At 40.4% G+C, this 144,179-nt stretch overlaps 2 protein-coding genes across 4 annotated transcripts; one reads left to right on the top strand and one right to left on the bottom strand.

Moving 5' to 3' along the window:
• Positions 1–3,270: 3,270 nt before the first annotated feature.
• CYP1B1 (cytochrome P450 family 1 subfamily B member 1) lies at positions 3,271–10,947 on the top strand (the record flags this gene model as incomplete). The annotated part of the gene is made up of 2 exons (XM_082672017.1): positions 3,271–4,313; positions 7,167–10,947. The coding sequence occupies 2 exons, from the start codon at positions 3,271–3,273 to the stop codon at positions 7,753–7,755; spliced, it is 1,632 nt and encodes a 543-aa protein (XP_082528143.1). The 3' UTR covers positions 7,756–10,947.
• Positions 10,948–37,641: 26,694 nt separating this feature from the next.
• On the bottom strand, positions 37,642–105,555 carry RMDN2 (regulator of microtubule dynamics 2). Of its 3 annotated transcripts, none has more exons than XM_082672274.1 (11): positions 105,434–105,555; positions 98,872–99,339; positions 76,306–76,480; positions 75,189–75,291; positions 71,174–71,234; positions 65,378–65,453; positions 64,412–64,489; positions 55,827–55,925; positions 49,658–49,711; positions 49,489–49,569; positions 37,642–37,964 (listed from the first exon to the last, which is right to left on the bottom strand). In XM_082672274.1, the coding sequence occupies exons 2-11, from the start codon at positions 99,321–99,323 to the stop codon at positions 37,911–37,913; spliced, it is 1,233 nt and encodes a 410-aa protein (XP_082528400.1). In that variant the 5' UTR covers positions 99,324–99,339; positions 105,434–105,555; the 3' UTR covers positions 37,642–37,910. The 3 variants fall into 3 exon arrangements, with proteins under 3 accessions (XP_082528400.1, XP_082528398.1, XP_082528399.1); XM_082672272.1 differs by lacking the exon at positions 105,434–105,555 and adding an exon at positions 104,894–105,117; XM_082672273.1 differs by lacking the exon at positions 105,434–105,555 and adding an exon at positions 104,634–104,657.
• Positions 105,556–144,179: the final 38,624 nt, after the last annotated feature.

Here is a 144,179-nt window from a genome sequence, read left to right as displayed (position 1 = left end):
CTACTGAAGTCTAGTAAGAGACTGATACATTGTGACAGTCTTGAATGATTAGACAAAGGTCATACTAAAGCTGGATATTGTAAGGTTGCTACAAAATTCATTTCAAAGGTATATATGCCAGCACAGCCCTGGGAAACCAATGCTTATTTACTCAGTTGCTCAAAAACTAACTTCCTTACGGAACTGAGTACCCCATCATGAAGTGTAAAATCATTTCCAGAGAACCTCTCAAAAGCTACTGAATGGAGAATTTTACAAAAAGTCATTTTCTTATCAGATAAGATATTTTAATGTTGGCTTCAACCTTTCAATAAGTCAGACTCTTAAGATGCCCCTTTATTTTTCTTTAAAATTTAACCAGTTATTCCAAAGTCAGCTATGAAGCAGGCCTCCCTCATTCAAAACCAATTTACCTGCAGAAGGTTAGCATACTATTTCTTTAGGATCCTCAGAATCCTCTATTCTGTAAAACAAAACAAAACACCCCAAAAACTATTAAAAAAATCTGCCCAGCTGATTTTTTTTTTTTTAAGGCGGGTAGGAGAGAAGGCATTTGTGCCTTTTATCTGAGGATTTCCTTCCGCGTAAACTTGTATGATCGATCTGGAGTGCGACTTCGTGGGTTCAAATTCTGGCTCCACTTCTTACTAGCTAGCAGGAGGGAGGGTGGGAGGGTAGAAAACCGCCCCACTTTGCCCATGCAAGCATTTCAATCATTTACTTGGAAAGAGAAATCATTTAAGATTATATCGTTTGATTGTAAATGTATTACTATAGTGCGTGTGATCTTGGGTAAGTCATATAATTTCTCTGAACCCGTTTCCTCAACTGTAAACCGGGAAACAATAGAGATTCGCAGCGCCGGTAAAGCTCAAAAAAGCACGGGGCTGTCACGTGGTAAACGCCCAACTTCTTTACTTACACTTGATAACCCCGGAGGCTCGGAAGTACACTTCCTACCTGGGTAACTACTGTACAACCCACCCTTTCTCCGGGCTCGTCCTTTCCCCAACCTTGGAGAAAAGACCATTTCTCTCCCGGGTCTTTAAAATACTTTGTACTAGCCGACTGGAAAGGGCGCCGCGGCCGGGGAAGCTACCGCGGCCCAAGCGCCCTGGGCTTCCCCTTTGACAAGAGAGTCCCCACTCCAAGAGCAACGCGAGCCCAGATCCGGCCTTCGGGTGGCGGCCCGGGCGGGCGCGGCTGTGCGTGCGCCGCAGAGGGTGGTGGCGGTCCGCGCCCCGCCCTCGGCCGCCGCCCCCGCCGCTGCCTCGGCGTGTCAGGTGCCGTGAGAAGCGCCGAGGGACATGAGTGGAGCCGACTTTCCAGAAGCGGCGCACGCAAGGCACAGCTCCGCACGCAAGGGGGAGGCGACAGCAGAAGAGATTTTTCAACCCAATAAAGTTCGCAGGCGCGCGGAGATTGGCCTCCTCCTCTTCTACCCCCCACCCCCCGCCTCCTCCCTCCAGGAATCTTCAGAGTGCCCTCCCTCCCCTCCTCTCTCCAGTGTTCGTCCCAGCTTGGCTCCCCCGCCGGGCGCCAGGGCCTCCGACACGGCCAGCGTTGCCCCGCGCTCTCCAGTGGGCGGCGCCACCTGGAGGAGTTTCTACGAGGGAAACCTTGGGGCCAGCTGCGGTGCGCCAGCGAGGGCTGGCCTTTGTGTGCCAAGGACACTCTGGGCCCCGGGGCGGGGGAGCGGCGTCCTTCAGGGATTCTCGATCTCGCCGCGGTCATGTCAAAACTGACATGACCGGCCGATTTGCTTGCGAGAACGTTAAAATAAAAATAAAACAATTCGGGATGCAGTAAGGCAAACCGCTACCACAACCGAACTTGCTTTTCCAAACTGACAGGTTTCCTTTCCCGGTTCTGGCGCCCAAGGATCTCGAGCGGTTTTCTCTCGGGGAAGGACGCTCAAGCCACCGAGAGGGAAGGGAGGTCGTACCCTCGGGGCGTGGAGGCGCTCCCACCGAGAGCGCAGGGAGGTGCTCAGGCACCGGGGAAACTGTGCGGCCTCGATCTGGGGTGACTGCGAGGAAGAGTGGTTTTTGGGCAAACGAAAAGTTCACACCGCTGCTTCCAGGAAAGCCGCCAGCTACTGCGCCAAGGCCGTCGGGGCGCTCCGGGGCCGCCTCGCGTGACTACCCGCGCGCGCGGCGACCCAAGCTGTAGTCCGAGAGGCTTGGACTGTCCCGGCGCGCCCCGCCCCCCGCAAGCCCCGCCCCCGTCAGGTCCCGCTGCCTCCTCCCCAACACAGACCTTAAAAAAGAGAGAAGCGGGATGGCGCGTTTTGACTCTCCCGAGTGACTGTGCAAACGGGCCACGCCTGTGCGACGCCAGCTGTCAGAGTCGTGCGGGGGGCGTGGGGGCTGGGAATTGACTCTGTTCATCGACCCGCAGTCTCAATCCCCACGCCCTGAGAAAACCCTGACTTTGCCGAGGCCCAGGTGCAGCGGGGCTCTGCAAAGAAGACACCTTTCTCCGCCCCCATCCCAATCCAAGCGCCTCTGGCTCTGACGACGCCTAGAGACTCCAGAGTGGGCGCCAAAGTTCCCAGACCTGGCAACAGGTGTCTAGGGCGGGCCTCCGACTTCCTGGAGACACTTAGGTTGCGGTCTTGAATCCCACAAAGGCCCCAATCCGTCCTCGGAGCCGGCCGTCTGGCGCTGCTGGAAATCGCGCCGCCTTGCAGGTCAGTCTGTCAGCGGAGCCGCCTTCCTGCGGCCTCCTGTGATGGGTTCTCGCAGATCAGGGGTGACGGGGGGCGCAGGGGCCGGGGTGGTAGGCACTTAGAGGGAACTGAGCGCCACAGCCTTGATGCACTCTTCCTCGCAGTCACCCCAGATCGAGGCCGCACAGTTTCCCCGGGACACAGCCTAAGCACCTCCCTGCGCTCTCGGTGGGAGCGCCTCCACGCCCCGAGCGTACGACCTCCCTTCCCTCTCGCTGGCTTGAGCGTCCTTCCCCGAGAGAAAAGGCATCAAGGCCTTGAATTGCAGGAACCGTTACGCGGCTGGGGCGGGGTCGGGGGGAGTCTGGGTCACAGAGAGGTAGAAACACGACCCTTCCCTTCGCTTTTGGGGAATGGGTTTGGGATGGCAAGAGGCGTCTTCAGCAGCGTCTCCAGTGAGCTAGCCCTGACCTGACCTACGCACGACCCCCTCCCTACCCAACAGTGCACGGTAGCCCGAGGCCGGGGGTAGGGGCGTAGGGCGCCCGCCCCTTTCTCTGCCTACCTGAGTGTCACGCCTTCGCCCTTCTCTCCCCAGCATGGCCACCAGCCTCAGCCCGGACGATCATCTGCCGCCTATCCCTCTGTCGGCCCAGCAGACCATGCTCCTGTTGCTGCTCTCGGTACTGGCCGCGGTGCACGTGGGCCAGTGGCTGTTGAGGCAGCGGCGGCGGCAGCCGGGGTCCGCGCCCCCGGGTCCCTTCGCTTGGCCGCTGATCGGAAATGCGGCGTCAATGGGCCCGGCGCCTCACGTCTCGTTCGCACGCCTGGCGCGGCGCTACGGCGACGTCTTCCAGATCCGCCTGGGCAGCTGCCCGGTGGTGGTGCTGAACGGCGAGCGCGCCATCCGCCAGGCCCTGGTGCAGCAGGGCGCCGCGTTCGCCGACCGGCCGCCCTTCGCCTCTTTCCGCGTGGTGTCTGGTGGCCGCAGCCTGGCTTTCGGCCAGTATTCGGAGAGCTGGAAGGCGCAGCGGCGCGTGGCGTACAGCACGATGCGAGCCTTCTCCACGCGCCAGCCGCGCGGCCGCCGGGTGCTCGAGGGCCACGTGCTGGGCGAGGCCCGGGAGTTGGTGGAGCTGCTGGTGCGCGGCAGCGCGGGCGGCGCCTTTCTCGACCCGCGGCCGCTGACCGTGGTGGCCGTGGCCAACGTCATGAGCGCCGTGTGCTTCGGCTGCCGCTACAGCCACGACGACGCCGAGTTCCGAGAGCTGCTCAGCCACAACGAGGAGTTCGGGCGCACGGTGGGCGCGGGCAGCCTGGTGGACGTGCTGCCCTGGCTGCAGCGCTTCCCCAACCCTGTGCGCACTGCCTTCCGTGAATTCGAGACGCTCAATCGCAACTTCAGCAGCTTCGTCCTAGACAAGTTCCTGAGGCACCGTGAAAGCCTTCGGCCCGGGGCCGCTCCCCGCGACATGATGGACGCCTTCATGCTCTCAGCAGGAAAGGAAGCTGCCGCGGGCTCTGGCGACGGCGGCGCGCGGCTGGACGAAGAGTACGTGCCGGCCACCGTCACAGACATCTTCGGCGCCAGCCAGGATACTCTCTCCACCGCGCTGCAGTGGCTGCTCGTCTTCTTCACCAGGTAAAGCCTCCAGGAGGCTTGGGATGGCCTTCCTCCCCTCCTCTGTAAAAGGCAGAATGGAATTAGAATATGCTAAGGTCGCGACTAGCGCGCAGGGAGGGTTTGGGGTTTCGCTCCAGGTCCCAACCTCCCAAATCTGAGACCGCGTCCGGAAAGCGCGACTCAGGAAGGCGCGGTGCTAGCCGAGATGGGCGCGCACGCCCGCCCCACCCAGCGGCGCCCGGAAGGCTCCGCATCTCTGATCTTGTCGCTACCCGCTCCGAGGGGGGGCAAATTTGTGTGAAACCCCTTGGAAAAGCAAGAGTTGTTTTTCAGTGCCCGCTGATCATCCCCGATCTCCCGCACTGGCACAGGAGAAGCAAATTTGGAACGGTTCCGAAGGAAAGGGCAGCGCAGTAAAAAAAAAAAAAAAAGTTAAATAAACACAGCAGCCTAATCGGCTCGGCCAGCCTTCAGCGCGGATCGGAAGCCGCCCGGCCCTGGAGTCAAAAGCCAACCTCTCGTCAGGGCTTTGTACACCGGCAAAGGTAGCGATTGGCGGTCGGGCCTCGCGGACTGCTAATCCGAAACTTCGGGAAAGCGGCCAGAAACCAGCGGATTGTGCTGAGTTTCTAAACCCGCCGCGCTAGAAGTGTCAGTGTAAAGAATGGGAGAAGCAGTAACTGTACCGAGCGCAGAGCGGCATGTAGAAAGGCAAACTGGGTATCCGGGAGGCACCTGCAGCCCTCTAGGATCCTTGGGCTCGGCTCGGTTAGTTGGACCCCAGTCGCGGACCTCTGCTAAATTTGTACGCGCACGAATTAAACAGGTCCCCGGTATCCCCAGATTGAGCAAATAAAAAATAAAATTTACATAGGACATAGTTATATTAAAAGATTAGCCGCTGTTTATCTGAAATTCACGTCTAACTGGGCACCCTGTATTTTATCTGGCAACCTTACCCCAGGGGTAAATGTCTCATTCAAGGCAACTCTTGATTGCCTTGAGAGACCAGAAATCCTGGTTGTGCAATTTCTTGGCGCACAGGTAAGCGATAGGAGAAGCTGAATTTGCTGGCCCCCTAGAAACTGGAAGGTAAAAACAACTTCTTTTGTTGTTAGAATCCACTGCATTAGAATCCTATATTTCCTTATGTACTGTACAACTGCTTTTCACAAATCCTTCTTCTTTTTTTTTCTTTCTTTCTTTTTTTTGGTTATATTTAAAATCACTTTTCAGTATTAATATCATGGAAACACATATGGGGGAGGGGCAGAAATCGAATAAAGAGAAGTCAATAATAACAGGTCAGGAAGAAGACAATTCCAGAATGGGATCAATAAGTCCTTTGCATCCCCAGATAAGCATGTTATCTTTTGAAACAGCCTTTCTTTTTTTCACTAGAAACCGAATTGTAAATCGTTCTCCGGGTACCCCAATTGGGCAGCAAAAAGAAGTAAAACAATTTGGGGATCACTTTCAATTCGGTATAGCTAATGAGTCCTTTTTTCTTCTTTTTAGTGAAAAAATATGACAGGGGTTGGCAAATTACATTACCTGTTTTTGTATGTAAGTCTTATGGAAATACAGCTATGCCCATTCATTCTTGTGTGGTCTATGGCCGCTTTCACACTACAGCACAAGGCAGAGTTGGATAGTTGGGAGGCAGAGGGTTTGATCCACAAACCCTAAAATATATACTATCTGGCCCTTTATGAAAAAGTTTGCAGACCCCTGAAGTATGAAGCTAAAGAAGCGATTTTTAAAATCACCCATAATTTCACCACATGTGTGCTTAATTTTTTTTTCAGATTTGCAAGAATTATTTACAAATGTTTTGACTTCTGACATTTCCACTCACTGTAGTGGACATTTCCCTGTCTTTTAAACTTGATTTTAGTAATTTTTTATGGCTACATAACATTTTGCCATAGTAACGGATTGTTATGTACAATCATTTCTTGTGTTTTAATGTTGATTGCATTTTTAAAATTTCATCTATTGTGGTTATGTTTTTGTACCTGCTAAGTTATTTCCTGAAAACACATTTCTAGATCACTGGGTTTTAAAAGGGTGGGGAGGAGTTACCCTTATAGATCTTGCTTTGTTTTCCGAAAGGATTGTACTAGTTTTATTGGCAACAGTGAATAAGTATTACAATCTGTACCGTAATCTCGTGAACATTGGGGATTTGCTTTTAAATTTAGAAGATATGCAGCTTTATCTCTCGGGATACCAATTATCTTTGTATAAAATGAGAACAGTGTGTCTGCTGGAATTGTCTAGGGAGATGAGGAGAAAAGAAGAACTCACTTTGAGGGTTACATTTTAATTTTTGTGGACCCCGGGGCTTTTGCCTTTGTAGACATCTTACTCAATAAAAATTTTTTAAATTAAATTTTATGACTACATTGGTATAAAGATTAATATATTAAAATTATATATTGAAACATTCTCGTTGACCTAAAAGTTTATTTTCTTCTGATAAAAAATGAATTTTCATGAGTCCCTCAAAAGTGCTGTGGGTCCTAGGCACTGTCCCTGCTGTGCCCCATGGAGAAGTCGACCTTATCCATTGTTGTGCTTTTTCAGGCTGAGAAAACTTAGACCTTTTTTTGACTTATGATGGGAAAGAGAGCTTGAGCCATGGGAGACTTATTACAGGAAATATAACAAACTCCATCCTGTAATGCAGTGATAAATTAGGAAACCATTTTAGATTTTTTTTTTTGCTGGAAATCTTAATTCAGTTTCTGATTCAGATAGCCAGTTTAAAGAAGAGTGGTATTAAAATAAATTGTAATGGGCTTTCTAGATGAAAGAAGAATTAGTGTTCCTGACTTATTTTCTCTCTCTGCATTAAAAACCAAACAGGTATCCGGAAGTGCAGGCTCGGGTACAGGCAGAACTGGATCAAGTGGTGGGTAGGGACCGGCTGCCCTGCCTAGATGACCAACCACACCTGCCCTACGTCATGGCCTTCCTTTATGAAGCCATGCGCTTCTCCAGCTTTGTGCCCGTCACCATTCCTCACGCCACCACGGCCAATGCTTCTGTCTTGGGCTACCACATCCCCAAGGACACGGTGGTTTTTGTTAACCAGTGGTCCGTGAATCATGACCCAGTGAAATGGTCTAACCCAGAAGACTTTGATCCAGCCCGATTCTTGGACAAGGATGGCTTCATCAATAAGGACCTGGCCAGCAGTGTGATGATTTTTTCAGTGGGCAAACGGCGGTGCATCGGGGAAGAGATTTCCAAGACGCAGCTGTTTCTCTTCATCTCCATCCTAGCTCATGAGTGCAATTTCAGGGCCAATCCAGACGAGCCTTCGAAAATGGATTTTAATTACGGCCTGACCATTAAACCCAAGTCATTTAAAATCAATGTCACTCTCAGAGAGTCCATGGAGCTCCTTGATAGTGCTGTCCAGAAGTTACAAGCTGAGGAAGACTGCCAGTGAGAAGCCAGAGGCAAGCAGAAATTTTATAAGTACACAAGTCTTGGGGGATGGAGAGTAAAATTAAGGTTTGCTTTTCTTTTTCCTAGCTCCTCTGTGCCACTTTCTCAATTAGCCTCTAAAGTGAGCATAAACCAACTGACCCGCAGATGATGTGCTTTGTACACATGTCCTCAGAATGGCATCTCATGAGCAGTGGGCTGTGTAGGAGCTCCAGGAGCTATTTTGAGTCAAAGAATTAAAGGACCCAAAGAATTTTTATACATATATTGAATGTTGGTAATCATAATTTCTTGAGGGAGCATTCTTTGGAGTTAAAACACACATGTGCATATATACAGAACTACCTAATAAAGAGGCCTATTAGTAACCATGCCTTGTTGGGTGGGATCCAAGATGGATGTGCTGAAGTCTGCTCCATCGAAAACCATATTAAGCAAAGTTTCAGGAAATACTGTTGAATATGCAAAGGCAAATAATTTCAGTGTAAGACATGTGATTTGGGGTGATAAGGGAAAAAGTAAAGACCAGAAATTCCCTTCTCACCTTTCCAATAAAATAGCTTGGTTAGGCTCTAATATCTATGGATGGATTTATCTTTTTGCCAACTGATGGGCTTCCTGTTACTTTTCTGGATGAGTCATAAAGTTATTTGCTTGGAAAGAAATTAATAGCAGTTGATTTAGTGGGTTTCAGTGATTTCATGAATTTTAAAGTGTAAATTGTAAAAAATTCCAAGCTGAAGTCATACTGCTCTTGGTTGCCAAAGTACAGAATTTCAATCATGAGAAAAAAAAGTTACCAGCTTAGCTAAGCTTTAAGTTGTGTGATTGTAATGTACTGACTTCAGTAAATCTCATAGGTTAAAAAAGTCACCAAGTAGTGTTCAATATGGGTACATATATTACATAATTATTCAGAAGCAATATGTATTAGTTATTTTATTATTAAACAGTATTAATTATTTTGGTCAAGAAAGGGTTGAAAAGTGTCTTTTATAATGTCACAGCAAATAGAAAAGTACAACTAATTTAACCAATTTTGGTCCAAATACATGGTATGAACTTGATTAAATCAACTGTTTTTGACATCATGGAAAGCAAGTTGAAACAAAGTCTCTTCTCTCATCCAAAATTTGAATGAAAAATCTCAAAATTAGATCTGCAAGATGTGTTCCTTATCACTTTACAACATGCTTATTAAAATTATATTCACAATACAGAATCTTTTTTGAAATTGATCTAGTTAATAGGTTTTAATTCCAAACTCTTGACGTGCTTAAATTTTAATTTTATTTTAAAGCCATTCTGATTATTGAGTTCTAGGAAGTTACTGGAAATCTGACCATTAGCCTGTGAAAGGCAGAGAGATCGAAGCTGTGTCTGCCTGGGGAATAACGAAAAAATGCAATGAATTATCTGCATGTTCTTTATTAAATAACAAGGGGGGAATTCCCATTATAATGGACCTAGTTTCTCTTTTAAATGATTTTCAAAAAATAGCATTGGTGTTTGTGTTTTGGAAAGTCAGAATCAGTCTTGGGAGATTGTTTGGAGGATTGCATTGCATTTCAGTGGAGCCAGTCAGATCAGTTGTACTATTTAAGATGGCCAACCCAGCGAGCAGTCACTTTGGTAACTGTGAAAACATAAAGCTTGAACAAAATCTGTATGTTCAGTTTATGTAAATAACCTGAAAACCTTTTTAAAAAAGTGATGGAAGGTTAACAATGTACAAAGTGAAGTTTGGAGTTTTAAGTTTTTTGCTCGCAAACGTCCAAAAGAAGTTGTGCAGTGTCCTAAAAGCTTACTGCTTGTTACATTTCATTAAGCTTTTAGGCGACTTTTTATCAAAATTATAAAGGGAGGAGTGTATGATGGTTGTGGGGTCTGGTAAGAGAAAGGAGTGGAAAATAAAAAGAAAAGGAAGAAAGATGGTTAGACATTCTCCTACTCCTTCAAAATTAATTAGTTTGAAGTATGAATATTTAGAAGAAAGATGTTCCACGTGCCAGTGTTGAATCCCAAGTAGATTTTTAAAAATCTACAACATAGCAACTCTATTTTATAATTTGGAATTTTTATTAATAAAAATTTGATATAATTTTAATTAATAAAATCTCACAGCTGTACCTCTTGAATATGAAAACACTGTGCCAGTATTTTTAAAGGCACTAAAGTCAACTGTGGAAATCAGGCTTACCCAATACATTTCAATTTGGGGGGTACTGGCTATTTCAAAACATTGTTACCCACCCTTCCCTGCACCCCACCCCCTGCAGGGCTGAGACAGTAATTTGGCGCTGCCCTAGCCTGCTTACTCTGAGAGATGGTGTGGCAGCAAAAGTAATCATGTACCAATCTGGATGCCTGCTTAAGTCAACCGGGTCCAGATGTGCTGTAGCCGGTTTTTATGTCTGTAGGCTCGGTTCATCTGGCACTTTCGGCAGTGGGCTGAGGTAGAAGAAAGTAAGGTGGGAGATTTCCTGGTTTATTTAATATGTTTGTAACCCAGTTAAAGGAAGGAAAGCAAAACCAAAAACAAACAAAAATAACCAAATTTGGGGGCTACCGTAATCAGGTTACTAGCTTGATCAGAAAATCTAATATTATTTCTGCCAGAGAAAGAATGTACTTGCTGGTCACCATTTTACTCAGAACATCTAATCCAGGTTATTACAATAGTTAAAGTATATTGTTTATTAAATGCTTCATTTATATATTAAAGCTTTGACTTTGTAAGGAAACTGCTTTTTTTCCAAAACAAGAGGAAGATGTCTCAGGTTTGTTTTGTGGATTATCTAAAAGCTTTCATGTCTCAGAACTTAGCCTTTACCTGTGAAATGCTATTATGGCCTTAATATTTTCATATCACATCTATATTAGATCAAATAGTTGCACAGCATTATGTATTAATTTGTATGTTTTTTAGCTATGACACAACTTTGTAATACAAAGGTATACTTTAGTAGATGTTTATAATTCAAGGATAGCTTCTTATTTAACCTTTTCTTGTTTTTGTATTTTATCATGTATGCTTTCCATCTGTACATAGCAACTGTAATACATAGTTGTAACCGAAATAGATTTGGGGGACACAGCATTAATATGTGGCTTTTACTGTTCGATATGCCAAATTTAAAAAATTCTACACCTGTAATTACCTGTAATAGGACACCATTACCAAAATAATAAAAATCACTTTCATAATCTTGTTAGGAAGTTTTACTTTATGTTATAGCAAATACAGTCTAATGTATTTATTTATTTCAACTACTATTTATAAGTGCTTGACTTAAAATGTTGCATTGTAAATATTTTCTTTGGCCATTCTACATTTTAGGCAGCTTGTCTTTTTCTTTTAAACAGGCTTTCGACATCCAGTCTCCTACCAAATTCTTGATTTCTCCTTACTTTTTAAAATTGTAATACAGTTGGCTTACTATATTATATTAGTTTTAGGTGTACAGCGTAGTACATAGATTCAATATCTTTATAGATTATGCTCCATTTAAAGTTATTACAAAATAATAGCTATATTCCTTGTGTTGTACAATATATCCTTGTAGCTTATTTATTTTATACATAGTAGTTTGTACCTCTTAATCCCCAACCCCTATTTTGCCCTTCCCCCCTTCCTTCTCCCCACTGGTAACCACTAGTTTGTTCTCTGTATCTGTGAGTCTGTTTCTGTTTTGTTATATACATTCACTTGTTTTATTTTTTAGATTCCACATATAAGTGGTAACATTTTTGAATTTATAAGAACCAACTCAGAAGTTAAACTTCAGTGGCAAACACCTGGCAAAGTGGCAATTAATTTCTAATTTTGAGAGATTGAATAGATTGAGATTTTAAGATTCTGACCTTATATTTCTGCTTCATCTAAAAAATGCAGGACATATTTTTCCCCCTCAGAGGCATACCAGTCCTTTTCCTTGAGTATTTCATTCATTCGTTTTTTTTCTTTTGACAGGAAAGCTTTTGTTTTTAATTTGATTGGTAAACATTTATTCATTCATTTTGTAAGGGACGTGTGCCTTAATTAATAAGTGCCGTTAATGTCCAATAAAATAGAATGGATGAGAGTATTCTTTAATACACTATGTGGAAATATTTTTCTGCTGACATTTTTAACCTGGTAAAAGACTTGACTTCCCAGAGCCCCTGCTGGCACTCCCAAGCTTTCACTGCCCCACCCTCACAGATGGCAGGGCCGTGCAGTAATCTGGGGCTGCCCCTTACTTCTTCCAGAGTTTAGCTCCCATTATTGTGAAATCAGGAAAAGTAATTGTAAAGTATAATTGCACACAGTGTCATTGATCCTTTGACTTGAGAACATCATTTTGGAAGCCGAAAGGTATAGTTAGGAATTGGTTTAAGAGAATACTCACTTGTTTTCCAGATGTCCTAACTTAGGATCTTGGAAATGGTCATAAAGGTTCAGGATGAATGAAATAAATATTTTCGTAGGAAAAATATTTTTTAACAAAATTGTAATTGGGGTCAGGTGTTTGCAAAACTGTCAAGCAGAGTTGAATTCCACCCAATCAATCTGGTAGAATATAAGACTAGAATGCAGGGTGGGGAATGAATGCAGCTTTGGACATAAAACAGGTGTGAGTGTTGCAAACTCATAGAGATTGTTTCTATAACCTCAAAATCGGTCAGTTTTCCTGCACGAGTGCTACAGAAGTTTTGGCTGTTAACTTGCCCTTATTTTGGTTTAGTGACTCACATACTCTCTGCTCTCAAGTTTTGATCTATTAGTTATAATTCTCGGAGAAGGGAGGAGAAAGAAAAGAAATTAATATATTCAAATATATTTGGAAGCAATTATTTTTAATGGGAAAGATTGGAGGAAAATAATCTAGTTTAAACAGGTAGGGGCAAGCTATGGGTAACCAACAGCTTTGTTTGTAGCTCCTTTATTCACTCACACAGAGGCTACGTGGTCTTCAGTAACACTTTTCAACAGGGGCCAAGTATGAGGGGAAGAAATGAAACTCAGATATGTTTTAAACTAATACTGTGTTTCATTACCCTGCTAAGCACGTGAATGCATCATCACACAACAGTCCCGTGAGGGAGGCAGTAATGTCACGGGCCAAAATTCTACGTTGAAAAGTGTCAGTGTCTGGATGTTCCCTGGAGATGAACTGACTCCAAAGCCTGCTGTCTTTGGACTAGAGAGCTTGTCCCTTACCAAGCTGCCCATGTTTGGGTATACAGGCTAGTCTGTCTGTTTTTCAATTCCTGTGATCCCTGGAGTTTCACCAGCAGTGCCCCTGCTTTGTCTCGGCCACATGCCACAGTGACAGTGTGAAGTGCTAGGAAGACTCACAATACTCCTTCCTTCTGAGAGAAGCATCCTCAAGCAAGACAAAAAGAAGGGTGTGTGTGTCATGCTTTGTTTTTATAATATTAAAACTTCTCTCCCATAATCTGTGAGCCAGGAATTTTTGCCTGAAGGCCATCCATAGGTTGGACCGGATGCCTGATTTGAGAACCCTCTCTGATAGGACTGGAGGAGTGCACCACACTGGATATTGGCTCATGTGACTAATCAGAACCTTTCCTGCTCTCAGAGACCTTGAATAGGATTAAATAGGATACTCTCAGGCCAGAGAGAGAGAGCGCGCAAAACCAAGGCATGAATGAGACAGGTGTGTTGACGGGAAGCCTACCTTTGAAAACAGTGTGACTGGAGCTACTGGAACTGGTTTCGGACCACTTGAGATCCCTTTAGGTGATAGAAAGGCTACATAAGCTAACCAACTAAATATATTATGTTAAATAAACAGCACACTATTACACAAATTACGCAATATTCCAGCACGCACCTAACAGCCCCTGAGAGCCCGGCAGGTCAGGGGTTAGGAGTCGCTCCACCAGCCTGCAAAATCTTCCAGCTTCTTTAAAAGATTTTTAATTCTGCTTTTATTACTATTTGCCTACTTTTGTTTCTTTCCCTCTCCATCTCAATACTGCCTAATGTGTACTTTTTTGGTACGCGTTCCAACGAAATGTGTATGATTGTTTTGTATACATGTTTTTTTTTAAATTTTATTTATTTTTGGCTGCTTTGGGTCTTTGCTGCTGCGCGCATGCTTTCTTTAGCTGTGGCGAGCGGGGGCTACTCTTTGCTGTGGTCCCCCCGCCCCCCCGTTCACATTTCACTGCTGCTCGCCTTCAGTAGGCACCTTGGGTCTTCCACTGCCCTTCCCAGCAATCACCCTTTCAATTTAAGCCTCTGCAGTTCCCACAGCCCCCAGGCAGATCCAGTTGGCACTCTGCTTTCCTAGCACTTGGCATTGACATTGAGGGAGAAAGTGGGGAAACAGGCTGGATAAAGCAGTGAGAGAATAAGGCTGAATTTTCACTGTCGTGTTTTCCAATGTGGTTTCCAGAAACTTATTGCAGTAAAAAGCAGGGTGAGCCTGTCTGCCACTTAGTTTTAATTCCTAACTTCAAGAGATGGTTCTGGAAACTGCTATGGAAGCTTGGCTAATATAAACCAACAACAACAAAAAACTGTTCTCCTTCCTCATTGCCCCACCAGGCTCATTTTTTTTGTGACAGTGTGCCAGGCAGTTCAGCTCATGATACAGACTTGCCGTTTGGCTCTGCAGAGTTTAGTACCTTTTTCACTTTCTTTGCCCAAACTTCCCATCACCTCCCTGTAGTCAGAGCTCAGGTTTCATCTTAATAAAGCCTGCCTGGAGCTCTCTGTTTAATACTCAGCCTGGCCCCTTCCCCAGGCACTCTCAACTCCCTTACGTTGCTCTTCTTCTTCTTCTGTTTTTTTTTCATAGGACTTATCTCCTGTTAATATAACATAAAATTAATCTTTTAATTTCATTCATGGTTCATGGTTTATTGTCTCTCTTCACGAGATCCCACTTCCCAGGGTGTCAGTGCGGCAGGGGTGGGCATCTTTATGTTGCTTGGCAAGTGGAATATCCAATCATCCTGCTGCATTTCCTACCCAACAGCCCCAACAAATGATTTGCACTATATTTTAAAGTCAGATGGTGTGATCACTGCCTAAATAATCCACTCACAAAAAGAAATTACTTATTGTCCTATAGACCTGAGCTACCCAATAAGGTAGCCATTAGTCACATGTGGCAATTTAAATTTAAATTAAATAAGATTAAATAAAATTAAAAGTTCAGTTCCTCACTTATACCAGCCGTATTTCTGGAGCTCAGTAGCCACATGTGGCTAGTGGCTACTGTTGTGGACAGTGCAGATGAAAAACACTTTCATCAGAGCAGAAAGTTCTATTGGACAGCACTGCTATAGATGAATCAGTTTGTCAACTTAATGGATTTTTACTTTTACTCAATATTTAGTATCTACACTGAGTAAGGCACCGTGATAGCTGTGCAGGGAAGATTCAGAAACCTTGCTTCCTTCAGCAAGTGGGTCTGAAGATAAATATAATATGAAGATACGTATCAAGAGCCTTGAGAAGAGACAGATAGAGTGCTGCAGAAATTCAAAGGAGGGAGAGATTTGTATTTTCCAGTTCAAGGGAGAAAATCAAGGAAAGCTTCTTGGAGGAGGTGAGTCTGAAACAGAAAAGTGCCTATAACCTCAGTTCTGAAGCACAACACACTCAACACCTCAAGACAGATAAAGGAGAGAACCTGTACCAAGTAATATTCTGGTGGAAAAGTTAACTCCAAACAAGGAGATTAATGGCTATGGTTCCATGGCTTTGGAGTTCTGCTTTTACTTCTCACTCACCTTCACTTTGGGACAACTAGTCCCCACATCTGCAGAAATACAGACTTCTGGTCCTGACATCCTCTGCTTGTGCAGAGCTGAGAAAAGCTGGTGGGGCTACCAAAATTTCGATGGTTGCTTCTCTAATCCTTCCCTTCTGTCTGGAAATTACAATCCAAAGAGAATCTTCTCCTAACGCTGCTTATCCTTGTAGGACAAAGACTAGATTGTATCCCAGGCAGGCAGGGCAGAAGCACGATGGACTTTTTAAGGCTCCACAAAAACATCTGAGATCTGAAAATAATGTGCTGGGCTGGTTATATTGCTGGCTTTTTCAGGAATATTCGAGGAGAATCAGAAAGGTTGAGGCTATGTGAGGGGTTACATGTTAGGAGGTATATGGTAGAGGGAGGTATTTTTTCAAAGTAGGCGATACTTAGGCATGTGTGTTTGCTGGACATGATGGTCCAACAGGGAGCGAGGAAAGGGTGAGGCGGGGCAGAAAGGCTGACCGTAGGGGTCACTCCCTGACAAGGCACCGGGGGTGGGATGCACGGCCATGTATTAAAACTAATTGTTGTCTTCTGATTTTTGCCAACCATTGAGCGACCTCAGGCTGCCAACTCATAGCTTTGTACTTGCCCCAGAATCTTAAGTTGCAATGGATTTGGTGCCAATAAAGCCCCCTTTCCCCATCGCCTATGTGGGTTGGCCAGGGTGTAGTCTAGATGTTTCTACTACTTGCTTCGTATGCAGATCAGCCCCAGAGGTAGCAACTTTCACTTGGAAGGATTTATAGCTACCCAGTGGTTCTATCGTTTGTTATTTTTCCCATCTGTGTAGACTCCAAACTTGAGTCATCAGTTTTGTCTTCACAGCTGGAGCTCAGTTTCAGGCTTTTATAAATCAGTTCTGAGCCTTCTCGGTACTTCATTCCTTCTTAGTGCTGAATAGCATTCCATTGTATAGATATACCATATTTTGTTTATTCATTCACCAGTTGATGAACAACTGGATTGTTTCCACTGTTAACCTCTTATAGATACTGCTGCTATGGACATTCCCATAGAAGTTGATGTGTGGACACCTTTATATAAACCTATTTTTAAATAGGTATTTGCTTTTCTAGAGCACTTTATTTATTCATGTGGACTTAAGTTACCATCTGATGTCATTTCCTTTCAGTCTGAAGGACTTCTTTTAATATTTCTTGCAAGAAAGATCAGATAGCAATAAATTCTCTCTGTTTAACTGGGAATGTATTTCACCTTCATTTTTGAAGAATAGTTTTCTGGATATAGAATTGTTGGTTAACAGTTTTTCCATCTAGGACTTTGGCTATGTCATCTCACTTCCTTCTGACCTGTATTCTTTCATATGAGGAATCTGATATTCATCGTTGTTCCTCTGTATGTAATGAGTCTTTTTCTTCATGCTGCTTTCAAGATTTTTCTCTTTGTTTTCGGTTTTTAATGGTTTGACCAGGATGTGCTTAGGTGTGGATTTCTTTGTGTTTACCTTGAGCTTTTTTTAAAAAAATTAATCTATTTATTTATTTATTTTTGGCTGCATTGGGTCTTCGTTGCTGCACGCAGGCTTTCTCTAGTTGCGGCGAGCAGGGGCTACTCTGTTGCAGTGTGCAGGCTTCTCATTGCCGTGGCTTCTCTTGTTGCAGAGCATGGGCTCTAGGCACGCGGGCTTCAGTAGTTGTGGCTCGTGGGCTCTAGAGCACAGGCTCAGTAGTTGTGGTGCCCAGGCTTTGTTGCTCCACGGCATGTGGGATCTTCCCGGACCAGGGCTTGAACCTGTGTCCCCTGCATTGGCTTGTGGATTCTTAACCACTGCACCACCGGGAAAGTCTCTACCTTGAGCTTTTTAGATGTGTAGATTAATGTTTTTCATCAAATTGTGAACATTTCTGGCCATTATTTCTTCAAATAATTTCCCCCTTTTTCTGTTGCTGATATTTCTGCTTAATTAAAAAATATATTATTCTTATTTTTATGCTTAAGCTTGGTTTCCTTGGGGTTTTCCCTGTGACAACATAATGTAGTGGTCAGACAATGATGCGTTAGATGCTGTGCTCAAATACTTTGGGTCAGACAATCTTATATCCTTTGCTGGTAGGAATGCAAAATGGTGCAGCCACTTCGGAAGACAGTTCATCAGTTTCTTATCAAACTGCCTTCTTAACCACGTGATCAGCAACAACATGCCTAGCTGTTTATCCAAATGAGTTGAAAACATTTTTTAAAAATAAATTTATTTATATTTTATTTTTGGCTGCATTGGGTCTTCGTTGCTGCCCGTGGACTTTCTCTTGTTGTGGCTCGCGGGCTCTAGGTGCTTGGGCTTCAGTAGTTGTGGCACACGGGCTTAGTTGCTCCGTGGCATGTGGCATCTTCCTGGACCAGGGCTCGAACCCGTGTCTCCTGCATTGGCAGGCAGATTCTTAACCAGTGAGCTACCAGGAAAGTCCAAAAACTTATGTCTACATAAAAACCTGCACACGAGTATTGATAGCAGCTTTACTCACAATTGCCAAAGTGAGAAAATGCATGTAAATGGCTTACTGCAAGCCCAACTACAAAAGGCATATAAATAGTGGACGCTATTATTATTCTATTGTTATTATTCTCTGGTATTATAATTTGTTCCATTTTCCACCTTAAGTCTTCTGCTCATTTGATATGAGATCTTGGACAAATTACTTAATATCTCTAAACCTCTCTATTTTTTAACAAGTAAAATGGGACTATTAACATTTTCTTGCATTTTTGTGAAAATTAAGTAATGTAGGAAGAAATTAAGTAATGTACATAAAAATGCTCATTATGAAGCTTGGGACATAGTATGTAATCATAGTGGTCACACTAGCTGTGTGACTTCAACCAGTCTGTTCATTAGCACAGAATATTAATACCTCTCTCACAACAGTAAAGCATAAGATCATACAGGCCTAGTGAGTTTAATGAGTGGTTCAAGGTCACATGGCTGGTTATTAATGGGCCAGAGCTCAAGCCTAGACCTAGATTATAGGTGTTCAAAAATGATGCCTGTTAATTATAGCTATTATTTCTCTCCCTCTCTCTTCCCACCCACCCCCACCTGAATCTCACACACACACACACACACACACACACACACACACACACACGCACGCACAAACACACACACACAGTCATTCATATGCAGTGAAAAAACTAGATCCCGAATCTTACTACCAGCTTGCCTTCCCATCCCTGGGCTTTAGGCCTGGCATTCTCTGTCTTCCCAGCCCACATAGCCTTTCCCCCAAATTGAAACTGCTTCTTGGGAATTCCCTGGTGGTGCAGTGGTTAGGACTTGGCACTTTCACTGCGGTGGCCTGGGTTCAATCCCTGGCTGGGGAACTAAAATCCTGCAAGCTGCACGGCGTGGCCAAAAAAAAAAAAAAAAAACAAAAAGAGAGAAACAGGAAAAAGAAAGAAAAAAAGCCTGCTTCTTTCTGTTTGTCCACTGGGTACCAGAGCCCAGGGGTCTTCCTCCTGCTTGGAACATTATTCTGCAGTGAAAAGAGGGGAGCCTGCCCGGGAGGACGGTAGGATGGTCCAGCAGAGACACAGAGATGCTAATGAGTGGGAGGAGGGGGCAAGCAGGGATTGCAGTGTGTATGATCAGACACTGTGCTGCGCACCCTCATGTCCCTTGTTCCATTTAATCCTCACAGCAAGGCCTGATCTTTAGCATCCTGGGGCAGATGGTGACACTGGAGACGTTAAGGCCATGGGAAGGCAGGACCAGCCCAGCATCCCTTCTTGCTGTTCTTCCTGAACCCTCAGGGAACCCATGGTTGAGATGCAGACACAGGATGATTTTCTGGTAAGGAAGGAAGAGGAATCTTCCCTCATCTGGCCTCAAACCTAATTCCTCCCTGAGTGGAGGCCGGACCTTCTAGTTACAAATAGGAGTGAAAGGGAGGGTGAATGTTTCCATCAAAATGGAAATAATATATCAGAGGAGCAGGGTGTGTAGATAGGAGGGACTGTGCCTCTTAGTAAAGGAAGTCGGGGCTTCCAACAAAGAAGTAAGGAAATGCAGTGCCCCCACGGGTGCTCAAGAAAAACCTGAAAGACTGCATGTCAGCCTCCATCCATGGCCAATCAATGGACTTTGAAACCAGACAGGCCTGAGTTAAAATCAAAGTTCTGTGATTCTCTAGCTGTGTGAGCTTAGGCCAGTTAATTAGCCTCTCTGGGCAATAGTTTTCTCATTTGTAAAATAAGAAAAATCCCAATGACTAAAATCCTAAAAAGGCAGCTCTAAAGTGAAGATTGGCCTTTGCAAGATTAAAATCATATATATGAAGTATTGAATAGCATCTGGCTTTTAACGGTTGCTTACAAAGTATAATTATTTTCATCATCAGGAAACTCAAGTCAAAGCTGAGCACAAAGGAACTCCACGCCCTATTTGGCATCTAGGGGGCTTACCTTAACGGGAAACATGGGCCTGGCCCTCCTAGTGCTGAGGAGGGGCAGAACCTCTCAGGGCAGGGCTGGTATGAGAGATGCCAAGAAATGTCCTTAGGTGTGGACTCCAGATCAGGGGACACCAAGGTGCCTCTTCTCCTACCTGTCCATGATGTACCCGTTGGTCCCAACCCTATGAGCTTCTGAGAAGCACCCAGTGTAATCAACTCACCTTCCATACTGATTCCAGGAGACTTTTACTGGGTGCCTGCTATGTGGCAGGTTTTATTCTCTCGATAGATGCTGTGGATACAAAGATGTGTGGCTTCTACTTGGCTGTACCACAGCTCAGGAAGATGAAAGGACACATATCCTGTCCCCAAACGCTGAGGCTCTTACACTAAAGGCTCAGATGGCCCCGCGGCGCAGACAGTGGTAACCAGCCCTGCACCATGCAGGAGACGGTCCTGAATTTCCTAGAAAACAGTGTATACAGCACGGGTTTCAGTTTTCTCCTTGGCTCTTTCCCCCCAGGTACCAAGACCACTGAACTGATAACATGGAACTCAGCTTATTTGATTGTTGGGAGAAACAGAAAACACCCCAAGGGAGAGAAGGGCAGAGAGCCTTGTGCAAAGAAAGACTAGAATTAGCAGCCACCTTGCCTCACCCGATGCTCCTGGCGCTGCTGACGGGTGCCCGCCACTAACACGAGACCCTCCAGTTGGAAGTCCCCAAGGTCCTCCCCTGGGCTTGGGAGGGTACAAGTGGGGGAAGAAATGGAAGAAGGAGAAGAAGGGGTCGAGCGAGAGTAGAGATGGGAAGAGGGAAGGGAGGCAGGGAGAGTCCTGGACCATGAGGCTTGCAAGAAAGTCAACAACTGCCAGGTTCCAGAGGCTTCTGAAGCTTACAAACACCTGAAAGTATTGCATTTTTACATTTTCTTAAAACTCTCATTCTCTCACCATCTCCTGAAAGTGCTGGACATGATCCTCAGCTGGGGTGGTCACTAGCCGTGTCACGTTGTGTGAGATATTTAACCTCAGGGCACTTGTGTCTCATCACCTGTAAAATGGGCATAATGACCCTGTGGGAGGATTAAAAGAGCCACGGGGTGCAAAGAATTTCACACCGTATCTTCTGTGAGCAGTTTGTTGGATTTCATCCTTGAGTTTCTGCCAAGCTCTCCAGACCCAATGGGAAACAGAAAATATCACCAGATAAAAAATGTGAATTCAGGGAAGTCTCACCCGGGTTGGGAACTATGTTGTAAGACCCAGTGAAGCCAAGAAAACTGGCACGTGTTCACCGTTCAGTGTGTGTGCAGCACAGCATTGGGGCAATAAAACATGTGTAGGAATGAAAGACAGCTCCTCTCCCAGGACTTACGAGACGTTCCTTGGATGCTGCCATGCACTTCTGGGATTCTGGGCAGGGAGCTCATGGTGGGGCCTGCTCTGGAGACAGTCATTAAACAACCAGAATCGTCAGCCAGCACTTATCAGATTCTTATATGTGAGCAGTATCAGTGGCGCTGCAGGGATGTGGGGAGAGAAAGCAATGTGGAAACGTCTAGGCAAGATATAAAGAGCCAGAAGATTCTCTGTCCCTCCAGGAGGGAAGCTGAGAGATATTCTCCATTTCTACGTGCTCGTTATTTTAAGCACATTTATTTCATCTTCATAACAAAATCCTGCAGAGTAGGAATTTTTATCACCATTTTACAACAAAGAAACTAGGGCTCAGAGAGCTTAAGTCACTTGCCCAAGTTCAGGCACATAGTAAGGTCTGGATTTGAATGAGTCTGAATCCAGGATTTTTTTCTCTCTCCTGCCACCTTTCCCAAAAGCCTACATTTCTGGGAAATAAATGAACTCTAGTGATAAAGCAGTGCCTTTTCCATGTGCTGTGTGCTTGACCCCTTCCTACTCTTTCTCTAGAAATAGATAATAAAGCCACCAGAATCCCTGAGGCAGCCCTGGTTGTCCTTGCACCGCGGTCAGCACAGTGGATTTTTTGCCTAGTTGCTTTCCCTTCAGACTTTTGCAGAAAGAACACCGCATGTGTCAGCTCAGTAGAGCACATCTTTCTGGCTCTGTTTTCTCCCCACAGGAACCTGAGAGTCTGTGTGTGTGTGTGTGTGTGTGTTATCAGACCGCTAAAGAGTTACATATGTCAGCACAGAACAGCGCTTTGATGTGCGCTCCGCATCCAGGAAAGCCCTCGCTCCTGCCCTTTTCTGGCTTGAGCTCCGTGTCTTTCATCAAGTTCCATGGTACGCCTTGCTGCCTGCCAAGATCAAGGCAAATGAAGCAGGGGGCTCTCAGGGTAAACGCTCCTTCCCAGGACCTGCATTTGGACAGCAGCAAGATGCTGATTACTCCATGGCTCTTAACCTTAACTTCCTTTGGGGGAGGGTATCTGGATTCTTGCTGGGTATAGTCTGTGGCTCCTTTGGAAATAAGAGGTGACAACAGCGAGGTGAGTGCGTGTTACAAGTAAGACTCAACTCAAAGTGAACAATCACCTCTGATTAAAGTTTGCAAAGTATACCCACATGTGTCATTTTACGTCCTTCTTTTTTTTTTTCTTTTTTTTTTTGCGGTACGCGGGCCTCTAACTGCTGCGGCCTCTCCCATTGCGGAGCACAGGCTCCGGACGCGCAGGCTCAGCGGTCATGGCTCACGGGCCCAGCCCCTCCGCGGCACGTGGGATCCTCCCAGACCGGGGCACGAACCCGCGTCCCCTGCATCGGCAGGCAGACTCTCAATCACTGCGCCACCAGGGAAACCCACATCCTTCTTATGTGAACCCTATGAGCTGGGCACAGCAGATCAAGATCACACAGGAGCCACACTGGGCTCCTGGTGTGGATGTCTTGCAGGTGATGGATGGTCCAGGAGGACACATCAGATCTCTCCGTGATGAGATCTCCATGGTTGTCTAGCATAGGCACCTCTTCATCTTCAAGTTGGTTCCATCGACAAGGGTCCCCTGGGTGTGTGCCCAGCTAGGCTATTCTCTCCCTCCCTTTTCCTCTCTTTTTCTACTTATCCTTTTATTATTATTATTATTTTTGCAGTATGCGGCCTCTCACTGTTGTGGCCTCTCCCGTTGTGGAGCACAGGCTCCGGACGTGCAGGCTTAGCAGCCATGGCTCATGGGCCCAGCAGCATGTGGGATCTTCCCGGACCGGGGCACGATCCCATGTCCCCTGCATCGGCAGGCGGACTCTCAACCACTGCGCCACCAGGGAAGCCCTATAAGTTTTTTAATATTCAACATATGAGTGAAATAATATGGTATTTGTCTTTCTCTTATTTCACTTAGCATAAAACCCTCAAGGTCCATCCATGCTGCCACAGATGGCAAGATTTCATCTTTTTTTTTTTTTATGGCTGAGTAGTATTGCGTTATATACATCTCATGTCTTCTTTATCCATTCATCTGTTGATGGCCAGGGGTTCATTTTTGAATGATCCATTTTACACACCACCTTTATCACATATTAAATTTGCATGTGTATTTGGATGTATTTATGATATTTATATTGTTTCACTGATCTGTACATCTATTTATTCACAATACCACTTTAATTATTATAGATTTATAGTACATTTTTTCACATCTGGGTGGTACAGTTGCCCTTCTTTACTTGACTTTTTCAGAATTTCCGCAAGGATGCTTGCTGTTTGTTTTTCCATTTGAATCTTAGAACACAATAAAGAATCTTTTTAGTACTTTAATTGGAATTACACTAACCTTATAGATTGAGGAACTTTTGCTAACTTTTAGTATGCTGTCTTCTTAGTCAAAATACACTATGTCTTTCTATTTGTTCAAACCCTTGGAATTCTTAGATTTCTGCTTATCAGGCATGAAACTTAGGTTTACTGCTAGAGTTTTGATTTTGTTTTGTGATTATGGTAAAGGAGGTATTACTTTCTATTACATCTTTTAACTGGTTGTTATTTATATTTGTAGTGGTTATTGATTTCTACACATTAATTTTTTACTGCACTATCTCAGTAAATTCTTATTTTTGAAAATAGTTTTGAAGTTAATTCTCTCAGGTTTTTTCATGCACGCAAGTTTATATACCTACATAAATAATGATATTTATTAGCCCTGTTAATGTATTAGTTTCAAATGTTCTATTGTAATTGAAGTGTCTTTTCTAATTACAGCTAGTACTTCCAAAACAATATTAAGTAATAGTAGTGAAGTCATCCTTATTTGGTCGTGACTTCAGTGCAAATCATTCTAAATTCTGTGTTAATAGCATAATGTGCTCAGATAAATATCTTTTATCCTTTTAAGAAAGTACCCCTTTATTTACACTTTGCTAAGAATTTTTTTAATCAAGAAAGGAGGTAATCTCACCCTTTAAAATGTTCTACATGCTGTGTGCTTTATCATGAACATTTTAGTAGAATATATATGTGTGTGTGTGTGTATATATATATATAATTTATACATAAATAAATGTAAATACATTGGGAGATGCCAATTTTTAAAAGCTAATTCAAGCATGCAATTAAAGAGTTTGGAGACCAATGGGCTTAGAAGGTTATAATAAAATAATTTATAGGGCTTCCCTGGTGGCGCAGTGGTTGAGAATCTGCCTGCCAATGCAGAGGACACAGGTTCGAGCCCTGGTCTGGGAAGATCCCACGTGCCTTGGAGCAACGAGGCCCGTGAGCCACAACTACTGAGCCTGCGCGTCTGGAGCCTGTGCTCCGCAACAAGAGAGGCCGCGATAGTGAGAGGCCCGCGCACCGCAATGAAGAGTGGCCCCCGCTTGCTGCAACTAGAGAAAGCCCTCGCACAGGAACGAAGACCCAAGACAGCCAAAAATAAATTAATTAAAAAAATTATATTAAAATATTAACATTTACCACACATGATGAACTCTTCTTTCCCTTTTAATGCAGAAGGCACTTCTGGATCTTGAAGGCTTTAAGGGTCATCATTATGAATACTGATTGTCTTACAGGTTGATAGAAGACTGGTTAACTGAGGCTCAGTCATTAGAAGGCTTTAGTTCTCCTCTGAAAACCTTTGATCTTTGTAGCCCTCTGAATGTCCTCCACTGTGTAAGACAGTTGTAGTGAAGCAGCAATATGCTGGGTTCCCCCAGGCCCCCAACTCCCCATCACGTAGGCACCACAGGATGACAGAGGCAGGAATGGAGCATGAGTCAGTGTGGCCTGCGTCCAGCCTCTCTGGATCACACCTGGCACAAGTAGAGTGTCCTGACTGAAAGATCCCCTTTCTGGCAGAGGCAGGGTGGGAGTTGACACACCTATGGGCAGACCAGTCAAAGGGCGGGAAGGAACCAGTCCTCATAAAGACCCACTGCTTCAGCACAGTGGGACTTCCTGTCAGGGCCACTGCCAGAAGTCTTCCTGAGTAGATAACTCTGAAAAGTAAAGAAACACCAGTGTTCTCTGTAGTCATAAAAAGGGAGAAGATAGCTGGAGGGATAAACATCCCAACCAACAAACTCTTTTTATGGGATGTCTGGCTTTCTGCAAACTTTTACTGAACCAAAACATGTGTTCTTCTAAAATTAATACATGCAGGGCAAAAACTCAAAACAATATGCTGATTTATTTCGTAAAGATAATTCCCAGGCTAACTGTGGTTTGTTTTACATTGTCAACAAGAGTAGGGAGTGGGTGGGGAGGAATCTTGTAAAGTCGTAGAGATGAAAAGTTTGGGTTCACATGAAATGACTACTCTGAAATCGACTAAATTCAATCTCTGTCTCCGTCTCTCCCTCTCTTGCAAATTTAATTTACCTTTAAAAGGATTTATTGAGCACCATGGAGACACAGAAACAAGATAAGATGAGGTGTCTTTTAATGTATTTAGGGAATGAATATATGTGCATATGGAGTAGTTAAAAATTCGAAGAAATATAGAAACAAATAACAATATAAGTAGCATACACTGTGTTGTGAGAGGTCAGAAAACTCAGGACTGGTCATTGGGATTGTATCAAGAGGGGCTCCTCTAAGTGGAGAAGAATAAGGGAGGAAGGGGGAAGGACACGTGGTCTATAGCTCCCTTTTCCCAGCAATGTTCCAATGCCATAGGCTCAAATCTACCTGCTCAACTTTCAATGCAGGGGATGTCTGAAGGTCTGTTTGGATGATCTCACCATGGGACGGGGGGAAATCAGAGCTTCTGTCAGAATTTTTTTAATGTACTGCCCATGTTAAGGCAAGAAAGAAAAAGCAAAAACTTGCCAGCAGCTGACAAGGATGCTTTTGGCTGTGGGAGTATTGAATTTAGTGTCATGGAACTAGTCAGAGCAATTGAATCACGGAAGGAAGACACCCAACGAGCACATGAAATGATGCTCAAATCATTAGTCATAATTAAAACCACAGTGAGGTGCCACTACACATCCATTAGAATGGCTAAAATTAAAGACTGAGACGGACCATGACAAGTGTTGGTGAGGATGTGAAGCGGATCTCTCAGACGTTTCTGATGGGAATGCAAAATGGTGCAACTGTCCGAAAAACAGCACAGCACTTCCCTGCAAAGCTAACATACACTTACCAAGTGACACAATTCCGCTGCTAGGTTTTTACCCCACCCTCCAAATAGAAACATGTCCTTAGAAGAACATGTACCTGAATAGTCATATCAGCTTCATTCATAATAACCCCAACTGCAAACAACCCCAAACAGGTGAATTGAGAAACAATTTGTTGCATATTCCAGCTATGCAATATTACAGCAACGAAGTGGAATAAACCATTGATACACCTAATAAAAACAGATGGATCTCCAAAATGTGCTCAGTTAAAGAATGAGCTCACTTATTCATTAATTGTTAAAAACAAGCAACCTATAGTGACAGAAAGCAGATCTGTGGTTGCCTGACCCTGGGGTGCAGGTGGGAGATTGAGTGGGAAGGGACACGAGGGAACTTTCTGGAGTCATGCACATATTTTATACCTTGATTGTCGTAGGGGTGACACTGGCATAAACCTCCGTCTAAACTCATCGAACTGTACACTTGAAATGGTTGCATTTGGTTGTGTGTAATTTATACCCCAATAGGGGACTGAGGCTGACGCATAGGCTGGCAGATGTGGTGCAGTCTGCTTGTTTGGATGATTCTTTTGAGACCTGACTCCATTCACTGTCTCCTCTCTTGATCAAGAACTTCAGTTGGAAGCTTCCCTGGTGGCGCGGTGGTTGAGAGTCCGTCTGCCGATGCAGGGGACACGGGGGTACGTGCCCCGGTCTGGGAGGATCCCACATGCCGCGGAGCGGCTGGGCCCGTGAGCCATGGCCGCTGAAGCTGCGCGTCCGGAGCCTGTGCTCCGCAACGGGAGAGGCCACAACAGTGAGAGGCCCGCGTACCGCAATAAAATAAAATAAAATAAAATAATAAAAAAAAAGAACTTCAGTTGGGGTCTAGCTAACTGTGTTCAGGAGAGCATTCCTCCCGGGGCCCATGTGTCCCAAGGAGGGTCCCTGCTCTGACAGCATGTCCAGCCCGAGATGCGGGAGAGAGGTCAGGAGGGGATGTGCAGCTCTCGCTTCCACAGCCCCAGCGAGCTGTCTCCTTTGTGAAGGAGCCCAGTGTTGACCGTACCTAGCTGAGTCAGGGAAAATCCATATAAACTTTCCCCTCACACTGCAATTTTTTGGCCAACTCCGTGAGCCAATTAAAGCAGTCCACGTTTAGGGGGGATTTTCAACTGTGAGATAGATCATAAGATCATAATCTCCATTAAGTATGTTATGAAACAAATTACAATTACGGAACAGTGGAAATTCACATATTTACATCAAAATTAAAAGGGAAACAAAGTATGACTATGAGCAACGTCTTTTGGAGAAATTACCACAACCAGATGTAAGTAAATTGTACCCTAAAAGCACCTTTCCAGGCCATTCCCATGAATTTGTCTTGTACAGATCCTAAACTCCCTATCCAAAGCCCATCTTATTTATTTATTTATTTATTTATTGGGTCTTCGTTGCTGCGCGCGGGCTTTCTCTAGTTGCAGCGTGCGGGCTTCTCATTGCGGTGGATTCTCTGGTTGCAGAGCACAGTCTCTAGGCGTGTGGGCTTCAGTAGTTGTGGCACACAGGCTTCAGTAGTTGTGCCTCGTGGGCTCTAGAGCGCAGGCTCAGTAGTTGTGGCACACAGGCTTAGTTGCTCTGTGGCATGTGGGATCTTCCTGGACCAGGGCTCAAACCTGTGCCTCCTGCATTGGCAGGCAGATTCTTAACCACTGCGCCACCAGGGAAGCCCTCCAAAGCCCATCTTAAATACTGTTTTCCCGTCCAATGAACCATTTCCCCCACTGTGGGAGACACATGTATGATGTTGGCTAAGTTAACAATTATACAAATTTCAAGAAGTCTATCTTTGTTTGTAGAAGTCAAGCTGTTTAGCTGCCTTAAGCACTTTTTAGGTAAATGAAAACAAAAGAAAAGGAAACAAAGAGTTAGTTCCTGAAGGACATAAAATCTTACATGGTTTAAGATTGATTGTATGGCTTCGAATATGATTTCTTTCTTCATTGCACAGGTCCCGGGCTGGGAGTCAGGACACCGGGGTCTGGTCCCTGCTCTCTCGTGAACTAGGTATGTGACCTCCAGCAAATCTAACCTTTGTTCCAGTCCCCTCGATGGTCAGAGAAGGATGGCAGCACTTTCTCAACCCGTCTCAGCAAGTAAAAAGCGTTCATTGAAATATTAGGCATGGTAACACTTAGAAAAATTAAAAGTTTAATACGAATATAAAGCAGGCTTTGTTTGGCATTTAAAAGAAAACTTTGAAAATGTTAGAAACATGATATATGTGCTGTCACTATACGTATACATTGTAGGACCAGGTCTCTCAAGCAATAAAAATCTTCGGTTATGTTTTTATTTTCCAATCTGTTAACAATGAGCGCAAGGGCTAAGTATCCCCCGAAAGCAACACTCACCCCTACCAGGTTGTCAGGGATGGTCCTTTAAATCATTTTAAGCTTCACACTAGAGTATTGCAGGAGTTACTTTATTGCTAAAACAACAGACTGAAAACTAAAGTCTAGAAATGGAATAAAATTTCAAAATAAAAAAAGTAATTGAGTCATAGAAATGTCACAATGACTAACCCTAGTATGTGGTCTGTATTTCATTGAAGGAAGGCTTTGCCAACAAGATAATTAAAATTAAAAAAAGACGTCCGTATTGCTTTTAGGCGAGTAAGAGAGCATCTTGCATTTGCAGTGGAAGGGCTGGTCTTCGCATTGCCTCAGGCTTGCTGTCTCTTGTCTGGCCCCTGACCTGCCGGGCTTCTCCATCTCCTGCTCTGCCTCTCCCTTCCCTTTGCTCACTTCTCCTCTCTCTCTTTCTCTGCTCTCTCCCTGTCACATCACATCTGAGGATAGAAATGGCTCTCCGTTTTCTCTTTTGGGAACCTTGGGAATATGAGAAGTGTTTTTCTCTTTCTTGAGGTGTTTGATTTAGCTTAACACTTGTTACGCGAGTCCCTACAGCTAGACAGGCATCGCGAAGGGGAGGGATGGATGGTCCTTGCCTCGCCTGGCTGAAGATCTGATGGTTGGGCTAAGAAAGAAGCCCAAAAGTGCCCTGCTGTTTTGAGGAGGGAGAGAGCACATCTAGTCATGTGGCTCAGGAAGGTTTGGTGGCAGAACTTCCATCACTTGAGCCAGGCCTGGAGTGGCGGGGAGAGATTTCCACAAGTGGGCACGGGGGAGGGGAGGTGGCCCTAGAGGGTGAAAAATCCCAAGCCAGAGGGCAGAAGAGCACCAGGCAGGTCTGAGCAACAATCAGTCCAGTCTGGCTGGAACACAGTGCATGTATGCGGTGAGGGGTGAGGGAGGCCTGCTGGAAAGACAGACTAGGTGGGAGCAGGGGGGCACAGGGCATTCTTGAAGGCCTTGCTGCAGACTCTAGCCTTTATGCTCCAGGCAGTTGGAAGAATACGGCGAGATACTGGTATTAGTCTGCTCTTATTCAGGGCACTCACTTGCCCCCCACCCCCCGCTCCTTGTCCTTCCCCGCCCCCTAAGAGCACCCCAGCCCCTGCACCAGGAAGGCTTGAAGAGCCCCTCGGCCTGCAGTGGATGTGGTGGGCAGGGTGACCAGTGAGCCGCTTCCACCTCCACATCAGTGGCCCCAGGGACAGCTCGCTCCTGGGGCCTGCACTGAGCTTTACACCCTGACTTGGACACCAAAGAGAAGGACATGAACAAGGTGCTGCTTGGTCCCCTGCTCAGGGCCCACCACGATCTGGGCTTCCAGGCTTTCTGGGACCTCCTCACGCCTGGGGTGTGATGTGGCTGGGAATTGGAGGTGACGAGGCTGGGCAGAGCTGGGCTCCAGGGACTGGGGTCCTCCCAAGGTGCACTCACCCTGGGGAAGCAGCGCAGCCGGGGAAGTCACTGCACACCGTTAGGAACAGCAAGCAAGGCTGAGAGGACCTTTTCTAAACCATTCGAAATGAAAACTAAACGTCAATCCATCATGCTAGGGGAAAGACCAACGTATCTATCCGATATCCTCTCTACAGAAAATGATGTTAACAAAATTAACGTCTTAAGATGAAGTGAACAAAGAGTATGTGAGAAAACATAGGAAAAAAGTATCCTAGAGGTGTGCCTCAGAGTTAATAAGTAATAATGATATGTTATTTTTCTCGATTTTGTAATATTTGTGGCATCTGTCAGCTTTTAAAACTTTATAATCGGTTGTGATGTCTCTCATTCGAAATAAAGTTACTTTCATACTTAATTCTGTATTCTTTGTCTTAACCAATACTCCAAATTGTATAAGCTTGAGGCTCACAAACTCGGATCCGTCCTTGGGTGACTCCATATTAGCTCAATATACATGCGATTATTTACGACTGCTGGGTACCCTGAGCTCCTAGGACTGAAGAACATTAAGGACATAAAATGCATTTCAAGCAAAGAGACAAAATAAATAACTGATTTGGTAGCTTGGCTGGAAAATCACTATCTTCATGACTGGAACCTTTTAAAAATTAGGACAGACAGTGTTACGCGCCAGACGATTTCCACACTGCACCACGGTCTGCCCGATTGGAAGGGGCTGTCCAATGAGGGCTCTGCCAGAGGCAAAGTATGTAATGCCATTTCTACCTGTAAGTTTCAGCAGACTATTTTCCCAATCAGGTTTCCCAATTTAAATTAGTTAGGATATGGCAGTACAAAGTAATTAAGAAGGAGGAAAGATATACTTTAATTCTCTATATGCAAACTTTATTGGCCAAAATTTAAGAATGCTATATAAAAGCAAACAAAAAAATTACCTCAGAGTTCTAACCAAAGTCCAATTAAGTAGCTAATTTCATAGTGCAATTGCTCAACTTGCTTTATTTTATAGAATGGATATATTTTAATATTATAGAAACTTTTTTTAAAAACTAAACTCAATATGTTAGAGTTTGCTACATGCAAAATCATGGTTTATGGGACTGGAAAGTGCCGCAGTTACAACTCTCCAAATTACAATTTCTGTCTTTCAAAATCCAAACCATGGACAATGTATATGAATCAATTGTTTTCAAGATATTGGTCAGCAGGAAAGAAAGGACAGTGATCCCTGAGAGACAGGTAATGAACAAAGTTAAGCCCTACAATTGCCCCAGATCACTGTCTGGAGAGAGTTTCCAGGCAACGGTGCACAGCAGGGAAACCATAAAGGAGTCCCACCATCTCCTTCAGTTGAGGAGACAAATTAATCAACACAATGCCAATCAAAGTCCCATCTAGATTTTTTATGTTAGAAATTTAAAAACTGACTCTAAAATTCAGATGCAAATGCAAAGAACTTAGAATAGCCAAGAGGAGTTAGCAAAGGAACACACCTGGAGGAATGTCTGATTTCAAGACAGTAGGAAACTACAGTAACCAACAGAGTGTGGTATTGGCATCATTACTAATAGATCAATGGAACAAAATAGAAAGTACATAAATAGACCCACATATATATGGAAAATTGATTTTTGACAAAGGTGCAAAGGCAAGTCAGTGGAGAAATGACACCCTTTTCAGCAGATGGTGCTGGGACAACTGTATATCCATATACACAACAAATGGACTTCAATCCATAACTCAGACCATATACAAAAATTAACCTAGAATGGGTCACAGATTTAAATGTAAAACCAAAAATTATAACACTTTTAGAAGAAAATATAGGAGAAAATCTTTATGACCTTGGATTAGGCAAAATATTTAGATACAGCACCAAGAACAAGATACGTGAACGTATGAATTGTTTTATCAAAATGAAAAACACTTGTCCTGTGAAAGACGCTGTTAGGGAAGACAAGCCACATGGAAAGAAAACACTGGCAAATTACACATCTGATAAAAGACTTCTATCCAGAATATATAAAGAACTCTCAAAATTCAACAAAAAAGAAAACAAGTATCTCAATTAAAATATTGGGCAAAAAAATTGAACAGAGACTTCACCAAAGAAGATATATGAATGGCAAATAAGCACATGAAAAAATGTTCAACGTAATGTGTCATTAGGGAAATGCAAATTAAAATCCCAAGTAGATATCACTACACACATAGACTAGCAGCAAAAATGAAAAAGACTGACTTTATTGTATAACAGAGAACTACATTCAATATCTTGTAATAACCTATAATGAAAAATATGTAACTGAATCACTTTGCTGTACATCTGAAACTAATACAATGTTATAAATCAACTATACTTCAATTAAAAAAAAAAAAAAGACTGACCATAACAAGTGTTGTTAAGAAGGTGGAAAAGTGGAACTCTCATACACTGCCAGTCAGAATGTAAAATCATACTTTGGAAAACAGTTTTGACAGTTTTTAAAAAGACTAGATATAAATCAACTATATAATTCAGCCATTCTACTCTTAAGTATCTATCCAAGAGAAATGAAAGCATATGTCAATTTGAATAATTTATATGAATACTCATATATTTATTTGTAATTATCAAACACTGGAAACTGCCCAAATGTTCATTAACAGGTGAATGGAGGGAAAAAAAACTGTGGTGTATGTAATAAAACACCCCTCAGCAATAAAAAGGAATGAACTATTATTACACACTATGACATGAATGAATCTCAAAATAATTATGTTGAGTGAAAGAAATCAGACAAAAAAGAGAGTACATAATGTACAATCCAATTATATAAAAGTCTAGAAAATGCAATTGCTAGTAACAGAAAACAGACCTGAGGTTGGAGATGGGAGGTGCAGGGAGAGTCAGGAAAAAGGGGTTGCAAAGGAGTAAACTTTGCTGTTTATTTGTGGTGATAGTTTCATGGAGATATATACATATATCTCAAAACATATCAAATTGTACACTTTAATTGTACATTTTTTGTATGTCAATTATACCTCAATAAAGCCATTTTTAAAACGTATGATTTGACTTTAGGCATCTAGAGCAAAATATAGGTTTGGGAGCTGCAAAAATCATAGAACATCAAGATATTAACTATATTTGGTTCTAAATGTGACCTTGTCTTTACTTGTGCAGTGAAATATTCTTCTTAATTGCCCAACAGTAGGTCTTATAGTCCATAATGAGGCTCTCCCTACACACACAGATCAAGTGGAACTAGTCATTTACAACAGGTTTCACCATCCTCCTTTTTTTCTCTTTCCTTATCTTGGGCGGAGAAGGTGGAAATATAAAAACAGATTTAATACAAGGCAAGATACACAACAGGTTGTTGGGAATTTATGATGTAAAACCAGAAAATGGGTATCAATATCCAAAAAGAAAAGGAAAGATTTTTCTTTGCTCTCTACTTTTCTTTTCCTTCTTTCCTTACTATCCCTCTCTACCCCCCCCCATTTTTATACCATTTCTGCCTTTCCCTTCCTTCTTTTTTTTTCCTGCTCTCCTTCCACCTTCTGTCTTTTACTCCCTACATCCCCCCATTTGTTGGCAGGATTGCATGGTGGTTCAGACCACAGCTCGGACTCTGGAGCTGACTGCCCAAGTTCAGATCTCATGCTGTGTTAGGCATGGTATTTAATATCCCGTGCTTCAGCTCCCTATCTGTAAATGGGATAATAACAGAAGTTCCCTCCTCATAGGGTTGCTGTGAGGATTAAGACAGGAATAAAGACACAGACCTACTGGAGAACGGACTTGAGGATATGGGGAGGGGGAAGGGTGAGCTGTGACAGGGCGAGAGAGAGTCATGGACATATATACACTAACAAACGTAAGGTAGATAGCTAGTGGGAAGCAGCCGCATGGCACAGGGATATCGGCTCGGTGCTTTGTGAACACCTGGAGGCGTGGGATAGGGAGGGTGGGAGGGAGGGAGACGCAAGAGGGAAGAGATATGGGAACATATGTATATGTATAACTGATTCACTTTGGTAATAAAGCAGAAACTAACACACCATTGTAAAGCAATTATACCCCAATAAAGATGTTAAAAAAAAATAAAATAAATGGGCTAACATAGGCAAAACACTTAGACCAGGTAGAACCATGCAAGTGTTACCATTCTCAGACCTCTTTCCTTCCCTCCCATCCCCCTCCATCTATGCCAAACACATTGGACTCCACTCGGTTAAATGGAAAAGGCCCTGGGTTCAAAGACGTGTTCTGAAGGCATGAGATTCCAAGACCTGGTACCTCGTCCTGGCTCAGCCACTCACCAGTTCTCTTAGATATCAGAGACTAAACTGTTTACCGGTAAAACGAGAAGGCTGGTCTAGACGATTGTCTCTACGGTCTCATCCATCTGTTTATACGGCCACTTATAATTCAGAAGTATGAAAAAATTATCAGATGAAAAGCTTTTTGACAACTTTTAGGCACAACGGAGATTTTCATGTTACAATGAAGGATATTCAGTACTTTGAAAGATAACTAACATTGCAAATTACATGGACATGACAATTGTTAAAATTTTAGTGGAACACTGCGTTACTTCTTGAAGGTTTTATGAGAAATTTTAACATGCACCTTATTATCTTCTGAAATCAAACACATTCAAGAAGTTCTGGATCGGAACTCTCCCTTCCCAAAGCCGTGCATGAACTCTCTTGAAAGTTTAGGAGTTTGTGTACTTTGTCTGTGGTGCAGGCTGTACCACTGGCTTGGCCTTGGTGACCCACCAGGAGAAATCGTTTCAAAAACACTCGGCAGCCATTCTGTCTTCTCCCAGGTCAGCAGAATGAGTGGTGAGTGAAGCAACTACAGAAGGAGTTCACAGTGGTTCACTCTGTGTGAAATTCACTGGAGTAAGTGAAATAATTTACATACAATGCTGCCATCCGAAAACACTACTCAGCTTTTAAAAGGCGGGGAGGTGGATTTAATGTGGAAACCGTCTTTAGCTGGCTTCATCACACAGAGATGCTTTGATTTTATGACTTGATGAAGGCTAGCTATGACCAGGCGTGACCCTGGAACGGAGCACAGAACACGGCTTTGATGTTAATTTGAAGGGGATATGGTATTACCATGGTGAGGAGGGAGATTTCCTCCATTAACCTCCTACTGAAAAATCTGTCCAATGTTTCAGAAATTAACAAGAGTTTAAAGATTCAAGTAACTTTTAGAAATGTTACACTCCTATTGGGTTAAGTCCTTATTCAGAAACTGATCACTCAATCAAGGGACATCAACTTGTCCACTGAAAACGTATTGACTACAGGGACCAAATGGGAATTCTGTTAAAACAAGATTGATTAGATCTTGTTATGTTTCAGTTATGATCCCAAGTCCCACCATCACCAAAGAGTGTTCCCGCTGTTTCTCAGAATTCTTAGCGGAAGTCTTTGAACCACTCTCTGCTGGAATGGGCTGCTCCTACAAAGCCTACAATGTGGTTGATTCTACATTATTTTCTGCTGCTAGAATCACCTGTCTCGACTTGCACATTCGCCCAGCTGTTTAGAGAAAGCTAGAGGTAGCCATGGCCTTGCGGATACTGTGTATCCATGAGGGTACCTGTAAAACTCTTGTCCCTTCCAGCTAGTAGTTTCAGTGTTAGACCAATTGTCAGAGTTTGGGCAAGAATCAGTTGGATTGATTTCGGTATCTCGATGGGCCATTATAAAAGACAAGAGGGAGAAACTAGCTCAGATTGATTAATTGGTATCACTAAGTCAAGGCTTGAAATTGAGTGCGTAAGTGCGTAAGTGTGTAAGTGTGCATTTGGGATAGCAAACAGTAAATTTAAGCTTTGACCTGATTTCCAGGATAAGGCTGGTTAAAGGGTAGTGGGGAATCTAGAAATCACTGCTAGGTAAGTTCAATTTAAAAATCCTTTTAGAGTCATGTACCAAAATGTTCATTGCAGCTCTATTTACAATAGCCCAGAGATGGAAACAACCTAAGTGTCCATCATCGGATGAATGGATAAAGAAGATGTGGCACATATATACAATGGAATATTACTCAGCCATAAAAAGAAACGAAATTGAGCTATTTGTAATGAGGTGGATAGACCTAGAGTCTGTCATACAGAATGAAGTAAGTCAGAAAGAGAGAGACAAACACCGTATGCTAACACATATATATGGAATTTAAGGGAAAAAAATGTCATGAAGAGCCTAGGGGTAAGACAGGAATAAAGACACAGACCTACTAGAGAATGGACTTGAGGATATGGGGAGGGGGAAGGGTAAGCTGTGACAAAGTGAGAGAGAGGCATGGACATATATACACTACCAAACGTAAGGTAGATAGCTAGTGGGAAGCAGCCGCATAGCACAGGGAGATCAGCTTTGTGACCGCCTGGAGGGGTGGGACAGGGAGGGTGGGAGGGAGGGAGACAGAAGAGGGAAGAGATATGGGAACATATAAATATATATAACTGATTCATTTTGTTGTAAAGAAGAAACTAACACACCATTGTAAAGCAATTATACTCCAATAAAAATGTTAAAAAAGTCCTTTTAGTTTAATTATTAAAAATTGGGAAATATTAGAAATCAAACACAACTCCACAGAAATATGAACAACTACCAGGTTAGTGTATTTCTAATAGATGATTTTCTACGCACATTTTCATATAGTTGAGATCATGTGTGTATACTAATTTGTCTTCTACTTGAACTTAAGATTGTCTGTGCATTTCCCTATGTCATTTTTGAAATTATTTTTAATGTCAAAATAATATTCTATTACAGTTTTATTCAAATATGATTAACTGCTTTCTTACTGCTGGACATAGTGTTTTGCTGTAAAAAATAATGTTGTTATGAACATTTGTGCGTAAGTGTACTTTCTCTCTTTAAGATTATTTCCATAAAATGAAATTACAGATTGAAGAGTTTTTATATTTTTAAGGTTCTAGATACACTTTACCAAATGTTTGTGTCAAAATGCCCTCCCAGCAGCAGTGTATGAGAATGGTCCATCTCATGGCATCATTGCCAGCACTGAACGTTTCTTTAAAGAAAAAAAGAAATCCTTGCTAATTTGATGGTAAAACAGTATCTTATTGTAATTTTCTTCACATTTTTAAAATTACTAGTTATATTTCCCCTTTTGTTTTTCCTCTCCTATCAACAACTCGTTCATGTCCTTTGCCTTTTTCTCCATTTTTCATTCACGTTAATGAAATTGTTTTGTTTTGTAAAGTTACCACTGAAGCAGCAATAAAACACTCACTTGAGTTCATTTTATTGAATTGACTTAAATATTTTATTCTGAAGACTATAGTTTAATAGGAAAAATTTAAAGCATACATGTTTAAAGATCATTTTGTAGTGACATTATAGGAAATAGATTCCTCCAAATAACATGATTAGTTTTGTAGTGCTACTAGTGGAATGCCTTCTGCAGAAACGTGGTTTTGCCTTGATATCTGAGCACATTACCCTTACATCAAAAAAGAAAAAAGGATAATAAAAAGCACAACTTTGATTAGTTTAAATTTTAGTAGACCACATCTGATTTGTTGAAGAGCAAGTTCTTTTATTTACCTCTTCAAGGAAGTGTTTATTTTTTTCACCTCTTTCTGTGCATCTTTATCCTATAAAGAAAATACAAATACACAAAAAGATTTCACACATTCAACCTCATACTCTAGGTACTTTGAAGTAGACTTTTGTTGAATGAGGGAATACTCTTTTAAAGACCATTACAAAGAAACTGTGCATTTCTTAGGACCAGGCATGAGTCAGATCTCTGAAAATATAAGTGATGTGGGGAGTGATTTCCAGGCTCTTCCTCCAGCTGGTCTGGAGTGGTGGATACAGGAAGGTGAGCCCCTTCTATAGAAGCTGACACACTGGATCCACCAGCGTGTTAATGATAACATTGTTTTCTTCTTCAGCTGTAACGTGTGGAAGAGGTCCTGGCCCTAGCAGCAGAATTTGAAGAAATCTGAGATTCCTCTGTAAGATCCAGACAAGATTCCACTACAAGATCCAAACTACCTACTTTATCAGGTAGTTTATATTTAAGATTAAAAATCATGTAATATGTTTTATAGGACTCCACATGTGTTATTTCCTTAAAACAAGTGTGGAAGTTAGGAAGAGTAGAAACAAATTCAGATGGTAAGGTACTCCTATGCGCTTTTGTGTTTAACAGACACTGAGCATCGATCAGAAAGGATTTAAGGAATGTTAACACATTTAAAATAAACAGATGAGGAAAACTGGACAAGGTAGATTTTGGAAGTAGCTGTTAGCCAGATTTTTTTAAAAACTGGAAGTTCTTTAATAGGTTTAATCATAAACATTAACACACTGATTCTACTGTAGTGTCTGATCAACTAGGAGTATACCTTCTATCAAATCAATATTTTTGAAGGTTGTAAGAAAATATGGTTAATGAATCTATGATAGTGATGCATTATTTAAAAGAACTTATAAAAAGCCATAATTCATGTTTATCTTTGTAATCCTAGGGCCAGCTCAGTGCCTGGTACCTAGAAGACCCTAAATAAATGCCTGTTAAACAAGTGGTTAGACACCGGAGCTCAGTAACAATTTCCCAAATCTAGGAACCAATTTCTTATGTAGATGAGAGACTTATTTCAACTAGATGCCTGAAGAAATGAATATGCTTAAACTACAATAAAAGATTTAAAATTAAGATCATGGCTTAGCAATATTTGCCCTCAGGCACCACAAAGAATTCCTTCAACTCCCACCCAATCCAACTGCCAACACACACACACACACACACACACACACACACACACACACACACCCCTCCCACTTTACCTCCTTCCCAGGGTTTCCACCTAAGTCTTTAATTAATTTATTTTTAATGGATAGAGGACACTGGCAGTGCCTTTTAGCTTAAGAAACCCCCCACCAACTAAAAGCAGCACCTCCAGTCATGCTTTCCTCTGTCACTGCCCCAAATGTACCCCCTTCAGATCATGAATCCTCTTCAGTGCTCACCCCAAAACTGCTCTTCTCTAGTCTCTCTTCCCTGACTCAACCTCACACTCCTCCCCTTTTTCCCAGACAGAGCTCCCTGGAACCCCTGTTAGAAGGCTTGTTTTGAAGTCATTTCTGCATAACCAGCAATGTATTTGCTAAAAGAATATTTCTGAGGGGCTCGGGAAGAGGATGAGGGAGTGGTTAGAGCCAGTGGTACAGGATAATTGCTCTCGACCATTTCTTATAGCTGTTAACAAACTCCTGGTCACTCTCCTTTTACTTTTATTTTTTATGACTTTGGTGCCTTGGTCTCCACACCGAGTTCTGCCACCACTGTTGGAGACTTCACTGTTCCCACGGCCCGTGTATCCCAGCCTTTTAGAAGGGTGTCTCCTCATCTTCCCCACCACCCCTGCGAGTGCACCCTGGGCTGTGTCAGACCTAAAACTGCTCCACCTCTGAAATAGGCAGCCTGTTCTCTGAACACTGCCTATCCTTTGGGGTCATTTATCCAATTACGCTTAATACATCAAATTTTCAACCTTCAATAGGTTCATGGAGCGATTTCATCCTTCTTGTTCTCTATCAGCTTTTTCCTGCCTTGACTTATTTTCTACCCACCTTAGATTCCACACCCTCCTACTCTCACTCAAAGACTAAAACCCTTTCCCCCCTGGGGCACTTACCCTGGTTCACTACAAACCCCATCGATTCCTCTATCTAGCCTGTGACAAAAGGACAGGACCTTAATGTGCTTTGGATCCCACCGTCTCTGACTTCCTGGTGACCTAATTTTATCAGTTATCTCCCCCCTCTCTAGTCTTTCTTGAACCCTTCCTTCTTTGCTGGCTCTTTCTCATTACTATTTAAATATGCTCCTAGATTTTCCATCCAAAACAAAACTATTTCTCAATTCAAGCACTGCTTTAACTTCTACCTTACATCTCTCCTCTCTTTCCCATCAAATTATTGGAGCAGTGTCTGCACGTACTGACTGGATTTTCTCACCTCTAGTGCTCTGCGCTCTGTTGCCTCCTATACTGTTCCACTGAAACAGTCTGGGTTAAGATCACCAATGACATAGGCATCATTAACTTCATCTGCTCATTACAGTCTTGACTCCCCTAGAGTGTCTGACAGAGTTGACCACTTCTGCCGTCCCTTGGATTCTGGAGTCCTGTCATCTTTGGCCACTTCCTTCAATCTCATTTGTAGGTTTCTTTCCCTCCCATTACACTGGAGTTTCTCACGGTTGATCCTTTGCCCTCTGCTTTTCACACACTATATAACCTCTCTGGATGATCTCTGCCATACTTGTGGTTTCAGACATTTATATGCCAAATATTCAATCACTTAATGGATCTGAAAATCTCACAAACACAAACTCCAAATGTCCAAAACTGAACTCTCCTTGTCTACCAAATCTGGTTCTCCAATATTCCCTGTGTCCATAAAGGGTACAGCCACCTGCCCTGGTCAGGTTCCCATGCCAGAAACCGAGATGTCATTCTTGAGTCCTCCATCTTCCATATCCAAGTCCTGTAGACAATACTACCTACAAATCTGTTGAATCAGTCCTCATCTCTTCACTCCTCGCTGCCATCATCTTGGTCCAGGTCATCACCTCATGTTTGTGTCATTGCAGAAGTTATCTAAATTGTATTCCAACTTCCAATTTTGCTCTCCTCCCATCCAAGTCAATCTCCACATGGTAGCTATTGTGTCCTTCTAAAAATCTCATTGTTTTACTTGCTGCTTAAGACCCTCTAATGGTTTTCTCTTGCTTTTAAGAAAAAGGTATACAAGGCTCTCATCTCTTCTCTCTCTCAAGAACTCAACATTTCAGCAATATTGTACACTTGATACAGTGCTTTTTCACATATTTCTCAACTCCAAACCTTTGTATTTATCTTTCTATTTCTATTTAATAAAATATGGTGTGTATACCACCCGCCTCAGTATCACCTGGGATATCTGAATCACTTATAAACTGTGCTTGTTTGTCCATGTTTCCATTCACCCTTGCCATGTGGGTACATATTTAAACACAAATAGAATAATTAGAACACATGTTTTGTATTCTACGCTTTTTCCGTTACATTAAAAGGTATTTTCCGATTAAACAAAGTCCTTGTAAATACGTTTAGAGCTGCGTACAAAACTGAAACTGATCAGCTGATCAACAGCGATGCAGTAAAGGAAAATGCCTCAATTACTCACCATAATGTTTCATGAATTTTTTTTTTTTTTTTTTTTTTTTTTGCGATACGCAGGCCTCTTACTGTTGTGGCCTCTCCCGTTGCGGAGCACAGGCTCCAGATGCGCAGGCTCAGCGGCCATGGCTCACGGGCCCAGCCGCTCCGCAGCGTGTGGGATCCTCCCGGACCAGGGCACGAACCCGTGTCCCCTGCATCGGCAGGCAGACTCTCAACCACTGCGCAACCAGGGAAGCCCTCATGATTTTTTTAAAGGCAAATACCCATGTATTAGATTTTTCATCAACAACTCTTATTAATCTACTGAAGAGGGGTTATCACATTGTTTATTACATCTCACCAAAATCTGCATTCAACTTTTCTAAGGATGCATCACAGTTCTACATCTTTACATGGTATTATTTTCAGTAATATGTCATTTGGCAGAAGTCTAATTATATGTTGAATTGTGTACTAAAGGGTTCTTCTTGATAGAGTATTTTTTTCCCCTGAGTATGAATTTTCTTATATAAAATCCAGATGAAGGCATTTCTACATTGACTTGAGACTTAAGGAACTCCCAAGTGTGAGAACTTTAAGGCTGACTAAGGTGAGATCATTTCATTCATGACACTGAGAGTGTCTGATACAGTAAAAGTCCTCACGTGCCCTGGAGTGCTGCTCTATGAGTAATGGGTTTCCCATGTTTATTTCATTGAATTGCTTCTCCAGCATGAATTGTCTGGTATTTCCCAAATGGTTTCCTCCTCCTGGTAAAGACTTGCTGTGTCCCTTCCTGTTTGAGTTTTCTGTGCAGACCAAGGCCTGAGAGATGGCTGAAGACTGCAGCATTTCTCCCCTGCGTGAACTCTCTGGTGTCTATAAAGGTTAGAGCTGGGACTGAAGGTTCCTCCAAATTCATTACGTCTCTAGGGTTCCTCTCCAGTGTATGCTGTTTCATGGCTAAGGTTAGAGCATCAACTAAAGGCTTTACCACATAGATGATATTCTTATGGCTTCTCTGCAGTGTGATTCACTTGTGTCATTTGAAGGATGAATTATTACTGGAGGCATTTTCATAATGATTGCAAAGGGTTTGTCTCTGGTGTGAACAAAAGGTAGCTCTCTGGCTAAAGTGTTTCCCACATTCGTTACATTTACGGGGCTTCTCTCCAGTGTGAGTTAACACTTGTTCAGTCAATGTGGAGCTGTGAGTGAATATTTCCCCATTCTCACTATATTCAGAGAACTCCTCTCCAGTGTGAAATCTCTGCTACTGAGGAGATGAGAGGCTGTTAAAGGTCTGTCCACATCCATTCATCTATTCATTCCGCTACATATGAATTTTATGCTCATTCCTTCATTGATAACCTCTAGTTAAAGTCTTTGCCCCCCTGGTTACTTTCACAGGGTGTGTGACTCTCCTGCAGGTACAGAAGTTTTCTCCTTTGCAGCATGTCCACTGTACAGTTATCTGAGTAATTTTGAGGCCTTCATTATGTTTCAATCACTTGATGTTTGACCATATTTATGCAAATGTCCTCTTGTAAGAACCCAGACTATGGTTGTGAGCTCAGGTTACTCCTTTCTTCCCCAGATTCAAACTACCCAAACCTTTCTGCTGAGACAGCACACTTTCACCTCAAACTGAAGTCATGAGATCGTTCTGCATTCCTCAGTTACCCCACTTGCGGATCAGTTCTAATGTAGAGAAACAGACCTCACCCTCACGAACTTACCGTGACATTAGATGGCTCCTTCCTGCAGATATTCTGCAGGGAAGTTATGTCCTAGTTTTTAAGACTTTCCAGCCTAGATGCTGGCCTTGGGGAAATCTTCTCCCTCCCCCACCTCAGCTCTTCCCCTTGAACCAACTGGGAAGTCACATCTGATTTCAGAGCTCACACCCAAGGGAGAGCCAATGACTGGTGTTTTCTAGCATCATGTCTCTGCACGGCTTCCCCTGAGATGGGTCCAGCAGGCCCATTCTTTCTGAGTAAAGTCCACAGCCATGTCCTCAAAGGTCATCACTTCCTGTGGCTGCAATGCCAAGAACCCAGCTACCACCTGCCTTCCTCTGTTTTCTTACTCAGGGACAGCCTGAGCACTAAGCCGGCAGAGCAGAACTCAACGGACAGAAACCTGAGTGAGTCACATTGATAGTGAGGTTGCTGTCATCACGCTCTGCAGCGCAGAGCTTCTCTCTCTCTAGAAGAAGGACAGGAATCCATATTTTTAACAAGCCCCCCATACCCAAGAAAGTCTTAAAGATTTAAACCATTGGGTTTAAATTCTAATTTCCTTAGAATCTCAGGTTACCTATCAAAACCTCAGGAAGGCCTTTCTTAGCCCCCGGTCCAGGTTGCAGTCCCAGTTTTATTTTCTCATAAATCTCTGTGATTTTATTTCCATTATACTCATCACACTTTATTGCTATTACTTGTTCAGTGCCTGCCTTTTCCCCTAGACTACAGAATTCATGGCGGCAAGGACAGGATCTGTTTTTCTTCTCACTGTATCCCAAGCCTCTGGCAGAGCATCACCATATTTGCAAGATAAATGAATACAGGTAATTTTTTTCACTCACTCAAACACACATTCAAAAACATAGATTTATTTGATCTGAAAGAGTCAGAAAATATTATGTTTTGATTAAATACATCAATGCTCTATGCTACAGAGATAAATAAGAGAGAGACTCATTTATATTAAATCATTATGCTCTAAGCATTTGGGTAATGATTTATCAAACATCAACTTTACTAGACTGCATACTGATTAAAAATAACTGATCCCAAACTGATTCTACATCATCAGTTATTTTAAGAAAATTAATTACAAGGAAGGCTAAGAAATTTCTTTAAGGTATTTTTAAGATCAACTTAAAGTATACAGCTAAGGCCATTACATACTGAGAAAGCTTAAGAAATAATATATTTCGAATGCAGATGAATAGAAGGTAGGAGACAAAAGAGTAGAAACAGGAGGGTGTAAACAGAGTAACATTGCCTGCCTAGAATTCACGAAATGTCTGTTCAGACAGTGGGAAAGTCCACTCTGTCCACTCTGAAATGGCTTTATTAATTGTTTTTTAATGTATAGGAAGAATTAATTCTCCAGGCATGGAGAACACAGATGAGTTAATGCATAAGATATACATTTAAACCAGAAAGAAATAGGCAAATATGAATTTCTAACAAATGAGACCCTGGACAACACTGCTGGATTTTGGTAAGTGATCCAGCCACCCCTCTGAGTTGTAGCATCCCTAGAACAGGAAGACAGGTGAAGAGTTGTGGACTAACTATACTTTCTAAACTTACCTGAAAACACGATGTCTTAATTAAGGTAATCAAATATGAGGTCTTAATTAAGATAGAACATTTAAAGTAGAATTAGGATTTGAGGAAATTCCTTGGTGGTCTGGTGGTCAGGACTTGGCATTCTCACTGCCAGGGCCCTGGGTTCGATCCCTGGTTGGGGAACTAAGAACCCACAAGCTGTGTGGTGCAGCCAAAAAAAAAAAAAAAAATTAGGATTTTATTATTAAGAGTGGTTACTAAGGAGAGTGATGATTCTCAGTCTATAGAACAGGTTGGAAATGCAGCCCAGGACTTAAACTACAGGTGATTTCAAAGACAACTACACCACTTGCTAAATATAAAGAAGTTCTTTACTTTCTGCCCTCCCAGAGGCATCTTCTCCCTGTGGTCGTTTCTGATACATTGTATTTACTGTCCAATAAGAGTTTGTTTGCCTTAGAAGAGTGATTAATGTCACTTCAAAATATTATTAACAATTTTAAAAGTATTTTTCTTTACCGGATTAGCACATCCCTCATTGTAGCACAACATATCACACAATGCTTTTTATATTTGTGCTTTCTCAGTGTGCTCTGAGTCAATAACTTGGACTCTTCCTCCAGGCAAACAATTTTCAGGCTGCCAGCGTTGTTGTTATTTCACTCAGTGATCATTCTCACACTGCCTTAGACACAGGACTCCCTTTAATTTGAAAAGAAGAAATGTTTCTCAGGAGCTGACATTACCTATCTAGGGTCAAGAAAAGTCCACATGAATAATAAAATACTGTAATTTCAGATTCTGAAACTGTAAAGTGGCTTATGTGCATGAATCTGGGCTCTAGAGGCCCAAGGGCTGACATTCCCGATATTAAGTGCAGTATGATGAGCTCCAAGCTCCTTGTTAAGGACAGAAGTCACGTTCACAAATGACTGCGATGCCAGGAAGAGGGTACGAGTGCCACAGAAAGAAGCACAAATGTTATGCAAGTTCACAGGAGGGAGAGAAAACCGATGGCTGGGCTGCCTTCGCTGTAATGAGTGCCAATGCTAGATATTTTGGAAATAAACAAGTGGGTCAGCAAAATCACTAATGGGATATACTTCAACCTGGAAAACCTTTACAGAGAGAGTGGGTACTATAGATAACTTGCCTCATTCGATTTTCTAACTGAAAAAGAAATTGAGATATTCCCGACAGTACATTCACCACTTGAAAAAAAACTGCTAGGAATACAAATCACTGGAAAAAATAAGTAATGCGGGAAATATTTGCTAAGGCTGTTGTGCTTATTACATAAATAGTTCCACACTGCTCAGCTTTCTTAGGTACATTTATTACCGGTTCTATTTATTATTACTATTAGCACTTTTATTAAGTCTTCCTACCAGTACTTACTGAGTCCTTGTTATACGCCAGGCAGTACATTTGGCACTAGGAAGAGAGTGATGAATGAAACACACCTGGTTGCTACTTTCATGAACCAACCACACAAATAACTATATAATCACAACTGTGCTAAATGGCATGAAGGAAAAGTATGAGGTACTTTCTTGCCTGGGAGTGTCAAGGAAATCTTTCCTGAAGAAATGACATTGATGGTGAGGCTTGAAGGATGAGTAGGAATAAAGCTGGTGAAGGGAATGGAGGGTTTGTAGGGGAATGTTTCCAAAAGGAGGAACACTGTGCCCCAAGGGCGCAAGGCGGGAAAGAACACAGTGTAGAGGAGGGGAGAGAGGGGAACATATGAAGCTTAAGAGATTGGGAGGAGCTAGATCAGAGCCCTGACAGGCATGCTAAAAATTTTGAACTTCATCCTAAAAGCAAAAGGTTTTCAAGCAGGGAGGTGACATGCGAAGGTTATGTTTAATCTGTGGCTTTGGCTGATATTGGGAGCCAAGAATGACTGGGCAGGGGGCAAGGAGCTGTGAGACCATGATCGTCTCATGGTCTCAGGCTCTCATGATCGTAGCTCAGGTGAAAGAGGGTGGTGCCCTGCTTGGAGTGGTGGGTGGAGAGAGAGAGACAGAGAGAGAGAGAGAGAGAGAGAGAGAGAGCGAGCGCGAGCAGTTGGATGTCGCAAGGCATGTTTTAGAAGAACTACGAGAGAGCTTCCTTGGTGGTGCAGTGGTTAAGAATCTTCCTGCCAATGTAGGGGACACAGGTTCGAGCCCTGGTCCGCGAAGATCCCTCATGCCACGGAGCAACTAAGCCCGTGCACCACAACTACTGAGCCTGTGCTCTAGAGCCCCTGAGCCACAATTACTGAGCCCGCATGCTGCAACTACTGAAGCCTGCACGCCTAGAGCCGGTGCTCCGCAAAAAGAGAAGCCACTGCGATGAGAAGCGCGTGCACCACAACAAAGAGTAGCCCCCCGCTCGCTGCAACTAGACAAAACCCACACGCAGCAACGAAGACCCAACACAGCCAAAAATAAGTAAATTTAAATAAATAAATTTAAAAAAAAAAAAGAAAGAAGAACTACGACAACTTGGTGTCTGGGTAGACATCTGGGTTTGGGGGCTGAGGGATAAGGATGTGTCAAGGATCATTCCCAGCTTTTCTAACTGGGTGGGTGGAGGTGCTATTTACTAAGAGGGGCAGATGAAGGAAGAGCAGATGCAAAGGCCTGATGACTAGTTGAGTGTGAGATGTCTATGAGTCATCCAAGCAGAGATGTCAAGCAGGCTGTTGGATAATCAGGTCCAGACTCAGAGGAGAGGTCTAGAGACGCAAATTTGAGGACCCCTGGCAGGTACGTAGTATTTGAAGCCATGGAGGATAGGTTTGGCAGGTAGGGAGAAGGAAAGGGGAGAGAAGACTTAGGGACCAAGGATCAAACCCTGAAGCTGGTCAATATTAGACCGCCTGTGAGAGCGCTGAATGTCATGCATAAACATCTGCATATCAAACCAGGTACCTCACTATCATATTGTATTTTAATCTCCTATTCTAGTAAGAATGCATAGACACTCAGTTTAAAAGGACTGCATGTAACCCAAATTGGCATCGTTCAGGAGAGATGTAAAAGACAGTAGGGTCCCAACCACTAACACGGAGCAAGCAACGCGAGGGACAAAATCTGTTTCCTGCTGAAAAAGTTACACAAACTGTCGTTTAGATAAAGAGTGCTGTTTCGTATTTCCTATTCACCAAGGGAGCCAACCAGGGATTAGAGTTAGAAGGATAATGAACCCCGTAGGAAATCCCAAACACAGAAGCAGGCCAGGCCCTTGCGCAGGTGGCTGCTGCTGAGCCCTGTATACAGACACAGGCATCCCTGAACCTGGAAGGTCCTGCGCAGGTCTTGTTTCACTTCCCCTTTCCAGACTTATTTCCCATGACTGCCCTGAATAGTCCTTCCACTCCAGGCAAACAAACCTTTGCTTCTCCACCTCTGTGTTTCTGTTCACCGCCCGTGACGTGCTTCGCCCACACCTCCACATTATATAAGTCTTTCCAGGTCCACCTCTGATGCTATCTGATCTCTTCCAGGTGGAAATAATTTCCCCCTTTTCAATATGTCCATAACCAATGATTGGTACCTCTCTGAGCACTTCATGCTTTCTACCCTGAGCTCCCTTTATTTGGATATATACCTTATGTTCCCTTCTAGGCTACAGGCTCCTAGAGGGCAGTGGGCATGTCTTACGTGTTTATGTTCCAGATCACAACAAACGCTGAAGCCTGTATTGCTGCAACAGCAGAGGAGGAGTACTTATTTCTGAGGTATTTCTATTCAGTTGCGATTCACAGGCTGATAATGTTTATGTGCTATGAGAAGGGAGCAGGAAATATTCATTCATTTCCTTTTGTTCCCGCAATTCCAGTACACAGGAACACAGACTGAATTGTTAATGCTGTGAAACTCCTAAAACTTACAGCACGTCCAGAATTCTGAATTAGCGGGAAAAAGGCAAGAAGCAATGCGACACCTTCTTTTAGGTTAATGGTGTTCAAAGACCAAGAAAATGTTAGTACATATTTTTAGTCCTCTTCACGGCCTTCGACAGCCACAACGTGCTGTGCGCTGGGGACTGACAGTGGCAACTGCACAGAGCCTCTTCCTGCTGTAAGGCGGCAGCCCGTCTAGTTTGTTTGCTGCCTACCCCAGTTTAATCACCAGCTCCCCAGAATCATGCTGCCCTCCATCCTTCCTCGTGGGGCCCTTCCCACTCCCTGCTGTGTAACACCTAACATGCATCACAATGTTTTACCTGCTAGCCCACGATTTGTGTGCTCCTTAAAGATACAAGGGGTCTCCTGGGGAAGGGTTACCTATATCAATTTTTTTGTTTGTTTGTTTGTTGCAGTACGCGGGCCCCTCACTGTTGTGGCCTCTCCCGTTGCGGAGCACAGGCTCCGGACGCACAGGCTCAGCGGCCATGGCTCACGGGCCCAGCCGCTCCACGGCATGTGGGATCTTCCCGGACCAGGGCACGAACCTGCGTCCCCTGCATCGGCAGGTGGACTCTCAACCACTGCGCCACCAGGGAAGCCCCCTATAGCAATTTTTAAAACGTCATAGTACATGTTAAATCCAAGTCAATATGTTTTAGGATAGCAAAAACCTCCAGATGTATCTAAGCCGGTTGTTCATATTTGAGGCTGGAATCGTACTAATAAAATAACGGTGCTCCTTGTCACCGTATGGACTTACCTCTTTGGTAACACAAGGAAGCAACACTGCCATATTACAGAACTTCACAGCAGTATCTGTTTGTTCAAGATCAATATAACACTAGAAATGAAAAAATAATCAATGTGAAGCTTAATCACATTTTTGTGTAATGAAGTCAAAGTGATCTTAAAACTGTGGTCTTCATTACCTTGGCCAAGAACATGTAATTGGACTTAGAAAACCCAGGGTGTAGTTCTTCGACCTGATTTTCAGAGAAAACAGAAAAGAGAATAACAGGGAAATACTAAAACAAGAAGTAAAGTAGATATATTTCAATAAATCACACATTAACCAAATTGCCCTAAGAATTTAGGATGGTTGTGTCACATGTGAATCATTTTATTAGCTCAAGTATCCTTTGGGTAGAAATATAGCTTTTGAGCTTATCCATTAAAATAGAATTATTATTGTGGTCATAAAGTTTACAAAGCAATGAGATACTTTAAGATTTTGTATAACCTTTGTTATACAAAACAAAGGTATAACCATCCTTTGCATAACCATCTTCCTCACTTCCCCTTCTCTATCTTTTGTGTTTTTTTCTTTCAGGGACAAAACAACTGGTGATACACTCTCCCCAGGACAAGTCCCTACAATCTCTTTGGGAAGCACGAGTAGAACGTGACTGACATCACATGGCAAGCATCTTCCACTACATTAATATTTGATTTCTTATGATCTCAACACACTCCATATGAGCTGAATAATAACTGAGGTCCATCACATCAAGTTCTTTCAAAGAAAATGCAGATGCTTAAAATAACTAGTCCAAGTAGCAGACCTCCTTGCAGATTTTAATAAGTGGGTATTATAAAGGTACTTCACCCCTCATCTACTAATGTCTTACGTACCAGTTCCTTTTCTCTATCTCTCGTAAATAAGAATTCTGCCAGGTATATGGTGTTGCTACTAGAGAGCTCTTCTTAGAACCTAAGTCAATCTTTGCATCGGAGCCAGGTTTTGCTGTTGTAAAGGTCTATGCAAGGAAGCTCCCAACCCGACCCGGCCCCCAACACAGAGGGACACAGAACCCAAAAGAAGGATACTTTAAAAAATTTATAAAAATATGCTTGTTTTACAACACACTAACAATCCAGACATTTCCAAAATTAAAAAGTGAAAGTTTCTCGGTTAGAATCTTATTCTCAATTACGATCTCAGCCCCCAGGGGTAACCACTACCAACAGTTTGACAAATGCATCCTACAGACATTTTACCAAGCAGAGTAACCCGCCCCCTCCAAAGGGAACTGAATTTTGAAAAAAAACTTTTTAATGGGACCATTTCCTTCATATTGGTCCAAAACTTTTTCCCCACAACATACCACAGATACATTTTTGTGTTCACATACAAGATCTCCCTCATTGTTTCTAAGAGCTGCATTTCATACTACACATATACCATAATTAAATTAAGCGTTCTCCCTTAGACATTTAGACTTAATTTTTCACTATTACTAATGATGATCAGCGAACATACTTGTTCCTATATGCTTGTGTGCATGTGATTACATGTGTAGGAGAGATTCCCAGAAGTTGAATTGCTGCTGAGTCAAAGGGTACATACATTTTAAGGATGGATACTAATGGAGGGGAAAGCAAGACCCAGGGTGCTGAGGAGGTTCCAGCACCTTACAGGAGCACATCCCTTGTAAAGGCCATTTACTCTCTACAGAACCCCAAAGAGAAGGGTCCTGGGAGGAAGAGGAGGACAGAATCTCTTGGGTTGGGAAGCCAGACTGGGTGTACCTCTTTCAGACCGAGCAGATGAACAGTGTGTGGATCTGGCCTAGAACCTGCTAGTGAAACAGCAAGGCTGCGGACAGACTGAAGGAAGTCCAGTCCTGGCCAGAGTCTTGAAAGTCCTATAGAGCCATCCATGGTGCTGATGGGTTCTGGTCCTCCCACTTCCTCTCTACTTGTCCGGTTATTTCCATTGTAACTCTCTGAGTTTACTAAGTGCATTTCTCAAGCCACACTAATACAATTTTTGTATATTTACAAAATAAATAAGTCACAGGTATGAAATGTATGGTGTGGGGAATATAGTTAATAATTACGTAATATCTTTGTATGGTGACAGATGGTAACTAGACTTAACGTGGTGATCATTTTGAAACGTATAGAAATATCGAATCACTATGTTGTGCACCAGGAACTAACATAGTGTAGCAAGTCAATTATGCTTCAAAAACAAACAAACAAACTCATAGAAAAAGAGATCAGATTTGTGGTTACCAGAGGTGGGGGTGAGGGTGTTGGGAGGGGAGAGGAATTGGATGAAGGCAGCCAAAAGTTATAACTTCCAGTTATAAGATAGATAGTACTAGGGATGTAATGTGCAACAGGATCAATATAATTAACACTGCTTATGTTATATGAAAGCTAAGACAGTAAATCTTGTGTTCTCATCACAAGGAAAATATTTTTTTTCTATTTCTTTAATTTTGTGTCTACATGAGATGATTGATGTTCACTAAACTTACTGTGATAATCATTTCGTGATGTATGTAAGTCACATCATTACGCTGTACACCTTAAACTTATACAGTGCTGCATGCCAAATTATACTTAAATATAAGTGGAAGAAAAAAAAAAGGACCTAGAGTAAACTTTATTCGATTGTACCTTCTATGTCCAGTAGTTGCCCCAGTTCTGAACAAATCCTATATAGATAACTTGCCCCAACATATGCACACAGCAGCTTCTTATTTCTTTAATGTTGGAGTTTTAATTCTGCATATACACCTTAACACTTATGTCAAATTAACCAGAATGATCATAAATCAGAACGTCTCTTTTTGTACTCATGGTTAAAAAAAAAAAAGTCCAAAGGAACATAGGCAGGTTACTAACAACACCTAAGTCCTAAAACGGAGCAGATCCTGACCTTTGCCAAAGGCCTTAGCTGAGTAACAAGGAAGGTAGTGTTACTCAACAGAATGTTCTGATTAAGGGGCAGTTTCTAGCTATGCTCTTATAACACTATCACAACACCTGGCAGAGAATACTGTACCTGTTTACTTCGTGTTGGTTGTCCAAGTTCCCTGGAGGCTGGAGCTGTGTTGGTCATTTCTGTATTCCCTTCATTTGGACTAGGTATGTGCTTAATAAACATTGCTGAATAAATTAGCTTTGTTTTTAAAACACCTCATAACCTCATGCAGCAGCCCTCTGTCATATCAAGGCACAGAAGACAGCTCTGCAGCTGGTGGAACCACTAAGGAAGACTCAGGGATCATGTGACTGCAAACAGTGAGTGACATCAGGGTAGCCAACATTGCCCCACCTGTCATTTACTACACACACCGATCCAGTGGTTCTTAACCATGCCATGGGCTGCACATGAAGGACCTTGAGAACTTTAAAAACGCTGATCAAGCTTTAAAAACCCTTACCATATGACCCCACAATTCCACTCCTAGGTATTTATCCAAGAAGATTTAAAACATGTCTACACAAAAGCTTGCAAATGAATGTTCACAGAAGCTTTATTCATAACAGCCCCAAGCCGGGAACAATGAAAACATCCACCAGTAGGTAAATGCATGAGCAAACTGTGGTATATCCATATGATAGAACATTACTAGGCAAACAAAAAGAACTACAGATACCCTCAATAGAATGACTGCAGCTCAAAACATTATGCTGAGCAAAAGAAGCCAGACACACACAAAGTACAAACTCGAAGATTCCATTAATACGAAATTTTCGAATAGGCAAAACTAAGCTATAGTGACAGAAAACAGATCAGTGGTTGCCTGGGGCACGAGGCAGGGGTAACTGACAGCAAAGGGGCAAGGACAGCTCTTGAGGGCGACGGAAATGTTCTATATCTTGAAATGGAGATGGATATGCGAGTATATCAATCTGTCAAATTTCACTGAACTACACAGAAAATGGGTAAATTCGATTGTATAGAAACTATACCTTAATATATTCAGAGATTCTGAAATAATTAGTCTGGGTTGTGGCCTGGGCTGGCGTTTTTTAAAGCTCTCCAGATGATTCTAAGGTATAGACAAGGTTAAAAACCACTGACCGAGGGAATCATGCCATAATTTTGGATGAGGTGGGAAGCATGCTATAGCTTGAAAAAATTCCAGCAGGGGATTCACAGATGACTCCTGGTCTAAAACCACCTCCCTAGATGCTTTGAGACTGTGGAGGACCAGATTTCACCTGTTATATGAGCAAACTAATAACAACATTTATTTTCAGTTAGTGCATTTAATGTGCTAGATCCTGGGCCAAGAAAATTACATGCATTATTTTATGTAATTTTCACAAAAACCAGATAAAGTAGGTATTATTATGCATGCCTACTTTACAGATGAAAAATTTATGACTGGGAGAAATAAACATGCCCATGTCACACATATAGGAAAAGGTTCGGGTCTCAAACTGTCTGATTCCAAAGCCAGTGCTCTTGATCTCTACAGGACTGAACTGGATGGCTCTGGGGACTCATTCCTGTGAACCCTCTTTGGAGGCATGGAGTGGGTGCAGAAGTTCTACAGTCTGGGTTCCAATGACGTGACTCCCTATTGGGACCAGGGGGTTGCAGACTCTCTTGGGGTGTGGGATCCAAGGTATGCGCTGCTTCCTTTTCCACTCCTCTCCGTCCTAGATTTCTTAGTTCCTCCACGCCTTAGTCTCCTCATACCCTCAGGTGTTGCAGTAAATAAGGGGAGAAGCATTCCTGATGCCTTCTCGCCCTCTTGACAAACACCATGGAATGCATTTCAGACAATCTAAGTCATAACTAAATGGGGAGGTCGCAAAGATGGTCTGCCAAGGTATTTACATTTTAATGAAGTTAAAACTCTGTGAGCTTTTATTGAGCACTTATGAGTTGCTGGGCATTCTCTAAGCAATTTGCTTGTATTAACTCATTTAATCTTCACAACAACACTATGAAGGGTTGTTCACAACAACTTCACAACAACTATAACCTCCATGTTATTGATTAAATTGAGAGAGAGAGAGATTAAGTACTTGCTCAGTGTTAATCAGCCAGTAAGAAGTAGAACTGGGATTTAACCAGGTGCTCTGGTTCTAGAGTTTGCAATCCTTACCCTACATTATTGTGCCTCTTACTACTTTTATCTGTGTAATACTTCAGGTGCATAAGCACCTTAAGAACTTTCGTGCAGTGTCCTGAAAACCTGACCCTCCAGTTATAACTTTGATACTATGAAAAAATGGGTTTCAAATTCAAATAAATTTTTTGCTAATGAACATAGCACCTTTTATAAATCATTTATCTTAAATGCACCATGATCTCTATTCTTGTAAAATTTAACATGGGAGAACTAATTCTCAATGGTAGAAAAAAGGTGAAGTGATGATAATGCACTCCTATTTTTGACCTGCCATTGTGTGACACTGGAAGAAATTACATTCCTGAGGTCTTGTTTTGTTATAAAACAAAAAAGATCACACTAAATAAAAAATAAGAAACCTACAGCCCTTGTACTTGTATTCCCATACTTTTTTCCATTGGGCTCATGCTTGATTTTAGAATACTTATTTTTTCACTGTTCAGAGAAGTGCAATGCAACATATTTGCCATCTTAGATTATATGATCTCTAAACTCTCTCTCAGTTCTACAAAATCAATCCCTAAAATATAACAAAAAATATTAGCCTGTACAATATGTTGGACAGTTACCAAAATCAGAGCCTGGTTTTGTCTACATTGTTACAAACCTGAAGTAGGCAGGTGGTGAAAGAAAAAAAATCTTAGTATCTATAAGATTCCATAATTGGTTCCAGAGAAAGATGAAGAGATTAGCCCAACAGGAAGTTGGTTAAATGGGTGGATGTATCACACATTACTATTTAGAGTTTTATCAGCATAGCAATTGTACATTTTAAGACAGGAATGAAAATACTGGTTTGGTCTGATGCCCCACAAATGTTCCATAGAACTGTCTGCGATTCATAGAGTGACTTTTTAAATAACTCCCCTTCTTGGAAACTCTTAGTTCTTTAAGATGAAACTGGTTCTATATTAGGATAATGAGGAGTATTTAGGACCAAGTCTAATAATCAGGGCATGAATGCTTTTGCACATATTCACACGACCTGGAAAGCTACACTGGATTTGGCAGTAAGGGCTGCCACACCCAGGACCTAGGGAATAACTATGATCTAAGAAGTAGTTTGGACATGCCAAAATGAGGACTCAATCTGGGCTTACAGTTAGAAATCAACAAATGGAGAAGAGAAAGATTTCCTTGACAGCAAGAGTAGGAGAGCCTGGTGCAGATAGGAGCCAGTTTGACACTGAAATAATGGATAGACAAAATGTACCTTAAGGAAATTTTGCAAAGCTTCTTGTACAGTTGCAGATGGTATTTTCCCAAACAGAGTAGCAGCCATTTTTTTCTCAATCCAGCTCAGTTTTGAGACCTGCAAATATAGAGCAAATCACTCTTAGAAAGTTGTTCACCTTTTGAATGAATAATCTCTCCCCAGTTAGATGAGTGAGATATCACCTTTATGGTATTAATATTTTGCCTTCCTTTTTTCATAATTCTAACAAACTGTGAGCTCTAAAAGCATTGGTTACCAAACCAATTTGAAATACTCATAAGGTTTGTGTCCAATGAGGGAAAAACGGGGTGGGGGTGGGGATTAATGCTGATCCTCTTTGTTCATGTGCTTCTTGATCCTGAGATGACGCATAGTATTTCTTTGCACAGGGTGTAGTAGCTACAAGACCCTACCTTTGCTCTCTTGCCACCTTTTCCATGCTGCCAACCTGACCCAGAATGCAGCATCTCAGAAATGTAAACAGAACGAGGATCCTTAACCCACGAGGAGTGTACAGTGAGGGCCCGGTATAAATATTTATAACTCAGGATAATTTTTTTTAAACCCGATGAACACCAAAATTAAACCTCACATTACCATTTGTTTTTTGCTTTCTTTTTAAATTTTTTCACTTTTCCCAAATATGAATAATAGATATATAACATAAAAGATTAAAAGGATTCAGGGGACTTCCCTGGTGGTACAGTGGTTAAGACTCCACACTTCCAATGCAGGGGGTCCAGCTTTGATTCCTGGTCAGGGAACTAGATCCCACATGCATGCCGCAACTAAGAGTTCTCATGCCACAACTAAGGACCTGGTGAACCACAACTGAGGAGCCCACCTGCCACAGCTAAGGAGTCCAGGTGCTGCACCTAAGGAGCCAGCGAGCCGCAACTAAGGAGCACACGTGCTACAACTAAGAAGCTGGTGAGCCACAACTGAGGAGCCTGAGAGTTGCAACTAAGGAACCTGCTGGCCACAACTAAGACCCAGTGCAACCAAATTAATTAATTAATTAAATATTTTTTAAAAAGATTCAGAAATGAATTCTTAAAAGGGTACTATGCTCTCCCAATGCCATCAAGTGTCTTCCTTCCTAATCCCATCTTCTAGGGGTCTAGGTAGCCATTAACCTCTATTTAAAAAAAATTATTCCATCAATATTTTATAATAACTATACATGGAGTGTAACCTTTAAAAATTGTGAATTACTATCTTGTACACCTGAAACTGACATAATATTGTACATCAACTTTAGCTCAATAAAAAAAGAAAAGAGGTACAAACTACTATATATAACATAAATAAGCTACACGGATACACTGTACAGCACAGGGAACATAGCCAATATTTTATAACTTTCAATGGGGTATAATCTATAAAAACTATGTTCACTACGTTCTACACCTGAAACTAAGATAATATTGTAAGTCAACTATACTTCAAAGAAAATACGATCCCCCCAAATTATTCCCTCGCTTTTCTGTATAATGTTAATTTATTGCTATGCTTATTTTTCTTTTTTTGAACTTGAAAAAAAAGATATGTTGTTTATTTCCTTCTTTGACTTATTGTTTTCACTTAGCATTATAGTTTTAAGATATCATCCAGATTGATGAGAGTAACTGAAGTTCAGTCACTTAAACAACTCTGAGATATTCCAGAGTTGTCTATTTATGTCTTCTGCCCATTTTTTGGATTGGGTTGTTTGTTTTTTTAATATTGAGCTGCATGAGCTGTTTATATATTTTGGAGATTAATCCTTTGTCTGTTGATTCGTTTGCAAATATTTTCTCCCGTTCTGAGGGTTGTATTTTCGTCTTGTTTATGGTTTCCTTTGCTGTGCAAAAGCTTTGAAGTTCCTTTAGGTCCCATTTGTTTACTTTTGTTTTTATTTCCATTACTCTAGGAGGTGGATCAAAAAAGATCTTGCTGTGATTTATGTCAAAGAGTGTTCTTCCTATGTTTTCCTCTAAGAGTTTTATAGTGTCTGGTCTTACATTTAGGTCTCTAATCTATTTTGAGTTTATTTTTGTGTATGGTGTTAGGGAGTGTTCTAATTCCATTCTTTTACATGTAGCTGTCCGGTTTTCTCAGCACCACTTATTGAAGAGACTGTATTTTCTCCATTGTATATCCTTGCCTCCTTTGTCATATATTAGTTGACTGTAGGTGCGTGGGTTTATCTCTGGGCTTTCTATCTTGTTCCATTGATCTATGTTTCTGTTTTTGTGCCAGTACCATATTGTCTTGATTACTGTAGCTTTGTAGTATAGTCTGAAGTCAGGGAGTCTGATTCCTCCAGCTCTGTTTTTTTCCCTCAAGACTGCTTTGGCTCTTCAGGGTCTTTTGCGTCTCCATACAAATTTTAAGATTTTTTGTTCTAGTTCCATAAAAAATGCCATTGGTAATTTGATAGGGATTGCATTGAATCTGTAGATTGCTTTGGGTAGTATAGTCATTTTCACAATATTGATTCTTCCAATCCAAGAACATGGTATATCTCTTCATCTGTTGGTATCATCTTTAATTTCTTTCATCAGTGTCTTAGCTTCTGCATACAGGTCTTTTGTCTCCCTAGGTAGGTTTATTCCTAGGTATTTTATTCTTTTTGTTGCAGTGGTAAATGGGATTGTTTCCTTAATTTCTCTTTCAGATTTTTCATCATTAGTGTATAGGAAGCAAGAGATTTCTGTGCATTAATTTTGCATCCTGCAACTTTACCAAATTCATTGATTAACTCTAGTAGTTTTCTGGTGGCATCTTTACGATTCTCTATGTATAGTATCATGTCATCTGCAAAAGTGACAGTTTTACTTCTTTTCCAATTTGTATTCCTTTTATTTCTTTTTCTTCTCTGATTGTCGTGGCTAGGACTTCCAAAACTATGTTGAATAAGAGTGGTGAGAGTGGACATCCTTGTCTTCTTCCTGATCTTAGAGTAAATGCTTTCAGTTTTTCACCATTGAGAATGATGTTTGCTGTGGGTTTGTCGTATATGGCCTTTATTATGTTGAGGTAGGTTCCCTCTATGCCCACTTTCTGGAGAGTTTTTATCAGAAATGGGTGTTGAATTTTGTCAAAAGCTTTTTCTGCATCTATTGAGATGATCATATGTTTTTTATTCTTCAATTTGCTAATATGGTGTATCACATTGATTGATTTGCATATATTGAAGAATCCTTGCATCTCTGGGATAAATCCCACTTGATCATGGTGTATGATCCTTTTAATGTGTTGTTGGATTCTGTTTGCTAGTATTTCGTTGAGGATTTTTGCATCTATATTCATCAGTGATATTGGTCTGTAATTTTCTTTTTTTGTAGTATCTTTGTCTGGTTTTGGTATCAGGGTGATGGTGGCCTCATAGAATGAGTTTGGGAGTGTTCCTTCCTCCGCAAGTTTTTGGAAGAGTTTGAGAAGGATGGGTGTTAGCTCTTCTCTAAATGTTTGACAGAATTCACCTGTGAGGCCATCTGGTCCTGGACTTTTGTTTGTTGGAAGATTTTTAATCACAGTTTCAATTTCATTACTTGTGATTGGTCTGTTCATATTTTCTATTTCTTCCTTGTTCAGTCTTGGAAGGTTATACCTTTCTGAGAATTTGTCCATTTCTTCCAGGTTGTCCATTTTATTGGTATAGAGTTGCTTGTAGTAGTCTCTCAGGATGCTTTGTATTTCTGCGGTGTCTGTTGTAACTTCTTTTTCATTTCTAATTTTATTGATTTGGGTCCTCTCCCTCTTTTTCTTGATGAGTCTGGCTAATGGTTTATCAATTTTGTTTATCTTCTCAAAGAACCAGCTTTTAGTTTTATTGATCTTTGCTATTGTTTTCTTTGTTTCTATTTCATTTATTTCTGCTCTGATCTTTATGATTTCTTTCGTTCTGCAAACTTTGGATTTTGTTTGTTCTTCTTTCTCTAGTTCCTTTAGGTGTAAGGTTAGATTGTTTATTTGAGATTTTTCTTGTTTCTTGAGGTAGGCTTGTATAGCTCTAAACTTCCCTCTTAGAACTGCTTTTGCAGCATCCCATAGGTTTTGGATCGTCGTGTTTTCAGTCATTTGTCTGTAGGTATTTTTTGATTTCCTCTTTGATTTCTTCAGTGATCGCTTGGTTATTTAGTAACGTATTGTTTAGCCTCCATGTGTTTGTGTTTTTTACGTGTTTTTCCCTGTAATTGATTTCTAATCTCATAGCATTGTGGTCAGAAAAGATGGTTGACATGATTTCAATTTTCTTAAATTTACTGAGGCTTGATTTGTGACCCAAGATGTGATCTATCCTGGAGAATGTTCCGTGTACACTTGAGAAGAGTGTAATCTGCTGTTTTTGTATGGAATGTCCTATAAATATCAATTAAACCTATCTGGTCTATTGTGTCATTTAAAGCTTCTGTTTCCTTATTTATTTTCATTTTGGATGATCTGTCCATTGGTGTAAGTGAGGTGTTAAAGTCCCCCACTATTATTGTGTTACTGTCGATTTCCTCTTTATAGCTGTTAGCAGTTGCCTTATGTATTGAGGTGCTCCTATGTTGGGTGCATATATATTTATAATTATTATATCTTCTTCTTGGATTGATCCCTTGATCATTATGTAGTGTCCTTCCTTGTCTCTTGTAACATTCTTTATTTTAAAGTCTATTTTAGACTGTGTTTCCCACTTAGAGAAGTTCCTGTAGCATTTGTTGTAGAGCTGGTTTGGTGGTGCTGAATTCTCTTAGCTTTTGCTTGTCTGTAAAGCTTTTGATTTCTCCCTTGAATCTGAATGAGATCCTTGCCAGGTAGAGTAATTTTGATTGTAGGTTCTTCCCTTTCATCACTTTAAGTATATCATGCCACTCCCTTCTGGCTTGTAGAGTTTCTGCTGAGAAATCAGCTGTTAACATTATGGGAGTTCCCTTGTATGTTATTTGTTGTTTTTCCCTTGCTGCTTTCAATAATTTTTGTCTTTAATTTTTGCCAATTTGATTACTATGTGTCTCGTCATGTTTCTCCTTGGGTTTATCCTGTATGGGACTCTGTGCTTCCTGGCCTTGGGTGGCTATTTCCTTTCCCATATTAGGGAAGTTTTCGACTATAATCTCTTCAAATATTTTCTCTGGTCCTTTCTCTCTCTCCTCTCCTTCTGGGACCCCTATAGTGCGAATGTTGTTGCGTTTAATGTTGTTCCAGAGATTTCTTAGGCTGCCTTCATTTCTTTTCATTCTTTTTTCTTTATTCTGTTCCGCAGCAGTGAATTCCACCATCCTGTCTTCCAGGTCACTTATCCGTTCTTCTGCCTCAGTTATTCTGTTATTGATTCCTTCTAGTGTAGTTTTCATTTCAGTTATTGCATTGTTCATCTCTGTTTGTTTGTTCTTTAATTCTTCTAGGTCTGTGTTAAACATTTCTTGCATCTTCTCAACCTTTGCCTCCATTCTTTTTCCAGGGTCCTGGATCACCTTCACTATCATTATTCTGAATTATTTTTCTGGAAGGTTGCCTATCTCCACTTCATTTAGTTTGTTTTCTGGGGTTTTATCTTGTTCCTTCATCTGGTACCTAGCCCTCTGCCTTTTTATCTTGTCTATCTTTCTGTGAGTGTAGTTTTTTCTCACAGGCTGCAGGATTGTAGTTCTTCTTGCTTCTGCTGTCTGTCCTCTGGTGGATGAGGCTATCTAAGAGGCTTGTGCAAGTTTCCTGATGGGAGGGACTGCTGGTGGGTAGAGCTGACTGTTTCTCTGGTGGGCAGAGCTCAGTAAAACTTTAATAAGCTTGACTGCTGCTGGGTGGGGCTGGGTTCCCTCCCACTTGGTTGTTTGGCCTGAGGCAACCCAACATTGGAGCCTACCTGGGCTGTTTGGTGGGGCTAATGGCAGACTCTGGGAGGGCTCATGCCAAGGAGTACTTCTCAGAACTTCTGCTGCCAGTGTCCTTGTCCCCACGGTGAGCCACAGCCACCACCACCCCCCCGCCTCTGCAGGAGACCCTCCAACACTAGCAGGTAGGTCTGGTTCAGTCTCCCCTGGGGTCACTGCTCCTTCCCCTGGGTCCTGATGCGCACACTACTTTGTGTGTGTCCTTCAAGAGTGGAGTCTCTGTTTCCCCCAGTCCTGTTGAAGTCCTGCAATCAAATCCCACTAGCCTTCAAAGTCTGATTCTCTAGGAATTCCTCCTCTCATTGCTGGACCCCCAGGTTGGGAAGCCTGACGTGGGGCTCAGAACCTTAACTCCAGTGGGTGGACTTCTGTGGTATAAGTGTTCTCCAGTCTCTGAGTCACCCACCCAGCAGTTATGGGATTTGATTTTACTGTGATTGCGCCCCTCATACATTCTCATTGTGGCTTCTCCTTTGTCTTTGGATGTGGGGTATCTTTTCTGGTGAGTTCCAGTGTCTTCCTGTCGATCATTGTCCAGCAGCTAGTTGTGATTCTGGTGTTCTCACAAGAGGGAGTGAGAGCACGTCCTTCTACTCCGCCATCTTGGTTCAGCCATCCACTCTTTTTTCAGTGGATATTTGGGACTTTTCCATTTTTTGCTCTTAGAAACAAGACTGCTAAAGGCATTCTTGTACATGCCTTCTAAAGCACATTTGCAGGAGTTTCTCTAGGGTAGGCACCATTGTCATATGGTAGACAATCAAATTTCAGAGATAATACCCAATTGTTTCTGAGATGGTTGTGCTGATTTGTGTTCACACAACAATGTAAGAATTCCTGTTGCTCCATATTTTTACATCTCATGCTGATAATTTAAAATTTTATCAAATGAGTAGGTATAAAATGGCATCTTATTTTATTGTCATGTCCTATTATTTCTAATTCAAGATTTATGGTTTTTAAGCTGTTTTGTTTCTGAATTTCTATTACAATTGCATTATGATCAGAAAACCTACAGGATATCAATTCTTTGAAATTTATTAAGACTTGCTTCATGACCTCATATATGGTCAGTTTTGTAAACATTCAACATATGCTTGAAAATGTGTATCCTCTAATGGCTAGATACATATTCTCATCTATTTTATTAGATCAAGGTTATTAAATGTAAGGCTCCAATCAATGTTTTACATATTTTTTACATGCTTTTTTTGTCTTTTGTTCTATTAATTACCAAAAGAAGGAGATAAAAATTCACCACTACGTGGTATCCTTACTTCCCTTCCATGTCTTTTTATCTCTCCTTCATATTTTCTATCTCTTTGTTCCTCTGTGCTGCTTCCAGGCAACATTTTCTGATTTGTCTTAAAGTTTGTTAATTTTCTCTTTAGTGGGGCCTATCTACTACCAAATCTTTCCATTGAGTTTTCTTTTAATGACAAATAATATACTTTTTATATCAAAAATTGTTCCATTGTTTGAAATCTACCTGGTCATTTTTGTAGTCTCATGCTCCTCACCCATTTTTCCCCTAATTCATTTTAGTTTTAAAAACACATTATGTAGGTAGCTGTTTAATATTCTGTATTCCATGTTTCCAAAATCTGAAGTCCTTTCAGATCTACTTCTGTTCTCTTTTTTTGTTTCTTTTGACTGTCATCTATGATGGCTTGTTTCTTTGTATATATTCTATTATTTTTCACTGTGAGCTCAATTCTGCAAGAATGTTCTAAGGCTTGTGTGTGATAGTACAATCCTCCAGGAAAGATTAGTATTACCTTCTACCATTTGTCTATGGCATGAAGATCAGGTTCCATTTGGAATTTAAATTTCCTTCTTGGGCTTTTTAAGCCTAACTATATAGTGTACATTCAAGTTCCAGACTCATGAGGTTGGGTCAATGGTTTTTAAATCTTAGGGAAGTCCCCTACCTTCATGAAGACTCAGATTTAAAACTGGCATAATAAAAACTGCTTACAGGGTTGTTAAAAGGATGAAATGTGATAAGAAATATAAAATATAAAATGCACATCTGACATATATAGCAGGTGTTCAGTAAAAGCAAACCTCCTGCTTCATCCCTAATCCTCTACAAGCCACAATTAAAAAGCTTCCTATTTTGCCTATCCCAATTTTCTCATTCAGAAAGAGCAGTTCTCTTCAGGATAATTTTTTAATGTAGCTGTTATGATATATTTTCACATTCTGTTAACTTTCCATAAACAGGTGTCATTTAACACATTGGGTCTTAGACTCACCAGCTGCCTTTATTTATTTCTATATGTCTTATGTCCCCTTCTAAATAAAGTTTCTTGAAGAAAAGGACAGCAAGCACATAATTTATGAGTAATAAACTCTGATAAAGGAAAAAAGTTCTCCCACAAAACAGAGCAGTGCACCAATACAGGGGGCATGGATACTGGTGGCTGGTCACCATCTGAGAGAAAGCACATTTAAAGGGAGACAGTGTGACTGCCGCAAGGGGAAATGGAAAGGCAGTAAAGAAAAAAATACATGCATTTATAAAATCATATATTGTGTGTAATTCAGTATATAATTATAAAATATATAAATTTATAAACTCAAAATATGTACTGATTTCATCATTTTCTCTATAGTAGGCACTAGGTAAAACAATAAAAGAATAAGTCACTGAAAATAGATCATATAATCAGAATATATTCAAATAAGCTTTACAGATAAAAGCTTTCAACTTACAGTGTAACAGTATCTTCCCTTGAGGTAATACAAAAAGGGTTCTTCAGGTAAAAATTCGATTGCTTTATCTAGATGCTCCTGAAAGAAAATCCAAAAGAAATATCTCCCAAGTTTCAGGTGGTGTTGAGTAGAACTCTGCCTAGTAAATTCAAAGGGACTTTATAATGTTTTGTCTCCCTCCTCAATCTTTATTATTAATACAATTAAGCTTCTCAATAACTCAATCATCAAAATGCTCACAACTAGAACCAGAACGGTGATTATGATTAAATAAGGCTACAGAAAACGTCACCTTAAAAATAGAAAACATCCAAGTCACATTTTTGTCTGCCCATGACTTGCCTACCTAATACTTACTGATTGAGAGGCAAACTTACAAATGTCATCTGATGTGGGTATAATGGAGAAAAGAATAGCAGAACTAGGTGATAGAAGAATCTACTCCCCTGACATTGTCAAATGGTTATAGGGAGCTGGAAAACAAAGAACTCTCTGCCCATTCCTAAAATTATTGACCCTGAGGGGTTATTTACTGAATGATTACAACTACAGGCACATGATAAATAATGAGTATGTGCGTTACTTATTTTATTCCTCTATCATGGCAAATTTAAGCCCTAGATTGAATTCTACTGCTACCAGCAAATCAATATGTATTAAATGTTAACTAATTAGTGCCAGCCATGTTTATGATGTTAGTGTGCTCCTGACTAAAAGGCTAAGCCTCTACCTTTAAAAAAATAATACTCATCTACTATGTGACCTCCTTCAGGATCTATAATAATAATAATAATCCTTAATCACCCAAAGAGTTTGTTTCTTTTTTGGCACAGTACTATTTAAAGACTGCCATTTTATTTAAGTAAAAAAGATAAATTCCTAGAGATAAGTCTATTGAATAATTTGATTTATACTTGTGAATGGAACATACAGCTAGAGTAAAACATTTTTAATATCAAGAAATACCTTGAAGCGATATCCATAGTTAATTTTGTTTTGTAAGCCCTCAAACTCAGATACATAGCCACACAAAACCGCATACCTGAAAAGGATAAAAACAGTGGACATTGTGTAAACTTTTAATCAAATACCATGAAATTTAACATTAAAAAAAATCTCTAAACCATTCATTAATATTTAACAAAAGTATTCATATAGATGAATAAATAACCAATGTTTGACATTAACATGAGGCCAGTTTCCTCAGCTATACCTGGGGATACTAACACCATCTATCTCATATGTGTGCTATGAGGGTAAAATATCTAAAACGTAATCACTTACAATAGTGTCTGGCCTGGAGTGAGTTCCAAGAAAGATTAGCTGCTGCCATCACCTTCATCAACATCAGAGTCACAAAGAGACCCTCAGAAAAGTCTATTCACATAAGTATTAAACTGAAAAATACATTGTGTCAACAGATTCCTGCTTCTCTTTCGTAAAAATAAAAAGTTCAAGGCTCCCTTAATGTCATTTGAAAATTAAAATAAATATCATGACTAAAAACAAATACTAAAATCAAAGGTAATTTTAGAATATGTTTTTTCAAAAATTCCCCATGTCCTTCAATCCTCCCTTGGAGACACTGCAGTCATTACTAGAAGAGTGCATCCCATGGATTCTTTACTTTTTTTCCCTTGGGAATACAAAATTTACATAAATAAATATTTGACTATAAATTATGTATAATATTTGTTCAGCAACTTGTTTCCTCTAAAAATTGGGCACAATATTTGTTCAGCAACTTGCTTCCTCTAAAAATTGGGCACATATTACTTTTTACATTCAGACTGTTTCTGTCTGTGCAAAAGTATTCAGAGTGTTTCTGTCTGAGGTAAAATATTCATTTACCTAAATAATTCAAAAGTAGGTCTTAATTTTCACTTGCATTGTCATAACTGAAATGAAAAATGTAATTTTGGGTGTTATTTATCTTGATTGTTTCTGTGGATACACATAACTTTCAAATAAAAAACTGAAGTGAACAGTTTTCTTAATTTGGAACAGTTAGACCATTCCTGAACACAAAAGATCACATAATTCACACAACTTATGCACAACCAACAAAATGGCCACTTTTCAGTTATAAGTTTTTTTGACCTCTTAATTTTCATTAGAAAATCAATAATCTCCTAACAGTAGAAGCAAGAGTTATGACAAAAGCAACCTATTATGATCTGAGAACTTACCTAGATTAGGAGATACTACTTAAATTACTATCTTAAATTATTATAATACATTTATCACAACTGTACTGTTATTGATATACAATATTGAAAATTTTCAAAATGAACCAATATTAACATATTATTGTTAACTAAACTCCATGCTTCATTCTAATTTCCATCTGTTTTTCCCTCACGTCCTCAAATTTTGACATTTTCCTCTCCATCCCTCCTTCCATATTTATCCCTCTTAATTCACCTTGTTCAGTATCTCTTTCAACATGTGAAAATCTTTTAATTACTATAGTCATCCATCATACACCCTGTTCTTCCTAATTTTGCATCACTTGCAACATTTATAATCATACCTTCCACATCTTCACCCACTGAAAAAAATCACTGAACACACTAGTGTCTAAGATCTAGACCTGGAACTCTAGAATCATGGTATTGTCAACAGTTATTCTTTTGAATGATTGAGGCTCAAACCCTTCTGCCAGCACGGGTAACAAAGAACCTTGCCCATATTTTAACATCTTGTCCCCAAGAATATTATGAGTGAACTTGCCTTAAAGCCTTCCTTAAATCCAGATATATTAGCTCAATTTCCCTACTCTATCTACTAGCAAAGAAAAAACAGATCATCTCACATTTTTAGAAAAATCTGTTGAGTCTGCTTGAACTTCATCACTCACAGAAAACCCAACTAACTATTTGTGCTGTAATCAAAGGAAAATATTCTATGTTCACTGATCTATAGTGGTGGAATCAATCTTCTATTTTTTGAAAATCAGAACAACTTATGCACATCTCTAGCTTTTACAGAGCTCTCTCAGCATGTTCTTTCCCAGTTACTCTGAGTGAAGAAAAAGAAAAAAGAAAAAAACGTGACTTAAGAAAACCATTATATGAAATATGTACATTTTCCCTTATAAATAATCTGTCACCAGAGTCTTATGTTTTTCATAATCATTTTGAAGTCTGCTTCTTTCAAGTCTAAAGTATTATTTATCTTCCTACATGTCATAAATTCAAAGTTTACCTGAACCACTTTTCCTCAAAGGATCATCATTTCTTTTCTGGCAATCAATCCCACCTATATCTGCATGTACATGTTGTTTTTCACACTGTTTATCTTGGAAAATGTAATTTAAAATTTTATTTTGTAAACTCTCAGGTTGATGGGAACTATGAAGAAAATTAACACACAATATGGTCTATTATCTCCATCTAGAGGTTGTTCTAACTATATGTTGACAAAAATTCTGTATTTTCTTTGCATCTATAGTGAATATTTTAATAACTGACAAACATCCCTGTCTCAACAACTAGTAAACAACTACTAAAACAACTCCATTAGTTTCCCAGTAGCATTTTTGATTTAGCACCAATGCTATTTATACTGTGAAAAAGCAGAGGAAGAGTAAATAATAGATGAAATACTGAGTACATACAAATATAAGATCTGGTTTTTGTTTTTCCACTTATTGTATGACCCTTGGTTACTAATCACAACACCACACCAGACACACATATACTGCACCACACACACAGACGGCCTTGCTTTCTATAAAATGGAAACAGGTTGTTCTGTGAATCACATGCTAGAAGGCATGGGGATATAATTTGTGAACAGTAGAGCACAACAAATATGTAAGACATTATTTATAATTAAGGTCAGGCCTATTTGGCTAACAAACTGCAAATCCATTGGTGATTCTGCTCTCTTGATTCTAGAAGTATTTTAGGCTGGTACAACGAAAACAACAGAATTATATAGAAAGCTTATGTAGCCTGAAAGTTACAGAGCAATTTCATTTTGGAAAAGATGATGATGAAAAACAAGTCTTTAAAATAATATTTGTTTTTCAATTATTCCCTCCATATCAACGCTTTATGATAATTATTTCTAATGATTGCATCTTTTATTTCAAACTGAAGGCTTATAAACCATCACAGAACCCTGTAAACTATGGGTCAGCAAACTTTCGCTGCAGGGCCAGGTAGGAAACATTTAAGGTTGTGGGATCAGAGAGTCTCTGTTACAACAGCTCAACTTCATTGCTATGTACAAATGCACAGGTGTGGCTGTGCTCCAATAAAACTTTACAAAAGCAGGCAGCTGCATTTGGCCTAGAGGCCATGTCTTGTCATTTATGCTGAATGAATGAGAAAAAGTCGTAACATACTGAAAAAAATTCCAGCAGGATAAGACATTTTCATGACATTTTATTACAATTAATTATAGAATCAGTTAACCTAAATTTCACACATTGCTTCTCAAGTCAAAGTCTTAATTTCTCTTTTTCATCACCCTAAACCTCTACTACTGTATTTAATTGAATGAGAATTCTTGTATTCAGTAGGTACATCATAATATATTTTATGAATTAAGATAAAATCACATTGCTGTACAACAGAAATTAATACAACGTTGTAAATCAACTATATTTCAATGAAATAAATTTTAAAAATTGACATTTGAATTTATTAAATTTTAGCAACTGATCAGACTTTAATTGTTTTTTAATTAAAAACTGATACTGAATAAAAAATCATGTGAAACACAATTGGATCAGTACTCTGTGTGTGTCTGTGAATAAGATTCACCCTCGGGGTTAAATCCCACAGTTATAAACAAGGCAATTAGTACACAACAAAAAGTGAAAAAAGATGAACAAAAGAGAAGTGGTCAGATTAGTGGAAGACAGGCTGGGAAGCCCACTGAGTAAGAGTTAAGCATAATCTGTCCTCACAAGGTAAGTTTAAGGTGCTTATGAAGTCTTCAGAGAAGATTCAACATTGTTCCTTTATGGAAATTTGGAAGTTCACACTGATAAGTGTCCTCAAATTGAGGGTTAACATCAAATGTACATTTTTAATGTGATTCTCCATGGATGCAGAAGTTTGTATGGGAGAAGGAAGAGGACAGCAGAGGAAGAGGAGGGTGAGGCTCAGAGTTAAGAGTAGGGGTTCGGTGTTCTTTCTGCGTCTAAATCTGGCTAACCAACACCCAAACATCTCCATTATCGAAAGAGATGAAGCAAGTGTAGCTTGATCAGTATAAATTCATTACAGTTATACTAAAAATGGAAGAACAGAAGTACTTTAACACATTAATTTATTATTATCAGTATTATGCAAATTAGGTGAGGAAGGTAAAGCTGGCTATAGAAATAATAGCCAAGACCCTTACATACTGGAGAACTGACCTTAAAGATACCTACCAGGATGTTACTTGCAAAATTAGCTTTCTCCTAGAGTTGTGGCAGAGGCACTAGGGCACAGAACAATACTTTATTAGGTATACTCCGGCTCCTAAAGCAAGACACTCTACTACCCATGCATGACACATTAGTGAAATGATTCACAGGTTCTGCTAGGCTTAGCCCTTCACCCATCTCCAGGCTATATAAGAGAAGGCAAAGAGTTCGCTGAAGCAGAGAGAGACCTGGAAGGGGGATTTCTGCAAATAGAACTACTAGGGTACTTCGGTTCCACCTCTCACCTTCTCATGCGAGACGGAAGGGGGTAGCCTTGTTTCTCATTTTAAGTGATGGCAGCTTCAAAAGACCTATTCTTATTTTGGCATGTCCTTTAGAGTTTGGGGGACATAAAAAATGTTATCTGATTCCTGCCCAGGGAAGTTTTAGGATGAGAGTGTGTGAGTGATGCTCCCCCTGCTGGTGGCAGTGTAAAGGAACAGGTCTGCTTTGGAAAAATCGTTTGCACTTTTGAGTTGGTGGGGCAAAAATGAATTTCCTGGAGGATAAATGTGTACCTGCAGAAAAGAAGTCATTTTGAGAGAGATTTGCCTAAGACTATCCCAGAAGAATAAAATAATCCCAAAGAGGGGTGGATTTCTGACAACCTAGGTCTGAGAGAAGGGTCAAAAATAAATTTATGACTATGTCTTCCTAGCACCTAAAGTACCAATATTACTGGGGAGCAAAAATAACTAAGAAACTAAGAAATGCTATAGAAATACAACTATGAGTAAAATGAAGTGTTAATTAAAAACAATATTTTTCTTCTTATTTCTGTTTTATAATTGTAAATATACAAAGGATCCAAAACAAAACATACTCAAGAATAAATTTTTTTGTCCCAAGGATATCCACCTATACCCATCCAACAAATTAGATTTCCTTTGTTTGAGCTTTCTTATATTAGAAATGGCTTTCCTTTGACTTGTGGAATTTGTATACCTTTACTCATCAAGGTATAATGGCTGATGTGCTTTTATTCTTCTCTCTGCGTTTCATTTAGAAATGTGGCATCACTTTAGTATTTGTTTTCAAACAAAATGTTATATGAAATTAGATTTAATTAAATTTATCATGTGCACAGTTATTGGACTTGGTGGATTCAGTTATGAATTCTTCAATGAAAGTTTATCTTAAATATATTTAAAATATATATACTGAAAAATACATGAGAATAAACAGAACAAGAACAGTTACTGTGCTATATAGTAAATATTCTTTTTAGTGAATGTGACATGTTAAGTGGGTCAATAATATGTTAAAAATCCATTGCAATTTATAAAGAGGCATATTAGAATTTTTTAAAGGCTGCATAAATTCTATGTACTTACCATAGATGACAATGTCCATTCATGGGTGCTCTAGTAATAGCTTTTTCACCTAATGTCTTTCCTGAAAGATAAATGCACTTACACTTATTACCTTCATCTGAGTTGGTGGGAGGTAAATTATTGAATTTAAGCCAGTAGTTCTCAAAGTATGGTCCCAAGACCAGAAGCCATCACCTGGAATCTTGTTAGAAAAACAAATTTTGGACCACATGAGGGACTTGATCATAAACTCTGAGAGTCAGCAATCTGTGTTAACTAGCCTCTAGTGATTCTGATGTATGCTCAAGTTTGAGACTCACTGGGTTAAGTGATTTAACCAAGTGCAAGGAAGTCATTCAATCATTATTTAGAAGTGTTAATAGAAATTGCTTTGTAATTAACTCAACCAACATTTACTGAGTGCTTTCTAAGTATCATATTATGTGAGCCTCTGGGAATAAAAAGTCAAATAAGACACAGTTCTTGACTTCCAAGGATTCACATTTCAGTAGGCAGTAGGTATATAAACAAACGAATTATGTGCAAAAAATAAATACAAGGTAAAAAAGAGAGTATAACAGAGAATGGAGAGAGCAACTCCATCTAATCTATCTAAAGGGGTAAGGGAAGATGTCCCAGAGCTCTTGTCTAATCTTTCACAATAATGAGCAGGCTCAGTAAATAAATAATTCCCCTAAATAATTTTACTTAGTTTTAGAATAACTTTTAATAACCCATTAATTTTTGGACAGAGGTTTGTCTAACCCAGGGGTCCCCAACCCCCAGGCAGTGGACCGGTACTGGTCCACAGCCTGTTAGGAACCAGACCACACAGCAGGAGGTGAGCCGCGGGCGAGTGGGCAATGCTTTACCTGCTGCTCCCCGTTGCTCCCCACCACCCCCCCTCCCCGGGGGAAAAACTGTCTTCCACGAAACCGGTCCCTGGTGCCAAAAAGGGTGGGGACCGCTGGTCTAAACCACATTCTGAAAATCTTTCTCAAAAAGTGGCTGTTTTATTTTATACCATCTCCTTTTCCCTGCTTTAATTTTTTTTTTTTTTTTTTTTTTTTTGCTTGAAGAGACTATCCAATACAAAATGCTCTTCTAAATAACTAGTTTAGGTAATTTTTATAAATAAAGATATTTTATTCTAAAATCATTCTCCTATTTGTTAATTTGCTAAGGTGGTACTTTATAGCTCTGTCCATTAAGAGAACTACCCTGTATAGAAATCTATATAAACTGGAAAAAAACTAAAAGGAAGTATTTTAAAATAATAACTGATAGTACATTGTAGACATATATTAAAAGAGTTAGTAATTTGGTAATGAATGATCGAAAAACATAAATACTTTTAAATGTACAGACTGTAAAAACTAAAACAACATTTTCCCTACATTGCCAAATGAACAAAAATAGCTTTTAGGGCACTGCAACAAGCTTAACATAGAGGTGATTCCATCGCTCTGAGAATATAATGGAGCTGGGTACTACACAGATTGGTTTTGCAGCCTCATTTATGCAGCTTCAGCCTGAAAGGAAAGCTATCTCCCTTACAAAATTGTATTCTGTGATCTATTTGTGGCATGTGTATCAGTCATTTAATTCTGAAAATTACACTGATGTTCTTTTAGATATAAGATTCATGTTTTATTTGGAAGACAAGTATGATCAAGCACAGCACGTCCACAGATGTACTGCATAATGGCATACCCCAGCTGGAGGTTTAGGAAAGAATTCTGTACTCTTCAGTGATCCAGTCTTCCCTCGGCATACAAGTTCAAATCTACTGTTACGAGCAATAACAGCATTCTTCCTCCCTTGTACTGGGTGCCGATACCCGTCAACTCCAGTCTCCAATGTCTCAGCTCCAGCGTTCTTTGCCATCACCTTTGCCAGGCACTTACTACCTGTGCATTGAATTACAATTGCCTGTCTCCATATTGATCTTGTCAGTAAGTTCCTTAGCGTAACACTGTCTTGATCATATTCATGTCCCTCCTTTTCTCCTTCCCTCACCCCTCATTTTAACTTTGTTCCTAGACACGGTGATTTCGAATAAATATTTTGAATAAATAAATAAAAATTTCTCATAAATATTTCTTGGATAAAAAAATAGGAATTCTGTTAAATTTATTTCTATAACTGCATGAACACATCTGAGGGGGTCACTGTTTTTTCTTTGACACTATAAACTTTTCTCTTTTTTGAATATATCCTGTCTCAATCCATGCTCCTTTCTTGTACTTGGGTATGAGAATTTGGATTTCCTCCAGCCTACTTCTTTCTCCATTTTCACCATCTCATACATTAACTCAGTTAAACTCTCACTCCATTTAAAAATACAGATCCCAAGTAATTTTACTACGTGAGACTTACTTCCAGAAGAAAGAGTTCCCTGCATCAACGTTCACCCCCGCCATCATATCCTCCTTTCTGTTATATCCTCTCTTAATATGCCACATTCTTCTTTACTAACAACTTACTTTAGTGTGTTTCTTTATATGTAGGATTATTTTAGTAATACTATCTTCCCCACAAAGCCATAAGCTCCTTGCAGTCTGAGAACATGTCTATTTTGCTATCATATTTCTACCTTCTAACATAGGAGGAGCTTTAATGCCCAGGGCAGGGAGGTGCTCAAGAAAAAAAATACATTTAATATATATTTAATATTGATGGATGTTGGAACAGTTTACATAGATATACTCTTTCTCAGTAGATATAAAAATAAGTTAGTTTGTTCTCTTTGGCTAAATTTTTATTTACCTTCAAGTTAATAAATCTCTTCCCTAGAATTCCATTTTGTTTATGGTCTGCAAGAAGGATTGCTACAGAAAAACTGCCCCACAAAGCTGATGATGAATATGTAAAGAACAAGAAGGGGAATTCCTTCCATCCTCCTCCCACTAAGAATTAAAGTACAGAGGCCACTTGGCAAAGAAAGCTACAAGCGGAAGAAATGTAATTTCAAGGAACTTGGAAATATTTCCTTCTTAGAAATAAAAATGACAGGGAACTAGAGTGGAAGGAGATTGGCAGTATCATTATCTTCTTGCTGTTTCTTCCTCATGCTATCTCAGAGAAGGAAAGCTTGGAAAAGAGAAGACTTTGGAATAAAAAAAAAAACTAAAACTAAAGAAGTTTTGATGTCAAATTACTATCCTGAAACTTAGGAAGCTTTTTGCAAGAAAGAGTTTGATACTCAGTGAGAGCCAAGGTTTATATATATATAAAATTTCACATTCTAGCTGTTTTTCTTTTGTTGTTGTTACTTTGGAAAATAGAGGACAGTATAATGAACAACTATGGACTCATTGCTCAGCTTAAACAATTAGCTAAAACAAGGCTCAAACAAGATTAGCCTTAAAATAAGGCTAATCTTGTTTTATCAAGATAAATTTTGAAAAAAACATTAAAGTATGAGTAGTTATTTCTTTGTGGTACCTGGAGTTCTACGTTACAGGGAGTAAGGAGGGTTATTTTAATTGTGGTGAAAGACTACTGCTATTATTGCTTCTCATATTATTACCACTTAATGTCTCATCTTTCTGTGATTTTATAAACTTTAAAAGCTGGAATTTGAGTTTTTCAGTTGCCTGTTCTAGTATGCTCAAATATTTTTTAAGAACATGTACTTTTATTCTAAAAAAACCTTTCTGGGGGCTTCCCTGGTGACACACTGGTTGAGAGTCCGCCTGCCTATGCAGGCAACACGGGTTCGTGCCCCGGTCCGGGAAGATCCCACATGCCGCGGAGCGGCCAGGCCCATGAGCCATGGCCGCTGAGCCTGCGCATCTGGAGCCTGTGCTCCGCAACGGGAGAAGCCACAACAGTGAGAGGCCCGTGTACCACAAAAAAAACCCCAAAAAACAAACCTTTCTGTTCTTAGACTATATAAGTATTAGGATATATTGAAATAGATTAAACATACTTGTTTTAGCTAAGATAATTTAGCTTTAATTAAAATTCATTAGTGGTTTACTATAGATAATGATTACTACTTGAGGATAATTAATATTTACAAAATACTTACCAATATTAGCATAATGCTTCTTTTCTTGTGCATTTGTAGATAGCTCATACATGTCTCCATAGGCACGAGCAAACCGCCAAATAAACTCTATTTCATCCCTAAACTGAACAGACAGAACTGCACATTAGATAAACTCAGAAACGTGACCAGACTGTGTTTTCCACTGCAACTTTTAAAAAATTAGGTAAACTGGTACTTAGAAATGACTGTATCTATTCATGTGCATATCACACTTTAAGTTCAAATATTCATGGCTACAAAATGTGATGTAATGTAGTGTCACATTTGGATATTAAAACCAATGAATATTATGCAGACACCAGCTCCACACCTACAAAGACGAGAAACTTGATAGGTGTCAGAATTTATAAATTCTCTCTGGGTTGCAGTATCCTCTCCTTGTTTTCCTTTCTGAGTTATCTATTATTAATATGATGCTTCAATGGGCGTTTCAGATAATATCTGTAAGTTATCAGAGATTACATACATTCAAAAGAGGAGTCACATTTTTTACCTAAATTACCTAAATACAATCCTGGAGATTTAAAAACTTTTAGGTAATGCATTTAGAGTTGCTAAATCCTCAAAGGTTAGACTTAAATCTCTCATTGGAAAGAAAAAGATTTATTGATCTTTGTGATATTGCAAAACCCACCGTTTTTTTTTTCCTTTGGTGGTGGTGGGAAGGATGAGATTTTCCAATTCAGCCCAGCATTAAACACTGGAAAACGATTACTGGTAGGACACAGTGAAATACTAATGGCTGTTATATTAGTAATTGTAAGATAGCGAGCTTAAAATGTAGCTTTTCCTCCCTCCAGAGAAGCAGTATGTCTTATTCTTTATCTGTTACCAAATATTTACGAAATAAATCAGATTGATAAAATCAATGTCAGTCTGTATAATCATATCTCTGGTTTTCATTTTTATGAACTTAGAGCCTAATAAACTCTTATATTTACTTTTAAAAAATTGTAGTGATATTATAAAAAATTTACATCAATCATTTAGCTTGTGTAAACTGTGACACAATTGTTATGGTCATAACATGAATGGGACAGTAGATTAAATAAAAAATTAAAACTATACAAGCATGTTATTATCACATACTTCTTACCTTTTCTTTGTGGTCACAAAGTAGTTCAAAACTCTCCATTTTCCTGGACTCATTCATACGTAAATTATCAGCCCTCTGAATAAGGGCATCTAAATTTAATTCCTCTCCATGAGTGTTAAACGCCTTAGGGAGTGGAAAACTCTGTTCTTCGGTATCAGTATTAGCTGTAATATACCTAAAATTGCAGAAATAATCATCAACTCTCTGTAAAGTTATACTATAATGGATAGAGTGATCCTTTTAAAATGTAAGTCAAATCATTTCACTCTTAGGCTTGAAACCCTGTAATGGTGCCCCTTTGCACTCAGAAAAAGCTCAAGTCCTAATAACAGTCTATGAGGCTAGATGAGATTTGTCTCTCCCAGCTCAGTCACCTCTCTGACCTTGTTTCCCACCACGTTTCTCACTCAGTCAATTGTATGCTGGCTGCCCAGCTGTTCCTTAAACAAGCCAGGGACACTCTTACCTCAAGACCTTTTCTTGCTGTTCCTGCTGATGGAATGGCTCTTCCTTCAGAAGGGGACATAACTCAAACCCTCACCTCCTTCAAGTCTCTGTCAATGTCATCTTCTCAATGTGACCCATCCAGACCACTCAATTTAATGCTGCGACCACCACACTCCAACCTCCCTGTATATTTCCTTCACCTCCAGTCTCCCTTATCATGCTTGATGTATTTTTCTGTAGTACATACCATCTTCTAATATACTTTACTAACCTACTACACGTGCTATTTTTGTCAGTATCTCCCCCACTAGAATGCATGCTCCCTGACAATAGGATTCTTTGTTTTATTAATTGATGTCATCAAGTGCCTAGAACAGCACCTGACACATAGTGGACACGCACTGAATATTGCTGAATGAATGATACAGAGTTGTAGGAACTCAGCAGGCACTCAAGTATATATATTAAATATATATATAATATACATCTATACACACATATGTATGTATTTTTATATATACGTATGCACACACACATGTTAATTTGTAGTTCAAGACGATGTTCTAACTCTTAGATTAGTCTTTAAAAATTCATGCTACATCCCACATTTCCTTTTTGGTAGCATACAATGCAAACAATTTGTTTTCATTTATTTACACACTGTTCTGTTCTAAAAAGATTTTAAGGAGGTATATAAGGATATATAACATATAAGAAAACAAATCAGAAGTGGCAGGAAAAGATAAAAACAAGGCCAAATGTGAATGAGGTCAATAAAAAAGTACATATACTTTAGATATCTATACCCTTGCTACAAAGGCACAACACAAATGTGGTTCTACATGTTCCAGCAGCTAAAGCAGTCACAGTTCCCAACAGATACTAACAAAGACAGAAATGAAGCAAGTTCTTGAGAGAAATGCACTTTTTTCCAATAATAAGACTCAAATTTCCTTCAAAGTCCTTACAAAGAAGGCACTATGTGAAATGATGCTCAACTTCTTCAACAACATTATCAGTGGCAACTTCATTCTTCTAATTGCTCAAACCAAAAAACTTAGAATCATCCTTGACTTCTTTGTCTCTCCTAAGCAACCTTCAGAAATTCCTGTTAGTTCTATCTTCAAAATATATCCAGAACCCAGCCACCTCTCACCACCTTTACCCACTACTCCCCTGGTCTAGACCACCATCACGTTACCTGGATTATTGCAATGGCCTCCTATCATGTCTCCCTGCTTTAGTCCTTGACCACTGTAGTTTATTCTCAACATAGGAGCCAGAATGGTCCTTTAAAAAGCTGACTCAGATCATGTCATCCTTTGCTCAAAACCTTCCAGTGGATGACCAAATCAGAGTAAAAACCTAAGTCCTTAGAGTTGTCTACAAGACCCTACATAATCTAGTCCAATACCTCTGGCCTCATCTCCTACCACTCTCCTGCTTGCTCAGCACTCCAGGAACTCTGGCTTCCTTGACTTCCTTGAACACATCAGCCATGTTCCTGCTTTAACATCTGTATTTGCTGTCCTTCTGCCTGCTATGTTCTCCACTGGATATCCACATAATTTACTTCCTCACCTGTTTCACACCCTTGTTCAAACATAACCTTCATATTATTGCAGATGATACGATTATTTACATAGAACATATTAAAAAAACCCTACAAATTATAAGACTAATAGAGTTTAGCAGGTCGGCTGCATATAAGATTAAAATATGAAAGTGAGTTTCATTTTTAATATATTAGCAGCAAAAAGCCTAAAAAACAAAATTATATAAAATACTTTACTTACAATGATCTCAGAGAATATCAGACACCCAGGAATAAATCTAATAAAACATATGTAACAATTCTATGGAGAATATCATAAAAGATATATTAAAAGCTGTTTATAAAAGAACCTAAATTCATGGAAAAATATATCATGTTCATGGCTAGAAACAACTGATATTATAAATAAGTAAATTCTCTCCAGATTAATTCAATGTAATTCCAATTTTATAAACCTCACCAGAAATTTCATAGAATTTAATAAGATGATTCTAAAAGTTACATGAAAAGGTAAAGAGCCGAGAATGGTCAAAGCACTGTTAAGAAAGAGAGCAGGGAGAGAAGACTTACCTCACCAAGTATTAGGACCTATCACGCAGCTATAATAATTAAAGACAGTGGGCTATTGGTACAAGGATAGATGAGTGACTGACAGAACAGAAGAGAGCCGAGAAACAGCCTCATACGCAAATGAAAGTGTGGTATATGACAGATGTGACATGTCAGATTAGTGAGAAGTTAACAGACTGAGCTGGGAAAAAATGGTTAGCTCTATGGAAAAAGTTGAAATTGAATCTCTGTCTTATAATATTAAAAGTAACTATAAGGTATAAGGATGGTATAAGGAATTAAGTGTTAAAAATAATTTTTTAAAATCTAAATGGAAAATATAGGTGAATAACTTTTAGTCTTTGGGGCAAGAAATTTTCTTAACCAAAATACAAAAGCATTAGCTATAAATGATTATTAATGATTATTAATTATGAATGATTAACCAATTTGACTATATTAAAATGAAAAACTGTTGCTAATCAAAAGATATTTTCAAAAATGCAAAAACACAAATTAAAAACCAGGAATAGATATTTTGTAACACGTACAACTGGAGAACATTAATATCAAGAATACATAAATATTTTCTAAAATTCAATGAAAAAAACACAATAAATGCAACAGAAATAAGCTCAAAAGAGGTTTTCCCAAATGAAAAAATACATATAGCCAATAAACGTAAGAAAAGATGTTCAACATTCACTAGCGATCAGAGAAATACAAATCAGGACCACAGAGAGATATTATTGAGACCTGTTTCATTTACAAAATTTAAAAATCTGACAATACTATATGTTGGAGAGGAAGTCAATCCACGGATCTGATGTGAATGTAAACTGGTGAAACCAGCTGGGAAAGCGCTTTGGCATCATCTATTAATAATGAACTTTCACATATCTGAGGACTCAGTAACCAAGTCTCTGGCACATGTACAAAAGGAGGTAGCTGTAAGAATATAGACAACAGTACTTTCACAATAGCAAACCCCAGGAAACAACTGAAATGCCCAGTCAAGAGAGTGGATGAATATTACCCAACAGTCAAAATGAAAGAAATACAGTGATGTGCAAAATAGGGAAGACTCTTAACAAACTTATATTAAGTGGAAAAATAAGCTCTTAAAATTATATCCAACATGATCCCCTTTTCATAAAACAATCAAAATTCAACGTTATTTTTAAGGAATATACACATATGCCATAAAATTATATAAAAAGGACAGCAAGGAATGAACAATATAGAGTATAGACTCAGGATGATAGTTACCCTCAGGTGAGGGGAGGCAGGGAGCCAAATGGTTTCATAGATGCTTATTACATTATTTATAATAACAAACTAAATAAATGAGTAAAAGTGGCACATGCATGCACCAGTAATCAGTGTTTGCATGAGCTAAAGACAATTTTTAGTCCAATTCTATGCACCTGAGATATAGTAAGAAAATAATAACTAAAAGAAAGTAACTGGTTTAATATCAGACAATATTATTTAAACTAAGACCCACTACATTGTAAAATTTAGAAGGGTGATTTTATGGTATATGATTAATATCTCAAAAAAGATGTTATTTTTATAAGAAAAAAATGGAATATTCCTATAGCCATTAAAATAAATTAAATCAGAAAGAGACAGAGAGAGAGACAGATAGACAGAAGGGAGGGGGACACAGATAGCTATATAGAGAGTTCTATCAATATATGCAAAGAATTACTCAAATTCTTCTAAGGAATTGAAAAAGAGGAAACATTTCTCACCTCATTTTATGAAGCTAGTAAAACTAATACCCAAACCAAACAAGTATAGTATAATAGGAAATGAAAATTATAGGCCAATTTCACATATAAACATAGATGCAAAAATCCTCCAAAATATCAACCAAAAAACTTCAACACACATGAGAGAATACATTGTAACCAAATTGAGTTTATCTCACTCATTACAAGCACAGTTAACATTAGAAAATTTCTCTAGCATAACAGATAAAAAGAGAAAAACTGTACGATCATTTTAGTGGTTACCAAAAAAATTTTTTTCAGTAAATTCAACACCATTTCAGCACAAAAGAAATACCAAATGCATAAACAAGGAATAGAACTTCTTATAATAGAATATAAACCAAAAACTACGATACAGTTCATATGTAATGATGAAACATTATAAGCATTCTCCTTAAAATCAGAAATAGAAAAGGATGTCCAATATTGCTGCTTCTACTTAGCACAGTACTGCAGGTCCTGTTAGCACAATATTAAAAGAAAAACAAGTCTTAATAAATTTTAAAAGATGAAAATCATACTAAGTATCTTTTCTGACTGTAATGAGATGAAACTAAAAATCAACAGTAGAAGGAAAACTGGAAAATCCACAAATGTGTGGAAATTAAACAACACACTATTAAACAACCAATGGGTCAAAGAAGAAATCACAAGGGAAATTAGCAATATCTTGTGTCAAAAGAAAATGAAAACACAACATATCAAAGTGTATAAGGTGTAGTGAAAGCAGTGCTAAGGGGGAAACTTGTAGCTGTAAAATGCTTACATTAAAAAGAAAGGTCTCAGATCAACAACCTAAATTTACACCTTAAGGAACTAGAAAAAGAGCACACTAAACCCAAAGCTAGCAGGAAAGAAATAATAAAGATTAGATCAGAAATAAACATAATAGAGGGTAAAAAAACATAAAATCAATGAAACCAAGAGCTGGTTCTTCAAAGATTAACAAAATTGACAAACCTTAAGCTAGCTTGACTAAGAAAAGAGGAGAGGAGAATCAAATAATTAAAATCAGAAATGAAACAGGGTATATCACTACCAATTTTACAAAAATAAAAAGGATTATAAGAGACTACAGTGAAGGATAGTATGCCAACAACTGGATAATCTAGTTGAAATGGACAAATTCCTAGAAACATACAACATACCAATACTGCATCAGGGAGAAATAGAAAATCTGAACAGATCTATAACCAGCAAAGAGACTGAGTCAGTTATCAAAAACCTCCCAGCAAGGAAAAGCCTAGGGTCACCTGGCTTCACTGGTGAATTCCACCAAACATCTTGAAAAAACAAAGTTAGAGGTCTTACACTTCCTGATCTTAAAACTTATTACAAAGTTACAGTAATCAAAATGGTGTGTAATGGCATAAAGTCAGACATATACATGAAAGAAACAGAACAGAGAGTGCAGAAGTAAACCCTCACATACCCGGTCAAATGACTTTTGACATGGGTGCCAAGAGCAATCAATGGGAAAGAACAGTCTCTTAAAGAAATGGTGCTGGGAAAACTGGATATTCACATGTAAAAGAATGATGTTGGATCCCTACCTTATACTATATACAAAAATTAACTCAAAATGGATCAAAGACCTAAGTGTAAAATCTAAAACTATAAAACTCTTAGGAGAAGACATAGAGGAAAAGCTTCATGGCATTGTATTTGGCAATGATTTCTTGGATATGACACCAAAAGCACAGGCAACAAAATAAAAAATAAACTGAACATCAAAATTAAAAACTTCTGTGCATCGAAGGACACAATCAACAATGAAAGGCAACCCACACAATGGGAGAAAATGCATATCAAAACCACAATGAGATACCACCTCACACTCATTAAGATGATTATTATCAAAAAACCAAAAAACAAGTGTTGGCAAGGATGTGAAGAAATTGGAATCCTTATGCATTCTTAGAGGAATATAAAATGGTGCAGTTACTATGGAAAAAAGCATGGCAGTTCCTCAAAAAATTGAATATAGAATTAACATATAATTCTGGGTATATAACCAAAAGAATTGAAAGCAGGGTCTGGAAGAGATATTTATACACTCACGTTCATAGCAGCATTATTCACAATAGCCAAAAGGTAGAAGCAACCGAAGTGTCCATCAACAGATGAATGACTAAGAAAAATGTGGTATATACATACAATAGAATACTATTCGTCCTTAAAAAAGAAGGAAATTCTAACATATGCTACAATATGGATGAACCTTGAGAACACTATGCTAAGTGAAATAAATAAGCCAGTCACAAAAAGACAAATACTATATAATTCCACTTATATAGGGTACCTAGAGGAATCAAATTTACAGAGACAGAAAGTAGAATAGCAGTTGTCAGAGGCTAGGGGAAGAGAAGATTGGGGAGTTATTGCTTAATGGGTGTAGAATTTCACCTTTACAACATGAAAAGAGTTCTAAAGATAGATGATCATGATGGTTGTACAACAATATGAATATACTTAATGCCAGTGAACTTAAACATGGTTAAGATGATAAATTTTGTTATGCGTATTTCACCACAACTAAAAAATTAAAATAGAAAAAAAATTATACATGCGAAAAGGAGGAGGAAAACACAAAAGTAAAAATATCTTAGTACAATGATATAAATTTAGCGGGCATTTTATTATGACAAATAATTGAAAATAATACAAATTTCTTTCCTCTACAAAAACCAATTATATTCTAAGTATTTTTAATTGCTTATATGCATTTTCTATTTGTTATTGTGATAAATATATTTATAAACTTTGCTTAATATAATGGAAAAAATTTAAATTTTCACATCAAAAATAAAATTTTGGAGACACTTTTTAAAATAAAAATTTTATAAAAATTTCGGGAAAAAATCTGAAAATTTTCACTTTTAAAAATAAAAAGACAAACTCTGATTTCAGAGTTTTCTGAATTCTCAGACATATATATAAACTAACGTGTATTAAAACTAATTAAAGTATCTGGTTTCAACATATTCTGCCTATTTCCACTACAATATGTTTTTACTTATGATTTGATCCTTGTACTAGTAAAAACATTGTCTATCAGTGGGATGTCTGGCATGAGCTATAGCTAGCAAGGCTGATATAAATGGGAATTTGTGAACAGATGAATATAGCTCTATAGATTATAGAGGAATACTATTTTAATGATTAGAGTAGAATAAAAGAAGATGTTAAACTCTCAAAGACTGTAATACATTTAGAAGATCTAAAGCTTGATGTTATTTTCAGACCACAAAAGTATTACAATAGTCACTCAGAAATTTGGGACTAGTCAATCTATAAGCAGTAAATCTGTTAAAAGCCTGAAACAGATGAATAATCTTTGATTTCCATACTCCAATTATGTTAATAAACTATCTTTCAAAAACTACGGAAATTAAAGTTAAATTTAGACTGCAATGTAGAGCTCTTTTTCAGAATATGCAGTGAAGTTTAGTAAGGGAGGAGACCTCTATGAAAATTGAGCAGTGATTTCTACAGACTATATAGTATGCCTGGTGGGAAAGTTTCTGATCTGAGCTGCCCTTCTAAGAGAGGGTAAAGTCTGAGGTGACCTTATTTTAGGAATTTCATTAGGTGAAGATTTGTCTTCATCTTTAGACGAGATAGCATTGTTTTCATCTTCAAAGGGATCTGAGGTAACTCCATTTTGAGGTGGGGTAAAGCTTCTAGCATTTTTATAAAACGAAGTAAATCCAACATTATGGAGAACAGGGAAAGTTACACTTTGAGAGGCATGATGTTGCAACATAGCTGGAGAATTATTTCTACTGCGACTTTGAAAAACAGGATGAAAGGAATTGTTCCTTAACTGCTCTCTTTCCTGAATATCACTGGCAACTCCATGTTGTTGAGAGGAATAGGAAGTAATAGTTGGAAAAGTAAGCATGGTCGCTGTGCTCTGATAGATGTTAGCGACAGTGTTCCGACAGGCTGAGGAATTAGCATTTGTTTCAGAATTCATAAAATATTTAGTGTTATATTCAGGAGAATAAGAGCTTATATATTTTCCAGCATCAGTAATACTCAAGTTTTTAGAAATGATTTCAATTTCATTTGGATTAAATATGCATTGACTTCTTGATTGAGGATCAAAAAAATTACTAGCACTCTCATAACAGGAAATTATATTTAGTTTGGGGGCAGAGAAAAGACTTCTGGATCTAAAGCGAAATGTTCTGAGGGCGATTTTAAATCACCGAAGATTCTTTTTTCTTCAGAATCAAAGTTAGCTCTACTTTGTCCAGAATGAAGGGAAGCACTGCTTTTCTGAAATTTAGCAAATAAAGAATGTCTTCTTCCAAAGAAAGATGAGTAAGAAGATGTATTTGATGAAGAAGAGGCAATTTTACTTCCTCTAGGTGAACTGCCTCTATGCATGAAAGGAGGATGAGCTGTTTTAAAATCAAGAGATTCTGGTGGTTGAATAATAGAAGAGGCTCCAGGGTGCAGGGGGTCTGAAGAAACTTGATCTGCAGGACATTTTGGTTGGAAGCTCTGGTCCTCTTTGCAGCAGCTAGAGTGAGAAAAGTGTCAAATGAGGAAAAAAAATAGGGAGTACAGGTGGAAACCTGCCAAGCCTCCTGAAGAATAATGGCCACCTTCTCAATATGGAAACAACGTAAGAAATTAAGACAGCTGAAGTTGGTAGCCACATAGATGTATCCAAAAGAATGCCTAAGTCTAAAAGATTATTTCTAACTACCTACACAGTACCTGCCCACTATATTAAACCTTGGGAAGATAAATTGAAAGACTCAGGGAAGCAGGCACAAAGAAAAGTAAGGGAAAACATCTGAGAGGGCACCAGATCAAAAGGATTCCCTGAAGGGAAAGGTAGAACTTCCCTGTTTTGAAAATAATTAAGTTATAGTATCTGTTTGAGACTATTAAACTACTATATTTAAAGGGGTTAGTAAGTACAATAAATTTATACCCTGCTGACTAACACGTTTTAAAATATTAACCATGGATAAAGCAGAACCTCTCTGGAGAGAATATTCCAGATAAATATCCAGATATTCAGTTATTGTGGGAAACTAAAGGAAACATTAAAGCTTGGTTTATGAGTATTTCAATGTTCTTTAGCACATGAAACATATGGAGAAGTTTTTTTTTATTTTTAAAGGCTTACCTTAAGCATTGTCCCATACTGAATTTAATCCAAAGTAAATCTCTCCCTTCCTTTCTAAGCCATCATCTTTAAGCCGTAAAATGCCCTGTGTAGGTGGAACAGGTTAGAAGCTGAATGCTTAAGCTGCATGTAGAACTAACATGGCAATAACACAGAATACGATGAGAGCAGATTCTAGAATCTAATGACATCAGTTTAGAATAAAATTGTTCTGTGGCTCATCTCTCTGAAAAGCTGCAATCCATGTGACTGTGGAATGTGTATTCTAACTTCATTATGTTCAAGGAGACAGCCAACAAATCAAGGGACAAGGAAACAGCAGGATGGAAGCAGGAACATATATGATCTCTCTACGATCCTTTACTTGGAACTCTCTAACTAGCTGCCCTCCACACCCCTAGCCTACTAACTCATTCTTCTTTCACCTGAACACTTTTTACCCCAGGGTTTTACATCCTCCCGTGATATGGAAAAGTTACGGTTACAGACTTTGGTCTGAAGATATATTAAAAAGAAAAAAAAAAAAAAAAAGAAAGAAAGCCTAAATAGCAAATGTCACTGCCCCCCAAATGAAACAAGCTAAATTTACCTTGGCAGTAAAGCGTGCCATCTGATTACATGGGCCACTTGCACAGATTATGGAGATCTGCTGTGCCACTGTTTATAACCCCTTGAAACAACTTAAACCCATTTTAAGACAAGATTAACAGAGCTATTAGAAAAGGAATATTGCCTTCTCCTTTTCCAAAACAACTTGGAGAACTGTCTACATAAGAGGTATATGTGTATAGCCACTTATGACATAAAACATACCCTCAAATATATATATTTTAACTTCCAATATCCTATACACCCTACTACAACCCCCTGTTTTTGTTCCCTTTCTAACAACCTTCTTTGGGAAACCCTTGAACAAATCCCCCTTCAGAGGCTAAAAGCTCTCTAATTCTCACCATACAATCGTCAGTTTGTAATTTGATTTTACCCAACATACAAGCTAATGAATTAATCTGTTCCTGTTTCATGGTTGCTGGCAGAAGACACACGATTTTTGTGTAAGAGATTGAGGACTTTATTACTCACAGCAAATTAAGCAATGTGATCACCAGCTTTTTTATGTTGGTTCTCCTTGACCTCAGGACCCACAAGGGCAATGCACAGGGCCCAGACACTCTTACATTCGCAGTGAGCTGCATTTCAAAGAAAGCAACACTGAGCTTAGGGAATCCCCCACTTTTATAGCAAGCAGTAACCAAATCTGCTGTTGGTCCAGAAGGGGAACATTACCTCATTCCTCAAGGCTTCTCACCACAAACCAGAGAAATGGCCTGGATAAAGAGTGGCTACACAGACCTTACCCCCTTCACAAAAATTAACTCAAATTGGGTCACAGACCTAAATATAAAATGTAAAACTATGAAGCTCCTAGAAGATAACATAGGAAAAAATCTAGATAAATTTGGGTATGGCAATGACTTTTTAAATACAATACCAAAGGCATGATCCATGAAAGAAATAATTGATAAGCTTCTGCTCTGTGAAAGATAATGTCAAGAAAATGAGAAGCTACAGACTGAAAGTATTTGCAAAATACACATCTGAAAAAGGACGGTTATCCAAAATATACAAAGAACTCTTAAAACTCAACCATAAGAAAATGAACAATCTCATTTAAAAATGAGCCAAAGACCTTAACAGATACCTCACCAAAGAAGATATGCAGATGGAAAATAAGCATATGAAAAGATCCTTCACATCATATGTCATTAGAGAAATGTAAACTAAAACAACGAGATACTACTACACACCTATTAGAATGGTCAAAATCCAGAATACCGACAACACCAAACACTGGGGAGGATGTGGAGCAACAGGAACTCTCGTTCATTGCTTGTGGGAATGCAAAATGGTACAGCCACTTTGGAAGACAGTTTGGAGGCTTTTTACATAACTAAACATACCCTTAACCATACAATCCAGCAATCAAGTGCTCTGGTATTTCCCTAAATGAGATAAAAACTCATGTCCACTCAAAAACCTGTACATGGATGGTTACAGCAGCTGTCTTCATCATTGCCATAACTTGGAAGCAACCAAGGTGTCCTTTAGTAGGTGAATGGATAAATAAATTGTGGTATATCCAGACAATGGAATATTATTCAGCACTAAAATGAAATGCGCTGTTAAGCCATGAAGAGATACGGAGGAAACTTAAATGCACGTTACTAAGTAAAAGAAGCCAATACAGGCTACATACTATATGATTCCAACTGTATGACATTCTAGAAAAGGCAAAACAGTGGAGACAGTATAAAGATCAGAGGTTGCCAGGGGTTTGGGGGGAGAGAGGGATGAATAGGCAGAGCACAGAGGATTTTTAGGGCAGTGAAAATACTCTGTATTATACTGTAATAGTGGATACATGTCATTATACATTTGTCCAAACCCACAGAATGTACAACACCGAGAGTGAACCATAATGTAAACAATGGACTTTGGGTGATTATGATGTATGTATCAATGTATGTTCATCAGCTGTAACACATGTACCACTCTGGCTGGAGCTGTTGATAATGGGGGAGGCTATACATGTGTGAGGGTAGGGATTGTATGGGAAATCTCTGTACCAACCCCTAAATTTTGCTGTGAACTTAAAACTGCTCTAAAAAAGTAAAGTCTCGTTTTTTTTATAAATTAGGGGAAAAAAAGGGTGGTCAGGGCCTTACATTCTTGATTCTTGGCATACCTAGCAAGATGTGTAAGTGAATAGGAAGCCCAAGGAGGACTGTCTCTCATTATAGCAATCTATTATTTGCTTCCCTTTCTTGTGAGATTATTGTCTATTGTTCCTAAGCCACATTAAGATCTGTGAGTACCTTTTCCAAAAGGACATCTTTTGCAACTGAAACAATGGATTATATAATGCTTATAAAGTTTCTATTAAAAACTTCTCTTTCCAAAAGTAGACCAGTTTGTTGTTTAACATTCCCACTAAAGGCCTCTAAAAGAAGCACTTGCCCACTGAGCTACCCCAAAGGAAATGATGAAGTTATGACAATATCTCAATGCTGACAAATACTTCTGCCCAAAGGAGGTAATGAACGAGGTCAGATCACTCCCCTCCTCACCCCACTGAATAAATCTACAATTATCAATTTAAAAAAAGTGTTTAGGTGTGCATGTCTGAGGGGTGGGGAAGAAGGTCCAGATCTGCACAGACGTTTGAAAGGAAAAGAAATTGCATACTAGTATGAGTAATATTTAAAGGTTTTGTAATATTTTTCTGGATAGAGTACTTATCTAAATCTCTAATCCTAAAATCACCCCCTCATTGCTTATTTTTAAGAGAACCTTAATTAGACACAGCCCAAAAGAAGTTAGTAAACTGTCATAACAGTAAGCATTTAAAACACGCTTCTCCTTCAATCCCTTCCCAATTCTCTTTTTTCTATCAATTCCATGTTCCCAGGTACCTTCTGCATTCATCATGTCCTATGGTTACCTAAACCTCTTCCTTTTTTACCTCAGCTGCTCTATTCCCATCAAGACTAATACCTCATCATTATATTCCTCACTATGCCTCAGGGACATCTTATTTATCTATAACTATAATTGCTAGTAATTAAAATTATAATCCTGTCATGATATCTCAGCTGAAAGTTAGAAAATCTTCTAGAACAAAGCTTCTCAAACTTTAGGGTACATCAGAGTCACCAGGAGAGCATTTAAAAATACAGATTCCTGGGCACAATGCGGAATCCCAGAGATTCGGATTCACTAGGTCCGGGGCTGGTCTTGAGAATGCCAATTTCCATCAAGCTCCCAGACGAGGTGGGATATGGATGCTGCTGGCCCACAGACCACACTCTGAGTAGCTCTGATCTAGATCATCTCGGTAATAAACAAATCCTAAAGTGACAGTTAAAAGGAACCTCCCAGCAGCTTCCTACCTGAGCTGGAGTCCAATAAGGACAAGGACAGTGAATGCTATCAGGACTGAATGTCCCTCCTTTCTTGGTGCCTAGATGCTAAGACCCTTTAGGGACCTAGCTTACACTTGAGGAGAAGTAAGAGGGAGGAAGAAGGGGAAACCCTGAATGTGACTTAATCTTTAACACAAAATAACTAGCTCTAAACTAGAATTGACAGTTAACTTGAATTGGCACATTCAGATTTTCCCACACCAGCCAGATTTTCCCACATCAGCGATAGTGAGCTGCTCTGAATTCAGTTATAAAGTACAGTTAGTTACATGTTTAGCTGATCTGAGTGTAGTGAATGTAGATTATTCAATCTATTACATGATATGAATGATAGTTATTTGTATATTTACCAAATATACCTAATTATGCAAAATAACAATAATGTTCATCACTAAATTACCACCAGGTTAATTATTTTCTTTCATTACAATATTAAACTCTAACCACATAGGTTCACTGTTTGTAGTTACTCAGATAGCATGATTATCTATGTGATTTGAAAGGTAGAAAAAAATATGGATTGAAGATCACCAAATAATTTCATAGGTTATTTCTATAATTTCCTTATCCACTATTAGTTTCTTTTGAAAGAAAGGTTAATAAAATTAACTCACTAGACAGTAGTTACTAAATACAGTCTAGTAAAGAAACAGTACATAGTCAAGGGTTTGAACTGACCTAATAACAAACAGGAAGTAGTTTTTAAAACAATAGAAGCAAAACAAAATACACATTTTAGGTCAAGAAATAAACACAGATGTGTTCCAGCAACATTAGAAGACTTATTTCCTTATCTATACTCTAGACATCCTTAGCCTTTTGCCTCTCTATCACACTCACCCTACAAATCTCCTAATTTGAATCAATTAAGCCCTCTGACTCCTCCACTTCTATATATGAAAGGCCAAGAACTAGTGAAAAGATGCACACTACAGTGCAAACTGGTACAGTCTTGAACCTCAGTTGGAGCAACAGTCTGCAGGGTAATCCTTACCCATGTTCCTAGTTAATGTCCTCTTCCACTCCCCACAATGTCTCTTCAGTACTTTCTTTGGTCATGTGTTCATTCATTTATTAATATAAATAGGTAACGATCATCTATGATGTGTCAGGCACTGTGCTAAGCACTGCAGACATCACAGTGAAAACATCAGTGCAGGCTCTTAAGAAGGCCAAAGCCCTAAGACTTGGAAATTGACAGAGGATGGGAGAGGATGGTGGTATGGGGAAGAGGGGAGTCAAGAATCTCAATCTCCGGGCTTCCCTGGTGGCGCAGTGGTTGGGGGTCCGCCTGCCGATGCAGGGGATGTGGGTTCGTGCCCTGGTCCGGGAAGATCGCACATGCCGCGGAGCGGCTGGTCCCGTGGGCCGTGGCCGCTGAGCCTGCGCTTCGTGGCGGGAGAGGCCACAGCAGTGAGATGCCCGCGTATCACAAAAAAAAAAAAAAAAAAATCTCAATCTCCTTCCTCACATGCCTCGGTGTACTTTCCCTTCCATTCTAGAAGATGACCTATGGTCCTTCCCTGAGAAAACTAGGGTGATAAGGCAGGAACTCTTTCAGCTTCTGGTCCTTACACCCACATATCTACCCCAGGTATCTACCCCATATTTCACAGAATCAAAACCACCATCAACTGCAAGAAAGGAAAAAATGTTGCCAATTAAACTATGACACAGTGATATGATCTATTAATTGGTGGTAAGATACATCTTGACTTAGGAGATGTTAAAATGTAAAAGAAGGTTCATCTTATAATCAGTGACATACAGTACATCTGACCCCACACACTCCTCCTTAGGTTAGGTTAGGCCTTCAAGGGCACTCAAATGGAACTGAGGTGACTGTTATGGTACTTCGGTAGCCAGGCACCTTGGGAGGTAAAGTCTGAGTTCTGCCAGCACTTCACACACATATCGGCCTTACCCCCCCTCCCTTTATCTCCTAGGATAATGTTTTTAGAGCACTCTGACACCTTGCACTTTCTTAACTGGGGATGAGGAAGAAAAGAGGCAGTGTAGCACGGTGTATAGACTCTGCCCTTTACCAAGGAATTATCTAATCTTTCCCAGACTTATCTCTAGAATGAGGATAACAGTATCATCTTCCTTAGAGAGTTATTGTATGGATTAAAGGAGATAATGAATATAAAACATTTAGAACAGGATCTGGAACAAATTTTTGATGGAGTTGACTTTCATTTTCTTCTGTAATATCTGTGCACAGAACTGGGATCTTTTTCTTTCCCTTATATGACACATAGAATTACTGTAATATTTAATGCATTGTATCTATTGGTCCTGGGCATTGGAGAGGATACTTAAAGATCTAAGTTTTATCGTTGGTCCCAAGAATCAGGGGCACCCAGATTCACCTGTGGACTCACTAGTAGGAGGAATGAACACAGTGCGCTTCAAGTTGTGAACAAAGCGCAAGAAGCAAGATCACTAGGTGAGGCTTCTATAGACAAATGTCTCCAAATTGGAGGCAAAAGCCAAGAGAATGTAAGTTCGACAGGTGCAAGGACTTGTTTGTTGCCACTGCACCACCTACAAGAGTGTAGCTCATAGTCAGTGATCAATAAATATTTATTTTAGAAATGAATGATTTTGCAAGCTTGTTCTACCTGTCTTTCTTAATAACCCACTGGCTATTATATATATATAAATGTTATGGTAATAGAAGCACTGACCAGGAATAGTGTAATGTAATGTAATAATGTAATGTAGAATATGGCTTAAGCTACGTAACATTTTTTCCTAATCTAGAACTATCTTACTTGGAGTGGGAGTTTTAGAGATTTTATATTGTCAGTTCCCATTTTTACCAAAATACTATCTTGAGGTTAATAAAATTTCCCTGGAGTCTACAAGTGATACTGTTCTCTTTCTTCAACATGTTAGCTCAATATCTAAGCTGTACTGCTGCTAACAGGGTCAGGCCACACCTTGTTTCATGGGTTATTTCCTTCATTTCCCCTTTGTCTTCATTTCTGACTTAATTCCTCGCTGGTATTTTTACTCACTCTCTATATTGGCTTCCTCTCTGCAGCCTAAAACTATGCTCAAGGGCCCCCCCCCCCCAGCCCTCACCCCAGCTTGAAACAGGAGGGTTTAGCATCTGGCTCTAGGATGCAAGAGTACCCCACACTTATTGTTTGTTCTTGGCCTTTGGGGCTCTGGTGGAAATAGACTGAGAGTATCCCTCTTTAACATTGTGTCACATTTTGTTAAAACTCTGTTTTACTTGTGAGCCTTTATCTTATGCCCTGCTATATTTCGAGAGCCTATACAGTGCCTACCACAGAGAAGACACTCTCATCAAATGAATAAAATGGACTTCAACTGTTAGTGCTTCCCTTCCTTTACTATTATTTTTTTTAAAGAAATTCATAGAAGAAAAGAGCTAAATGGCAAACAAACTATGAAAAGCTGCCCAATCTTACTAATGCTCAGGGAAATGTAAACTGAAATAATGATTACTTGCCACATCATCGCCATCAGGTTGGCTAAAACTAAAAAGTCTGATAATATAAAAATTTGTATGGAAAAATAAGAATTCTCATACACTGTTTATAGGTTTGTAAATTGGTATACTCTGAAGGATAATTAAGTAATAGAAAATAACAGTGTATTTAGTCTATAACTCAGCAATTCCACTTCTAAGTATATACTTTCAAATTATTCCACATGTACATAAGGAATTATGAAGAAAGGTGTTCAATAAAGCATTGTTCATAAAAGCAAAAAAATGGTGACCTAAACATCCATCAATAGGGAACTAAATTTTTTTTTGAATTTTATTTTATTTTTTTATACAGCAGGTTCTTATTAGTTATCTATTTTATACATATTAGTGTATATACGTCAATCCTAATCTCCCAATTCATCCCATCACCACCACCCACCCCCCCAAGAGGGAACTAAATTAAGGCATATTATTCATACAATGGAATGCAACATAGCAACTGAAAAGAGTGAAATAAGTTTACGTATATCAATATGGAAAAATTTCCTTAAAAAGTTGATGCATAAGCAAATTACAAAGTGTTATGTACCCTACAATGCCATTTATGTAAAATTTTAAAACCAAAGACCATTTATTCATTATTTATGTAAACAAGTGTATGTAGGAGTGCATTAAAACTTTCAAAGGAAGATTGCACACCAACTTCAAGATAATGGCTACCTCTGAAATGAGTACAAGAGGATCTCAATTGTATGTGTAGCATTTCATTAAAAAAAAAAATCTGAAACAAAAAAAATTTTTTTGCAAATTTTTACTTTTACAACATGAAGGGATACAGAATCACCATATCCTGAATATCTGAATTTGTCTTTCTCTCAAGGCCTTGAAAAATTGAAGTTCAACGCTAAACCTGACTTGGAGGAAGTAGATAGTGGTAAAAATAAAAATGTAAATGAACAAAAAGCAAAGTCTATATTTTGGCTCATGAAAATTAAAGTCTAAGAAGTTTTAAATAAAACCTCAAAAACCTGTATCTGTCTGTGGTCTTGCTTTCATGACCATCTTCTATTATTTATAAAGTAATATCATCTAAGGTACTAGGTATTATGGCTTTTATTGTGCTGGTGCTCTTTGTGGGTAGATTTCTGGGGTTTCTTTTTATTTTCTTTTCAAATAATCAGCAATGTGTCTGTTGATACTATCTGAAGGTTATCATGTGAACTTAATACTAAAATAAAAATACCAAGTCAAGAAAAAAATCAAGAAGGCCCATAAGGTGCTATACAACCTTGCTCACCTAACAGAATTATCTAATTTTCAAACTCATGTATTCTCTTAAAGCCCACATGAAATGGAAGAACAATGAATTTTATTATGGGGTAATATTTTAACCAAAACTGGAATAAGATTTAACTTCTGAAAGGGAGGTTTCTGAAGCTTTATATACCATTGTGATATAAATAACACTTTTAAACCCATGGTTTGATAGAGCAATATAGCTAAAAGGTTGACAGAAGAAAGAAAATTGGGCAGCTTAAAAAAGAAAATGAACTAAAAAGTTTTCAGAAATAGGGAAAGACTTAAATGTAAACTGAAAACATCAATGTGAACTAATGACTTAAAAAATATTTTAGGGCTTCCCTGGTGGCGCAGTGGTTGAGAGTCCGCCTGCCGATGCAGGGCACACGGGTTCATGCCCTGGTCCGGGAAGATCCCACATGCCGCGGAGCGGCTGGGCCCGTGAGCCATGGCTGAGCCTGCGCGTCCGGAGCCTGTGCTACGCAACGGGAGAGGCCACAACAGTGAGAGGCCCGTGTACCGCAAAAAAAAAAAAAAAAAAAAAAAAATATATATATATATATATATATTTTTTTTTTTTAAATGATTTTTCTTTATCCTGTCCCTAAAGGGGCCAAAACAGCCTCTGGTATCATCCTGCCTAAAAACAGTACTACCCTACACTCCCGATTTTGGTATCTAGTACTATTTCTCACAGAAATGAACCAATGCTGCCAGGACGGTAGCTGATTCCAAGTCTTGGAGCAGGGGCCCAAACCAAAATCAGTTGAAACAATATTACCAAGAAGCAAAGATGCCTTCCAAGATGTTCACGCTAGTTCTAAGAAGGGAAAAGAACCCTGGCAGGCCCACTGATGAGCCTGCCAGCGTCATGAGATTTTGAGCCTTTAGTCATCATCACCTCCACAACTAATTAAATGAAATTAGCTGAGACGAAATAAGGCATAAATCCATAAGTCCACGATGATACAAAGAGAGGCATGCAGAAGATTCTAATAATGTTTACAGAAAATGCATTCTACTGATCTACCCACTCAAGTTTTAATCAACAACGAAGAATATAATTAGATGTTTTTCTTTTCGTGTGTAAAACTAGTAATATCAGCCAGTTGTGACTGACATCTATTTTACTAAAAGAAGTCAAAATCTCTAGGTGCCTCTTGCAAAGCATAAAATTTACATATGGAACATGTAATTGTCATTTGCTGTTTTAATTTTGCTATCAAGGACACTATGTATCAAGGCTACAACCCATCTTAAATGTGGTAATGGGATTATGACTGTATCTCACCATGACAGTTGTTTCTGTCCCAAGCAGGTTATAAGAGGACATGCAATCTAAAATTGAAACAAATATATTTTATAAAACCTTACTTTCAAAAAAAAATGTTTACTTATTTAAAAAGTTTGTTTCTAGGTGTTTATTTAGAAAGATGTGTTAGATCTTTCTGTATCTTATTCCTTTCAAAACAGAAAAAGAAACAAATTGTTTTCATTTCTTTGCTTTTGTTTATTTTTCTAAAGTAGAGCTAAGGGGGAAACAGTTTCTCTTCCTCTATTTATTTTTAAATTTTTATCTTATTCTGGATTATAGTTGATTAACAATGTTGTGTTAGTTTCAGGTGTACAGCAGAGTGATTCAGTTATACATATACACGTATCTATTCTTTTTCAAATTCTTTTCCCATTTAGGCTATTACAGAGTATTGAGCAGAGTTCCCTGTGCTATACAGTAGGCCCTTGTTGGTTACCTATTTTAAATATAGCAGTGTGTACATGTCAGTCCCAAACTCCCAATCCATCCTCCCCCCACCCTTCCCCCCTGGTAACCATAAATTTGTTCTCTAAGTCTGTGAGTCTGTTTCTGTTTTGTAAATAAGTTCATTCATATCATTATTTTTTAGATTCCACATGTAACCGATATCATATGATATTTGTCTTTCTCTTTCTGACTTACTTTGCTTAGTATGATAATCTCCAGGTCCATCCATGTTACTGCAAATGGTATCATTCTTTTTAATGGCTGAGCAATATTCCATTGTATATATGTACCACATCTTCTTTTTCCATTCAACTCTCCCTCTGCTTTCAATGCCATTCATTGTCCATTATTGTCTAGTCCATTATTAGGGCTCTAGTACATCTACTCTCGTACTCTTGCTAACAAAGGCACCCAGGATCAAGAAAGAGAAGGGGATGTCTTACTTGACATCAACCTTAAAGTTTTGATATGTCTAGTTGTTTTTAGCGGTATGTGACTACTATTCATAAATTTCACAAATCCCTCTTGAACCCACATAAAAAAATTTATGTCTACACCATTACTTGAAATTAATTAAGTCCCATAATTATCTTCTTTTCATTTGTCCTAAACTTATCCTAATCTTATCAAAGGTTGCCTGTCTTTCTAGAATACTAGAATTTCTTGAGCAAGCCTGTGCTCAGCTTAACCAGGGTCTTTTAAGATTAAGGGCCATTGATCCTTTTGGCCTAAACTCCTTCATCAGGGCTGCCATCTCTTCCCTCAGTCTAGCAGATCTTCTCTGGCTAGTCTTTAGTTCCACTATGTCCCTTCTAAGGTGTGATTGCCAAAACTGCACATAGGACTCCTGGTGAGGAAACACCACAGATCTACATAAGGTAAGATAACCATCGGTTTGTCTTCAGTAACTCTCAATGATGTGCAATGTTATGGTTGGATTTTTATCATTATCAGAGTCCTAAGCTGCTGTTCTCTATACCCATAATAATTAACAAGTGTCTTTTCTGAGTTACAGTTCTAAATTATTTAGAACTATTTTAGATTCCTTTTAAACATTTCATTGCCCGGACTTCCCTGGTGGTGCAGTGGTTAAGAATCTGCCTGCCAATGCAGGGGACATGGGTTCGAGCCCTGGTCCAGGAAGATTCCACATGCCATGGAGCAACAAAGCCCATGCGCCACGACTACTGAGCTTATGCTCTAGAGCCTGTGAGCCACAACTATTGAGCCCGCATGCCACAACTACTGAAGCCCATGCACCTAGAGCCCGTGCTCCATAACAAGAGAAGCCACCGCAATAAGAAGCTCACGCACCGCAACGAAGAGCAGCCCCCGCTCACCACAACTAGAGAAAGCCTGCGTCCAGCAACGAAGACCAAACGCAGCCAAAAATAAATAAATAAAAACTAAAACAAACAAACAAAAACCATTTCATTGCCTATTTTAAAACCAGTCTACAACTTTCCTGTTGTTCAGGAACACAAATTTTTAAGAACTTCTTGTTATCTAGATCTAGCATTTGTGGCTCTTCTCTCTCTGAAAGATTTTTCATAAGTTATTTCTCCAGTTCTATATAAAGATGCTAAGTAATTCCAGTCCTAGCATTGATCTCAAAGACCTCATCAACCATTTACACTTCTTTATCTATGAAATCACCCTAAATCCCTACACTTTGTTTCCTCTTTCCAGATCCCCTCTCCTTCTTCTGATTCTATAGTTATTTAGCAGATCACTCATTAATTCAAGAAATAGTTACTGGCATCTACTCAGTGGGAGGCACAATAATAGGTGTTAGGAATACAATGACGAAAACATAGGGTCCCTGCCTTAAAGAATTTCAGGCTATGCTACATTCACTGGTGCATTTATTTACTTGCCTATTTTACTCCTTAGAAACACTAGTCAGGCACAATTCCTTTTTTCATAAATCATTTGTTTTTCCCCAAAAAGAACATTTTTTATGTTCTTGACTGTAGAATTCAATGAATTACCCATGCAAGGATGAAACTGAGTCACTTGTACATTCTCAAATCTTTTTAGGTCTGCACTGCCCAATTCAGCAGCCATTAGTCCCATACGGCTAATTTTAAATTAGTTACAATGAAATGGATTAAAAATTCAGTTCCTCAGTTTCACTAGCTACATTTCAAGTGCTTAATAGCCACATGTGGCTACTGGCTACCATATTGGGCAGCACAGATTTAGACCATTTCCATCATCACAGAAAGTTTTATTAGACAGTACTCTTTGGACAGTCCTTATGCAAGGGGTCACACAGTGGCCACATACAAAAACAGGTTACACATTTTGGCAAACAATCACTGTCTTCCTCAATACTCATGTGATGCCACCTAGCACTAGAGTAAGTTACATTCTTTTCGTCATTGAGGTCTAAACTAAAATACTGACCTCTATGGAATAGGGTTTTAATTGTAACATAAGACAAAAGAATCACTCCTTTTTATGCCTTCTCAGTAACAGAATATATGACTGGGAATGTATAATGAAAGTACCTAAGTAATAGCAATAATGCAATAAATAATCAATTCAACATGGGAAACATCTTAAAGAATCTTACCCTCCTTCACTTTCCGCTTCCTCTGAACTATTACTTGTTGCTGAACTTTGAACTGTGACAAGCCTTCTTTTTCTAGCTCTGTGTTGAGGACTTATCTTGTGAACAGTTATCTTCCCTCCAAGTTCGCCTTGGATATATTCCTCCAGCTTTGGAATGGCTTCTTTAAGAACTCTGATTTCCTCTTTGAGTTCTTCCATATTTGTCAGTAATTCATTTAACTTCTCCAATATCTGAAGTTGCCTTCCTTGAAAGATCGCTGTTGTTCCTTGGCCATTAGGCATTTCATCTTGCAAAGGCATCAAATCAAGTGAATTACCCAGAGAAAGAAATTTAGGTAAATCCATTGCTGTCCTTGGTTTACGAACCTTGTGGTACCACAGAAGCAGCAAGCTGATTCCAGTAGTTCCCACCATGATGCCAAGTATCATTTCTTTGTTTGTGGAACGAGGCATTTCCTGGTTTTTGTTTCTAAAATTAAAAGTATAAATGTAAATGAACATTGTTTCTGTCTTTCCCAAGACAAAAATATTAGGGCTTTTTCAATCAACAAAAACCAAGTCTACCTCATCACAAAAAAATTTAATAACACTTGATAAATCACAAACTAAAATAAACTATGAGTAATTGCCTCTATAATGTATGTGGCTGAATAGAAATACTACCTGTATGGATATTACTGACAACCAGTGTAAAGTATCAACTGTAATTCAGAATTTGTATTCTACTTCTGATCTGAAATTTACTCTTTACTATATATTTTTAAAGGGTATGATAGAGGTAAAAGCATCATTATAAATTTCTGAAAAAACTATTTAAGAATTCAAATTATGCTTAACTGTGTCTGAACCTTTTATTTGTATAAAATTAACTAGTGTGCTAATGTCTGGGTTTTATCTAATCTTTAAGGAAAGTCCAAGAAAAAGCTCTTCCTTGGCATCTAGTTAACATTTTGTACTCCAATTTAGAGTGATAAACATTTTAAAATGGGCTTTGAGATATAAAATATACGAAGAGTTGTGGCAAGTTTGTAACCACCTCATCTCTTTTATTCAACATGGAAAGCAGAGATGCTAATGTATGTGCAGGCTTTACCTCCTTTCTTCTGACCTGGAATTCTTCTGCTTCTTACATTTCTATTTCTGTCTGAGGTCTTAATGTTTTTATTTTCTTTCAAATGTTCACTTATTTTTAAAGTAACAAAAAAGTAATTTCTTTGACTCCTTTCTCCTTCTGAACTTTCACCATTTTGCATCAAAGACTCAAGCTTTGGGCTACACGGGCCTAAGCTTCCATATAAACTTATAAACTTCCATATAAACATAAACTTATTGCATATAAACTTAGCTACTTTGACAAAATGCACCATAATCTTTCTTTACTTCATCCACTCTTCACTAGTTTTATTGCTTATCACTGTTCTTAAAGAAGGCCACTAAAGGAAAACAATAATATAAATCCCCCTTTCCGAGACTTTAAAATGGCAATGAGTATATAAATACAAGGATAAACTTTTGTAATGAGAGTAAAATATAATAAGGCTTTTATACAGACTTTGAAGTTTCCAAAATTGTTTTCCCATCAATTTCCCCTATTTTATAAACAGGTAAACACCTGTATTAAATTTTGTTTGCAACTTGGGAGAAATGATACAAATAATGGTAAACTGTCTGTTACAAAATTAAATTTGCAAATATTTCAGTTTGTTTTTCCTGACACTTTCTCAAGGAGCAAATTATTATAGCACTGCCACCCTTAATCCCTGATAAAAGGGAAACAAAGAGGAAAGTACTATGATCTCCCCAGGTTTCCAGTTGGAGGCAATTTCTGGACTATGGCACAGGGAAGGGAAAACCAAACAGAGCCTGGTAATCTCACTGAGTTGAAAAGAGATCAGAGTTCAGAGAAACTGAAGCACCCAGAATTTGTGCCCACTTAGTACTGAAGATGAGGGAGTTATGCAGAGAAAGAATTCCAGAAATACGCATAGGGCTATTCTTGAGTCTTTTTTTTTTTAATTTTTAAAAATTTTTATTTATTTATTTCGGCTGCGCCAGGTCTTAGTTGCAGCACGTGGGATCTTGGTTGTGGCATGCAGGATCTTTAGTTGTGGCATGTAGGATCATTAGTTGTGGCATGTGGTGTCCTTTTAGTTGCAGCCTATGGAATCTTTAGTTGTGACATGCAAACTCTTAGTTGTGGCATGCATGTGGGATCTAGTTCCCTGACCAGGGATTGAACCTGGGCCCCCTGCATTGGGAATTCGGAGTCTTAGCCACTGGACCACCAGGGAAGTCCCTCTCCTTGCACCTTTAATTGAATACCAATCTGCACATGCATAGAGTGAAACCCCACTGAGCCAGGCAAAAAACAATTTCAAGGGAAAGAACAATTACCAGGAAGCTGTACGCTGAACTATTCCTAAAGATTACACAGAACTGGTAAGTGTTCAAGTGTTTACCATCCAGAGTGTAGAGTGTGTATGAGTTACTTGAGACTTTCAGTAGAGGCTTCAGAAGGGTAATGGCTTGCTAATGCAGCTAAATTAACACTAGAGTTAAGGCTATTTAGACCTGCTCTAAAATAGATTAAAAATGAGCCTTCAGGGCTTCCCTGGTGGCGCAGTGGTTGAGAGTCCGCCTGCCGATGCAGGGGACACAGGTCCGGGAAGATCCCACATGCCGAGGAGTGGTTGGGCTCGTGAGCCATTGCCGCGGAGCCTGCGCATCCGGAGCCTGTGCTCCTCAACGGGAGAGGCCACAACAGTGAGAGGCCTGTGTACCGCAAAAAAAAAAGAGCCTTCAAAGGATCAAACTGATTCACAAGTAATTTAACTGCCTTCAGTAGAAAGTCCAACACTCTTTACAGGAACAGAAAAAATCCAGAACTCAACAACATAAAATCACAATGTTGACCATCTAATCAAAAATTACTAGACATGTAAAAATGCAGGAAAATGACAGAGGTGATATAATTAGCAGATAAGGGTTTTAAAACAACTATTACAGATATTACGTTCATTATTTAATATAAATATTTAAAATATGCTAAAGGAAAACATAAATATGACGAGGAAAGTTATAGAAGGCATTAAGCAGAACCATATAGAACCTCTAAAGATAAAAAATAAAATAACTGAAATAAAATTTTACTAAATGAGATTAACAGCAGAGAAACACTACAGGAAAAAAAATATATCAGCAAACCCAAAGACATAACAATAGAAACCATCTGCTATAGACTAAATATTTGTGTCCCCCCAAATTCATATGTTGAAATCCTAATCCCCAAGGTGATAGTATTGGATGGAGTCCCTTTAGGAGGCAGAGCCCTCATAAATAGGATTAGGGCCCTTATAAAGAGACCCCAGAGAGATCCCTTATTTCTTCCACGACATAAAGTTACAGCAAGAAGGTACCAGCTTTGAACCAGGAAGCAGGCCCCCACAAAACAGTGAATCTGCCAGTGCCTTGATCTTGGATTTCTTAGCCTCCAGAATGATGAGAAATAAATTTCTGTTTTATATAAGCCACCCAGTCTACAGAATTTGTTATAGCAGTCCAAATGGACTAAGACAGCATCCAAAATGAAGCACACAGATTTTAAAAAAAGACTAAAAAACAAACAAACAGAAAACCAAGTAGAGCCTATAGCGTAATATCAAGCAGTCTAAAACATATAATTAAAGGGAAGAAAAGGAGGGGTAACAAAAAAATTTGAAGGAAAAATGGCCAAAAAAATTCCAAGTTGGACAAAATCTATAAACCCAGAGATCCAAGAAGGTCAACATAATCCAAGAAGAATAAATTAAGAAAACCAAACCATGGCAAAACATTATTAAAATGCCGAAAACCAGTGATAAAGAAATGTGAAAAGCAGCCAGTGATGGGAAAAAAAGACATATTATGTACAGAGAAAAAAAGATAAGATTACAGCAGACACTGTCTCCAAGGCATCACCTCAGAAACTATTCAAGCAAGAAAACAACAGAGTGACCTCTTTAAAGTGCCGAAAGAAACTGTCAACTTGCATTTCTACACACCCAGTAAAATACTTTTCAAAAATGAGGGTAAAATAATGAATTTTTTAAACAAAGAAAAGTTGAGAGAATCCATTACCAGCAGCCCTTCACTACAAGAAATGCTAACAGAGGTTCTTCAGGCAGAAGGAAAATAATAACACATAGAAACTTGGATCTATACAAAGGATGAAGAGCACCAGTAGTGGCAAACATGTGGCAAAATATAAGTCATTTTTCTCATTTTAAGATTTATTCATAAAATATTTGCTTATTACAGCAAAAATGACAATAACATATCATGAGGTTTTTATCATATGTAGAAGTAAGAAAGTAGGACAACAATAGCCCAAAGGCTGGGAAGGGATAGAGAACATACTTTTGTAAGGGTCCTAAGTTTATAAAGTAGTGTTATAATAAAGAGCCACAGTTGTCACAGCAAAGGAAACCATAAAAAAGACGAAAAGGCAACCTCCAGAATGGGAGAAAATATTTGCAAATGAAGCCACTGACAGAGGATTAAGCTCCAAAATATACAAACAGCTCATACAGTTCAATATTAAAAAAACAAACAACCCAATCCAAAAATGGGCAGAAGACCTAAGCAGACATTTCTCCAAAGAAGACATACAGATGGCCAACAGGCACATGAAAAGCTGCTCAACATCAGGGATCATTAGAGCAATGCAAATCGAAACCACAATGAGGTATCACCTCACACCGGTCAGAATGGTCATCATCAAAAAATCTACGAACAATAAATGCTGGAGAGGGTATGGAGAAAAGGGAACCCTCCTACACTGTTGGTGGGAATATAAATTGATACAGCCACTATGGAGTACAGTACGGAGGTTCCTTAAATAGCTAAAAATAGAACTACCATATTGAAATATGACTTCAGAACTGAGAAAATCAACTGGGAAAAAAACTAAAATCAATGGAGCAGGTATTTGTTTTAAATAATCACAATTAGAGAATAATAGCTCAAGCTATGTTTGAGTTTTATATCAGTATAAAATGAATGTGCTTCTAAGCCAATAATTTGCAAAATGCCACTCATTAAAAATCAGAACACCTGCTTGCCTGCAGTATAATTTCAAAGGTTATATTACATCATTTACATAACTTTAATACATTTAATTATCACATTAGTAGTAGACACTTGCACTTTAGTATAAAAACACAGTAATTTAAAAATATATTGACTAGGGAATTCCCTAGTGGTCCAGTAGTTAGGACTCAGTGCTTTCACTGTTGGAGCCCTGGTCAATCCCTGGTCAGGGAAGTAAGATCCCATGGCATAAAGAAAGAAAGAAAGAAGGAGAGAGAGAGGGAGGGAGAGAGAGAAGGAAGGAAGGAAGGAAGAAAGATTGATTCTTGGTTTAAAATATATATATATAGAGAGAGAGAGAGACTAGATAATCAGATACTAAGTATTATTCCTGTCACATTTCAATTTGTAAGGTGCTAATAATAATGTAAAATAATAGACATTTTATTATAAATTATTGGCATCTAAAATTAATGGGTAATACATAATTAAAGGTTGTTTGCAGAGATGAGAATTAAGAATTTTGCTGAAATAGTAAATCATCAAAATGTTGACTCTACTGAAATTTCTGCATTAAAATTCCTTTGTAGAACCAGTCATAAAACATTAACTTCAGAAAACATTTAATTTTCATGTTCTAGTTTTAATTAAAATTAATGTTTAGAAATGGAAATTATGCTTTACCAAGTTACTTACAATGCTTTCAGCAATATTTAGCATATATATTCACTTAATTCATCAGCAGATTCGTAGGAGGAAATACATAAAATATAGAACTCCGATAAACTCGGAAGATGGATGAAAATTTTTGCAAGGGTAAAGGCACAATATGGGCTATAAACGACCCTGAGTTTTAAGTTTCCCAAGGGAATTGCTCTGAGCCCTTGAATTAGCGATTAGATTCTCCACAGCGATCTGGATAACTTGATACTTTCTAAGTGAATTCTAATACTCACATTTCTTTCGGTTTTCATTTTTTTTTCCTATTTTATAATTTCTTTTTCATTTAGGGCTCCCTGATGTTTGGCTTATTTGCAAATGTTTGTCCCACTGAAAATCTAGCCTTCATTTTGTGTAAAATAGGTGGAGAATCTGTTCAAAACAAAAACGTTTGCTGAAGTTTCAAAGGTAAGAAAGACCCAGGGAGCCCAGGTGAGAAGCGAGCAAGTGTCTCCGGCAGAAACTCATCGGCGTTTGCAGGCACCCGCCAGGCCGAGGCAGTACGCTGCCCGCTCCTCACGCACCCCACGCCAGGCGCCCGCGCGTAAATACTGGTGACCTCCGGGGTTGAAACTTCCCAGGCACCGGCTGGGCGAGAGTTGCGCCAGGGTAAACTGCTGCAAGCCCTCTCTACCGCCCTGAGGAGGCTGCCCCCCAGCCTTGCGGACGCCTAGAGGACGCCCGCACGACCCGGAAGTGCGGTGGCCACCGCCGGAAGTGCCGCCTCGATCCTCGGCCGCATCCCACCCCGGACAGCCGAGATGCCCACTGCCCACCTGCGCAGCGCGAGTTCTCGCCGCGCCGGCCTCTCTGCTGTCGGACACCGGGGACCTGCCGACGGGGTGGCTGGGAGCGAAGCGGCGGGCGGACAGTAGTCCCGGAGCCAGCGGGTCCAGAGGTCCGGCGCCGCGGCCGCCTCGTCCTGACCCAAATAGCCGAGGCGCCGGGGGAGGAGCCCGCGCCGCTCGCCCTGCGGTTCCCGCCTCTTCTCGCCGGGTGGTCAACTCACCGGGGCGGGCTCCCCGAGCACCTTTTACAAACGGAGACAAGTGCGCTCCGCCGGGCGCCTCGGCCCGCACCGGACTTTGCTGCCCGGGTGCCGACTCCCTCAGAGCTCGTCTCCCCGCCTCGACCACCGCGCCCTGGCTCAGGGCCAGCGCGCCCGGCCCGGCGGGAGGCTCGGCGCGCGCTTCCTGCCTCCAGCGCGCTTTCTCCCATCACTGCCGCTCCCGAAACCCACCCTCCCTTCGGTTCTTTCCCGCCCCAAACCCACCCCCCTGCCCTAGTTTCACCCTTCTTCTGTGCCCCTTTCTATACACAACCTTGAACCCTCCGTACGACAGAGTCAAACGTGTACGTCTTGCATCACTTACTAATCAAGTTATCCTAAGTTCACTTTAACTCACTTTCTCTTTTAGTGAGCTAAATCCCCAGCCTCTCCGTCCTCCCCTCAACCCCACCACCATTCAGAGTTGCCTTTAGGCGAAAACCACTATCTTCTCAGATGCCCGACATTCGAGATTTTACCCAGCTTCGCTTTCTGTGGTTTGTATAATGAAAATAAAATTCTGCCAAATGAACTCTTAAAAACTGCACGTTCACTCCCTTCTGTATTGTCCTCACTTTGAGCTTTAAATTTAGGCTTGCAGTAAACAGTCTTGAGTACTAAATTGCCTACCAATGTGCTGAATGGAATTAAAAACGGATGCATTCCTATTTATCAAAAAACAAAACAAGCAAAAGAACTCCTCTAAAGAATCAGAAGGCTAATTTCACAATCCATACAAAACTATTCACTAATGGAGATTCTACAGGATCTTGAAGACCATAAAACGTTTTGTGAGCTTTAAGCAAGCTGCATTGAAGAATAAGTAAGTCTAGCCACATCATTTTATTAAAACTAAGTTATATTTTGGAAGGCAGCAGACTAATACTTAGCCTCTAAGATTTGAAACTATAAAACACTCCTAAGAACCACTTTCATTCACACTTTGCTATGGTTTACAAAGATATTATAATGCTAATGTTTGCTTTATTTAAAAAATACAACATAATATAAACCTGTCTAGCAGGGTGATCTCTTTTAATGAGATTTCTTTCCAAAAGAAACTTTACTGTCTCTTCAATAACACTTAAAAGAAGCTTGAAGCACCTTGAGATTTAAGCTTGTCCAGAAGGAGTCCACTGAGTTGTTCACGGCTGCATCCTCAGCACACAGCACAGAAGAGGTCTGCAATAAAAATGTGGAGTGTGGGCTGAGAACAGGGCTTTACCAACCCTCTGCTCCAAAAGAAAGATGCCAGCTGGTACAGACGTGTTCTTCAAGTTCAGGGAGTGGGGTAAAATAGCTGGACTCTTTCAGTATGCCTATGTAACTAACACCTGTTCCGCTTGATTCTGTTTCTTGATCAGTAAAAATTATCTGTGAGGTAGAAACTCACAGAGCGGTGGCCATTGATCTTTGGTAAAGTTAAAACTAAAAAGTAAAGAGACGAGCTATATTCGCCAGGCGCTGTTGTAGGGATGACATAAAAAAGAAGGAATTATTCTACCTATCTCTACTAGGAATGTGGTCTCAAAGGAATGTCTGAAGGGGAAAAAAAAATCACTAGGAATCTCAGAGATGCTGTTTTTCATGGACTGAATGTTTGTGTTCCTCCAAAATTCATTATATTTAAGCCTTAATCCCCAACGTAATGGTATTTAGAGGTGAGACCTTTGGGAAATAATTAGGTTATGAGGCTGGAGCCCTCTCGAATGGGACGAATGCCCTTATAAGAAGAGACCAGAGCTCTTTCTTTTTCTACCATGTGAGGATACAATGAGAAGCCATCTGTCTGCAACCCAGAAGAGGACCCTCACCAGAATCCAACCCTTCTGGCACTATGATCTCTGATTTCCTGCCTCCAGAACCATGAGAAATAAATGTTTGCTATTTAAGCCAGCCATTCTATGGTAATTTTTTATAGCAGCCCTAACGAAGACACTTGTATTCATCACAACTAGCACAGCATTACAGTCAGCTGACACCTCTGGTGTACAGGCACTTCACAATTTGTCCCCACCTACTTTTCCAGCTTTTCTCTACCATTTTCACCAGACATCAATCCTTCACTTCACCTATAGGCAAACTACCTTATTTTCTTTCCATAAATCACACGTTTCCCCAGTCTCTGTGTTTAGACTGCTCTCTGTGTCTGGAATACCCTACTCTTTGCCACGTGTCAAAAAACAATTCATCCAGTTTTATCTGCATCCCTTGAGCAGCTACTCTACACATTCTCCTTCTCTCCCAAAGAAGTCCTCCAGGCCCCACCAAAACTCTGCAGAAGGATAAGGAGTTTCCATGAGTAGAAACCCCCTCCCTGCTGGTTTTCTGCACCCCGCTCTCATGTACACTATTATTACCGCTTGGTCAGTGACTGTTGTGCCCTTGAGCTGAACATCTTGAAGGCAAGGATGTATTTATCTTTGTACCCCCAGTGCCTGGCACAGTGCACATACTCTATATAATAAATAGTTGAAAAAAATTCTTTGAAAGTATATGTACACTCAAGAGGAAAGCATTAAGAAATCTGCCGTCCTTTATATGGTAGGAACATGAGAAGTGTACGTCAAGTGTATGTTGGAGAGGGGGGTTTGTTTTATTTTTATTTCTTGGCTTTTATCTAAGTGGTTTATATCCAGGAAGAAATTGAATGACAAAGCTGGTGGAGGAAGGAGCCATCCAAGCATAATTGAGGCTCCAAATTGCCCAAGTTAGGTCTGTAAATTGGAGGGAGAACCAACAGCCACAGCAAAAAGACTGATTAACTCTTATACTCAGTTCCTGCTTCATTCTTTATATGAATTATCTTATTCCATCTTCCTAACAGTCTACTGAGGTAAATTACATTACAGGTGAGAGTTTGCTGCCTATGATGGAACATTGGAAGGGGACTCTTCATAGCACCTTTTGTAAGTACATCATAGCACTTCTCAAGGGATAGTGTTCTGTCTGCATCTCCTACTTCAGTTACTTGGGGTTCAGCCTTCTCTGCTCCCTCTATGGGAACTGAACCTCCAGACAGAGCACTTACCCCTTGGAGGGCTTCCTTGTAGGGGTCTGCCATTATCTCTAAACCACAGGGTATAAAATTATGATGGTGGGTCTATCACGTTCACTGTAGGCTAGGAATAGAGTTTGGGGAAAAATAATCCTGTGTCTAATATTAACAGTTTGGGGCTTATTTTAATTTTAGGGGATCCTTAGAACACAAGAAGCTTATTCCCAAAATTTCTGAAAAGATACCTATGACTAAATTGGACCTTCCAAGGGAAAAATGCCTTCTTTGAGAAAGGTATGAGGATAAGTTTACTAACTCTTTCCACAAGACTAAGCAATTAGTGTAATAAATTATTAATCACATAAATACAATAAAATAATTGACCCAATATTCCTGTACTGAACGAATCTTAAATGGTATTTTAAAAAGACATGTATAAAAGAGGTTAGAAACAATATTTATGTAATATAATTTAGCAATTCAATGTTGAATCAATTTGTTAAAAATATAACTACCTCACTAAAGTATAGAATTCTTATAAGAAAATTTTGTTTTGTTAGAAAAATTAAGTTTTTATTCAATGTCATGTTCAGAAAGGCATATACATTGCCTGATTGATACTAACTTTGGTCAATGATTATCAGCAGTTTTTCCATGACACATAAAGATAGGAATGAAGATTCTTCAGATATTCCAGGAGATTTTGTAAGTCACATTATTACACTGAGTTTCTGAAGTCAACCTGTTAACAGCTTTGGATATTCTCTAAAATGGAACTCAACAAAGTCATAGCAAAAAGTCACTTTACCCCTCCCTTCTGCATTCTTTCTTCATCTTGAGAGAAAATGTTCAGGGATATCTTTGACAGTATGTATGTCAGCTTTATAAGTCAAGGTCAGTTTCATTGTTTGTGGCAGATTGAAAAAAAAGTCAAGTGTTGGTCAGTTAGACAAAATATTGTTACAATATATGCATGTATAAATTAGTTAAAATAACTGAATAGTTTTAATTATATATATAAATTAGAAAAAAAGATTTCATTTAGGACTTGGATGGCAAGTCAATTTTGTGTAAGGTTCTCCTGGGAAAAAAAATGGGGTTAGCAGTTTTCCAGACCCACTGTTCTCAGACTATCCAAAGAAAAGTTATTTTCCCCTAGGAACAATATCTTTCTAGAAATTGTTCAGGCAGCCTCTTGGTATGCAAATCAGTCTATAAAGATGGTCACTCTTCTGATGCAATAAAGACACATTAATTAATCAACCGTTGTTAAAACTTTTTCTATTTCATAAAAGTTGTATTCCTATCTTTATAATTAAGACATATATTTGGACTCTCATTGAGAGAAGTGAATCTAGAAAGAGATGAAATTCACCACTATGATGATTTTAGAAGAAAGCTTGTCTCATAAAGCAAGTGACCAAGCCATTTGTATTGTAATAGAAAATAATTGTGGTTTGTTCAGAACTGAGAACATATCTTATCATAAAGTCATGCTATATAAATCGTGGTTTGTTTCCTAAGTAACCCCATAAAATCCTTCATAATCCATAGGATACCATGCTCTATGGTTTTCACTTGAATTCTAACTCAGAACTGCTGATGTCAGGAAATCATCTATCTGTGCTATGACCTTGGCTGCTTCCACTTAAAAAAAAAAAAAAAAGTAACCTTGACCTTGCCAGCTGCAGCAGCTGATAACTGTCCAATGAGAAGAGAGACCCATCCTCCAGCTGCAACTTCTGCTTACCAGCTAATGCAAAAAACTCCTACCACCAGCCACAGCCTCTGCCAGGTTTCAAGCAATAAAGGAACTACCCATTCAGCCATGGGGCTCTTTGACTTCTTCACATGAAGCAAAACAACCCTTCCAACCCTCCTTAAAATAAAAAAAGACAATTCTGACAGTAATGACATTTACTTTCTCTCTTGGTAACAGAAACCTCCCATTTCTCAAACAGAAGGGTACTGAGAGGAACTTTTCTTCTGGACATAATGACATTGTACAGGAAACACAATTCAGGAGGTGTCTGTATTTCATAAATGAAAGACTGTTAACAAACTAATATGAATAATTTAGTTATTTACATATGGACATTTTACAGAGTGAAAATAGCTTCAAAATTTTTCATAAAGCATTTAATTTTGAGAATCCAACTTTAGACATAAAGGCACTTCCAGTATTTTCCTCTGCTAAATATTTGCTATTATGGAGACATGACCATAATTAGGTATCATGATTTTTCTCCTCTTTTTAAGAAGTAGAATCTGTAAAGATCTTTCATCAAAATAATTTATTGCTACTGTGGTTTAAGTTATGGCTTAAAAGGCATCAAACACCTAAGTAAAAAATGAAAATTTTAGTTGATTCAAGTACTTTAAAACATTTTGGTACTACCCGTTGTCTTTTCTAAAACCCTGCCTCTCCACTCGTGTTACTATCGTATCTCACATCCATCACTATCAAAAACTATAAGAGAAAATTTTCCACTCACAGCCTTCACTTCCTGGCTTCTTACCAACTTATCGGCTCGCTGCAGAAACCACTAAAACTGCACTGACACTGCTCTCGCCAAGAAGGACAAGGTCTCCTGATTTCCACAGATAGTGGCTTTTCATCTCTTTAGAGAGTTTCTCAACTTCAGTACTATTGATTTTTTTGGACTGGAGAATTATTTGATGTAGGGAGAGTTCTCTGTTGTGGGATGTTTTAGCAGCATCCTTGGCCTCGACCCCCAAGTAAGTTAGTATATAGTAAGCACATTTTCCTAGAGAATTAAACACAGCTGAGCAATGCCCCAGCATTGAAAGAAGGTGCTATAAATTCTTAATTTATAAGTTTTGGATAACTTTTCTTAAAAGCATGGGCCATGTCTTATTCATTTTTCTACCCTCAGTACTTGATGTTCAGTAATATAGATCTTGTATGAATAAATAGATTGATGGATAAGTGAAAATATCTAGGCATCTGAATTTTTCACTTTTCAACCAGAAGCTTTGGCAAGTTTGCACATATGTGACCAGCCTATGTGATTGCTTAAAAAAATTATTTTAATTGTCTAATTCCAAGTAAGGTAGCTTAAAGAGAGAAAGTCCCATTGGCCATGGAACATGGAATTGTAGAGAAGCTGAAAAAGGAGAAATGAAATTTCTGAAATTAAAAAGAAACTTTTGACTTCACCTCAGATACCTAAATCTTGCCTAAAGCCAGCTCTGTTTATCAAATGGCTTTTCTCATCAGAATTGTACTATCCAGGTTTTGGAATTCTTTCAAAATATATGTACACTTTAAAATGTTTTAGTGTCACTGGTTTCTGCTTTGCAAGGCCCACTAAATCTTCTAGATAGCATTTATAATTAAAAAGACATTAGTAGGTATTAATTCTATATTCATTTTAGCAAGGAATAAACAGAGGCTCTTATAAATTAAAATCACATATCTAGAAATGGTACATTAAAAATCTGATTCCATGTTCTGTGATTCCAGACTATACACTTAATTAAAGCTATGGTGCTTTAATAAAAACCAAGCTGGGTAATGAAAAAAAAAGACAAACTGAAAGATTGGGATATTTATGTGCATGTAAAGCAACTGGGTTGCTTGCTGATTAAAGTAGATTCTCTGACCACCAAACCTTCAGATTCTTAGTTCTGAGATGGGGTCCAGGAATTTGCATTTCAAAATATCATCCTGAGTTGATGTTGCATGAACCACCCTTTGAGAAACATTGCATGTAGCCAAATTTCTAAAGTAACAATGACATCAAACAGCCTTATTCTAAAGGCACAACTGCTGAATCTGGTTTTTATTCACTTTTGATCTTTTATGCAAAAAGGGGTTCAAAGATCATGTGGAAAAGAACCAAATGAAATTCTGGTTTTGGAAACTGAGTACTTCATTGGGGGTTTTCCTTGCTATTACTCCTGAGAGAGAGAGAGAGAGAGAGAGAGAGAGAGAGAGAGAGAGAGAGAGAAAAGAAAATAGCTCCCTTTCTTTCAACACTAGAGGAAATGGGCCCGCTTTTATAGTGTCTTCTGACAGGTGCACCCCTGGCCCTGGGGCCTGTTTGGCAGCTCTCAGCTCACGTGTCCTAGCAAGCCTTCAAGAGATGAGATGAGGCAATGTTCACATGAGCAGCACCTGCTCTTTCGTTCTTGGCCAACAGGTTTAGTGCTGTCATCCAGGTTAATCATTTGTATCACAGTCGTCCTCTGCTCGCCAAATTCCTTTGCTCCCACCACCTAATTCTCAGGATATGGATAACCAGTGAACACAATCAAAGATTTCATGCAAGAGGTATGAGAATGCTTTCTGCCTCCTTTTATCAGACACATAACACTTTGCAATCATGGGGCACTTGGGAGCACTCAAAGTGCTTCCACGTGTTTGTGTTATTGTCACCCCAACCTCTGAGATGGACAGAGCATGGATTTTCATTTTTACCTCGCAGATGAGGAAACAGGCTCTCAGCGACTAAGTCACACAGTAAATAGAAACTCAGAGCTCTGGACTTCCCTAGTGGAGCAGTGGTTAGGAATCTGCCTGCCAATGCAGGGGACACGGGTTCGAGCCCTGGTCTGGGAAGATCCCACATGCCACGGAGCAACTAAGCCCGTGCGCCACAACTACTGAGCCTGCGCTCTAGAGCCCGTGAGCCACAACTACTGAGCCCACGTGCCACAACTACTGCAGGCCATGCGCCTAGAGCCCGTGCTCCACAAGAGAAGCCACTGCAATGAGAAGCCCACGCACCGTAAGGAAGAGTAGCCCCCACTCGCCACAACTAGAGAAAGCCTGCGCGCAGCAACAAGCACCCAACACAGAAAATAAATAAATTAATTAATTAATTAAATTTTTTTTTAAAAAAGCTCAGTGCTCCTCGCTTATGATGGAGGGCTCTTTCTTGCCTGTCCTGCTGAAGCCTAGTTGCTAGTGTGCATTTCTGCTGTGTGTTGGCTGGGCAGTGAGAGCTAGTGTAGGCTCAGACAATGAGTGTGCAGAAGGGGTAAGGCAGTGTTAGTTTATGTTTAATACACAAAATAATAATAAGTTCACTGAAGTTTCCCCTGTGCATTACTTATTTTACTTATAGGGAAAGAAAACTTTAAAATATTAAAGAATAAAAATGCTACCCCTTAAGCTGGGACGAAGTGTGAGAGTGGCATGGACATATATACACTACCAAATGTAAAATAGATAGCTAGTGGGAAGCAGCCGCATAGCACAGGGTGATCAGCTCGGTGCTTTGTGACCACCTAGAGGAGTGGGATGGGGAGGGTGGGAGGGAGACCCAAGAGGGAGGGGATATGGGGATATATGTATATGTATAGCTGATTCACTTTGTTATACAGCAGAAACTAACACACCATTGTTAAGTAATTATACTCCAATAAAGATGTTAAAAAAGAAATGCTACCCTTTATTACTGACTAGCAAAATACTGGATGCTGTTTCATAGTTTTCTTTTATGAAATGTCTTCCAAGTCTTGACCTTAAAGATGACAAATCATGTTCATTATCTTCATCTAGCACTGATTTCCAGTTTCCTTAAGATTATTTCCAGTCCAGTGCTTTTGTGGCAATCACAACTTGTTAGATCTTTGTTATAAGGTTCTGTAGTGTGTTTGTAAATTCATAGACTTAAAATTAGAAGGGATTTAGGGAGGTCACGTAGGTGACATCTAAAGGAGTATTTCTAGGGTTCTACATATAAAGTCAGAGGCCTTGTTGGGGGTGGGTATGCTTGTGACCATTATTAGCACAGCTTGGGGGAAAATCTGTTGCACTTTACCCAGATAGAGCAAGCGCTTACACTTTCAAATGAAAGCTTGGGATAACTGACAAGGATGATGTAAGTTTGCAGGTTCAAAACACTGGAGCAATTGGAAATTTACTTTTCAAAACATTGCCTCAATTTCTAACAACGGTTCTCACAAAAAGGAGGGCCTTTTGAAGTATATCTCAGGAATAAAAGAGTGATAAAGTTCGGCAGCTTTTGAACTTTTGTGATAACCAGAAAAGATAGGCAGGCTCACATTCACCACATGAATCGCTGAGAAACCATTCTCATGATTCCAACTCAAAGGGAATGTGCCTCTCAGTACTTTTTGATTATCCTGAACACTACGGTTTTATTAGACTGGGTTTCCTCAATCATCAATTAGATCATTGAAGAAAATCACACAGGGGATAAATTCATTAAGAGTTGTTGTAGGAAAAGCAAAATGTAAAGAATGAAAATCTAGGTGGAGATGGGATCACCAAACAATAGTACAGAGGCCACATACTCTGTCCACACGCATTATATGTTTACAATATCTAAATATCCATGATAGTAAGTCTTTTATTTGATCTGTCATGGTACTATGCAAAAGCCACGTAAAAGCACTGCAAACATAGAAACCCGTATCAGGAGCGGAACTAGAATTGGAAGCAAGGCACGAAGAGGATGGTACTGAGAGGATAGAGCCTTCTCTTGTTGGACATAAACATCTCACGGAACATCTAACTCAGAATAAGACGCTGCAACACAAAATGCCAAACACACGTCTCTCTTGCTAAATGAGTAACTGCTAATTCTTTACTAGTTACAGTTTTATCTTACCTCTAGTTTGCCCTCCTTGTATGTGAGATTTATTAAGATACCCTTCCTAGAATTGCTCCCTCTTTCTGACAATGCACACTCTAGAGCATTCCTTATACCCTCCCGAAAATTACCCAACCCAAACCCAAATCCTATATGTTCATTCTAATAACCTCTTTCAAGACACCTCACCATCAACCCCAGGTGTGCTCCTGGTGGTCTTTTGGCTGGAGAGCATTGACAGTTAAATTATTAAATTCTTTAAATATCAATAGGTAGGTAAAATTTTTTCATACTGGAATTCTTGGGTCAAAGGGATAAATGTTTAAAATTGTGATCAGTATTGCCTAATTGTCCTCCAAATAATATTCAGTTTTAAATGCTTACCAGCAGTTTTTCTATCAGTTGTTAGCCTTTTCTTATGGTTGTGCAAGATTTTCTTTGTTACAATAACGCTGGTTACAATAAACCAGACACTCTTCTAAGTGTTTTCCATGTTATAAATAAATTCTTGTTAATCCTCATACCAAACCTGTAATGTAAGTTCTGTTATCCCCATTTTACAGATGAGAAAACTGCCGTGATTAGAGGTTATGCAGTTTGTACAAGGTCACATGGCTGGGAAGTGCTCGAGCTGATATCTGAAACAAGCAGTGTGAGTCCAAAGCCCCTGCTTATAGCCACGATGTCATGGTACTTTATTGCAGTAATGGTAAATGAGCAGCACCCACATGAAGAAAAAGTTAAAGCCCTAGTGAGAGACATAAAAATAGGCTGGAGTAAATGAAAAGCCATTCTATATTCCTGGATATAAAGATTTACTATTTTACGGATGTTATGTTTCCTCACTTTAATCCACAAAATTTCAACTCAAAACAGGCCATTCTGGAGTATTTTACAAAATTATTTTAATGTTCAACTGGAAGAACAAAATGTATGAACAATCAAAAAAAAAAAAAAAACTCTGAACAACAATAATGAAATTAGACCATCTCTACCAATTATTAACATTTACTATAAAATGGATACAACAGCACAGAACCAGTGCAGGAATAACGTAATTAGCCCTGACCATGGGCTTTTCACCTCAATAAGCCCTAGTGATTCTCAACCCAGTGACAATTTTGACCCCCAGGCGAAATTTGGCCATTTCTGGAGACACTTTGGTTGTTATGACTGGGGAGAAGCTATTAACATCTAGGAGGCACCGGACGGAAAGCTGCCAAATTTCTTTCAATGTTCAGGACGGCTCTCCGTAACAAAGAATTATCATTTCCGAGTGTCACAGTGCTGAGGTTGGGGAATTCTGCCCGAGGTGAATTTTAGGGGTAGGAGGCTGTGGCATAACCCCTGAAATCACATCATTTAGGCACCTATTTAAATTTGTCTTTACATCTAGAGTCACTTACTACTGGATCCTGTTCGTGGAAACCATTTCCTGATTTCTTTCTGAAGACTTTATATAAACATATTCCACAGATGCCTTTGGGGGTCTTGAAAGGAAAAAGGCATGTTCATGTGACTTAAAAGATTTTGCTCCAAGTCTATGAACTGAGGCTGTCTGTTTATAACCTACGCTACATCCAAGGGTCCACCGTGCACCTACTATGTACCTGGCAAGGTTCTGGAGTCTGGCAAGACACACGGGGTGACTCAGGGCAATGACATTCTCGTGGGGAGACACGACAGACAAACCAGCAACTCTAAAATATGCTGGCAGAGCTAATGGCTATGGTAAGCTGAAATAGGGCAATGTGACAGAGGGGCAGGCTTAGACTGGATGGTCAGAGAAAACCTTATGAGGAGGAAGGCTCCAAGCTGAGACCCAAGTGAAGGACAATATAAACAGAGGGAACAGCTGGGCAAAGGCGTTTAGCTGGGGATGAGCTTGGCATATTAGATGAACAAGTAGAAGGCTGGTGTAGCTGCACCACAGTGATGGAGAGACAGTGGTACAGGATGGGACTGGAGGTATAGGCAGGGACCACATGCTAGAGACCATATAAGAAGTTTGGCTTTCATTCTAAGTATAATGGGAAGAAGGAGAGTGCAAGGATCTGGTTTTCATTTTTAAAGAATTGGCCTGGATACTCTGAGCATGGAGTAGAGGACAAATGTAGAAGCAGAGAGTCCAGCTGGGAGGGGTTTCAGTTCATCCAGTGGAGAGGCGATGGTGGTGTGGACAGGGGAAGTAACAGGTGACATGGAGAGGAAGTGTGCTGGGATTTGGGCGTGGCTGGGAAGACTCATACCAGGTCTGGCAGAGTCCTAAAATTCAGATAATGATGTGTTTTCCCAACCTGTGGGACTTACTGCTTCTAAGTTCAGTGGGTAGAGTACTTGTTCTTCCACCTTTTTTTTTTTCTTCCACCTTTGAATTCTGCATATGTAGGAAATTTCACTGGTGAAAGTCACATGCTCAGCTGTAAATCTCTAGATAAAGGATGGTGATACTAGAAGGGAGGGGGTGAATAAGGGTGGTAGCAAAGAATGTATTTGATATTTTGTGGGGGTTTTTGGCCACATGCTATAAATGTAATAAGCTCTGAGAATTTTTGCCTGAAGGAGAAAAGTGGAAAATACATATCACTCAGGAATGCTTTTAACCACAGGTAACAACAATAAAATAATCCAACTAACAGTAGCTTTAAAAAAAAAAAAAAAGTAAGTGGTTGCTGGCATTGATTCACCAGTCAATGATGCCATCAAAGGCCACACTCTATCTTCTGCGCGATCATCCACAACATTGGCTCTTGGTCCTAATGCTTGACTTGCCCAAGGTGGGAAGAAAGGAGAGAGAGACAAGGTGCCAGTTATCAGGAAAGAAAAGCTGTCTCAGAAATCCTCATGAAACTTATGCTTGTAACTCATTGAGGCTGGAAATGGAACACATAGACATTTCTAGTTGAAAGAAAATCCAGGAAAGGGGATTTTCTGACCTCCAGAGTGGAAGAATGGAAGAGTGAAGGAGATTGTGAATGGTTTTGGGTTAATCAGCCAACGGGGTCTGCCACTCTGACCAAGTGGCAGGTGGAGTGTGTAACCCAGATCCAGAAGCGGAACTCTGCAATACACAGCAGGGGATCTAAATTGCTACTGTATGTACTGGCTATTTTCTCAGTCTCTCCCTTGTCTTGGTACAATACTATCTTAATGTTTCATGTCATACGATAACATATTAATGCAATTATTGAGAAATCTCTTGCACTGAAGAGTTTTTAAGCAATATCATTGTCTCTTCAATCGCGTATCCTAATTTTTAGGTGCAATTTAAATGCTCGATTTTCATACACTATGGATTCTAAGAATATCTTCATATGAACTGACGATTGTTGCAAACTCAGGCAAGATTTCCTTCTGAAATAAGAATTCTTATGTATTCTGTGGTTTATGTAAAAGCCTATGGTTTGAGATGCCTTCAGCAGGATGGAAGAAGTGGGCAAGAAGAAAAAGAACAGGAAAACATAGTAACCAGGTGGTGAGCACCTTTAAAGATGAGAGCTCTCAGGAATATTGTCTTGAGGGTGTTATAGAAGGTAGATGCAATTAAGCTGTAAGGAAAGAAATTGGGCCCAGGGAGTATGGTTTTTGCAAAAGAGGGGAAATATAGTCTTTAAAACTAGAAAGTTAAAACATTAGGAATCACTAAATGTAATCTAAAATTTATTTTTTATCTTTAAATGTTTAAAATAATTGTAATGAATATCTAATCATAGTGTCTGGATTCTCATCTGCCTGATTTTCCCTGTCCAATTTTTCTAGATCCAAAGAATCACAGCAGGAAAATTAGAACACAAACTAGAACATTTTTACTCCATCTTCAGAGCTTATAGGACTTAGTTCTGCCATGACTTTTAATGTATTGCTTGGACATCTCTGGCTGCAAGTAACGGAAAACCAACATGAAGTGCCTTAAACACTCAAGATTTTTATTATCTCACATCTTGAAAAGTCTGGAGGTTAGACTGATTCAGCACCCTAACACTATCATTAGGAGCCCAGACACTTTCCATATTTCCATGCTGCTACCCACAGCACATTGACTTTCATCCTAGGCTTGTATCCTCATGGTTGCAAGATGGCTGCCACATCTCTAGGAATCATGTCCTCTCACAACTGCCTCCAAAGGCAGGAGAGAAGATGGAGGCTCTCCTCATGCATCACTTTACTTCTGTGAGTGAAAAAGATTTCCCTAGATGTTCCTTATATCTCAATGGCCTTAACTTATCATCCCTGTGCCATAGCTGAAAGGGAGCTATTTTAGAAAAATTAGTAACTGTTATTTGCACCTCTGTTGTGGGAGGCAGGCTCTTTCAAATGGCAAGAACAGGGAGGGGAATGGCTATTGTTCAGGGAGCCTTGTGGGTAAGAAAACAAAATTACCTCATTAACAGATTTGGTATCTTCCCTCAGATGTGTCAATAAAAGTGAGTCTGATTTCTAAACCTGCCTTCAAATCAGAATAGTTCAGTCTCAGGTATTTCCTGTCTTCTGAGAGTAATTCTAGCTCATTAACTGCCTTTGGAAAATAGAATGCTGATCATGAGCCTGAGCTAGCTCTCCTGCTAGTACACTTTCACTTCAAGGAGTAATGAATGCCTGTATTAAAAAGGAGGATGTGTTCCAGCAACATATTACATTGCCAGAAACATCATTAACAGAGACCTAAATAATATAGAGGGTCAAGAATCCTTAATCCCTTAATCCTGGCTAGCAATGCGATGGGAGAAATCAAAATTGCCTACTCAAGGTAACTCAGTTACTTCCAGATTTTAAGTCTGGGATTCTTCCCATCCCCATTCACTTTCTCTCTCTGGGTTCATGCTCTGGCTTCAGCTGCTGATGTCTCTGGTTATTCCCATGGCCTTTAGTTTCGAGGTCCGGCATTTTGTTTCTTTTGTGGCCCGATCAGAGATGATGAGATTTTTCCGGTCTCTGGCCCTCTCAGCACTCAGCTCCCTCCTCCTACTCCATCCCTAGGGGTTTCAGGAACTCTTACCTGCTTTCCTACCTGGGTGGGGTAGCAGAACTTTCTGAGACAAACTGGCCTATTCATAAAAAATAATGGTGACACAATTAAGCATCACTATCTAAAAAGAGACTTCCTGACCATGAGATTCTATAAAATCTCTAATTTCCTTTTGAAAATTTGCATGAAAGTTGCGATTATGATAGAGGAAAATAAGAAATAAGCATTGCTTCACACATACAAGAACTGCTCTGGGAAAGCAGGAAGAATTCAGTCCTCTTTTCTTAGATAAGGGAACAAAGTCAGAGATAAGATGTTGCCTTGGGAAAAAAATGTTTGCTTTCAGTGTTTCTCCTCCCGGGAGCCTGACTAGTCTTCGGGGATTCAATACTCAGAGCTGAACCTGTGTGGGTTTCTGTGCCAATAAGCTTCACGTATAAAGCATTCAGCTTCTGAAATGAAGAGCTGTGAGATGCTAAGTACCGCCACGCTGAATCAGTGCTGCGGGTCCTGCGTGGCATGGGGGCTGTGGAATGAAACCGAATTTCTCGTTTAAAAAAAAAATGGAAAGAAAAGGATGATTGATGTAGTTTCGCCACAATTTTTAAATGTTTCATGCGGTTTAAAGGAAGAGCTTTGAATGATGACAATCTACATGTTTCGATACACACCGTTTTGCAAGTTAAAATTTAAGTTAAAAAGTTTCTCATGGATATCAATCTATCAGGAATTTTTCTACGGGTGGTGGTAGCTGGGATGTTTTTAGCCTTGGTCTGCCTTGATGGAATAAACCTGGGAGGGAGACTTGGGCTGCTGTTTTGGCCTCTGAAATTGATTTACTTTGTGACCTCAAGTAAGTCACCTTACAGGATTTTTGTCATAGTGAGTCAAGGACCTATCCTTGACGTTCACTGAGCAATAAAGCAGACAGACATGTTCGCTGAATGACTGGAACTTCTCAGAAGGGCGCTACTGTAGAAAGACCTCACGTGACTTTCCTGTACACTCGTGAACCTGGTTTTGACCCATCAGAGCTGGAAGAGGCCTCTTAGACCATCCAGCCCAGCCCTCTCATCGGCAGATGAGGAACCCAGAAGGGGGAAAATAATTCTTAGCCAGGTCACATAGCCAATGAAGGCAGAGTTGGGCTCATAACTCAGGTTTTATGGTTACTGTGAGGTTTTCATTTTCTCCAATGTCCAAGTGTGAATAAAGAGTTTGTTTTATGGTTAAATGCAAGGTGAGTGTGCTCACAGTACTATCAATAACTCTCCAGGCTCTATGTCCTAGAGAACAGAGGGATGACTTAAGGGAACGTCCCCAATGAGTCAGGCAAAGGTTGCTTTGTCTGCCTGTAGTCCCTAGGAATGGACCATTGCGACAGCCCTGGAGCTGATGCCTCCAAGCAGGAGGTAACCCAAGGAGTGGTCCGTGCTGCCCACCACCGAGACTTGACTAGGGAGGGCAGAACTAAGAGGCAAGTCAGCGCTGAGGGTAGGAGCAGAGGCCTGGAAGGGGGTGGGGTGCACAACATGTGCATAGAGGGCTTCACAGCAGAATGATATCAAGCCCGTCACATGTTTCTTGTTTTTTGTTTGTTTGTTTGTTTTTGCTTTCCTGGGGCACTCTGAAGAGTTTCTTTCAGGGATTCAACCATTACATTTGAAGCTTGTGACTACGTGACACCTTATTAGAAAACAGTGGTCTCTGAACCAGGGAGCCTCAACTCCCAGACTGAGTGACAGTAGATGGATGTGGATAAGACGGTATCTCATGAAAGTGTGAGAGGAAGGGCAGGGAGGAGGGGGAGAAGGGCAGAAGGGGAGTAGACTAAGCAGGGGTCTTGGCTGACTTGACTGACAGGTGTGATCCCTGCTTGAGGATTGCAGCTGCTGGGCCAGAGTCATGATGGAATTTGGAGACGGTCAGAATGGAGTCAAGCTGGAGCATTCTCTAGAGAGTTCCTGGGGAGCCGGCTGCTTAGAAAAGAGCCTTTGTGCAACAGTTGCTGCCCAGGGGTCTGAGTAACTCCACCCCAAAGATACAGCCCTTTGAGCCCTAAAAGGTCTAGACTTCATAATAAATAATAGCAAATACTAGTTATTAAGCTCTTCTGTTGAATGTGTTACAGAAGTGATTTTTTTTTCATGCTCTGTCTCGTTTCACAATCACAACATACCTTGAGTTACATATTGTTAACCCCATTTTACAGATGAGGCAATTGAGGTTTAGAGACATTAAAAGAATGTCCCAAGACCACCCAGCATATAAGCAAGCGGAGATTCCAAATCCAATTCTTATTCTAAATGCACATTTTTAATCATCATACTTCACTCCCTTCTGCTGGGCAGGTTATGACCAGGAAGCAGGGACTTAGTCACTCAAGAGAGGTCAGTGGCCGTGCGCAATAACAGGGTCTAACTTCAGGATTCTTACAGGGTCTGAGCTGGAGATACAGGTGGGGCAAAATAAGTGGGAATTCCACACACTTAAAATATGCCCCTGGGGTCTGGTCCAGGATCCTCCTCTGAGTACACCAAGTCCATGATTTTTTTCTGCACCAACCTGTCCATTACAAGCTCAATGTGAGGAATCAGAAACTCTGACTATTTGAGGAAGGAAGACAGAAGAAGGAGGAGGAAGGAAGTTGGAGGTGGGAGAAGCTGCAGGCACTGAGCATGTTCAATGAAGCCTCAGAGCCTTCATCTGCCTCAGGGCTGCGGTCCTCTGTGGCTTTGGGGCTTAGCTTCTTTACAGCCCTGGTCTTGTGGAAGTCACGGGCAGGAGAGGATCCTGCAGGAGAGCACAGGACCAGGGGTCTAGTTAGACCACAGATGCTTGTTCAGGCAAAAAAGGAGACCAGGTAACATAGGGCAGGGGTGTGAGAATGGTGGGTCCAGATAGGGAGGCGGGATCCAGAGTTAGAGCATCTCTGTGGGCAGGAGGGTCTGGAGCAGATAGGAGGGGGTCTGTGGGTCTCTGAGATCATCTCTGTCAGAAGGAGCACAGATAAGTTTCAGGAAAGTAAGCCGGAAGAGAGCACTTAGGACTTCAACAGAAATACCAGACAAGCTAGTGGGTTCTAGGTGCCATGTCTTGGCATCTAGCCCAACCATGCAAAGTCCTCAGAGTCACCAGCAACCCGGGACAGACCACTGATCCGGGGCAGAATCTGCTCCCTTGCTCTTTTTGGCTGGCTTACTCAGCTCAGTTTGGGTGGAAAAACTGGCCATGAGAGGGCGGTAGGGAGCCACAAATGCCCTGAGATCATTGCCGAGGACTAAGTGCTCTGTGGTGGCCCAACATACCTAGGTACAAAATTACCTGGTCAAAATGACCCTGATCGTCAGCCACACCCTGGACGTTGTGATTCTGTAGCCTGGGTGGGGGCTGGCAGCCTATAGTTTTAACACACGGCCTACGTGATTCTGATGCAACAGCTCCACAGCTGGCTTTTGGGATCTGCTCCCCTAAAATATGCAGAATCTTCTATTCAGCTCCCTTAAACCAAATGACAGATACTATTGTTAAGAGAGTAATATCTGTTAAAATATTTTATTGGAAAAATGGATCACATAACAATGAGTATATAAAGCATATTCTCATTTCAAAGAAGATAATAAAGCAAAAAGCTACGCAAATATTTCTTGGAATAAAAAGAACTTTAGAAGCCCCAGCACTGTGTGCCCCTCTCATCTCATGTTCCCTCTTCTCCCCAGAGGTAACCTTAATCCTGAGGTTTGTGAGAATGGCCCCCTTCCTTTTCTTTAAAGCTTAACACCTCTGTTTTTATCCCCAAATAATGTACTTTTTAAACTTGGGCTGATTTTGAATTTTAATAATGATGATTTTTTCCATTAACAGTATGTTTGTGAAATAAATACATGTGAATGTGTGTGTTTATAGTTCATTACCTTGTATGGATACGCCTACATGGATTTATCTCCTTTCTTGATGGACATTTAGGGAGCATCTAGGTTTGCGGTTTTTTTTCTTTTAAGAACAATGCTGCTATGAATATTTCTACACCTGGAGAATTTTGCACGGGTTTTTCTAGGACATATATCCAGGAGTAGAATTGCTGGGTTTTAACGTATACACAATAAGCACTCACCATAAAAAAAAAAAAAAAAGACTGTTACAGTTTGATCACATCAAAATTAGGAATTTTTTTAAAGATAGTGAAAAGACAAGCCACAAACTGGCACAAGGTTATTGCAATACATATAACTGACGAATGACAAATGTCCAGAGTATATAAAGAACCATGAATCAATAAGAAAAGGGCTGATAACCTAGTAGAAAACTATGCGAACGTCACATGCACTTTACAAGCAAGCAAATCCAGAAGGACACTATAAATATTAAAAAATGTCCAACCTCATTAGTTAACAGGGAAATGCAAATTAAGGCCACAGGGTTATGTCCACACATAGCTTACAGATCGGTCAACGTTTAGGAACCTGCTAATGACAAGTGTTGTGAAGTTTTGGGACAATAGAAACTTCCACTCATTGCAAAGTAAATGGTATAATCACTTTGAGACACTCCAACATTGTGTAAGTAATCTTCTCGAGGCTCTGGCATTAGAGGACAGGTTGACGAAGGCAGTGGAATCTGAGAAGCCAAGTGTCCAGCACTGAGGTAGGCTATCGAGGGGAACTCGAGGAGGGGTCTATAGTAAGCTCTTGCCTTAGTGTAGCTATAGCCTCTGTGAGCTCACAGCCAAGCATCTGATGGGAGGCCTGGAGCCGCTATGGACCAGCGGGGCCTGCAGTGTGGAAGAAGAGCCAGACGTGGAACAGAGGAGAGCGAGGACCCTACAGGGCACCTCATCTCATCACAAAGACCCGCAGAGAGGAATGGCTCCTGCTTCACTCATTCCTGCATCCCACATCTTGTCTAAGTTCATCTCTTGGTCAACTCTAACCAGGACTTATAGTAAAGGGGATTCTGGGAAATGTAGTTTCTATCTGTACTAGTTTTCTATTACCACTCTAGCAAATTGCCACAAACTCCCGGGCTTAAAACAATGCAAATTTATTAGCTTGCCATTTTGGAGGTCAGAAGTCCAAAATGGATTTCACTTGGCTAAAAGCAAGGTATCGGCAGTACTTGACTCCCTCTGGAGACTCTCAGGGAGAATACAGTTCCTTGGCTTTTCCAGAGTCTCGAGGCGGCCTGCCTTCTTGGCTTATGGCCCCTTCCTCCCTCTTTAAAGCACACGGCTCCAACCTCTGCTTCTGTTGTCACATCTCCTTTCTGATTCTGATCCTCCTGCCTCCCTCTTATGAGGGGGGTGATTATCTTAGGCCCACCTGGATAAGCCAGGATAATGTCCTCATTGGCCCTTAATCACATATGCTAAGACTCCTTGCCATGTAAGGAAGCATAGTCACAGGTTCCAGGGATTGGAACCTGATATGTTTGGGGGGTTGTGATTCAGCTACCACAACAGCACAGTCCGGCCACCTTCCCCCACCAAACAGCGAGTCTTTCTCACCAGAGGTTTTTCAATTTGCTCACCTAGGTTCTCACATAATGTATGACCCTCTCCTTTCAGGGGTGCGTTGTGCTGGTAATTTATGAATCCCCTCATCATAAGATCTTTCTGGACTTCCCTTTCTCTCTCAGGCCCTGCTGCTGTCTCATAGTTTGACACACCCACCCATACTCTGAAGTTGTGGGAATTCCTTTTCACCTAGCTTTGTTGAAGATGTCCTCAGTGTTTTTCTTTTATCGTCCTAGACTGCTTTTATGATTTGGGGAAATTAAATAAAACTATGCTGCCACCAAATTCTTGCTATCTGAATGATCTGCACTCTAGTCACGGTTTTGAACGAAAGGACAGAACAGCATTTTTTTAATATTGAAGTTAGAAAATAAGTACAATGATAAAAAATTAATGAAGATTTTCAAAAGACCCTCTCTAAGAATGGATTTCCTAGTCAATCTCTTCCCAAACCATCCCCTAAAAATATGACTCAGCACTGTACTTCAAAGCTGAGTAGTTATTTACACTACTAGAAATAAAATTGAATGTGAGTGTGATGTGGCCAAGATACCCTCCATTATGGTCAGAAATGAAATTGCAAATGTTTAGGGTCAAGATATCTTCTCAGTTGAAATATCAGTTTTAAAGATTTTCAAACAAAGTGGTTTGATTTCTTACTGTCTTGAAAGTGTTTGGCTTAATTTCATCCCAAATGAGATTTTTCGACCGTAAACCACACGGAAGGAATCCCTTGGACCACCTATCTCAAAGCTTCTGCTTGCGACCACAGAACATACACACACACACACACACACACACACACACACACACACACACACACACACACCATTTGAAGTGTTTGCCTAGCATATGACCATCTCTGTGGTTATAATTTTCAGATATCTATTTCTGTACCCTTTTATGGAGAATTCAAATCTCTAGCAGAAAATACTCTTTAAAAAAACCCTACTCATTGCATTTGGGCAACCAGAGACCACCTAGAGGGCTTTCAAAGACCAAATTTTCAGAAACTGTAATTTAGAACATAAGAGGCATCATGGTGTCTTGAGTTGAGGAGGACCGAAAAGATACCTGGTACAACCTCCCCCCGGAAATCTAAAAACTGATAAAGCAAGCAATTTGTATTGATTCAGATATAAAAAATGTCTTAAAGTCATTACCTCTGGAGCCCAGATGTCAGCTAAGACCTCCTCGCCCTTTGGGGATTTAGGAAGCCTTCTAATGGAACTTGGCTAAGCTCCTGCATTCATGAATGTTTCACCGTTTTGCCTTCCCTCAACCTGGACACTCAGGCCCTTGGAGTTTTCTGGAACTGGTCACTCTCCTCAATCATCTCTCGAAGTTAATGACATCACGGGAGGGTCCTAAGGGGTCCTATGACACCACTCCATATCCTGCCATCTCCCCTCCTCCCCTCTTCCACCTTCTAACTCCGCCTCCGTCCTTCCCTAGGGAGCAGACAATCCCACCCCCTGGCACTGTATGCCCTTCCCACGTGGCCTTGGTGCCATCCGCCACCCACTCCCTCCCTGAGGCTAACCTGCTCGGAGAGGCCCTACTGAGTATTTTCCCAACAAGGATGGGACTCTTCTGAAGAGGAGTTCACCTGCCAGCTGCTGAAAGAATAAAAATATCTTCATCTCCTTATATACATGGCAGGTAAAATGATCATCAAATCATGAAACTACATGAAAAGTTATTTAGTCTCATTTTCCACAGATCCACATAGAGAAACTCAGACAGACAGGTGAGGACAGATGTGAGGGTGTATAAAGGCTTCTTCATAACTAACTCTTTCCCTTAGCGGGTTCAGCAAATGTGCGTTACTTGAATTTTATGCCTTTCCTAGAGCTGCAATCAGAGTAGGTGCCCCTCCCAATACTACAATCAGAATAGGTTACTCTTCTTCTGCATTCTTTTCCAATCCTGGGAAATCCTTCTTCTCATTAACTAAATCTGTCATGCTATTCTGTCTCCTTGCTTATAGGAACACATCCAAAAAGGAAAATTTCTACTGCTAGGTTTTGTATTTATTTCACTTGCTATTGAAAAGGCAATGTTGCAATGAACTGTACTCATCTGATATTCCCTGTGTAGAGAAATCAGTAAGTTCTAATGACAAAAAATAAGATGGATTCTTATATTTTTCTTTAAGAGTTTCATGTATACGTGTGTTGTTTTGCTGACAAGGCAGCGAGTTCCTGGGACCCTGTCTTATACTTCCTTTCAACCTTCACCTAATCTAGCATGCCGCCCCTACTTGCTTTAGAAATGAACATAAATCGCTAAGCTTCACTGGGCTGCTTCCTACTAAGTCAGACAAAAGAGGGCACTGTCTTGATTCAAAGGACTTTAAGAAGCAACATGATGTAATAGGAAACATTGGGATTAAAGTCTGAGGGCCTGACTTCAAAAGGGCTGCAGGTGGGTTATCGAACCTCTCTGAGTTTCTTTGGTTTCCTTGTTTATAAAATGACTAATAATAATTACTACCCAGCATAAGGCTGCTGTGAGAATCAGATACAATTGGGCATATTAAATTGCTTTGCAGACTGTAAAGCATTTTACAATGTTGAGATATCAAGCCAGGGTTTAGCCATCAATACACCACATAGGATGTGAAAGGAAGGAAACATGGATCCAGGCAATTCTCTGAGTCTTCAGGTGCATTTCTGTGGACTTGGCCCTCAAATCCCTTCCTCCAGCTCTGTTCTTCATACAAATCTTTCCTTTATCTCCAGCAGTAACCTTGGGTTTGTGATACATTGGCTGTGGCCTGGGTCAACAGAGTAAATCTAGCAAGCAGCTTAAACTCAGCCCTCACGGAGGGAGGTCCCCCCGAGCTATGGATTGTCCAGGAGTGATCTGTTCGCCTTTCCAGGGCTGCAGGCTCCAAGCTGACCCCTGTAGGTTGTGTCTCTTCTTTCCTTCCAGTGCATAGAATGAGATGCAGTCTGGACAGCCAGACTGGGTTGGTCATGGAGGCCCAAGCAAATCTTCCTCTCTCTGACCCAACCAAACCCTCCAAGGAGGGTCTAACCAATGTTCCCTTTGTGGACTCCAGGGGGCTCGATTGCCAGATTTGCCAGGGGCCTGACTAGGGTGGGCGCAGAAGTATTTTACAACGGCCACAGGGCTGGGTTGGGTCTGGAAGTCCCCTGCTGGGTCAGGCATTTGCCGTTTAGTTGCTAGATCCCTGGGGAATGGAGAGGGACAGCGAGAGTCTGGACAGTGAGGGTAGGGAGGAGGGGGCTGGAGGGGAGCCCTTAGGGGACATGGACCAGCAGCTATTTACCAACCTATGAAATAGTACGAAAGTTTTTAGATATATGAATACCTGGAATGCACTTACGGGGTACATAGGCTGAATACCAGCCCAGGGATTAAGATGCCTTCAAGTCTGTTCCCCTGGGTTCATAGATAAGGAAATTGAGTAACTGGGTCAAGGTCCCTCTTTACTCGGAATGGCTTCTTCCTTGCATTTTCTCTGGCCAATTGCCCTCAGTCATCTGGGCTTCAAAGCCTGAGGCCTGGTTTCTATGGCAACCATAAAACAGATATTACTCTGGGACAACCCTTTATTTCACCCTTTATTAAAGTCTTTTCACTGGCACCTTGAATTTGATTTCCTAACACATTCTACTTTTCCTTCATCAGTAATTCACATCAAGAAAACTTTTATTAAGCAGTTACTGTGTAGACGGGGCTGGATTCCACAGGAGCTACAGAGGACCAGAGAGCTTTGGAGTTTAAGGAGGCCATAGGCAGAAGTGGACACAGGTGTCACTGGCGGGGGCCCAGGAATCTCTGAAACGCTGAGCTGAGAGTGGGGAGGAGCCTGCACAGCCTGGAGCACCTGGACAGGTGTGGAGGCCAACAGATGGAGCCTGGAAAGAAATGCTCATCCCAGAAAAGATGGGCCTGTGGGTTTACAGGTTAAAGTGGATGAAACCAGAGAATTCAGCACTGAGAGCAGATACAAATGGTGGCAGTCGGGTAAGGCAGTAGTTTTTTAACTTTTCTCAGAAGCAAATCTTAGGAGAAGCTGAATATAAAATGGACTAATGCAGAACTGTGAAATGGGGGTAGGGTAGGACGGAGAACACCGTGAAAGTGCAGGGCTCTCGGAACACAGTTTGGAAACCACTGGAAAAAATAAGGCCCCTGGGGGCTGGAGGATCTTGCTGAATAGCTCCTACACCTCATTCCAGGATCCCCACAAGAAAGGCCTCAGACTCCTCAGACCCTGGGACATGAACTCAGGTGAGAGACTAACTGCAAGAGACTTAAGGAAACACCAAAACGCCAGCTACTCGGTTCTCCACAAGAAAAATGGGCTGGACCATTTACACATGTTCCCTGTAGTTAAGCTACGTGACAAACTAAATCACAATCAGAAACCACTTTATGACTTCAGCATAAGAAAACATGGCCACAGGTTTGGAAATATTCAAAGTCCGTATCATCAACATTCTCTTTCCATATAGACATACATATATGGCAGGACATAATCAGAAGGAATCAGTACAAGGGAGAATTAAAGAAATCAAATGTTTAATTCCATCAAGCTAAAATATCCTGATATTTCTATCTTCTAATCCAGTGGACTTCAAACTTCATTGATTGTGTACCCCAATCAGCAAAAACTGTTGGAGCCTACATTCCTAGTATATGTATATTTATGCATTACGGAAACTTCTACTAATATTTTACATATTAAACATTAAAAAAATTTAATTTAAAATGAAAGGAAAAATTCTAGTATTTTCCTCCTCATTACAGTGGAATATCTAAGTGATCTTTTAATGAAGGAAATGGCTTTCATACCCATGCATTTGCCATGTGTGAATCTTCTTTCAATGGAAAAATTCAAAACATTCTAGGGTGCAGATGCATAAGGTGTTTGGTGATAACGTTTCTCCAGTGTGCTCTATTAAGATCATCACCTATCTCAGTGGTTAACTGTGTCACCACAATATGTAGAAACTGTGCTTCCAAGCTTCTAACTTCTGTGTTTGCCCTTTGATCTTCTCTACCATTGAAGAACATGCTGCCTTCCTTGCGTGGAAGTATTATGATCATTAAAAATACTGAGGACATCAAAAAAATAAGCAAGTCCGGCTGCCCAATTTACATCTACAAAAGCTGTAACTAAACTGGTTTCTTAATTCGCAGAAAAGTGATGAGTTTATTTCATAGGTCGAACGTTCTTGACTTGATGGAAATTTTCCCCTCAATAACCATCACACCTCATCGTTATTGTCACGGATCAGCATCTATATTAGCGCATAATAAAGACAATGATTTGAATCAAACATGTTGACCTTGACGTCATTCCATTTTTACAGTACCATTAAGCACAATGTGTTAATTCAGCCAACTTTTAAAAGATTTTTAATAAAATTTTCTTGATGAATAGAGCAGTGAGCTGATTCATATTCACTGGTGCAAACTTCTTGGTGCTTCCTTGCCCAAGGGAGTATGAAGGTGCTTGTTGTCTAACCTACCCAACCAGCTTCTTTCTCTGTTCTCTGTCCTAGCCTTCCCTGGGTCTAAAGAGAAAGACTTTCCTCTCCTCTTTTTTAGTTTCCTATATGGACTTTAACGGTCCTGCATGGACTTTCATATGTGAAAGAAGGAAAAAGAAAAAGGATTTGGAACCATTTCTCTTACTATGAATTAGGCCTACTTTTCAAGCTTAGTGTTTTGCTGCAAAATCCTATTTTAAATAACTAAAGCTATTATTCACATATCATTTTTTTCCACTTTGCATTACTGCTGTAACAATCTTAATCTTAGAGCCAGATGATGCCTCAGGCTGCCTAGGGAGAAGGGCATGTTCCCGCAACATGTGAAAAGAAAACATGCTACCGATTTTCAGTCTCTTTCTTTACAGAGCGTCATCATTCGGCTTCTACAGAAGCCTTCGCAGTGTAGTCTAGAAACCGTGGTTTGCCTGCCTGATGTTTTAGCCATGCAGTGCTGCAGCTTTCAGCTCTCTGAGGATCTGTCTGGCTTCTCTGTCATGATTAGTGTTTCCCCCATCATGCTCCATCTACAGTAGTTCTGGGCTTTGCTCTTTAATCTCTTCCTATTCGCTGCCACCAGGGACGCTCTGACCCAACACAGGAAGTCCTTAATTCGTGAATGGTCTGTGTTTGGAACGTCTGTAAGTGTAGCATTTGAAACCCAGAACTCATTTTTCTGCAGAGAGAAAGTTAGAAGTGTTTGTTGGGTCTCCAGCTCAACCCACAAAGCCCCATTCAACCCCTAGTACAGGTAATGAATTTTCCCTTCTCTCCTTTTGTACAACATAGCTGGACCGAATGTCAGAGCTGAAATGGAATTTAGAGCATCGTGCTATACTCTGCTAACAGAGTTGCTTTCCACTGTATTCTATTACAAATACCCCACATTCCATCTACATTAGATGTTAAGTAGGGTCCTGTGGTCTCCCCTGGAAACCCTTTATAGCATGGTAAAATTGAATAGTTATAAAGCAGGAATAGTTTCGCCGCAGACAACTTCACCTTGACTAGTTTTCTTTATAACCTTTGGGGCATACTGCAAGGACTAGTGTTTGTCAACGATGTTGTTACATCTACGTACACAGATGTGGCCAATCCTTATGTACCTTAAATCAATATGATCATGGACGCCATCACTGGGAAAACCAAAGGGCTCAGGTGTGGGAAGGAACACCTTGTGGTGTTTACTGAGCCAACCATACTTCTATCTTAGGGCTCCTCATCGTTCCTGTCCTCTTGTCTGGAATGCTTTCCCCCAGAAATCCTCAAAGGACTTCCTCAGCTCTTTACTCAAGTATCACTGCTCAGCGATGCGCTCAATGCCTGTTGTATCTAGACCAGCACTTCCTGGCACCCTGACCTCGTGCTCCTGCTCTGCTTTTCTCCATGGCACTTCATTTGATTATTTGTCAAATTCCTTGCCTGCCATTCCACTCCCAACTTCCATGGAAGCTTCATGAGTGTAGGATTTTGTCTTTTTTGTTTATTCTTGTACCAACACAGCCTAGAACACTATCCAACACACAGTAGGCGCTCAGGAAATATATATATATATATTTTGGCGGTACGCGGGCCTCTCACTGCTGTGGCCTCCCGCACGGCGGAGCACAGGCTCCGGACGCGCAGGCTCAGCGGCCATGGCTCACGGGCCCAGCCACTCCGCGGCACGTGGGATCTTCCCGGACCAGGGCACGAACCCGTGTTCCCTGCATCGGCAGGCGGACTCTCAACCACTGCGCCACCAGGGAAGCCCCACCTTTAGTTTTAAATGCCACTTTGACAATGCAATTTTGTGATTTGTATTTTATCAGTTTCTAATTATTGATATTTTTGAATCTCAGTAAAATTTTCTCACATTCCCTACAGAAGAAATTCGAATTAAAAGAAATTCTCTTTGGATTTAGTTATTAAAAAGAGGAAAGGACAGCAACTCTAAAGTGATTTGTCTGTAAGGAAATACCTTGAGGACAATTTTTAGCCAACCGGATTCAGTTCAAGTCAATAAATCTCAAATGAGTAATTACTATGTGCTGGAGTGGGAGAGAATTTAAGGTCCCCATCCACCTCTTCATCCTGGCAGAAATGATATGTAATCATTTTTCATTCATCCATTCATTCATTAACAAGCATGAGTTCTGCCCTTGAGGAATTCTATTGCAGAGAGAAAGACACCTCTAAAAATCCATTAATAACACAGTGAGATGATAGTAACAGAGGTTTGTACAAGATGCTCTGAGGACTCATGGAACTGTAGGTTCATCATCCTTTTCATCCGTTGCATATCAAACTCTCTAAGAGTCTTCCTGAACTTACTTTCAGGAAGTAATTTATACACACACACACACACGCACACACACACACACACAACATGGTTAGGCAGATTCGGCACATGTATACACTGCATCAGACCACAACAATGGGACCTATATCAATACATGAAAAGCAGAGTCTCACTGAGGGCCCCAAAGCAAACAACCACAGATATATTGGTAGGGGATTCAGAGCCAAGTTTTGTGAGTTAATAGGAATGAGAATAACTTTGGAACCAGAAGCAACGTTGGATTTAAACTTGGCTCTTACTTAGCTGTGTAATCTTGGTCATGGTACCTACTATCTTGGAATCTCTCCATCTCACAGTATGGCTGTGAAGAAAAGTTTCTAGCATAGTCTGATACTAAGCATATGCTCAATAAATATCATATAACACGAGCTACCTTGCTCTACTAGCTTTGGAGTAAATTTTATAGATATCAGTTAATCAGCAAAATAACCTTATAATTATTCATATTTTACAGATGAAAAGACTGAGGGTAAGAGAAGTCACATATCTACTAAGTGGTTTAGCTGAAACCATATTTTATCCTCTTCCAAAGTTAGTCCTCTTAAGCATTACATAAATCATTATATTTTCATTTTATCTGGTTCTTTGTGTAAGTTGCTTAAGGATGTCATAATCTAAAATAAAAAAATGTGTATTTACAAATCTTTACTGGTTAAATACCGGGGTTATAAAATTGTCTTTCCCTCATTAAGCCTTAATTTTCATTGACTAGTTGCAATGCTTCATTATTTTATTGATTGACAGTAGATGGCGCTGCTGATCGTCCAAAGAGACAAAGACGCTCCCATACACCCCACCCCCTACTCCTTTCCTTAGCCCTAAAAAGAAAAAAAAAAAAAAAACACTGGTGAAAAGAAAGTAAAATTTTCATTCCAATGAAAGGTTGAAATTAAGAGTTTGGAACTGCCATGTAATTGAGTTGGATGTGTGTATGATCCATCTGTGTTTTATCTGGGACTCTAGGGGAAATCTCCTCGGCTATTTGCAAAGTTTCATTAACAGGATTAAAACAAAACACAGTAAAATTTAATTAGCCAGACAAACAATAAATTTAGAGTTCTTTGTTAGACAGATTTCCTGCCCATTATTTTAGGAAGAGATGAATATTAAGACAACTATGAATTTAGCTTAAAATATGTATAACTTCCATTCCAGAATCCTAAAACTAGTACAGAGGAATATGGTGGTCAAGATGAAAAAACAAACAAATTAATGATCTGACCTCTGAGTAAGTTACTTAACATCTCAGGACGTAAATTTCCTCATCTGTAGAAGTGAAATATTTTTTGCCGAATTCACAGGACAGTTGCATGGATCAAATGAAGTAACGTAGTGTAAACACCTAGGGAACGATAATGTCCTATATCCAAATAAGTCTTTATTTATCTTTTCCATACATTCTCTCCAACATCCTGTAGGTACAATCATAACACAGTGAAAACTGAAATTCAGAGTAAAAGACTTGAGGATTAGATTTCCTCTTTTGTCCACAAACAATATAATAACTTTTAGCGTTTGGATTTATGTAAGAAAAGAGACTAAGGTATTTTCAACCATCAAAGGAAAGTTTAGCTTAATATGCAGTAACCAGAAAATAAATAAAAGAACACTTGAATCCAGAGCATATAAATGAATTGCAGTAGCCTAACTGTTTTCACTGTCCTCTCTGTAGGAGTGTGTGTGCCATGTATGGAGGCGTCAGGGGTGCCTGTCTGTGGGGTACGGACCAAGCTGACTAGTTGAGTATGCTTAAGCTGCAGAGATGGTTACAACCCTGAAGAAGCCTATGTGGAATGTCTCCCTTGACTTTCACAAGAGGCAGAGACATTCCCTTTTCTCCCCTCCTTTTTTAACAGCTTATTGAAATATCTTCAGTACATATGAAAATAGGCACTTCTCAAAAGAAGAAATTCAAATGGCTAACAGGTGTTCAGCATCTCTAATCATCAGGGAAATGCAAATAAAAACCACAAGGAGATGTTACCCTACACCTGTCGAGGTGGCTATTATCAAAAAGACAAAAGATAACAAGTGTTTGTCAGTGAGGATGTGGAGAAAAGGGAACCACTGTGCACTGTTGGTGGGAATGTAAATTGGTGCAGCCACTATGGAGAACAGTATGGAGGTGCCTTAAAAACTTAAAAATAGAACTACCATATGATCCTCTGCTCTTCTTTTAACAAAAGAGTCACACATTTTTGCTGATGATGGTGAGTATTGTGGTTTCTGCCTCAGGAACACTGGGCACCTCGTGGCAGTGGTTGCTGGGCTCCAGGCTGCTGCCCCAAGGGGCCAACACCCTCCATAGCAGCAGCTCTAGGCAGCTTCTCCATTCCTGACAGGAGCAACTGTCCCCTTTCCATGCTCCACTCTTTGATCAGGGTTTTGGGGACCTAAAGCATCCTGGCCCTGGCATAACTGACTGGCTAGCTTCTAAAAGCACAGGGGTCAGATTCCTGTCCCCTGCCCCCTCCCTCCTGCTTTTACAGTTTCTAGCACATCCTGAGGCAGGAGTCTGCCTGGCGTCCATCAGGGCTGCCATCATATGTCCCTGGGAACATTCCCTTACAGGCCTATTGAACTTGTGATTATAGAGGTGTTTGTGTTTGTTTAATTTCTCTCACTAGACTCTAAGTTCAGGGGGAGATGGGAAACAGGTCTGTCTTTTTGACCCCTGTGTCCCACAAGCCTAGCACAAAGCAGGTACTCGGCAAGTAGCTGCTGAATGAGTGAAAGAATAATTGGCTTTAACCTTCCCCCCAAAGGGCTGGTAGGCATCTAAGAGTTAAACTAACCCACCCACTAAGTGCACAGACTGGCTGCCTTTATGCCCCTTCTCAGCACTTCACGAGGACAGACCTATGGAGGGGAGAGGAGAGTTTCTGATGGGGAGAGGCTGGGTTTGTGGCCGGCAGCCGCCCATGAGCTAAGCTCTCCGGAGCCTTTCTTGCTAAGCCAGTCCCCCCAAACACGAGCCAGCCTGCCCCTTCCCCCTCTTTCCTTCATTGCTCCCTGTGGACATGGGCTGGCACCGAGCTTGATCCTGAGTCAGTCTGTTCTAACAGGAAGCAAATAGTGTTCCTCCCCTGATGGAGGTGTTTCCTTCTTAAGAAGTTACAAAGGGCTCTTTTCACAGAGCAGGGGGCCGGGCCCGTGTGTGGCCACAGTGCTGTCTGCCCTGTGCTGAGCGAAGCATGTTCTAGACTCAGGGGCCTCCTTTTCTGGAAGAGGTACCAGCCTGAGCCCTGCAACAGCATGGCCCTGCCTCTCTGAGTCTCAGTCCCCTTACCCGCTGCCTATAAGCGTCCTCTGGAAGCCCCCGGGATCACTGTGAATCTTTTTCTTTTCTTGGCTTCCTGGACACACCAGTCTGGGTTTTCTTCCAGTTTTGCGGTCCCCTTCCTGGATCCTCTTCCTCTTTGTAATCTCATCATCCTTTCAGCCCAGGTTCCCCAGAGCTCCATCCTGAGGGCCCTCTTTTCCAGCCACAGTCACTCCAGGGTGAGCACACTGAGTTTCATGGCGATAAATTCCCTCTGTGTGCTGAGGAATTCCATATGCTTAGTTCCAGCTCTGGTTTTGCCTTGAACTCCAGATTCTTATAACCAACTGCCAACTCTACATTCCCCACTGGGATGTCTAATAGGTGTTTCACCTCCACTGGAGCTAACCTGAACTCTTTTTTTAGAAGACTACTTCTTTAATGAATGACAGAACAGTAACGTAGACCTATGTAGTCTATACCACGTGTAATAGTGGGAAAATAGGGTTCTTCCTATTAAAGTTCAGGAAAACTGTAAGCAGTTGGCCATCTTGATGCTATTTTAACAATGAGGAGGAGGTTCTAGCCAATTAAACAAAATGAGGGGTTGTAGAAGGAAGGAGAATGAAAATTATTATTTGCAATTGATATGATTGCCTTCACCACAAACCAAAGAGAACCTACGGAAGAAGAAAATAATATAAAAGAGATATCAAATAATACTCAGAAAATAAATATATATTAATACTTTGTTCAAGAAGTAACAAATTCAAAATATAATAAAAATGTCTCATATCCAGTAGAAATTCTAAAAATATGTAAGACACCATAGAACCAACTTCTCTAAAAGTATAACATGTTTATTAAAGAAATTAAACATAAACTATATTTAAAAGCAAATGACAAATTAGGAAAAGACTTTGCAAGTATACAACAAATCAAATTTTCATATCTCTGATGTATAAATAGTTCTTACAAATAAATAAGGAAAAGGTGGAATTCCAATTAAAAACTGACAAAGAGCAAATAATTCACAAAAGAAAAATAGTCCACTAGTCTGTTAAAAATGTTTGGCATCATTCGTAATCGAGGAAGTGCAAATTAAAATGGTGAAATGTATGGCTAGTCAGATTGTAAACTTTTTCTAAAATATTGTCAGCATTGACAAGATGTGAGGAAAGGGGCACACTCATACTTTGCTGGTAGAATGTAACTAGTTGTGATTTTCCCCAAGGACAATTTGACAGTATGTATCAAAATCCTTAAGCCATCCTTCGACTCAGAAATTTCACTTCTAGAAATACTTTCTAAGAATATAATCATAATCGTGGATATATAAAAAGTTTTGCTATAGCAACATTTAGATAAGAGGAAATTCTGAAAACAACCAAATGATGAGCAATAGGGAACTGATTAAATAAACTATGGTTCATCAAAAATAAGATCATACAGCATTATGCGTGATGTTACAGAAGATAAAGTTGAATTCTTCTTTTTTTTTTTTTTTTGCCGAGTGGCTTGCAGGACCCTAGTTTCCCAACCAGGGATTGAACCCGGGTCCTCACCTGTGAAAGCACAGAGTCTTAACCACTGGGATGCCAGGGAGTTCTCTAAAATTGAACTCTTAATTCTGTCCTCCCTACACACCTGTTGGCCTGTCTCTTAATGTTCCTCACCTCGGTAAGTGGCTCAGTCCCCAAACTGTGCAGTCACCCTTGACTTTTCTCTTTCCTTCACATCCCATATCTAATCCACCATGAGGCCTGTTAGTTCCACCTTCAAAATGCGTTCCTCATCTGACCTCTTCATCACCCCCTCCTCAAACATCCTAAGTCTTGGTGGAGACCAAGCCACACCCCCTCACTCCTGGGCCATCACAATAGCCTCTGATCCTTCTGCTTCCACTCTTGTCCTGCTACATGCACTTCTCCATATAGCAGTCAGAGTGATCTTTTTAACTATCAGGTCAGGCTTCTCCCTGCTTGAAACCACCCAGGGGCTTCCCTTACACATGCAGTGAAATGCAAACTCCACACAATGGTCTAGCCAGCTTCACTGGCTCTGGACCCTGTTTATCCTTCTTCTTTTTTTTTTTTTAATTAATTAATTAATTTTTGGCTGCATTGGGTCTTCGTTGCTGCAAGTGGACTTTCTTTAGTTGTGGTGAGCAGGGGCTACTCTTTGTTGCAGTGCATGGGCTTCTCATTGCATTGGCTTCTCTTGTTGTGGAGCATGGGTTCTAGGCGCGCAGCCTTCAGTAGTTGTGGCTCACGGGCTCCAGAGTACAGGCTCAGTAGTTGTGGTGCACGGGCTTAGTTGCTCCGTGGCATGTGGGATCTTCCCGGACCAGGGCTCGAACCCATGTCCCCTGCATTGGCAGGCGGATTCTCAACCACTGCGCCACCATGGAAGTCCCCTGTTTGTCCTTCTGACTTCAACTTCTATCTCAGCTCTATCCACGCAGGGCTTCTTGGAATTCTTTGGACTCACAAGCTTGTTACTGCCTCACATTTGCCCTACTGTCCTCTCTCTGGGATACTTTTCCCCCAGGCCTTTATGTGGTTTTGCTTTCTGGAGAGACTTAGAATTCTTCTCTTGAGAGAAGCTGTGTTTGATCACTTAAATAAAATAGCCTCCATCATCGAAAACTCCTCACATGGATTTGTTTTTATCATTGTACTTGTAAATACCTATGTCAGGTATTACCTACCTTTAGGTGAACGCATGAGAAACCCTGGCTAGTTTAAGTCCGAAAGGGATCTCTTAATAGACTTTGAGAGCTCAAGGAATAGTTGGGAAAGTTCAGTGACTCATAGCCACGAAAAATGCATGAACCCCACCAACAGGTGAGAACTCTGCTGTCTCTGCTGCCGCAGGTTACATCACCAAGGCTGCTGAGCTGGGCACTAGTTCTGCCTCACCCACCACCTCTGGTGTTCTGGAATCTCCATCTCACTGCAGATGCTGCCACCATCAGAGAGAATGTTCTGCAAGCCCCGTGCCCTTAAATCACCAACTCCTGACCCCAAGTGTGAGCCAGTGTGTCCAACTGGTCAAGCTTTGACCACAGGTCTTGGCTTGTTCTACAAAGGAGGCTGGTCAACTGCTCTCTGGCATTTTTCATTTCTATGTAGTAGGCCATGGCCTCTGCATCCCCACAAGACTCCATCAGGTAGAGAGTCTCCAGACACAGGGTGGAGGTTCAGATTCTAGGCAGCTAAAAAGAATGAGAAATGTCCATTGCGCTAGCTGGCTCCTACTCTATGTTTATTTGTCTACTGCTTATCTCCTCTAGAATGGAAGCTCCATGAGGTCAGGGACTTTGTCTTTTTCCGTCTGTTTCCCCAGAGCCCAGAATAGTGACTGCACAGAGATGTCCCCCTCCCCATAACTATGTGTTCAGTGAATATCAGATACTGTATTGACAGTGCTGCCAAATGTAAAGATTAAATAGTCTAGTTGGTGTCATCATTCTTCCTTTTGGTGGTCGATGTTCCTGGCCCCTCTTCAGGCCTTTCCCTCTCCCACAGCTGCTAAAGCAAAAGCAAACCAGTCTAGCCTGATGATGCCAGAAAGTGGACAGATGGTTCAAGGCCAGGTGCTCTGTACCGGGCACGGGAAGTCAGCTGCGACAAAAGCAGATCCCAGGGAATTTCAAGGAGGGAGGACAGGGTGAATCAGGGGTAAGGGCCAGAGCATAAGCAAGTGACATTTCTAGGATGATGAGAAAGTCCTTATCCTGTCAGCAACTTCCTTGAAGAGAAGAGGGCAGAGTCCCAGAAATTAAGGCTCCTTTAGCTACCCTGTGCTTTCAGGCTTGGGGAGCCTGAGAGAGGGCGGGGTGTGCCTGAGGGGGGCACAGTGAGTGCAGGGCCAGGAACAGAAAGCCTGTTGGAAAAGTCCCCATTCCACCTCCGTGGGTTTCAGAAATGGCCCATTGTTTTCCAAGCCCAGGCCCGCCACTGACATGTGACCTCGGGGATCTGAAGGGGTCTGAGTCTGTGTGCGCACGTGTGTGTGTGTGTGTGTGTGTGTGTGCGCGCGCGCCTGGTGGAGGAGAGTGAGGGGAAGGTACGAGGCATGTCAGGTGGGGTGGAGGGGAGGAGATGAGACTCCTGCACTGTCTAGGGGCAGCAAGACGGTCTGCTTATCCTTTTGTGGGCTGTACTTCAATGCTAAGTAACTGCATCCTCCCTCTAAGCCTTTGAACAGTTTGAACCTGCATGTAATTGGGGGTGGGCATGGCTGGCTTGTTTGTCCTGCAGCAGCTCTGGGGGAGCTATGGGTGGAGCAGGTGTGTTGTAAGAGCACAGGGTCACCTGCCTTGGCTGCAGTCTTACTGTCCTGGAGCAGGTGTAGGGATCATGGGGTTAATGTCCCATGGGGCAATGGGACGTAGGCCTCCCGGGCATCAGGTTCCCTCTGTTTTCCACCCCCTTGCTCAGCCTCCTTCCTTCCTGCCTCTCCCTCCCCCCACTAGAGTATGGGCATCGTGGTACCTCCCGCCCCAACTAGCACTTGGCCACCTGGATCTGGACTCCTGCAGGGCTGGGGGGCAGGGACAGCTGGGTGGCTTTTAGGGAGTCTTTAAGAAGGAGGATGCGTGGAACTCTGACCACTTGGTGGTGGGGGGAAGGTCAGATGCAAGATGTTTCTCTTCTAAAGAAAAAGAGCGAAAAATTGAGAGTGAAAAGCGGTGCCTGGGCTGGATTGCCTGCAGGAGAGGGCTGGGTGGAGGAAGGAGAGAGGAAGGGAGTGGAGAGTGGAGAAAGAGAAACAAGGGAGAGGACCCTTGTCGCCAGGAATTTGACTGAATATAATGTGGAGGGATGCTTATCGTATTCTATTTATAGATTCCAGAGAACATCTAAGAAGAGACGCTGAGAGCTGGTTTAGCTGGGTTAAAAGATTACTAATTACAGTCATTTGTGGGAATGACTGCTTAGCATTCTAGCTAATCACTGCGCAGGCTGTAAGTATTATCCGTATCTTGAGTAACTGTCAGTGTATCTTTCGTTGTAAATTTGTGCTATTGCGACACCTGCTTATGAAGATTCCCTCTGTTCTCATGCAGCAGAGCTGCCTACTCAGGACTAAAACAAAACAAGCCAGAAGGAAAGTTTTCTAAGAACAAAGGGGGAAAATGCTTATAAATATATCACATTATTGCCTTTTGTTATTTGGGGTGAAGGTTAATTGGTAGAAGGTTGACAAAGCACTCAGAAATTTTTTTTGCAGTTTCCTATACTACCATTCCTTACCCTCACCAGCATCTCTCTCTGTCTCACACACACACACACCCCCCACTCTGAACATGGGATCTATGGTAGTTTCAGAAACACTATCCATTGTGGTGCTTTGCAGATGAACAGAAGTTTTTTCTCCCATTTTACAAGAAAGAATACAAAACCATAAGTGCCTGTTACTCATGATGCCTGGGTCACTCCGGAAATCTGCATCATATCAAGCCACATGGAGCTTGGATCAGAACGAAAGAAGGTCAGGTTAAATCCAAGAAGAAACATCTTGGCGTTTAGCTTAGAAATGCACATAGTTCCCCGCATGAGATTCTGTTGTGCAAAATAACCTTCCAAAACGCAGTTTGTGGGTGTGTGTAAACGTGTAACCCTTGGAGCGGTTTGGGAAGAAGCAGGTCATCATGGCCCCCACTCTCAGCCTCCATCATCTCTGCACGGTGGCGATAACCTGGGGCGGCTGACCAGGGCCTCTCCGCCAAGGCTGGAATGCAGATGGGGAATTGCATACATAGAAAAAGGAAAACAGATTGAAATCGCTTATTTCCTATACAAATTCATCAACTTCTATCCAGTCAATGTTTGGCTTCGCCACCGGGGGATCAACCTTTCCAGGCCTGTTGTTCAGATGAAGACATTACCGAACACAAAAGGCACGTCAAGTCCTCCAGCACGGCAGCAGGCCCGAGATAAAAACCAGACTTTGGAGTCAGAGAGGGAACACGCTACACAGTTTTAAAATGTTACTTACTTACTGTTAAAAAAAAAAAAAAAAGTTAGGAACTGGGAATCAGAAAATTAAAGTTAAGGGCAAGATTTTAAAAATCAAGCATTTTCTCTTTAAAAACGCTACTTCCCCATAAAATTGTGATTTGGCCCTTAATCCCCTCAATGACTGGGTTATCGGGTAAAAACAAAACAATGAATACTTAGAAGCCATTTAGTGCAATTCTCAGCTGCTATTTGAATTCTCTCTTTGTGCCCCAATATCTTGTCATCCTGCTTCTGCCTTAAAACTCTAAGTGGTAGCAAGCCCATCGCCTGTCGGGGCAGCCCATCTGTCCTGGAGCATGCTGACCAGAGGCCGAACACCTTGCGACTACATCACCCTGTTGTCCTAGCGTTGCCTTTGAAGACGCACACACAAGTCCAATCCCTCTTCCATGTGCAAGCCTTTCCTCTACCATCAGGAAACCTCAATCATGTGCCTTTTGCAACTGGCCTTATGTCCCAAGTCTACGGAATACTCCTGAGTCACGGCGTCAGGCCCCATCTCCATCCTTGGTGTCCTGGCTCCAGTTTGCAAATGCTCCTCTTCAGGGTGGCACTTGAAACAGAACCCAAGCCACGGTCTGGGTTTGGCTGGGTTTAGTAGGTATCTGTCATATTTTCGACCACCTAGCAACTTTTTTTGAACACCCCCTCTTAGGAGCCTGCTTGTGCCCGAGGAAGGAGTCAGAACCTGCTCTCCAAGCCTCTCTTGCAGCTAAGGTTTGGGCATGTGACCCAGACTCCCCTGATCATGTACAACCGTGACCTGAAAGCTTAGGGCATGAAGAAGGCCTGTGCTGAGGGCATTCTGATAAGGGTGGATGTGGTGACATCCAGCATTTCACAGACAGGGTGGTGAGGTCCTTTGGGTAAAAGACCTGAGCCCAGAATTTGAGGGAAAGCTTCTGTGGAAGGCAGCATAATGGTCTTCCAAAGACGTCCTTGTTCGAATCTTCAGAACCTGGGTATGAGTATGTGACCTCACGTGGCAGGTGTGATCACACTCAGAATCCTAAGCAGGAGGTTATCCTGGATTGTCTGGGTAGCTCTCATGTAATCCAGAGAGTCCTTATAAGAGGGAGGCAGGAGGGCCCGAGTCAGAGAAGGTGATGTGATGATGGAAGCTGAGGGAGAGATGTCATGACAAAAGCAGAGATTCGATATATGTCACTCCACTGGCTTTGAGATGGAGGAAGGGGCCATGAACCAACGAGTGAGGTGGCCTCCAGAAGCTGGAAAAGCACCCCCCAA

This window comes from Grampus griseus (genome assembly GCF_964374135.1).
Source record: "Grampus griseus genome assembly, chromosome: 15".
NCBI lineage: Eukaryota > Metazoa > Chordata > Mammalia > Artiodactyla > Delphinidae > Grampus > Grampus griseus.
This window is presented reverse-complemented; position numbering and strand designations above follow the sequence as displayed.

Excerpts from the sequence above, each read along its gene's own strand:
- RMDN2 (XM_082672274.1), bottom strand. The coding sequence starts at position 99,323 with ATGCCTCGTTCCACAAACAAAGAAATGATACTTGGCATCATGGTGGGA. Across the intron at positions 75,292-76,305 it reads TTTGTGACCACAAAGAAAAG|TTTAGGGATGAAATAGAGTT; the intron begins GTAAGAAGTATG and ends CTGTCTGTTCAG. Across the intron at positions 65,454-71,173 it reads AATGGACATTGTCATCTATG|GTATGCGGTTTTGTGTGGCT; the intron begins GTAAGTACATAG and ends TATCCTTTTCAG.